Source organism: Nesoenas mayeri (assembly GCF_963082525.1).
Source record: "Nesoenas mayeri genome assembly, chromosome: Z".
Taxonomy (NCBI): Eukaryota; Metazoa; Chordata; class Aves; order Columbiformes; family Columbidae; genus Nesoenas; species Nesoenas mayeri.
This window is the reverse complement of record NC_137542.1, coordinates 45,824,259-45,968,437: the sequence shown is the minus strand read 5'-3', so window position 1 is coordinate 45,968,437 and position 144,179 is coordinate 45,824,259. Positions and strand designations below refer to the sequence as shown.

The 144,179-nt window shown below is 37.3% G+C and overlaps 1 protein-coding gene across 1 annotated transcript; it reads right to left on the bottom strand.

Annotated features, from left to right (window-relative positions):
* Window positions 1-31,346: 31,346 nt before the first annotated feature.
* On the bottom strand, window positions 31,347-132,772 carry PRR16 (proline rich 16; the record flags this gene model as incomplete). Its single annotated transcript, XM_080362785.1, has 2 exons — window positions 31,347-32,105; window positions 132,611-132,772. 2 exons carry the CDS (start codon window positions 132,770-132,772, stop codon window positions 31,347-31,349), a joined length of 921 nt encoding a protein of 306 aa, XP_080218911.1.
* Between the last annotated feature and the right edge of the window lie 11,407 nt (window positions 132,773-144,179).

Genomic DNA, 144,179 nt, shown 5'->3' with positions numbered 1-144,179 from the left:
AAAGATAATATGAAGATAATAGAAGACTTTTCAAAACCAATAGTACAATGATTATATTTGCCTTAAACCCTCTACCTGCATCGAGTTTCAAAAGAGCCACTAGTCACCTTGAAACTTCACAGTATTTCTGTTTAGACACCATGCTTTTTACTTTACTGCTGAGATTTCTGTTAAAGATAAATTTCAACTACTTGAAGTGCAAGCAATGTGTCTGAAGATAAGATTTGATCACACGAGATTTGTACTATCAGAAAGAATACCTGGCATACTAACATGACTATCATCCTCTGTAAATGTTATCATTTGTGACCATCAGTATAGCAACAGCAAAAATTTAATGTTTTCTCATATTTGACCTTCAATCATTCACATTTTCAAAACTGGCATTTTCTTAAGTTGTTTGTTTTTTTGTTTTTAATTATACAATTCTGATCATGGCCACAGGGCTGAACTTGCTTTGTGCATACCCCAAATGCCTACATTTTATACAGCTAGTATCACATTACACATTATACCACACCTCTTTTTAAAAGATGTTCTGGGCTACAAACCACATATTTCTTTGTCTACATTAGAGACACGAGGACAGGTAATATGTCACATATAATCAGCTCTCAGCTGAAAAGAAATACTTCTTAAAATTCTGGATGTTTTTCCTCTCACAGCCTTATCCATAAGAAGAGAGAAATGTGGACTATCTGAAGTGCATGTCTGCTATCGAATTAATACACACCTGTGACCAGACTTGCTCTTAAATTCACCCTCATTAACACCCCAAACCACTACTTACACTGTTTTATATGTGACCTGGCCGGTTCCCAAGACAAGGAAAGTCTTTGTGCTATTCCCATCCCTACTGGTATTCCTGAAATGAAAAAACTGCTGAATCATGTAGATGCTAACAGTTGTCCACTATTTTTCCACCAACCCCCCACAATCTCAAAATGGCAAAAGGCCATCCTATAACTTATTCTGAAGGAAACAGCAACATCAACTTCTTGTTCAGGATGTAAATGCACAACTTGAGAGGTTACTGGACCCTGCAGAGCTGAACGCAGCAGCCATACAAATATTGCACAGTATTTTCATAGCAATTTCTAATCCAAAGTTTTAAAAGCAAAATTTTCTGTTGAACTTGCCAACACAGCTTGTGGAGAGAAATCTTGGGTACCTTTTTGACTTCAGAGTGTTCACCATCAGGGATGAGCTGCAGAACTGGCCCCAGTTGTAAAGAGAATGAAGGCATCATTTGGCTATGACATCAACCAGAGGGTAGTGATGCCCATCTGAGCACCATCTTTTACAAAACCCAGCCTTCGGTTCCAGTGAGCCAGGGAAGGAAGGAGATGTAATGAGGTGACCAGAATAGAGCTATTACCATTAAATCATATGCATGACACCAGAACTGTATGTAATATTACTACCAAGGTCCAGAAAGGAAAGCTGTCCACAGCAAAGTAAAATCTTTACATATTCAAAAGCATAAATCAAGGCTGCATTATGCTGAGGTGGAGGACTTTGCAGTTGTTGGGAAACTAAAGTATATGGGAAGAGAGAAGGAGAAAAAGTCTACTTGGCCCAAATTGTAACTTGATTTTAATCATAAATCTTTAGGACAGAATTTATTCTGATTGTATATATAAAAATACAGGTGTAAGCCAATCAAAACAGTTTTCAGGGAATCTGAAGTTAATATCCAGAACAAGAATGTTTATTGATGAATTCTTTTAAAGAAAGCAAATTCTCTACATATTCTCGAGTAAAATTTCCAAGAATAAGATAGTATATGAAAATAAAATGTCACATGATGACTTCAGTTTTGCTTTTAGAGGCAGGTATAAGGTATCAGCCAACTGGAAGTACAATCTCTGCAATGTATGTTCCTTGCAGAGTAGACTATGACAGATTTTAAAGTAATCACTTCAACTAAAGCTGAGCAGAGAGGATCACTGCTCTGTTAAAGTGAAGAATAGCAAAAAGAAAAAGGAAATATTTGAGTTTTGTTCCTAGACCCATCTGAAGTTTTCCAAAGCTTATTAGGATTTCAGGCAGTGATGCAGTACAAAACCACTCGCTTATCTTAGAAGGGTCTTGTGAAGTTCATCTAGACCTGTCTAACATGCCTCAAGTTAAATCCCATGGTGCAGAGACCCAGAAAACAACATAGGTAAAATCTCTGTGTTGTGACTACTGAATCCTGGAGATGCCTTTACTTAAAAAACCCTGCAGCTTCCAACCCACATATTTTGGGGTTTCTAGTTATATAAAAGCACTTTGCAGGTCTGAGCAAGCTTGCTCAGCTGACAGTCATGCTTGACTGGGATTCAGAAACAAGCCCTGTGAATATACATTTTCCTAGTAAAAACTGACCAGATCATGTCAGATTGTTCTTTTTTTACTTTTGAAATACACCCAGAGAAGGCGCATGGAAGAGAGAGGGAACGGAGAAAAGAGAGGAAGGAAGAGATGAAAACAGATTTTAACTGTTAAAATATCCTTCTAGTGGTGAGAAAAACAATACTCACTGCCCTCCTGGATTTTAACTCGAATCTTCTATTTAGAAGACAACCATGATTCCCAGTTATTAATTACTGTGAGCATGGGATTTTCCCCCATTGCTTTTGCGTAAGCTGTGCAATTTTTCCAGAAAAAAAAATGCATGAGTCATTGTGACTTTCTCTCTCTGCAAGGCAAGTAAGAGTGCAAAGTAAATTAATACTTTCATGAAAAATTATCCTACAAGATCTGCTGTTGCTTTAGAAACTACAATAATTTTGATCTGTAAAAAGAACACGTTGCATTACCACGTTGCTTTATCACATATGATATTCAAGACAAAAATGCCTGCCAATGCTACTGGAATGCAGAGGTAATATTTACAAAGTAATTCTAAGTGTCCAACACTTTCAAAAATGGTCAAATCACTATTGAAATAAATGGACTCAGAGGTGACTAACAGAAATATGATTTTATTTGTTCCTTAAGTTTCCAACACAGGCAAAAGCAAAGCCACTTTTTTTTACTGGGCACATATTTTACTCAAACCTTGCATACTGATATGACAAAATTATACTCTATGTAACTTTCATTAGTAAACCCAAAAAGGAAATATTTCTTATAGGAAAAATTTAGTCCAGAAAAAAGCATATGTTTTTGACCAATTTACTTCCTATATAGTACCCGTCTCTCAGAAACCACATCCTGTCACTAACTCAGCACACCACTAAATGAATTCACTGGGCCAGACCGCCTACAGATAATACACTGGCAACATCAACAAAAACTGAAGAGACAGAGGGCACATTAGTATCCTTGTGTGTCAAGGAATTGAAAGAAAGGCTTGATTATGTTCAAAGACATTATTATATGGTAACTCAAGAAAGCAAGTGAATGTCAAATTATAATACAGCTGATACTGTCATTAGCTAAAACTAATGAAAATTCTGATGGTTATGCTCTCTATTCCAATTATAAACAACAGTGACATATGGTAGAAATTATATAGCAACATAGTCTTTTCATTTCAATTCACAAAGCACCAAAATTGAGAATGTATGTGATGGTGAGAAGACTGAGTCAACTGTGGAAAGCAGTCAGTGAGCAGGCTGAAGGGACAGAGTCTTAGAGCAGATATCCTTAGAGCTGGAAAAATAATGGTGCTAAACATGACTTCAGACAGTACTCAGGGTTAACATAAAAGGACAGAAACGCAATCTGCAAATTTATGAGGGAAATCCAGACTCACAAGAACATACACTTCATCTTCTTGCCACTTTTCAACTAATTCAAGAAAATTAAGATCAAACCATCCAGGACCACTTCCTACATGAGAAAATTCTACAATAACTTTCTCCAGAGTGCTAAATCTGAAATAGCCCATAGCATACCCATGCATCAATACCTACCTTTCATGGTACATTAATCTCTGAGCAAAACCGGGATTAATACACTGTTAGAAAATTTATTTTAACAATCTCAAACTTCTCTTCTGGAGAGGATTTCACAATTAGACCAGATATTTTTAGTGTCTGTCCATTAGTGAAAACCACATGTTGATGGATACTGGATAGGCAGCAACTTTCTAAACCAGTTTCTTTAGATCATTTTAGTTACCTCCAAACAGGTTGTTGAGATAAGAATATCAGAAAAATACTGAAGCTTGAAGGAATAGGTGCAGTTCAAAAGTAGAGCAGACTTCAGTTAGACCAGGTTGTTCTTGGCCCATGGCACTGTGAACACCTGGCTCCAGTGCTTACTGGCTCTCCGCAGAAGAAATATCCATAAATACCTCTGTTTTTTGATGCATTAATGGATAACTGTTCGAAATCGTCAAATTGTGGAAGTGTTCAGGAACAGATTAGATGGGGTTTTGAGTAATCTGATCAAGTGGAAGCTGTCCCTGCCCATGGTTCGAACTAGATGATCTTCAAGGTCTTTTCTAACCCAACCCAACCCATTCTATGGTTCTATGATTCTATAACATTCGGATATCATTAAGACAGTACTTATGAAATAAAATAATTAATAAAGAAAGGAATCTAAAACTAAGACTTTGTATGTCTACTGTCTTCTGAAAAGCGATTTTGAACATAGCATGATGGGATTTCCCCATATAGATTATTTCTTTGAAGGTCTCTACAGTGAATATGCTGACAGTCAACCAAGTGGTCAAGAGTTTTTCCATATACGAATCTGCTGTTTTCTTGTAAAAAACACTTTTTTAGAGTAATACGATTGCAGTATTACTTGCTGTTGAAGGATATGAAATTAGAGGAAACCTTTTCAGAATTGAATGTCATTACTATTCATAACAGAATTATTAATTTATTGCTATGAAAAAAATGCTAAGAGCTCTTATGACATGCTCATTTTCTTCTACTCTTCAAAAAAATTGATTGTCATAGTAAGTAGTCTGCCTATTTGGTTCCTCCACTGTCTATGCCAAACTCTTTGCATGATTCTTGATTGAACTTCTACTGTACCTGTGAAAACACATAGCTGGAAGAGACAAAATTTTAGTCTTTCCTTTTAATCATGCCTGTTTTCCACCCACTCTCCATGTTTCCTTTACCCACAGCTCACTATGCTATTTTTCTGTTCTTTCCCCTTATATTTTCTTCTTCCTCAAAGTATGAGTTTTAACATAATTTGAATTTAGGAGAAAAAACAACAACAACCCCTACCACAAACAAACAATAATTGTTTTCTTTACAATATTATTTTCTAGCAAATTAAATACAGTTTTCAGTAGAAACACAGATCTCTACAGTATTCACATGAGAATACAAGAAGAAACATTGTTTACAGCAACGTTTGGAGATGTTACGAAATTATAACAAGAAAAATACAGTAATTCTGCAAAATACAAGTTTATTCCTAGGCCTTGGAAAACAGGTATGAAAGGATTCTAGATACTGTAGCAAGTCCTTTGAAAAATAAAGGTATAAAAGGGAGTGTTTTGAGAACTGACATTTTAGTGTGCTTTTCAAAATATGTCTGTATTCCTGAAATTTTTCAGAGTATATAGGAAATTCATCCATAAAATGAAAATAGCTAAGAAATATCTAGCAGTCTGCATTACTAAGCAATACCAGTTATATATTATCTCCCTTACTGTTTCTTTTTATATAGTAGGCAAATGTTAAAAATATTTTTATATATATACAGAGAAACTATGAATAGGAAGAATAAATCCCACTGATAGAAGTGAATTGTTTCTATGTAAAATAGTACCAGCCTTGCTAATTTACAAATCTGCATAAGGTTTAGATCAGTAATATATTGCTTATAACCCTGGCAAATTGCATATCCGACAAAAATCAGCATGGTCCAGAATAGTCTGTGAGTCACTGCAAATCTGCTTTTGAAAAAAAAAAAAAGTATTTTGTTAAAGTAGTCTAATAAAGATTACAAGTGTAGCAAAAATGTCTTAATTTCTCCAGGTGGGGTGAAACTGATATTGTGGTTTATTAATTTATCTTCGGGATTAATCTTGGAAATTTCTGAGGCATAATCTATCCACTCGAGCACTACTAATCTGTGTGTACTCATATCTGAAAAGTCTGGCTTAATTCTGGAGAACAATCTCTTACAGACTTGCCAGAACAGAGCAGCATAACTTGCCAGGAAAGAGTATTCGGGTACCTTATGCAATTGCTGCCAAAGGCTAGACCCCAGAAGGGGCTCTCTTCTACTTCCCAATGACTCTGCAATGGAATACAGATGTGCAGCACCTTCCTGTGATTCTACGAGATGTTTACAAACTTCCACATTTCAAACTTAAAGAGATGTGCTGCAGGCTTGAAGAGTTTCCTTTAAATAGGAAAAGCTATTTCAATCTGACATATTAGTTTAGGAAATCTTTCTGTTTAAATGGGCAACATAGTCAAAACTTTACTATGGAGATTTCAAACATGTTGTCCCAAATATTTTGGAATGTGTGGCAATTGAATATAGCTTGTTTCAACAAATAATTTATTACTTACATCATTTAATACCCCACCACTCCACGTCTCAACTACATAATTTGGCCCCCTTTTCCTAATTATTACATAAGCTGTTCCAGACAGACCCTGTAACATGAATGGCTCAGTTTTCAACAGATAATTGAATATAACAGTAGTTCTTAAGAAGCAATGTTTTTATAACTGCACAGAGCTAAGATTATCATCACAAAGAGAGAATAAATAGTTTATTTATGTTGTCCTGTGAATTAACCTTTTTTAAAGACACTAACATCTTGAGGTTTTTAAAATAAGCATTTTTAAAAAAATAATTTGTGAGTGTACATTTAACTAACGTTATTCAGCTTAATTCTAGAAACAAAATTTTGCCTTAAAGAACAGGAAATTTTGTTTACCAGCAGCATTTCAAATAGGATTCATGGTTCCTAGAGATGGTAGTGTAAACAGCCTTACATTAAGCAGGCATAAAAAATATTTAAAAGCAATGTCCTTTTAAGTCAATTCAGGTGAACAACTGAGAGAAGGCACCTGAACTTGAGGAAAACTGCACTAATTAATCTTTAACAGCTTAAAGAAACTTTCCCATTTTGTTACAAGACAACTAAGGAACACTCAAATTGTATGAAAGCCAAGAATACGTCTCATGGTTTTAAAGGACCAAAAATCACTATTTGTACAAATGATTATGCTTACACAGGTGAAATTTGCCTGCTTCTGCTGAATTTGGCTACAGGTTTATAATCAAGGGGTTGCCCTGAGCTACAGTCATGAACAGTTTAACATACAATGGCAACAGGTTGAAACTTACAGCAGACTCTACAGTGGAAAGTATTTTAACAATGAAAAACAGTCATTAACCTCTCTGTTCAAAGTGCAGGGTATGATTAAAAACTAGCAGGGCACAGTTACTTGTGGCTGTAAACCTTGAGCAAAATTTACAGCAGAGCAGAGTAAATATAAAATATTATTCCAGTACAGACTAGCATGTGGATTTGAAGTTGCAATTATTACAAAATAAAACTATATTTTTTGTATGATTCATGGAATTACAATTCCACTATGTTGGGCATTTAACTTAAGCATATGGTATTTAGGAAAAAAACACAGGGAAAAAACTATGGATTAATTATCAGTCTCTAACCTTTTACAACTTGCTATATAACAATTTCCAGCACAAAAGCTCAAAACTAACAACTCCCCTTCAAGCAGTTAAATTTAAAACAACAACAAGAAAACCCAAACCTTCAAATCAAATAATAATTTTCTGTTTGTAGTATTTTCAACTGTTTTATCATTATGTTTCAAGTTGACTTAAAATATACAATCTGCCACTCCCCATGAGTATTTTCCACTTTGCAGCCATATATCCAAAGTAAAAAAAGCAAACAGTAAAAAAAGTAATAAAGGCCAACTGTGACCTTTCCAAGCAATTGCCAGGGGAAATCCCATGGGAAAGGCTACTTGAAGGTAAAGGGGCCCAAGATAGTTGGTTAGCATTCAGGGACTGCTTCTTCCAAGCTCAAGACCAGAGCATCCCGACACATAGGAAGTCAAGAAAGAGAGCCAGAAGACCTGCTTGGTTAAACTGGGAACTACTGGGCAAACTCAAGTGGAAGAGGAGAGTTTACAGATCATGGAGGGAGGGACTGGCCACTTGGGAAGAATACAAGGTTGTTATCAGAGGATGTAGGTAGGCAACTAGGAAAGATAAGGGCTCCTTAGAATTAAACCTGGCGAGAGGGATCAAGGGCAACAGAGCTTCTTCAAATACATGGCAGACAAATGTATGCTCACTGATGAATGAGGTGGGTGCCCTGGTGACAGAAGATACAGAGAAGTCAGAGCTACTGAATGCCTTCTTTGTCTCTGTCTACTCTGCCGGAGGCTGCCGTGAGGAGTCCCATACCCCTGAGGCCCCAGAGGAAGTCAGGACAATGGAGGAGTTTGCCTCAGTTGATGAGGACTGGGTTAGGGAGCAATTAACCAATCTGGACACCCATAAATCCATAGGTCCTGATGGGATGCCCCCACAGGTGCTGAAGGAGCTGGCTGAAATCACTGCTAGGCCACTCTCCATCATCTTTGCTAAGTCATGGGAAACAGGAGAGGTGCCTGAGGACTGGAGGAAAGCAAATGTCACTGCAGTCTTCAAAAAGGGCAAGAAGGAGGACCTGGGTAACTACAGACTGGCCAGCCTCACCCACATCCCTGGAAAGGTGATAGAACAACTTATTCTTGGTGCCATCTCAAGGCATATCAAGGATAAGAGGGTCATTAGGGGCAGTCAACACGTTTTCACCAAAGGGAAGTAATGCTTAACCAACCTCATCACCTTTTATGAGGACTTAACCAGGTGGATAGATGACAGCAAAGCAGTGGATGTGGTCTATCTTGATTTCAGGAAAGCAATTGACACAGTCTCCCACAGCATCCTCACAACTAAACTGAAGAAGTGTGGACTGGATGATCAGATAGTGATGTGGACTGTGAAATGGCTGAAGGAAAGAAGCCAGAGAGTTGTAGTCAATGGGGCAGAGTCTAGTTGGAAGCCTGTATCTAGTGGAGTGCCTCAAGGGTCAGTACTGGGGCCAGTACTATTCAATATATCCATCAATCACTTGGATGAGGGAAGAGAGTGCACTGTCAGCAAGTTTGCTGATGACACCAAGCTGAGAGGAGTGGCTGACACGCCAGAAGGCTGTGCTGCCATCCAGCGAGACCTGGACAGGCTGGAGAGTTGGGTGGGGAAAAATTCAATGAAATGTAACAACGGCAAGTGTAAAGTCTTACATCTGGGCAAGAATAACCCCAGGTTCCAGTATAAGTTGGGGAATGACCTGTTGGAGAGCAGTGTAGGGGAAAGGGACCTGGGGGTCCTGGTGGACAGCAGGTTGTCCATGAGCCAGCACTGTGCCCTTGTGGTCAAGAAGGCCAATGGCATCCTGGGGTGTATTAGAAGAGGTGTGATTAGTAAGTCAAGAGTGGTTCTTCTCCCCCTCCACTCCGTCCTGGTGAGACCATATCTAGAATATTGTGTCCACGTCTGGGCCCCTCAGCTCCAGAAGGACAGGGAACTGCTTGAGAGTGTCAGCTCAGGGCAACAAAGATGATGAAGGGAGTGGCTCAGGCTGAAGTTTCTGTCCCTATAGAAAATATCTGACATTATTTTAAGTGCTTATCCTTTTACTAGATTAATACAATACGGTTTAAATGGTAAAAGATTTGGATACAGCAAACATTGTTTTAAGTCTAACCAGAAACATTATCTAAGGAAAAAAAAAAACATTTCACACGTTCTCACCACAGGCAGTAGGGCACATAGCTTCAAATATATATGTGAAAGTTTCAGTCCCATTTTGGACAATCTGGAACACCTTGAAACAGTGATTTTTTACCTGGAATGGCCCAACTTTGAAAGACAGACAATTAAAAAGAGAGAGAGACACAATATCTGTTGGGTGACCAGTAGTTTGTGATTTGTGTTTGGTGACAAATAATCAAGAGGTATCAGTGACAATGGCATCTCTGTGTATTGTTATGACTACAAAAGGGGAAAACATTACTAGAAGTGGAGGAATATAATGGTTATGGAAGGTATACCTTATATGAAGGCTAGTATGAAAGAAAGCACTCAAAGTAATGTGAAAAAGGAGAAATAACTGGAAAAATAAGTCTCCATATCTTACTATCAGACGCTCAAAATGGCATGGTATTTTAACTGATACGAAGATTACTTAAGCTTTGTTTTAGAAGATCTCTAGAAACACTGATATAAAACTTACATATCTGTTCTTCAGAATCTGCTATGTATCACTGCAGTACCTGAACACACAGCGTGTAGCTTCTAACTCAAACCGCCCTATTTGTCTTTCAAAGTTATGTATATGTATATATACTTTCCATGGTCCTCCTGTGCAACATTGAACACTGCCAAGTCCAAACTTTTTACTCATACTAAGAACTCACAAGTGGGATTCCCATTTGTGCCACTCATCTGATGGCCACCTGATGATGTCAGGAAGTATCAGTATTAGATACATTATTTACAGTAGTCATTGGTAAGTACTCCTTAGAAGTATATCCTCTAATAAGTCTCCTTCCATCAGAGGCTTGCTGTGGCTCACTATGCTGTGTAAGCAGTTAGTTTCCATGAAGTGCTGTGAGCACAATGTTTCTCAAACTGGAGTTATGAAGAGTAGCTATAAAATTACTTCCCTAATCTTAATAACCTGGCACATGTTGAATGTTTTAAGTAATTGCTGTGAAATGGACCCATGTGAACCTCATGAGGCTCAACAAAGCCAGATGCAAGGTCCTGCACCTGTGCCAGGGCAGTCCCTGGTATCAATATAGGCTAGGGGATGAATGGATTGAGAGCAGCCATCCAGAGAAGGATTTGGGGGTACTGGTAGATGAAAAGCTTTACATGACCTGGAAAAGTGCGCTGGCAACACAAAAAGTCAAAGGTATTCTGGGCTTCACCAAATGAAGAGTGACTAGCATGTTGAGGAAGGTGATTCTGCCCCTCTGCTCTGTTCTGATGAGACCCTCCAGCTCTGGAGCCCTTAATACAGGAAAGACACGGACCTGTTAGAGAGGGGCCAGAGGAGATCACAAAAATGATGAAAGGGCTGAAGCACCTCTGCTATGAGGCCACACTGAGAGAGTTGAGGTTGTTCAATCTGGAGAAGAGAAGGCTCCAGGGAGACCCTGTTGCAGGCTTTCACACTTAAAAGGGGCCTATTAGAAAGATGGGGACAGACATTTTAGCAGGGTCTGTTGTGACAGGTTAAGGGGTAATGGTTTTAAACTAAAAGAGGGTAGATTTACATTAGACATAAGAAAGAACTTTTTTATAATGAGTGTGGTGAAACACAGGAACAGGTTTCCTAGAGAGGGATGGCCCATTCCTGGAAACATTCAAAATCAGGTTGGACGGGGCTCTGAGCAACCTGATCTATTTGATTTGCTCATGGCAGAAGGAGTTGGACTAGATGACCTTTAAACTCAAACTATTCTACGATTTTTTGATTCTATGATTAATTTGACAGATACACAAAGCAGGTTTTGAAGAGTAAGTATTAAATGAGTTTCAATATTGCCAGCTTACATCTCAACCATTAGAGACATCAGACTTCACCTGCATAGATCTTTCTCTGAAGTAGCTACTAAGAGATGTCAGTCTCTCTCTCCTTCTCATCTTGTCCCCTTGTGTTTTTCATCAACTGCTTTGCCCAGTAGCTACTTCATAAATGCATGATTCTAAAAATTCTTTCTGACATCTGTTTCCAATTCATCTTTTTTCATGCCCTTTTCAAGCTCTATATCCTATCATCAGTACAGTGGGCCCAATTCACTCATGATGTAACTAATCTAGCCACTGGCTCTAGGCATGGTTTTGGTCTTGTCTGTTCAGAGGGTTAATTTCTATCTAAGCTATTTAAAATGACATTTCAATGCAATTTCCTCCTAACTGTCATGTTCTGTAAGATGCATTGGTACTTCTCCTATAATTTCCACATACTCCCAGGACCACCTCTATGGCTTTTATGACATGTTACCTATTTCATGCTGCACTTCTTTTGTTTGTAATCCCAACAATGCTTTTAGCTTTCCCATGGTTATGTCTGTCAGAAAAAAACCTTCCTGTTCAGCCACAAGGATTTCCAGGTATTATATGAATAGTAAATAAATAAATGAATAAACAAACAAACAAGAAGTGGCAAACACATTAAGATGTGAAACTAAAGCAAATGTTCCCTGCCCACTCCTTAGAAGTTCAATAGAAAAACACCAATTTTACATCCTTTGCCATCTCATGCCATGTTGCCTTCAGGAAAGAAATTTTCTGAAGATACCATATAGGCATTACTTGTAAAATTGATCTATGCTGGGATGTCAGTGCTGATGCAGTCAGAATATTTTCTAGGTGGGCTTCCTGTTCTTGCATCCTTCTTTTACCCCTTCTTCATCTCCACCTCCTCCTCTGCTTTCCACTTCAGAGGGGTCCTCCCTTTCTTTGCCTCTTCACCTTCCTTATTCACCTTCTCCAAAGCTTTCCCCTTTTCAGCCCTGCAACATCATGACATGACTTTGACAACGGTCATTTGGCCAGCACAATGTCTGTTTCTTTTACCCTGTTTCTGTGCTGTAAATCAAGGTTTGGACCTTTGGAGGGGGGACGAGGAGACAACTTCCTGTTGTTTTGTGCAGTTGCAATCAGCAGCCCCTCAAAAAAATGTAACCCTCAGCAATGCCTCAGGTCCAGAAAAGTGATGCTTAACAACCTTTGACAGGTATTAAAGAGACTTTAAAAATAACTGCCCAATAAAATATTATGTCTTAATAATGCAAAGAAATAAAAGCATAAGCTTGTAGTTATGTGCTACAGCACTGTTATGTACAGACTTGCATAAATGTTTGTAGATTTCATTGCATCATAGAATCATGGAATCATAGAATGGTTTGGGTTGGAAGACACCTTAAAGATCATGTAGATCCAACACAATTTTTAATGTTTGAAGCAGTAGCAAGCTCTTTCATTCAAGCTGAAACTTTGGCTTTTATAAATAAAATACTAAAGCAGAATTCTAAAATTATGTGCTAGGAAAGAAGTCTCGTATTTTGAAACCTTGACCAAAGAATCATTTTTTACTAGTTTTTCCAATATTTTGTTAGCTACATTTAAATATTTGCTTGCATATAAACATGGGCATGCCATAAAAGCTGGTGCAAATAAAACAACAAAAATTTCAGCACTATGCCAAAATACTTGCTACTGAACATGTTGAAAAAGCTTCTAATGTAAAATGAATGTGGCACCTGTGCCGTTTGGGCAGCCAGAAAACTCTCTGATGGTAAGCAAAAATGATGAAAAGTTAGTAAGAAAAAGGTCTTATTTTTTGATAACTCAAGTCACTTTAAGCTCTTGGGTTTAGAAAGGCATAAATAAATAATGATAAATGACCAAAAAGTTCTCAAAAGAAAAGAGGCCAATCAAACTTTTCAGTGTTGTACCTCATATGAAACAGATGGTAAGTGATAAACAAGTTACTGCAATAAATTGGATCCAAACCAAGAAAGTAAGGAGTAAAGTGAACCACTAAATCCCATGTGCCTGTGGCACATGACCTGTTCTGTTCACCCAACAGCTGTGCGTCTCTCCTTTTTGGTTTTCCCTTGGGAAACAAGGCAGGGAAGCATTTTCACTCTACCTCATAATCTCTTTGGGTCTCACTGCTCCTTGCTTTTAGGTGGATCCCGTTTGCCCAGGAATTAATTCTCCAGGGCTTATGCTGCCATTTGCTCCAAGTCTCCAGAAAAAAAAAAAAAAAAAAGCTGGGAGGAAAACTATATTCACTATTAATCTCTTTGCCCATATATATTGTCTAGATTTGTAAGCTACAGCAACAATATAATACTGTTTATAGACTTAGTTTGCACTGTAGTTTCTCTGCAGATGTAAAAAACAACCCCCCGCAAAAAACAAACCCAAACCAAACCAAACCAACCAAAAAACCCCACCACAACAACAAGAAACACACACAAACAGACACACACACACAAAAAAAACAACACCAAACCAAAAGCAAAGAACACTTGCTTCTCTCAACTATCACCTGGTGACCATTCATCGGCCCTATTCTGAAAAATTTTAAAGCAAATTTGACCTCACCCCTTATTCAGAAAGGGAAGAGGCAGCTCTAGTTTTGAAAAGCCTTTATTATTGCACCACAAATAAGAGATTATACAGCATATAATTTCATAATCAGCCATACATATACCAAAAGTTTTCTGAAAAACTATTTCCTGAAAAACTATTTTCTGTATTTCTTCTACTGAGTCCTCTTAATACAGAAACAGACTGCTGCTGTGTGGATCCCCCAGGAGGTCACAAGTCCTGCCAGAAAGTCTGCTCCAGCATGGGTTCCCATCTCCATGGCACCACAGGTCCTGCTCCGACACATGGCTGAAAATGACTCTGTCTAATATGAGGACACCTTCTAGTATCTTCTCACAGGAGCCATCCCTGCAGTCCCCCCACCACCAAAATTTGCCAGAAGAAAGGGGTAAGAAAATATGACAAAAGGTTCATGGGTTGAGCTAAGGAAATGGAGATCACTCACCAGTTACTGTCATGGGCAGAACAGACTCATCTCAAGGATATTGGTTTAATTTACTGCCAATCCAAATCAAAGTAGGATAACGGGAAATAAGAACCACATGTCTTTACAACGCCTCTACCATTACCGTTGACAGGCTCAGCTTTGGCCAGCAGCAGGTCCATCTTGGAGGCACCTGGAAACGGCTGTGTCTGACATGGGGATAGCTTCTGGCATTTTCACAGAGAAGCCACCCCTGCAGCCCCTTCAACTACCAAAACCTTGCTGCATAAACCCAATACATGTGGTTACTCAACCAACCTAAATGTGAGATTCTAGGAGCACTCCAAGTTTCCTACTCCAAGTCTATGTACCAACTATGCCAAATCACTACCTGGCAAAAGCCAAGAGTGCAGCAGTGCTCCTCCTCTGCCTCCTATTCCCATGCAGCAGTTTCTACACAATGAAAACACAGAATGCATAGGACACAGTTGACCATGAGTGGTCTCATCAATGCAACTGGAAGGTCCTCTTCTTCCACACCAAGTTGGAAAGCCACAGGCCAAATTAGACAAGGGATGAGACTACTTACAAGAGTAGGCAACTGAATCAGATCTACAGTTCATAGTTTTTCCAGTCAATATTGATGAATCAGAGTGGTGCAAGGTTGGTCTATTAAACAAGTAATTTCCTGTTAAACAGAAAACCAGTACAATACCTTTCTACCCATAGCACTTTATAATATTTGACTTGTGTCCTCGAATCTTACGGCACTATAATAAAGCTCTGCTCTGTATTTCAGACATTTTAAAACTTCCATTCACAGATTAAATTTTCCTTGAAAACACATCACAAAAAACACAGTTGCTAAAAACTCATGAAGTATACGTTTGAACATGTTTTAAAGGAGTCATTGCATGACTGAGAAAGAAATAAAAAGATTCATTACATGTCTGAGGGAGAAATAATCTCCAGCATGTATGGTTAACGAGTGATAGTGAAACAAACTTCTTAAAAGAGACATTAGTATATATAATTGCTTTTCTAATAGTTTTCCTGCCTCAGCCTGTGCTTTCAGACTGTAAGACCATAATTGAAACTTGTTACATTTGCGGTCTTCTTTCTAGAAATCAATGAGTCAGTTGTAATTTATTTACAATTTTATTTCTTGTTCTCCTAGCCTTAAAGGAAGTGACCAAACAGTGTGTCTTTTTAGAGCTGTAGCTGAGTATCAGAAAAAAGAAGAGGCAGAAAATGAACAATGGATGTAAAATGCACTAATACTACAAAATTTACATGTTGAGCCTTAAGTTTACAGGAAGTTTTCCTTACCATATTTACTGCTCTGCTTCAACTTTTCCCTTGATTAAAGCTTCTTCTGTCTCACAAATGCAATTCAGGCTCTAAAAGCTGTTTCCCACATGCAAGAATGGGAAACATTTTAGTAGGCTTACTCTTAATTGTGAATATAATCAGAACTAACCTTAGATTAAACCAAATTATAAATTACTTGGAACAGTCTTTCGTTTTCTATACTTCGGCACTGAAGACTGGTGTAATTGGCCAGTATTCCACAGTGATAAGTTCAAACCTAAATGACAATAAATCAAAATGTAAATACATGCATTTTAAGATGCCCAACAAAATGAAGTCAATGTTCACTGCTGGCTTTCAGATGAAGACACTGCATTCTTATTTTTTTAACACGAGTTTCTCATGTTTTCCTGCCACTGACACAATATTCTTTTCCTGTGACATTTTCATGGACCTACATAATTTGCTCAATATATTGTAATCAAAGATTTTTCTAATTACAAAAATGCTTTGTAATATCATAAGAAAAGGGTTGTTTTAGTATTTATGACTGTTTTCCAAGTTTTGGCAAAACCCAAGTTTAAATAGTTTCAAATGGCATGGCTAGTCTACAAGCAGTGCATAATTATAAGTCCACAGGTTAAACATACTCTTTAAATACTACTCTTATATTTAAAAATCAGGTCACCACAGAAAAAAAAAAAAAAAAAAAAACAGTCTCTTAAAGTATTCAGGATCATATTCAGTTGTTTATATAGATGTCAAATGTATAAATTATAGGTTATGAATCATCACAGCTATATTTTTTTCATTTATCATTCGGGAGGTGTGATTACTGAAAAGTCTTAAAGAAATCTTTTACAGAGTGATATACTTTAATTTCTCAGTAAAATATTATGACTGAAGTTGCAAAAATATAGTACATTGATAATGAAAATTGTTTTATTATGAAAATTTATTATGAATTATGAAAATAAATGCATCATCAAAATTGGGCCTATTGCTCTACACAGCTTTCTAACAGAGACTCGTAGCCAATATTACCAATCAGTTACTATCTCAATGCAGGTAAAAGCACAAAACGTTCCACATAAGTTGTTGGAGGAGTTTTACAATTTCTTTTTGTGAACCATGACCCTCTTTGTAAAAAGCATGGGAGCACTGAATCTTTATCAGATGAACCTCTTGCCCAACCTCTTCAGTAATTATTGATATATGTTTATGAAAATTTCAGAGAATTTATTGCTATTTTGATTGCTACTCTCCTCTTTTTGGATGTCAGTTCTTCACTAGTAGTTTAATTCCCAGTGTTTCTCAGGGGGAGATAATATATTACTGATTTATTTCAAAATGCCTTAACATGCTGTGTTGCATATGATAAAGAAACTCAAAATATCTGTGTGACAAGGTTAATTCTTCTCCTTTATTTAACTGTAACATCAAGTAGAAGCATAGACACTAAGATGTCTATTTGTATTTAAAGGGTTCATTAGGTCTTGGCTTAACTTCACATAGGCATAATCTTAGTGTCAAAAACCAAAGATGTCACCAAAAAAATATAAACTAAAATTTAAAAAAAATAAAAATAAAAAATCAAATCCACTCTCTCCTTTTTTTCATAGACTGTCTTCTTGACTAACTCACCAGTTTTGGGGATAAACATTTTTCAGACAGCTTGGGTCACCCATCTGGTTCACTGCTTCACTGCAAAAATGTCTGCAGTTGACTTATTGTAGGGATGACACAAGAATGAGCAGGAAATGTGAGTGAGGATGTTTTTTCAAAAAAAAAAAAAAAGGTTAACTGTATACTATGCCACACCACTGGGAACCAAAGAGTATTTGTGTATGGCCAATGCATAGACTGGTTCTGAGGCTGATTCCTGCACAGCCAACTATCACTTCGGCTGTCAAAGGCTTTGTCACTATGGTTGATCTAAAGTAGGCCATTCTGCTGTGGTTTTTACACACAGAGACAGAAAGATGGTTTGTTCTGAAATCATAATCCTAAACAGTAGAGAGGCATTTCCATATATTTCCATAAAAGGTATCCAATCTCTTTATTCCAAGTCACCATACAAGCAGAAGCAATTCATTAACACTCTGCACAATTTGCACTGAGTCCTCCCTGTTTATAAAAAACAAAGTTTGACATTATAATTTTGTGTTGCTTCTGGCACGCTTAACTGTTTTTTTTTTCATCTCTCTTCTTTGTCAAGTACAAAATTGCACCTGCTAAAAACATCAGAAAGGTGTATTTGTCTTCTCTGTTTCAATGAAAGTTCTATGATTTCTTTTAATGGCTAACAGGGAGTATTAGGGTAAATTACTTTGCCCTCCTGCTTACCACTGTTGATTTCAAAGTGATTTCCTCAGACCTAGTGTCTCTTTTTTAAGAGATGACCAATACTGATTTAAAAACTCCATAGTGGGGATTACTGACTACTTTTCCAAGTATGTTGCTCCCATAGCTACACACCCCACTGTGAAGAATATTTAGCTTGTTTCTAGTGTGCTTTTCTTAACTTAGGCAACAGTACATTGTAGTTTTACTATATTAATGGGCCCCCTGGTGTCAGAAACCTTATTTCCACTGAATTCATGAATAAGCTTCCTTGTAAATATTGTATTAGTTAAGTGAAAGTAACTCATATCCAGAAAATTTACCTTGTAAGAAAGCTTTAAGAGTATAACTTTTCCCCCCCACACACCTTTTTTTTTTCTAACTATTTTTCCTGAATTTTTAACTTGCATTATCTTTTCTGAAGATTGATTGTAAGGAAAGGACGTTTTCCAGTAATATCCTCACTAGATCCTGGCACTTGTAGACACTACATTTGCTGTTTAGCCTGCTCATCAGTACTGTTTAGTCTCTAGGAATCACTGCTTCAATATACAGCCACTAAAGTGAGCAAGGGCAACTCAGGTGGCCACCCATGTAGCCTGGCCTGTACTTTACCACTCTAAAATCCAGTTCTCTGTAGAGTGAATTCCCTTTCATACTCAAGCAGTAGAGTTCTGTGCTAAATATTTTATTTGAAAAGCAGTAACAGACAATATTGGCATCTGCAAATGTTTAATAACTGCCCGCTGTAGTAGCCACCCAGCATAAAAGAATCATAGAATATCTCAAATTGGAAAGGGTCCATGAGGATCATCGAGTTCAATTCCCTGCTCCTTGCAGGACTGTCTAAAACTAAATCATATGACTAAGAGCATTATCCAGATGCTCTGTGACAAGATTGGTGACGTGACCACTTCCCTGGGGAAGTCTGTTCCAGTAACTGGCCAATCTCTCAGTGAAGAGCCTTCTCTTAGTACTACTTCTCTTAGTACTACTGCCTATCTTTGCCCCAAAGCCTAGGGAGTTTTTTGTATGATAGCTAAACCACTCCTATCCTTATTATAATCTATTAACTTTGGTATTGTGATGGCTGTGATTTATTAATAATTTTCTCCTCTAAAGTTGTGCTCTAAACTAGTAAAGATAACAAAAGATGGGAGATGTTCACTCAGTTGAAGAACTATATTTTATTTAACCCAAGAGTTACACCACTAGCTACCATACTGCCCCTATACAAACACATGACTGTGGGTACACCATGAGTCATGTAAGACAGCACAAACATATCTTAGGGTGATCGTCTAAAAGACCACGAAGAGGAACCATTCACTCCTGTTCAGGGACATAACCCAGGGTGACATTTATACTATGCCCACAGAAGCTCATTTCTGCATGCTTCTGTACCAAACTGATCCTACCTGCACTCTACTATGTCTTAAAGAGTTTTTAATCATAATATAACTGCTTCTCCTCTCATCATACACCAGGTAAAACTGCTGATGTCACTACGTACTTTTAGCAGCATCTAATCAAGTCCCTGCTTTCTGAAGCATGAGAATTACAAAGTCTATCCTTAGAGACATGCGTAGGCACCGGGGACATGAACCAAGTCATAGAATGATTTAGGTTGGAAGGGACCTTCCAAGGTCACCTAGTCCAACCCTCCTGCAATGAGCAGGGACATCTTCAACTAGATCAGGTTGCTCAGAGCCCCATCCAGCCAGGCCTTGAAAAGTTTCCAGGTATGGGGCATCTAATATTTATCCAGGCAATCAGCTCCAGTGTTTCACCCCCTTCATAATAAAAAATTTCTGCCTTGTATCTAGTCTATCACAACAGGCCCTGATAAAAAGTCTGTCCCCATCTTTCTTTTAAGCTCCCTTTAAGTATTGAAATACTGTGGTAAGGTCTTCCCAAAGCCTTCTCTTCTCCAAGCTGAACAACTTCAACTTTCTCAGTCTTTCTTCATAGGAGAGGTCTTCCAGCCCTCTGATAATTTCTGTGGCCCTCCTAGATCTCCTCCAACAGGTCCGTGTCTTTCCTGTATTGAGGAGTTCAGAGCTGGATGCAGTAAGCCAGGTGGGGTCTTACCAGAGCAGAGCAGAGGGGCAGAATCACCTCCCTCAACCTTCTGGCCACGTTCCTTTTGATGCAACCCATGATACAGTTAGCTTTCTGGGCTAACATTGCCAGCTCATGTACAGCTCTTAATCCACTGGTACCCAAAAGTGCTTCTCTTCAAGGCTCCTCTCAATCTTCTCATCCCCCAGCCTGTATTGATACTGGGGGTTGCCCCAACCCAGGACCTTGTACTTGGCCTTTTTGAACCTCATGAGGTTCACATGGGTCTACTTCTCGAGCTTTTCCAGGTCCCTCTTGAAGGGCATCCAATCCCTCAGATGTGTCAAATGCACCACTCAGGCTGGTGTCATCCACAAAGTTGCTAAGGGTTCAGTTGATGCCACTATGTCACTCATGAACACATTAAACAGGACTGGTTCTAGTACAGACCCCTGAGTGGCAGTGTCTTCATCTGGACCTCAAGCCATTTACCACTACCCTCTGGATGCACCCATCCAGACAACTCCTTCCCCACTGAACAGTCCATCCATCAAATCAGTATTTCTCCAATTTAGAGAGAACAAGGTTGGGGGGGACCACGTCAAAAGCCTTGCAGAAATCTAGATAGACGACATTCATAGCTCTTCCCTTGTCCACAGATGTAGTTACTCCATCATAGAAGGCCACTCACTAGGTTGTTCAGGAAAGACTTGCCCTTGGTTAAGCCATGCTGGCTGTCTCAAATCACCTCCCTGTCCTCCATATGCCTTAGCATAGCTTCTAGGAGGGTCTGTTCCATGATCTTCTCAGGTTCTGGTATTTCCCTGCCTTGAGGTCCATGCACTTGAGAGATGTGGGAAGAGAGATTACCAGTGAAGTCTGAGGCACAAAAATTGTTGAATATTTCAGCCTTCTCATCTCATGTTACCACTTTGCAAGTAGTGTTCATCAGAAGTACACTTTCTTTGACCTTCCTTTTCTGGCTGACATACCTACAGAAGCCACCCTTATTATTATTTGTATCCCTTGCCAGGTTTAGCTCCAGCTGTGCCTTGGCCTTCCTGACCTCACACCTCCACAACTGGGCAGTGTTCCCATACTCTTCCCAGGAAACCTGTTCCTGCTTCCGCTGCCTGTGCATTTCCTTCTTGCCCTTTAGTTGGACCAGAAGGTCTTGACTCAGGCATACTGGTCTTTTGCCATCCTTTCAGATATCTTACACCTGCAGATTGAGAGCTCTTGCACTATACAGAAAGAGACCTTAAAGATCTGTCAGCTCTGTTCAGCTCCCTTGTCCCTGAGGGCTGTTTCCCAGGGTGTCCCATTGCCTATCTCCTTCAACAGCTGGAAATCTGCTTTCCTAAAATTCAGGGTCCTGACTTTACTCTTTGCTTGACCCATACCCCTCAAGCTGTGAACTCCATCAGTACATGATCACTGCAGCCCAGGCTGCCTCCAGTCTTGATGTCACTGATTAGCTTACTCGTGTTGGTGACTAACAGGTCCAGTAATGAATCCTCTCTGATAGGGCTGTCTATTACCTGGCAAAGGAATTATCTTCAGTGTACTCCTGGAATCTTCTGGATTGCCTACAGCTTGCTGTGCTACTTTTGCAGCAGCTGTTGGGGTGGCCAAAGTGCCCCAGCAGGACAAGACCCTGCAAGCATGATGCCTCCTGTACCTGGAGTAAGAAGGCTCTGTCAATAGGCTCCCCTTGACTGGGCAGACTGTAGCAAACTCCAAACACAAGACTTCCTTTGTTGCCTCAGACTCTGGTCTTTACCCATAAGCTTTCAACCTGCACATGGCTGTTCTTCAGGGACAGCTCTTCACACTCTGTCCATTTATTGAAATAGAGGGCAGCCTCTTCGTCCCTCCTTCCTCGCTTGTCCTTTCTGAACAGCTTGTAGCCATCAATAGCTGCACTTCAGTCATGGATTTGTCCCACGAAGCATTTCAGCTGGGCTGTCAACCATGTTACCTTTTAGAGGAACAAATTAATTCCTTGGAGGTACTGCACTGTAGTTCCCTGTTGGATTCTACAGCCTCAGGAGGCCCTGGTGCACCTCTGTAAAACTTCAAGTGTGCGGCAGTGTACCAGCAAGTCTCAGAGCAACAGTCTGAGGGCCCTTGCGAGCATCTCTTCTCTCTAACCTTGGTGTGCCATCTCACAGCTTGCCATGGGTGAGCCGGATATAATCCCTCTTGAACCTCTATCAATCAGCCCCACTAACTTGTGAGCTAACACCCTCTTCTCCCTTTGAGAAAGAAGAATCCCATTCAACACCAGCAGGCCTAGTGCTTTGTAGACCATCCCATTATCAAAAACCCCAAAATTCTGGCAGTGACACCAGCCACGTAGCCATGTATTAATAGACTGAATCCATCTGTTTCTTCCAATATTGCTGTCCACAAGTGGAAGAAGAGAGAAAAAGCTCTGAAATAGGCCAACAGTAAGAAGTCTTGTTCTTTCTACGAGAAGCTTGGTTCTGTCAATTCTGAGACATGAGAACAGCAGGTAGATAGGATCTGGAGTGCCTGGGATGCCGTTCCAAGGCCTGCCACTTCAGCTGGGGAAAAATGGGCAGTGGGTAGCACTTTGTGCACCCAGCAATGGCAACCTGATACAGGCACTCAGAAACACATATTAATTCAACTGAAATGTCACCAGGTCTACACAACTGCACCAGACCCAGGTTGTACAGCTGCAAAGCTGCCTTGTAAAAGCATATAAACTATACACAATCACAGAAGGACAGCCAAACGAGCAACACCTATTCCAATGGCAAAACCCAGGGAAGCCAAGACATACCATCCACTTCCAAGTCTTGTCTAGTTCTGTTCCACAGTGTTGACCCCACTATGTATACCTCTACCATCTATTTTGAAGTAAAACACAAACCTTTGTATTTTTAACATATTACTGTTGTGAAGCTAAAATATAATACGTATTTTGGCCAGCTGGTAAAATGATTTTATTTTGCTTTTACTTCTTCCTACTTTTGACACCTATTCAGCAGCATTAATTAATCTGTTTGTTTTCCAAACCAGTTGATTTTGGCTCAATACCGATGAAGAATCAACTTTAAAATCATTGTATACATAGCTAAATATAAGAAGTGTGTAATTTATCTCTTTGGTATACTTTCATTCCTTTAGGTTCCTCTAAACTAAAACCATATTTTACTGGAGGACTGCACTCTATACAGTTCACCCAGCTTTAATACTTTCTTGTTCCTAAGTCAGCTAGTATAAAATTAGCTTGATGGCGTCAGATGGCTCCTGAATCTAGACTAGTAAATCCTCTAGAGGCAGAGACTGTCATTACCCATTTCTATCAGGAGTATTGCATACTTAGAGGTTAAAACTTGGACAAGTGGAGCCCTTGCTGAATGAAAGAAACTCAGTATTTTTATCCTTGCATTTTTAAATAGCAGAGTTATGATATTTTAAAAATCTGATTCATACTTTCCATTCAACCAAAGTTGTAAGCATGTTTAAGCCCTATCAGTGAATATATTTTAGGAGATATATGTTGATCATGTATTAGGACATTTTGAGTAAGATCATAGAATCATTTGGGTTGGAAGGCACCTTCAAAGGTCATATTGTCCAAACCCTGAAATGAGCAGGGGCATCTGCAAAGCTTGCTTTCCTGCATTTTACTGCTTGGCACAAGCCATACATTGAATATTGCAGCTCTGTGGAAAGAGAGGAAAAAAATAAGGATTTGATTTCCAATTAAAAAAAAAAAAAAGATTGCAAATTCGTACACCGCATCCTGTTAATATCATTGGGGAAACAAGGGCTGATATGAGAGAAGCAAACAATCTTATGCTCCACTAAACAAACACACAAGATCATTCTTAGACTTGCAGCAGTCACTTTGTAAGATTTTCATGTCCATGAAATATACTACCTGAAAGACTTGACTGGACATAAATTGGGAGCATTTGTATTGGCAGGGAATTATAGCATTTTGATAGAATTTTTATTACAGTTTGGAACAATAAAGAGTTATTAAAAATCATGGAAACACATACACCATTAAAATTGTTTCCTGAAATAAGTGTTTGCTTTTGGTCTTGTGGCAGATTTACTGTGTTCTATAAAATCAGACATCCTGAGTTACCACTACTTTGGTGGGAAGTTGAGAGCTCCAGGGAACTGGAGCTTTAGTCCTTTTAGTCCTCAGGCTAAAATCAGTCTAGAAGGCCAGGCCAGTTCTGACAAGAAACTACATAGGTTTCTGATGGAAAGCTTTTGATGTTGCTTGATGATAAAAAATGACCACTCTCTTCACTCCACCAATATTCAAGCATGAAGGATGATGTCAGATTCTTTATTCTAGATATTTAGGATGACAAGTACTGACTACAATGCTGTAAAAGTTTTCATCTGTGACAGACATATCAAGGAGCCCTTTAATCTGTGAAATAAAACACCTTTAGTCTGTGACAATGGTAGAGACCTTAGTTTCAATCATCTGCTTAAATGTAAGCTCAGTGATAGCTCTGGGAGTCAAACTGGCTGTCTGGTATCAGTCAATGCATGCTGAGGCAGGGAAGGTAAACTGTCTTCTCTCTTGCTCAACTCCTAGTACCAACTGTTGATGATTGGCATGTTTCCAGTTAAAAGCAAACTTAAGAGTATCTGAATATCCTTTACAAGCATTTTTGTTGTCACATCTAATAAATTTTAGTAATATCGATCCACATTTAATAAAGCTAAACACTTAATACACAAAATTTTATCCCATTATTACGGTACTGTGCATTTGTGGATAAAGACTGGAGTAGGGAAGGAGAAGATAATGAAGGGTACAAAAAGCCAAACTTTCAGACTACCCAAATACTACATAATTCTACTAGAATTAAACTCTAGACTGAGGAAATTGTGTGGTTTTTGTTATCTACAGTGCACTGAGGCACTGCCTTCTTACTACACGGATCTGCAGATGTGTCTGGCTATGCAACGGATATGGAGAAAAAATGTCCCTTACATCTGATTTAGTATCAGGTCTAGAAATTCTGCAGTGCTAGAAATACAGTGCTCCAGGAAGAAGTTTTTCATTGCCTCCCAGCGCTCCTCCTGGGCAGTGCAGCTATGCATCATACCTTCCTTCATGCTGTATCTAAAGAACAAGTCACAGAGATATTAAAGTCTTACTAACTCACAACGATCTCCTTTAAATTTATCATTTTTCTGTTCCACAGTACAGGATTTAAAGCACTAAACAACATTTTTGTTTATTAGATATTATTACATCTCATGTTCTCTATGCATTCATCAACAGGTTCTATATTCACTTGACAGCTAATAACAGAAGTCCCCTGTACTGCTAATTATAAAATTCCTACTGAATTCCACTTGGATTTCTGTATTATTTCTCTGTCTTCAGTTCTAGCACAGGAACTTACTTCTAGTGTGGGTAACACCCTTATTTTTCAGTTATATCATAAACAGCAAAAATAGCTGTTATTCCTTTATTTAGTCAGTAAACTAAAAAGAGAGAATCATTTCAAATACTTTTTTGTCTAGGTAATGTGTACAAGTGAAGTTATCAGAAGATTTGTTTATGAACATTCTTCAAAACCTTTGTACTTCAAAACTTCTGGAGTAAAGGAGGCAGCTTTCAAATGCAGGTGAACTTTGCTGTTTCCAGCATGGGCAGAATGGCCTGGTTTTATTATTTCTGATTCTGCCTACACTATAACCACTGCTCCCACTGTCAGAGACTGATTTCAGAAGTACATGCATGTCACATGTTTTAAATAAATGAAAAAAGAATAAGCCTCTGTTTCTTATAGATACAGCAAGGCCCATACTGCCTTATAACCCAAAACAAAAGAAGTAAAGCAAGCAAAACAAAAATCACTTTATCTGCTCATTTTTGGTACTGATTCAATTGGACTGGCTTAACAACACAGTAGAAGGAAGCTGGTCCACACAGATATGGATAAATTTAGAAGTTATCTCCAGTCCATTTCCTTCATACATTTAATCAGTACAGAGAGATGTATTGCTGACCAATCTAAAAGAAGTGCATTTTCATGTGTAACAATTACTACAGAGTAGCATAATTGCCTTTCTTCATACAAGTGTTGTTATACACTGTAGAGAAATACCTGCTATATTTTTCTCATATGAGTAAATAAATGATATTGTGAAAATCAATGTGGGGGTTTGTTGTTGTTGTTGTTGGTTGGTTGTTGTTGTTGTTTTTTTTTTTTTTTTTGCTTTGAATTATCTTTAATGAACCAGTATTTCCTAAGATCATATATTTGTAAATCTAATATTTACCAAAGTAGATGTCACTGTGGAATGATTTTTATAAACAAGGAAGAAACTGGAACATACAGACATACAAATAGCTGGTATGTAGTATCAGAAAGATTCTGCAACCAGTTCCTTTGCCTTGAGTGTGAGGAAAGTACACTGACTTTGTTTCAAAAGTCAGCTTCCACTGGTGTTGGCTGTAGCTCACTGTAGTTGCTAAGATTAAGAACCGCTAAACACAATATTTTGTTTCACATGGGTCTGAAGTCCAAAATTAACTTTATAAAGTTGAACTATGTAATCATGTTGAAATTGTGAAATTGAGGGAAACAGCAATCCATTAAAATTACAGCATGTTGTTACTCCTTGGTGACAGAAGATAAGGTAATTTGTAGCATACAGTCATCGCTGTATTCACAAAAAATGAAAACCAAAATATTCTGTAGGCATTAGAGATTTATACAAAAGATATTATCATCATGTTCTAATTTATCCAGGAAGGAGACTGACATGCATTAATAACCTTTACTTTGTAAAGTCAACATTGAACTGGAAAGGAAATAAACACTTCTATAAAAAATTTTGCCACTGACTGGCTTTTTTCTTGCTCTCTTGCACTTAAAGTCATTCCAGATTAAGTTTAAAGTAATGATAATAACCCTACTTAGAGAAAAAACAAACTCTGGGATTGATATAGTTATCATCATGGAAGCACGACTGAAGAATATACTTAGAAACATTTGTTCAAAGTTCTTTTTTTTAATAATTTACCTATTACTTTTCCCTTGTAATGTATTTTTTTTCTATTATTGCTTGAAAGATTGCAAAATAAGTCAGTCAAAAGATCAGACAAACAACACAAAGGGAGAGATCTGGGATCAGAAAACTTTTATAAAAATATAATTTCTTACTATTAACACAATTTACAACAACAGTGAAGCCTACTGTGCTCAGTTCCTTAAAGACTCTTAGTATATAAATCAAATATTTCAGGATGAAAGAAAAAGACTCTTCTTTTTAGGAGAAGAGACAGCAGTTTCTGGAGCTCTGCTCTTTATTTTCCCCAAGCAAGGCAATAGAATGGTCTTGGTCTTACTCCCTGTTTCAAGCACTGCTGTAGACTGGCTATCAGATGCAATTTATGTTCTACTTCTTTTTACTGGATTAGACCTGACTTTTTTCCTCACATATCTATAAAAAACATTTTCACACCACGAAAGTACATAGACCTGCAATAACAAAAACAGTCATAGAAAAAAAGGTTCTAGTTCCTCTTGATCATAACTACATGAGAGATTCACACCTTATTTTTATAACCTGACAGGACACTGATTGTTTCAACAATAGAAACCTCTGCCTTATAATTTCCAAAGATTCAGCATCCCAAAAGAGTGGGCAACCTAAATACAGCTGTGGTTGCACCTGTTTACACAACTGAAATAATGCAGCCTAGCTAATGGATACAGCACATGATGCAATTTTGTAACAAAACCCTCCAGCCACCTAGCAACATGGGGACTTTGCCATGTGTAAACAAATGTGAAAAAAACAGAGAACAGTACCAGACTTGCACAGGTTGACAGGAGTGTAGACCACTCTCCTACAGCAGGATACCTGGTAAAGTCCATTTACCCCAGCAGCTCCAGTCTCAGCTAACAAGACAGCTCTTTCACCAACATAAGGCAGCTAGATGTAAAGACATTTAAGATCAGGGACACAATTCTCTCCGTAATTAAAGACTGCACAGTACACTCTGTTTGCTTCAAAACCAATAATGAAATTATCTGAAGGAAGTTAACAAGACTTTTAGTCTCATTCACTTCCTTCATGTAACATTTTAAATAAAATATTGATTTGATAATAAAAAAGGAGGATGAAAATTAGGAATCTCTTCTAATTTCTGTGACCAATAGATGGTGTGATGAACAGTATGACGAAAGGTGAAACAATTTCAGAAAACAAAAGAAGAAAGAATGGTGACTTCTATTAGGTGACAAAAATTTCCACAATCTTTTTTGAAGATACTTTTCTTATGTCCTTAAAAGGAATTGTAATTGAAATTTACTCTCCTAGTGTTCCTTTCTTAAAAAGTATCCATATGCTAGCTATTATTAAGCAAAGCCATTATTACAAACTAAGCAACTTTCACTGCTTATTTCCATTTTACTAAGCTCATCCCTTTCATTAAATTGATAGAAACCACCTTCTCCTTCTATCTGCATTTAAGCAGTCTAGATCTGGTCAATTCAAACTTTAAAATACCTTTGGGGAACTGAAACTGAGCAGCAGCCTGAAATGCTGACAAATGTTGAAGCTTTGAGCACTGTTACTGGCCTTTCAGTTCTTTAGGTATTACATCCATAATTTAAATGTAAAAACCACTGCTGGCTGAATATAGTATTGTATTCTTTCTTATTTGATTTTTATCAGAAGGAGAGGAAAAAAGCCTGAGATGGAAAACAAAGCTGAATTGCTGAAAATCAGATGACACTTAAACTTTTCAGAGCTGAGAATCATAAACTTAATACTGCAACAAAGCTGAAATTTACGCCTATATCAGTGAACATCCATAGAGCATACCATCTAATTTGCAGGTATTAACATGTTCATGAGGCTCTAACAGGCGCAGAGATAGAATCCAGAGGAGCAATACTGTGCTATGCTATCAGAGATGAGTTTATACTGGAAAAATTGAGGCAAGTGAGGTAAGATGTGAAGTAGAGCTCCCTCCCCGCCTCAAATTATTCACTGTTACCGTTTCTAATTTAAGATGAAACAGGAATATTTTATATGCAATACACGATGTTTCATTTGCATTATCCTATAATTTCCTGTACACAGTAGCTCTTCTAAGAAGGAAAAAAATATTAAAATAGTTTATAGCAGTTGGTATATGCTCTCCACTGTAGTGATAAAGTCAACAATACAGCAACAGTTTTCTTTTTAAAATAAAAACCTGTGGATACACAATGTGTGTATGTTCACACATTGTTCCAATGAATTTAAATGTAATTTTCAATGTGTGGCAGGTGTTGTGGAGTTCCAGGGTGTGAGCAGAATCCAGTAAACGGAAACTTCATTTGGTCACCAAAGATCTCACACACATGAAGAACAAGTTACTGCCCTCCTGCTGCAAGTGATAGGACTTTATTTGGCAACAGCTCCGATGAGATTAAGTATTGTCAAACAATACAAAACGTAAAGAGTATAATGAAAAGCATGTGAGGAGCATTTGTGGAAAGCACGATTAAGCATTTAAGACAATTTTCTTGCTTTGTCACTTCTATGCAAGGAACACAACATGAAGCTTTAGACTCTAAATGTGTCTTTGCACAAAATACTATCTTTGTTTACTGCAAAGGTTTTCAAAGAGTAGTTATCTGTTAGAATTTGTCACGGTTATTCATATTATTTTGGTTTAAATACTATAAACATACTATAATGTGTATACAGGGAAGACTGGTGTTCAGTTTAATACTTATTCCTGTATGTAAAAGGAAATCTAAATTAAAAATCTATTTGGTCTAGTTTTGTCTGTTTTGCTACAGACTATGCTTTACATTTCAGCTGAAAAAACATACTGCTTTTATATAGCATCTGCTGTTGGGCCATTTGAAACTAATTTGGCATGACTTTTATAAATAACAGATTTATTATCAGATTTTCTTCACTGATCAAATGTGTTTCAACTCTAGGTCCCAACAATTCTCTTTGTGAGAATAAAATAATGGTTTTTGATGAAAAAATTAAAAGCACTGAGGACTTTATTTCAACTAGTAAGAGTATTAATTGGGTTCATCATCAAAATGTGATAACATGTAAAATATCTTGTTTTGCATGTTAATGCTTCGTAATTGCACAGAGCTTTTCAACTTCAAAGCTCTTTACATGAATTAAGTGGTTGTCCCTGAAGGCCTTAGGCAAAATTTTCTTCGCCTTCAAAAAGAGATTTGCACCAGACAAAGGCTTTGTGAAAACTGTAGGACTGGGCTTTGTTGTTTTAATCTACTGCCATCACATGTAAGATAAAATATTACTACCATATTGCAGATGCAGCAGTGGAAATAGGGGGAAACTGAATGACACTATCCCTGTTCACCTGAAAACTCTCTGCTTCACCTTGGCTGTGGTACATTGAGCAAGTGAGAATCAACGTGAGATCAGTCTTCCAAAGCCATGTCAATGTACCTTTCAATTATTTCTTTAGTTCTCATCCAAACATCATGTTGCCTGAAAGTGCCTCCTATTGCACCACTCCACACACAATGCCTTCACTCGAGCAGTCAGACAGAAAGAAATGCATTTGCTCAAATTCAACCAAAAGCTGTTATCTGGTACTCCACTTTGTTCCATCAAATTGACATTTTAAAAGGTACCTGCTAGAAAGAGGAAGTTTCCTGAAACTCAGAGGCAATGGTTATTCCCTTATGTCAGACAGATCAAAATCTATCATGAATCACCACTCAGCATTTTCAAAATGAATTTTCTTTTCACTGTCTTTTAAACCATTTTACAGGTATGAAACTCCAATAGATGTTTACAAACTATGAACTGAAGCATGAAAAACTTTTCAGCATCCTTTGCCATAATCATATTTTTTTTCCTGAATACAAGTAAGATCAATAAGCACTCTTTTTTGTACTTACCATGTGATTTTTATGCCACTTCACTGGACACAGGGAGTAATATATTGGGTCTTTTTATTGCTCAAGTAGAAAGTGCTCATTACCTATTTATGTTTATATATAGGAAAAAAACAAAGAGTTGTTTCAAGTGGCATACATCACACTGTTGTAGTGGTTGATTTCCTCAAGATGGTCTTCTGGGGTTTTGGTGCAGTTTGTGGAGGCACAGTCGCAGGTCTCGGAGGAGGAAAGCTATTACTGGAACTTAACCCGAACCCTCCATTTTCCAGAGGAAATGGAGGCAGCGGAGGTGGTGGAGGTGGCAGAGGAGGGCACTGATGTGGCAGCTTTCCTGCAACACGGACAGGCTCACTGTGCAAGTGCACCTCCCTGTTTTTAATGTTATACCGAACATCACAGTCAGGGCAATAGCCGTGGTACTGCACTTTTTCACTAAATCGTACCCGTTCTCGTGCTCCTGGCTGAGGACATCGCTCTTTCTCAGGTCTGTGCATCAGAGGCTGCACTGCAACTTTGTCCAAATTACTGTTTGCTATACAGCACATGTCTCCATTTGGGATGCGGTTAGGCCCCATTGGCAAGCCCCCGTTTCGCAGCAGGGTACCATTAGTCTTGACAGGGTTAGCCACAGGAGGCAGCCTTGGAGGCTCGTCACATTTGACAGGTGTCAGCCGTGGTGGAGGTGGTGGTGGATTTGGCTTCCGCAGCACAGTGAGGATGGCAGAGGGGTGAACGGGTGGCTTGATGAGTGGTGCACTGCCCCGCACCTTCACCTTCTCTAAGCTGGAAGCTGTTGTGCTGCTGGAGCTACTGTTGAGCGTGTCCGTTTTGGAACTGTCTGTCATCTCATCCTCGAGCTGCAGGTCAGACGTCAGCGTGTCAATCTGGTCAACCACCTGTGCAAGAGTCAGAGTGAAAATGGTGAGAAAAGCTTGCCCCAGTGAAGGCATAGAAAAACAGAAACACCCTCCACTATCAGTTTTGTCCTACCCAGAACTGAAGCATCCATTTTTTTTTTATCATTGTTTCTTTTTTCTTATCAATAGAATACTCATACTCATACTCATACTCATAGGGATGGCTAGTTTGTTAACTCATCACCTGAATATGAAAAAAATACAACTTGAAACACTCTGGAATGAAATTCCATTTCTTTCCCTCTAGGCTTTACTTGGCAGTATCATTGTAAGTGAACTGTAATCCTTTAATATTATGTTTTGCCCTCCAGTGCAGGAGGAGACTGAATTATTTAACTTTAGCTGCTACATAACAGCTTCTGAATCCAAATCTTCTGCAGAATATCTTTTAACTCTGACCTTTCACACAGTCTAGATTTAAATATGCATTTCTGTATAGATAATATTATATACCTACAATCATAAATTGGGTACACCTTTTCCTTTTTTTTAACATAAATAAGGTACTGAAAAGCAACTGCCCTCTTGTATTAGACTGCAACATTTCCATTTCTGAATATTTTCCATAAGATCTGAGATCCTCTGAAGCAATCCTGAAATAGCATTTGCTGTAAGAAAATAAGAAAAGTAGCTTGGTTTCCAAAGTTACAGGAATTTATCAATTTGTGCACTTTATCCCAAGATTTCCTCTACATCCCGTATTTCTGTGTGTAGTTTCTACAATGTTAGATCTCTTCTAGTCTTCCAGACTCCTTTTTCTGTTCAGTTTTTTAGAGGATATGTAACTGATGGTGCTTTTACTAGGTAGCAAAAATTTGCCTTACAACACTTAAGAGCCCTTCCCAAAAACTGCATTTCACTCAGTACCTGGTTGAACAACTGTAGTTATATTCTATACATAACTAGAACAGACACAACAGGAACTACACACACTCTCTTTATCCAAACTGCTCTTTATCCTTTACATCCTCACATAAAGTTATACATTACATAAAATAATACATAAAGTAATCAACAGCTGAAATGTTACTATCTAATTTTGATACATGAACAGAAGGCGGCTTGTAACACTGCATAGGGTCCTTATGAGAGACCTGTGACACTCTGGAGGGAGAACTGGAGGGGGCACCCAAGTGTATCTGAAATGAAACTACATGCCTCCAGTTGTGCCACTGAATCAATTCTTCTTACCCCTTTGAGACTTTTATTTCTACTTCCTGCTTAAAATAATTTGGTCCTAATACTATTGATTTCAAAGTAAGTCTATTTTAGAGCAGTATAAGCCATATGTTAACTGTAAAAAAAAAAAAATCATTACTGAAGGCAGCAACTCTTTATTCAGTCAAACCAGTAACTCACTTACGTGCCCAGTGGTAAACAGTAAATAATGAAAGCAAAACCACCATAAAATGAAAGAGCACTTTAACCTCCACTGTGCATACAGAAGCTAACAGTTGTGTAATATAAAATTTATAAAAATTCATAAGCAAGAATTGAGCTCAGTGCTTTCCTTCTTCTGAAACCAGCGAATATGCAGATATAACCATGATTCAGAAAGAGAGCTTTCAAACATCTTTGAAAAAAAACCAAAAATACTCATTTATTTGCTAAGAATAAAGACAAATTACACCCTCAAAAGACAGACATTAATTCACTCAAATAATCAGGATTTAAAGTATTAGCCTAGAAGTCAAAAGGTACAGTTGAACTCTGGTAACTGTCAGATCCCAAACATCTCCCACATGACCACTCTTGGAAATTTCAGAAGAAAGGCAGATAAACCACATCTGTAGTAAAATGACCCAAAATTCATTGGAGGAAAGACAGTTTACAAGAAAAAGAATTCACAGAACTAACTTTATCACTTTACTTTACTTAGGTAAACCAAGGCAGAGAGAACTTCTCAAAATGAAACAGTGAATCTAAAGGTACAAGGAAAATACAGTCATGTTCTGGGCACTAAGCCTGAAATTCACACACCCCTCTGCAAGTTTAGCATGGATTTGTGTAAATATTAGGGACTCCCTAAATATGGCTAAATACACTATTGAATCTTCTCCTGGAATCCAATATGTAATCTTTCAATAACCTGTAACAGCTACAGAAGGGATTGATGCAACAGAAACCAAACAAATCCATTGGCAAGTAAAGAAACAAAAAAGACCCTGATAAACAGCCGCAGGCAAGAGAGAAAGGAAAGGTATATCCATAAGAATGCTTAAGACAGGAGTACTGGATAGTGTGTACATGTGACAGTACCTTGCCCTATATTGCACTATTAGACAATACTAAGTTACAATACTTGGTTGATTCACATTGCTTAATAAGAGCTATATTAAAATGCCAAGAATAAGAATTGGTTTGTTTTTCAATTGGATATTCCCAACAAAAACAAATTTTCGTTTTCCTCCATTGTTTACCATGATAGCTCCCTCAAAGTGTACCTGTAATTGTACAGGACCTTGGAAATCAACATCACACATGTGAGGAAAAAACCAGCCATGGACTGCTGATGTGGTTATTGCAAAATTAGCTATGGATAAATCTCATGGAATTTACCCAAATAACATAGTAAATCTTCCTTACCTTAGTAAAATTCACTCATAATTTCACTCATAATACCAAATTCCTAATGAAGAAAATAATAAAAATGCATTTCAATTTTAAGACATACATAAAATTCTAATAATTTTATATATTTTTTCAGTAGAGCCAGTCACAAAGGATGGCTTCTTTGCTTTATGTCTCATCCACAACACAGATTGACCTTGTTCCACACTGTACAAAGTACAGTGTAGTCCATGCAATGTAATCCTAGAGAAATAAAATGTGGTGGTTATTGAGACAGAAACATTAAAGGTGATATTCCACTGGCAGTGTGATGATACATTGTAACTATGCAGCACACGTGTATCACAAAATGGCAGATGTCGGTGATGAGAAAATTTGCATCCATTCAGACTGTTCTGACAGTGCAAAAATTTTCTCAAGAGTAACAGGAAAATCTGTTATTAACTGGTCTTGAAATTAAATGAGTTTATCTTTTGCCCTCTGGGCAAATATATATATAGTACACATCAGATTTATTTTTTTTGTCACCTACCTATTAGTAAAACAAAATCAGCATGAAATAGCTCTGACATAACAACAGAGTTTAATCTGTCCAGATTGATTCCCACCATAAACTGTGATTCTGTTTACTGCTATTTCTTTTTTGTTTGTTTGTTTTCATCCCAGAAGGAAAAAATCAAATAAGATGAAAACACAACAGAGAACTGGTGACTGACACAGAGAAACTTACGTACTTAAAAAACAAAACAAAACAAGCAAAAACTGGTTGAAAAAATAGCCTCCATTTCACAACACGCTTCCTATGAAAGTAAGAAAATAATACTGAGAAACAAAAAAGCTGCTCTATTTGTGCAGCATCTGTCCATTTTTAGTTCTGGAATAAAACAGGACTTGATTCACATGTACAAGCATGGGGGAAACATTCTTTTATAGCCTGAGGAACTCCTTAGCCATTAAGCCGATTTGAGCTCTGCAGAGACACCCACCTCTCCCCTGGCAGTGATATCCTGAGGTTTCAAGCTCTGTAGGATCTGGTGTGACACTCCTGAATGAATCAGGAAATCAGATAATCCCTAACCCCCTTCTGAGTTGTTACTGGACGACAACATTAGGTGCCCAGTGGGGATGGAGTTGGATTTCTCTAGCTGACCCCAAGAAATTAACCAAAGTCTGTTAATACCTGTACAGAGTCAAAATATTTTATGCTGAAATCTAAATTGTTCAAGTCAAATCTCTCCTTATAGTATCATTTTATCCTTAGAAATATGTGTGGAGCTTTTCTGTCATTATTATTATTGCTATAATTGTTTTTGTTAGTAGTAGTATTTTGTTTGTTTTTATTTTGACAAAAATGAGGTATCTATCTTTACCCCACAATGAGCTGAAAAAATAAATTGTTTGGATAAACCAAATTTGATGTAGATATTATGTTTATCCTTCACCACAAGTTTACTGATTGAAAATTATTTTCTATTTTCCTATTAATTTATTTTTTTATGTAGTCACTCAAGCTTTTCTTTCCAGTAATACTTAAACTAGGCAGAAGATCAACAAGAACGGCATTTATAAAACATGTACATAATAATTTATAATCACCATTTAGAATCAGCAATCAATTGATGTGAATTAAATCTCATCTCAAAACAGCAGGGGTATGTTAAAAAATCAACACTATATAACAGCAATTTATAAAAAAAAAAAATCAACAAAAGTACAACTCAAGCTATGATTCACAATTATTTTGCTTTTTCATGTTCTTTTGAGTTTTTACATAGACACTCATTTGGGGAAAAAAAAAAATAATCATTCAAATTAGGAAACAAGTACTCAAATGCACCAGTGCTTCTAAAACACTTAAGTCAGAAGGGCTGACTAACTCACCTTGTAAGCTTCCTCCTTGTTGAGTACCTAACTACAATAACAGCTTCAAGAAAAAAAAAAAATAGTGTTGCACGACAGTAGGAAGACCAGAGATCTTCTGTGAAGCAAATGAATACTATTGCTGTTGAGTTCTTCCTAACTTTTATACTTTAAGATACATTTTTAAACTTTTTTTTCTTTAAATCACTATTTCAAAAGGTTTTCTCAAGATGGCTAAACTAATAAATTGAATATTAAAAGAGTGTAGAAATATATAATTGAAAAGATAGTATAAAGTAATCAGGGATACGTTCCTCATACCAGCAAAATCCAGATCTTTATGAAGATGCTTGAGATGTTTTACAGACGAGCAAAATAATACATTTCTCTCTGCTTCAAGAGTTTTCAGGTTTGTATTGGACTCAAAAAACTAAAGAATGAGAACCAAATGAAGCCAAAAGGAAAATTACAGGTCTGTGATTAAATCTCAATTTGTTCTTAATTTTGTTAGATAATTTTAATGTTATTTTTCTGCTAAATAAATGCTATGAATAATATCCACCAAAGAAGTACAAATAAAAACCACAATAAGAAATCACTAGAAGCTCATCAAATAGGATACGTGGAAGTGAAAAGTCCATATTCCAGAGAGGACACAAATGAAATAAAGAACCTGTGCAGGAGCAGATAAACAGCCACCAGGAAGAAGAAAAGTAAACATGAAGTAACCAAGGATTGCTTCAGGCTGACAAATAGCCAGGTAGTAGTTACTAAGAGCAAGCAATGAGGCAAGATCACTAGATGTTGAAATGGGACTGCAAAATAAATTAGTGATTCCATTCTGTATATATTTAAGTAATACACATGGGAGTTGAAGAAACCAAAGTGATTCAGTGGATGAATGTTGTAAAATATGATACCCAGGAGTAAAAAAACAGTGTAAAAGAAGCTAGGAAAGAAAAGCCATGTAAGAATACATCTAATAAAGAGCTGAAAAATATTTGAGTTAATGGCTAAAGTTCTATGAGCATTTATGAGAAAGACTGCTTGCAGAAGTTTATACATGCAACTTTAAAATTTATGCAATATGTAAGATCAATAGTAACATTACATGGCTTTTTATTCCTGCTTCACTAAGATTAAACCTGAACATAATTTGTGTGACACTTGTAAGACAGAACCATAAGTAAACTGAGACAGAAGATTACGGTTTGGAGACAACTTTCCTCCCTGTTTTCTCGCTCTGGAAGTCCACAGCACATTAAACTGTTAGAGAAAATTTAAATCTCCTTGTTGTAGACAGAAGTAAGATTAGGTTATCTACTACTCAAAAAAAAATCCTTCCCAATGTGCATTCAGACTCAGAAATTCTGTGCTTCAACCATCAGTGTACGGAGAAGGCATCAGTACTGTCCAAATAAGGAGGTCAAAATGACATAAATACTACTCACTCACTAAAACAAATTAAAAAATTCAAAAAACAAAGGGGAAGACACTAAAGTTGCAAACAATTTGCAAAGCAAAGATATCCTACAATTATCCCCATTCCTCAGTGTTAGCAAACCCTTATATTAAATTGCTTAAAAATATAGAGCTATCAGAAAAGTATAGCTTTTCCACTGAGTTTAAACTGTAGTCCCTGTTTAAAGCAACTGAGAATCTTGTCCAATAAAATGTCTTATGATTATCAAAAGCAGTTTATGCTGGCTAATATTTCCGTGTTTGAGTTGTTTTTACAAGTTTCGTCTGTTTTTTACCTCCTCTGCTAAGGCACTTTCGTAGGTGAATATTCTAAGTCTATTAGACTGATACTCAAACCTCCATATTTCTTACTGGATGCCAGGATCTCATTATAAGAATCTAACTTGGCAGTAACACTAAACATGACACAGAAAGTAACAGTTTCTTTTACTTCTTAATTGTATCCTTAAACTTGTCTGAAAATAGCGTCTAGAATTAGTTACAAACACTTTTTGCAGTGTTTCTCAGTGTGTGATTATGCGATACACATCCACAAACGCATATGTAACCTACTGAGAGTTTCATTATCTCCTCACAATAAATCTTTCACCAGGTTTGTCTTTTCTCCAGTTTAAAGGCAGCAGAAAACAAGGCACTAAAGTACTGATATTCAATGAATATATAAACCACTAGCTGCACTCAATCTACCACAGACAATTGTGCTTTTTTGCAACCATTGAATAAAGAACCAAATTGCTTTTCTGAAAGAAAAGTAATATACTCTTAAAGATTCATAAACTTGTAAGTTCACAGAACTCCAGCATTATGATTTTTCCTAAGAAGTCCAGCCATTTTCACTGTTACATAAGTTTTTCAAAGTTTCATATGGATTTATAAGTAAGATTTCTTTTTCAGAATGACTTGCTTCTCTACAGGCTAGCTCCTCCCCCAAAAAAGCTGCATCAGCAAAATGGAAATGGTACATAGCTGTGATATTACTTCTGAGATGGAATATTTATAATCTATACATTACTGTTTAGTTCTACACCACAGCAGTATGCAGCTGCGAGATTTAACAGTTTGTTGGAAGTTTTCTAGAAAACAGACAGTTACCAGCAGTTACTGATCTGGATTGTAAATCAATCAAAATCAAGTTAGGTCATGAGACTAGCACAAGTTTTTGCTTTCTTACTTGGACCTAAAAAAAATTACTGGGGAAGGAACAAAATTAGGTGGTATTCTTTAATTTTAAAGAAGTGCAATAAAAATGTCTTAATTCCATTATTTTTGAAGCAATTCCAAAAACTTGTGAAATTTGACATGGATAAATTTTGCACTGTACATGCAAAAATTAACTATGTAACAAACCAGAAGAAGCAGCATGTAACTAACAATATAATAGCAATCAGTTCTATCACAAAGAGGCCATTCTTGTATTTAAGTAAGGCACTGACAAATGTGCTATGTCAGTAGCTCTAATATCTTATAATTGCATCTCTAATCCTACCAGAAATTGTTAGCTTTCTATAATTACTACAGGAAACTTTAAGACCAGCAGTCAAACTATGTACCTTCCCATCAACTCGATACAACTTAGGACATAAATGAAGCTTTTTCCCCACCAAGTCTTTGCCTGTAAAACCTGAACCACCACAGAGCTGAAAACAAACAGAAGGGAGATCCCTACAAACAGTGAGAGGGCCAGTACAGTTTAATCTGCATAACATTAGAATAAGACCCTTTTCTCAGGGCATTATATTTCAGCATCAGCCATATCTTTTGCATTTGCCACAGCTCACTTCTTTACGCTGTGTGTAGATCACCCTCCGCCCCCCTGCCATCCCCAGTGAATATAGCTTCCCAGTCAAAGAGAAATGGAATCAAATTTAGACTAGAAACAAGTTTATATAGTTGTGTAATCCAAAAAATTGCAAATAGAAACCAAAAGAGCTGTAGCAGGAAAGATAAGTGGTCTACTTAGTACAATATTATGAAAAATTACAACAAAGCAGGTGCTTGTGCAAAAACACAAGAATAGAAAAGACACAGAAATATTTCTGCAGAATCTTATACCAGTCTAAATAATTTTAATCTCAAGGACCTCTTAACAGATTTTGATTTAAGTAGATCTTGACCTATTTCTCTACTATGAACATGCCTGTTTCTGCTTGAACCCACATAAAAGCTTTTAGCATCTGCAATATCCTACAGTTTCCCACCTTTATTACATGGACATGCCACCCACTTCTCTTTTGCTTGAGAAAAAAACACAGAAGCTTTTATAGACAAAGTGTTCCATGGACTTGCATGATACTTAATTCTGTAGCTATTTTGTAAAACCACAGCTATGTAACAAGCCCTCTCAATCTTGTAGAACAAAGAGTAATAGCCCTACACAAGGAAACAAAAGAATCAAACAGCTGGCTACACCAGCAGTCCTTCTGCTACCACTAATAAGTTATAATAAATTTTTACTGTGTATCCAACAGAATCTTTGTATCTGAAGCTGTATTAATAAATAATATTGACACTTTATGGTGAGATATTCTAGAATAGCACTAGGAATTAATCCAATACTTCAGCTAATACACACTTCCAGGCAGGTTCGAAGTTGAGCTTTCAGGGGATGATTCTTACAGTAGCATCTCAGATAGTTCAGTCACGCACCCTGCAGCACCAACAAAAGGCAAGGTTACTGTGAGACCTGTCACAATACTACGCAAACTTACACACCTCACAACTACATACATAAAAAAACCCCACAACCACATGCAGTTGTTCTTTCCACCAGAAAGGCTTATTTTTCTCGAAGGAATTGAAAAAGAAATAGAAAAGGCAGTATGCTGCTCTCTGTGTTCCCTTTTAAGAACTTAACATAGCCATGGTAAATCCTCTGCGTACCCTTTTGGATGAAGTTTGCTAGGGAAACTGCTTGGAAGATCAGAGAGAAACAAAGGCAGGTATGTGGTGTGAAGAACAGTACAGTTACAGTTCCTGTCACACACAAAAGAACTTTGATAAAATTATTATAAACAAAACCACGAGAAATAAAAACCAATGAACCAACAAAAAAAAAATCCCTTTCTAGAAAAGCAAGTGCAAAGAATATTTGTAACAAGAAAATAGCTGCTCTGAAATATTGACTGAACTAAGTCAGCATTCTTCATGAACGGTAACAGAATTTCACACTTCCAGTGAAATACTCATATCATCTTGCATTTGGCAATATAGGAAAGTAATTAATTTCACAACAGTAAAGAGGAATAATTCTGTTTTAATGTCACATCTAGAGACTCAGAGAAACGACACTTGTCTTAACTCTGGTAAGGGAGTGCAATGATTTCATACATAGCTCATTACCCAGGCTGAAAGACAAACTGTAAGAAGTCTCACCTTGAGTTATCAGCCATGACTTTCCTTTGCTCCACTCTTTATCCATATGGAGGCAGTTCCCAAAACTATGTAAGCATAGCAAATCAATCCACATACTTGAAATAATATGTAGGAGACATATCTCTCTGAGCAGCAGTGTTACTGAGAATTGTTCAAGACCAGATCCCAACAAATCTGGAACAGCTCATTCTGAACATCAACAAAAGGCTCACAACTAAATAAAAAGGTTTTTAAATACTGGAGAAATGAATTAGAACTAGATAATAAAATATAAAGAAAATTTAATTTCATATGACTCATAAAGAAAACTGCTATTTAACAGGAAATCAGCAATTTTCCCTTTACTGTTACACTGATGTCAATTATACTTTTTTATTATTATTTTATATGTACTCTTCCGAGTTTAGGTTTGACAGTGTAGATATAGCCTGCGTGAATAATCAAGTTTGTGAAAGTACTGGAAAAATTCTCATTGTCATTTTAGGGACACTGAAATCTACTTTTTATGCTGTCTCTGAATATGGCAATATAAGACTATAGTAAGGAGAATGTCCAACTACATTATTCTTTGGTTTTCATACACTTTCTCCCAAATTTGTGGAATTACAAATTACATTTTTGAAAACACAAAGACCACAGACCTCTATTCTTATGCTATTAGATAAGAAAACACAAAACATTGAAAAGGATTAAGATGGACATGGTACGTACACACTATTTCCACATACATAATTTTTTAATTCATTGGCACAAATCAAGAAACTTAGAAGACAAACTGCTAATCAACATTCAATGCTTAAATGCACATGTAAATACAAGTAAAAATGCTTTCCTGTAGAAAACTCAAGAGAATTGATGTGGAACTCTTGTGTACATGTTTCAGTACTACTCTCTGTCAGTGGACCTCTTTTATTTAATATAATGAGGCCAGAGAATACCACAGCTGTGAGACTTCAGTGTGTCTTCTGAATCAGAAGTACCTTCCTAAATCAGCATTTTAGAAGCTGCAGCTTACTACTGCTTTTCTCTCTCAAAACAGGTAACACAATTGAAAATAGATATATGCTGACAAAAACTAAGGAATGGCTAATCTGTGCATTCTCATTATTTATAGTGTTTTCTAAATAAAAATGTTATGCTAGCTGAAAATGCAGCACCATAAAATGTTGCAGATTTTAGTCCCTACATAACAACTTCGGCTACAAACATTGGCTCATAATGACTACAAATACAGTGATTTGCCTAATCACAGATAATGTTAATTTAAATGAATGCTAAGTATTTGTCTAAGCTCTTAACTATTAATATGAACAGCATGTAGGAGTTCCTTAAAGTATGTGTATCCCCAAACTATTAATGCTCACCATGGAAACTGAAAGTTGCCCTGTAGGATTAAAAAATTTTAAAAGTTCAAGCAATCACATAGTTTCCTAGGTACTCTTCAGATACATTAATAACAGCTATTGTGAACAAACAAACAAATAACTTGTAACATTATAGCTCTGAAAAATAATTTAAAATATGTAGCACATGAAAAAGAATTTTCTGAGAACTTCGTAAACAACTCTATTACTATTCTTTTGTGTTAATTCCAGTCTTAAGCACTAGGTATGCTTCTTCAATTTTACATCAACCACTAGGCAGAATATTAATTGTCACCCTTCCTTTTCCTCTGACAGTGTAACAGAGACTCCAGAAATGAATGTTTAACATCCTTCTGTTCCAAAACCAAAAAGACATTCCCCAAGAACAGCCAATATATCTTTTGGGAGACTATATGTTCAGCTGGTGGATTTTTTGACTGAAAGGATTTTATTAGTGAAATACTACTCTGAGTCTAGATGGCCTCCATATTTTAATATTTCTGCACCATTTCTGTTACAGCTCCAAAGCCACATTTAAGCCCAAGTGAAATTGTGCAAAGAATTTACATTAATCTGAAAGTACTGATTCCAAGCCTGTTGGACACTTATTAAATTACAGTTTCGACAGAGCTGAACTGAACTGGAGGATTTAGCTTAGTTGACACATTTCAGACTAGTTTCTTTTGGCTTCAAAACATGACCTCAAATTTCGCAAGCCATTAAATTTCATTCTAATTAAAAGTTTGAACAAATCCAAAGTTCAAAGCAAATTTTAGATTAAGAAACAGCATCGTCTGCTTTTTACAGTGAAAACATACTAATACAGTAGGATTTTTTTCTTCAGATATACCTGTAATACTCTTTCTATTGATATGGTTTATTTGAAAGGAAGAGCTTCTGTCCATGCAATGGGTTAAAGTGTCTGGCTGGATAAAAAAACCCCTGTTCTTGATAATGATGATTATTATTAAAAAGTTGAATAACTTGTTCATCTGAGACCTCTAAAAATGGGTTAGATGTATTGTCCCTCTTGCGCTCCCAATGAGCTGCCAGCAACATCTGGAACTAAGTGTAATGTAGACACTGTTTCAAGAATAATAGAACAAAAAAGATGTGTAGTATTGACCCTATTGAAGGCTTCTTGGGACTTAATTTGAATTTTTCCATCTAGTTGTAGTGGCAGAATACATGACAGGAGATAGTCCATGGTGAGCTTACACTATTAATAAATAATAGTAATGAATCAGCTAAACCCTTCTACTAAAGAAAGTAATTGCTATGAACCATGCAGGTTTGAAATGAATACTTGGTTGCCTTTTAATTATTGCTCCAAGTTAAATGACTTCTGTTCACAATGCATCACAACATATTTAAAGACTTTAATTAAAAAGTTATAGAATATTCTATCTTAATATTTATGGATAACATTTTTTTCATATTCTTTCAAATAAAATTATACATGTCCATAAGGGAAATAATGAAAGTAAGTTTTATCTCATCTTTGGTTCTGTATACATTATGTATGTCAAAATGCTCTAAAAGTTCATTGAGTCTCAGCTTTCCATGGCTTTGACCTCAACTACATTTTAAATTCAATATGCTGAGTATCTGAATAAAGACAAAAACAAAACAGTCTTCTCAACATTTTGTTCCCTTAGGCAGATATATAACTCTGACCTCTTCAAGTTATAAGTACAATTTATATGTATTTTAAACAGTGAATGAGAGCAAACTGTAGCTGAGGATTTTTTAAGTAAATAATATAATTAAATGATTTTGCAATAATTACAGTATTCCCATCAGCATAATATGAATATTGCCGAGACAGCTATTTAAAAAAATTCAAAGTAAATAATGTAATCTAATGTTACACGTTTACATAGATGTTTGCTTACTGTACAGTTCAAGTTGAATTTAATCAAAATCACTTATTTCAGAGCTTGAAATAAAGCTTTCTTTCTGTCTTCCAGTAAAAACAAAACAAAACAAAACAAGGAAGTCTTCTGTTTCCAAATCTTGTACTATTAATCACCCTAACGGGAAAACAAAAACAAAAACAAAAACAAAACAAAAACAAACAAACAAACAAAAAAAAACAACCAAACAAACAAACAAAAAAAACAAACACCAACAAACAGGAAATTTGTAGCTCCGGTATTTCCAGTACTTTCGAAGGAGGTAATTGTTTCAGAGTGTGCCAAAACACAATACTGTGGATGTTTTTCAAGCAACAAGTGATAAATTTTTGTCCTTTTAAGACCATTAGCTCATGTTTTTGGCACTATTACATGCTGTTCTAGTTTTATTTCTAGTTAAACATCAGGTAGGTTATAACATAAGAAACAGAAAGTTTTTCCTTGCTTTTGCACAAGATGCAAAGAAGCTTGGCCTATTATGCCTGTAACATATCTAAACTCCCAGCAACACACAACTTTCAAAAGATAATCTGGCTATCTGACATGGTATGTGGTGGTGCATTCAGTACCATGACAGTGTATTTTTACTGCTTGTGGTCCAGTCCCTCTCCTGTGTACTTAGTTCAGATGTCTCTGCATCTGCGGCATAGGTTTCCCTTGGGTTAAGTTAATTTTGCTATTTTTAACGTAAGACAGAGACACGACTTATCAGAAGTATTAGTTAAAGGCTGAAGGTGAAATCTGAGAGGTGTGTTTCCCTCAGTAAGTTAATAGTTGCATTTCAACAGGAAACTGCAGTTATAGACTACATTGATGCACAGAATAGAACAACATTTCCAAACAGATTTGCAGAACACACTGGTTTGCAGGATGGGGGAGCAACCCCCTGCCTCAGTCATGCAGGGTAGCAAACTGTAGTTAAGATACAGCAAAGCTACTCCAAATTTTCAACCAAATATAAGGTCAAAATGATTCACTCCTTGAAACAAATTGTTGAGAATTAGTCTTGGAAGCTTTGTTCTGGTTTTTGGTTTCCCTATAGAAGCATTTTCAGTTGAGTTACGTTGTTAACAAAAAAGCTATGCAATAGTTATATTAAAGTTATGTATATTAATAATTACTTCTGTATTTACTATGTCAATATGAGGAAAATCTGATTCAAACTCCATGGAGAGACGAGATAAAAAAATAAGTCTTCTGTGTTTGCTGGACCTTCCTTTTGCATTGTCTTCTGGAATTTACAAGACATGAATACTTTTTTTTTTTTTTTTTTTTTTTTTTTTTTTTTTTTTTAGTAAATATAACAGGCAAGCAGCACAGCTTCTACTCTGGTTAATTATGCAATCCTTCAAGTACAAAATAATTTATTTGATTGCCACCCACATTACTAATCCACTTTGAAGAGTCCTCACATCCTGTCCTTAAAATTCCCAATCCCTTTCTGATAATTGCAGTACTTGTGGCAGCAGGAATGAAATGTTTTGTACCTATTGTGTTGAAGCAGTCCTTAGATGTAAATAGTGGAATTTTTCCAGTGCTGCTGGCAGGATGCACAGAGAAGCACTAGGAAGAAAGACGATGTGCCGGCTTCTGCTGCTATCCTGTGGAGGTCATCTTGGTTTGCTTTATTTCAACTAAAAATGCAGTGCTACTGTTCAACAAAATATGGCCAGAGTGAAAAAAAGAGGTTACATACAACAGTTCTTGTATATGCATTAACATTTTATCACAAATCTCATCTGTTATATACAACATAATCAATTATCACTGAAGAAATAATATTTTTATTTTCTGGGCTACTAGTGAAAGGATAATTATATAATTAAGCTTTACATCTCTAATTCATACTTTGATACTAAGACCTAGAATGTTAGAGTCAAGGTTTGCCCACTTAGCAATGCAAACATACGATGCAAATGTAGATACTTTGGCTTCACACTCATAAAACAGGCCTGTAAACCAAGGTAAAGAGAATATATGCCTTACACAAGAAAGTGCTGCAAACCCAGTCAAAAATATAATCTGTACTTGAAAAATAAAGCAATTCTGAAACATTTAAAGAAAAAGCAAGGTCTGCAAATTATTTTAAAGTTTTAAATGAAAATAATTTAAACCCTTGTGGAATTAAATTTATTAAATTAGTTTAGTACTATGTACTAAATATAGCTATTTAATATCTGTGTCTAACTTCATTGTTTATTTCTGTGTAGTGTGATAATGATACACACCAACGACCTTCTTAACAGAACATACTACAGAAAATGTCAGGAGATAAAAACACACAACCTGAATGTATGAACAAGGATCATAGTTGCTGCTACTATTCCTATCATCAGAACAGTTAAGACAAAAGCAGCTCTGCAAAACATCACAAAGATTTTTAGATGTTCAAGTCTTCCCCAACTCTTCTCTCTTCTTTTATATACATTATTATACAAGTATTGTTAAATGAATATATGCAATATTATATGCATATTTTACACCTGCCATTAAATATTTATAATGTGTCTGGTTAACCCGGTGATCACCGTATTTTGTTCTTTTCACTTGGTTAGTAACATACAAGGGCTGAACTACATTTTTAGCCAAAAAGTTACAGTAGCGGCCTTTTGGCATTCATAAAGCCATTTAAAAAAAAAAAAAAAAAGGTGTTCACTGATGATGACTCTCTAGAGAACTACAGCAGGTAGTTTTGTCATTCATGATTTTACCTCAAGTATTTTTAAGGTCAAATTTTCCCTCTCCTCCAGATCAAGAAGTGTAAAAACACCACGATGATGCAAAAAAAATCACGATTAATTCACTGAACATGCTCCTATCCAATCACAGATAATGCAGCAGAAGGAATAATTCATGACATGTTTTTCATCTTGTTTTCTGTTTGTGACAGAAAAAAAAATCACAATTGTTTTCAATGTAGTTGTTACGTCTTCAAATAATTCATGATCTACAGATGTAACTGTTGTGTTAACTCAAGAAAGGAGCTTCATTTTTACATGATACTGTTTTTATCCATACTCTATCTCTCATTCATTTAGACTGTACACTCTGAAACAAGACTCACATTCCTCTTGTGCTCAACCCTCCCTGCAAAATATGTGCTATCTAATTGCTGTTCATGGGCTTTCTACGGCTATTAGAATAAATGGAGTTAATAGGCAAAATAGAGTCCTGATAGCTAAAAGATTGAATTTTTTGCATTGCAACTGTGCTATGATTTCTGTAAAAAAAAGTATAACCACATTACAAATAATGAAATAAGGACATAGTTCCCTTAATTAAATCAGTATGTTTCTATTCATTGACATCAGATTCTGGTCTACAGATAAAATAAGGATCCTCACAGCAATAAGTATAATCTCAAATTTTAGCACCGTTATCTAAAAAAATCAGAAAGAGAACAAAGAAAATATCATGATGGCATAAAGTAGGCAATAATAAGAGGAATACATGAGCTAAGTTGTTGTGAAGATATGCAACATGTTCATCCATGCTGGCATTTTTTACTGGTGGAGCGGAAGAGTGAACTGCTGAGAAAAAGAATCTGTATTTTTTTCTCCCTGGGCTGTAGGAAACGGTGAATCCTAGTGAAAACAAAACAAAACCAAACACAAAACAAAACACAAAACAAAACCACATACAAAAAACCACAACAACCAAAAAAAACCAAACCAAACCAACAACAACAACAACAACCCCAACCAACCAACAATAACACATCAATAACACAGTTCCTTCCATGGCTAGTAAGAGCAGTAGAGTTACCTTTAATCCTTCTATATAAGGGCATAGTTTAGATAAGAGAATTCAGGAACATAAAAATAAATAAATCCAGACTGTGAGAATTAATCTCCTGAAGAATACAAATTTAAGGCAGGCTGCAATTATTTGTTTTATTCATAATAAACCAGGAGACTTTACTGAAAGCTATACATCAAACTTTAATTTAAAAAACTCTCAGCTTAGCTAGAAAACCAACTGCATCTCACTCTCAGATTAATGTGTTTACTTACAAAAAGAAGCAAGCAGTAATATCTCTATAAAACCAGCCTAACGGCTGGAAAAAAGCACTCTGCCTTTCAAACACACAGGATTTTACTAAGCAAGGAAGGAAAAAAAAAAAAAAATTTAGGTTTTACATCTTTCCAACTTTCTACCCAGTTCAGCTCCTTTATGCATCTGCTTCATTCTCTCAATAAAAAAGAAAACTTTGAAAAAGAAAGACGAAAAAAAAGCAGATGGGCTCAACCAAATTCTCTACTAAAAACAGACACTACGCTCCAACGTTTCATTTTGTGTATTCTACCAAAAAAGGTGAAAATTAATTCTTCTGATCTCAGAAGTTAAGGGAAAAATAATTTCTTTTCATTATGAAAAATGAAGACACAGCAGTCTTAAATCCACAAGCTATGAAATATTTTCATCAGAGAAGCAATGTTCAATGAAAATCAAATTGAATTCTATTTTCTCTTGACTCCTATTGCCTTGTAAAATCTTTTGAAATCTATTATTTGAAGATATTGCAACTGTCCATTACACTGTTCTCTTCTATCACACTATTTATAATCCTCCACCTTGTTTTGATTAAACATGTGAACAAAATTAAACACAGTTTTCATGTTCTCAGTATCTGACATTTCACACACCTATTTGCTCTTCAGATATTTCACTGTTATCTTTTGCCAAACAACTTCCCTGCAGTTATTGGTCCAGTACAAAATATTTAACATTTGAGTTAAAGCAAAAGTAAAACCATGTTGGTTCAAAGCATAACTGACATTTACATGGGTCAACTTTTAAAGCAGCTGTAGCTAAAATGAATAAAAATCACTTCATTAATAAAAGAATATTAATTATTTTTCCATTGAGCTCCTGTTCTGGTCAGTGGTACAAGCCACTGTGTTCATGTTCATAAAACCTGAATGTGGAGATTTACTAATTGCTACAGTTTCAAGACATCACTATTCCAGATTGCACCTCTGCAAGGTACCAAATAACTGCTCTAGTAATATTAAACTAGCCATTAAAATTTTCATATTTAATCATACCACGCATATGCAACACCCACCTAGCAAGTAAAAGTGTAAGAATAATTCAGAGTCCTCAAAGCTTAGTAATCATTAGTAGCACCCAACTCCAAGAAGAAATATGCTGACTGTCCTAATGCTGCTCCATGCTTCAAAGCTACACAGGTCACAACCTTTAAAGTATTGACTGTATCACTGAGTGATAGATAATATTCTTGCTTTCTAAAAGACAGTGAAAAGAATATGTAAGAATGCATCTTTGCATGAAAGAGTGTAGATCCTGTACCAGCACTATGCACATCCGTCAGGAAGCACCACAGGGACCCGTGTAACAGTCAAGCCTGAGCACTCTCCCTGTGCTGCCCACCCTGTGGCCAATGGTGTAACATCAGGCATCACATTTCAGACCAGATGCATGCTATAAAGTTTTGCTGGTCTAACCATGTTACCTAGACCTTGAGGACCAGTCACCCCTTCCCTGGCCTCTTCTGCCATCAAAGCAGTGCTGTGCGAGTGAAACGGAGCTTTTGTTGGCTTGTGGCCTCTGCTGCACTGGGTGTTCAGCTGTGCCTGCAGAAAAGCTTCCTCTGTTCGCCTCTGCTATGACTGCACTAGAAAAGTCTCTGCTGCCAAGACACCAGGCATAAAGAGAGCAGGAGACTTTACTTTAGCTTTGGAGCTACTTAGAACATCGAAAAGCTAACAAGGGGGACACTGTTGTGAGTGTTTACTATAGGCCACCTGAACAGGAAGAGGAAGCTGATGAGGCTTTCTACAGACAGTTGAAAGTAGCCTCACAATCACATGCCGTGGTTTTCATGGGAGACTTCAGTCACCCTGACATCTGCTGGGTAGGCACAGCTGAGCACGCACAGTCCAGGAGGACCATTGATGACAACTTCTTGACACAGATGGTGGAGGAGCCAACCAGAAGAGGTGTGCTGATGGACCTTGTACTAACAAATTAAGAAGAACTGGTTAGAGACAAGAGGGCTGGAGGCAGCCTCAGCTGCAGCAACCACAAGATGGTGGACTTCCGGATCCTGCATGGAGGAAGCTGGGCAGTAAGTAGGGTTACAACCCAGGACTTCAGCAGGGTGAACTTTGGCCTCTTCAGGGTCCTGCCTGGAAGAAGAATACCATGAGTTAGGGCTCTAGAAGGCAGGGTGTCCAAGAGAGCTGGCTAATATTCAAACATCACTGCCTCCAAGCTCAACACCAATGCATCCCTATGAGCAAGAAATCAAGTAAAGTAAGAGGTCAGCATGGATAAGTAAGGAGCTTCTGTAAAAACTCAGGTGGAAGAAGGATGTTTATGTAATGTGGAAAAAGGGACAGACCACCTGGGAGGAATGTAAGGAGGCTGTTAGAATATTCAGGGATGCAGTGAGGGAGGCCAAGCTCCACTTGAAAGCAAATCTGGCCAGGGATATCAAGGACAAGAAGAAAGGCTTTTTGAAGCATAACAGCAACAAAAGGAAGGTTAGGGAAAATTAGGTCCGCTTCTGAATGAGGTGGGTGCCCTCGTGACAGAGGGTACAGATGAGGCAGAGTTACTGAATGCCGCCTTCTCTTCTTTACTGCTAAGACCAGCCCTCAGGAATCCCAGACCCTAGAGACAGCGGAGAAATTCTGGCGAAAGGAAGGCTTTCCCTTGGTTGAGGAGGATCGTTTGAGGTAGAGATCGGTTGAGGTAGAGATCGTTTAGGCAAACTGGATGTTCATAAATCCATGGGCGCTGATGGGATCCATCCATGAATGCTGAGAGAGCTGGCAGATGTTATTTCTAAGCCATTGTTCATCATCTTTGAAAGGTCATGGAAAACAGGAGAGGTGCCTGAGAACTGGAAGAAAGCCAGTGTCACTCCAGTCTTTAAAAATGGCAAGAAGGAGGACCCAGGAAACTGGGGTCAGTCAGCCCCACCTCCATCCCTGGAAAGTGATGGAACAACTCATTCTGGATATCATCTCCAAATATGTGGAGGAAAAGAAGGTTATCAGGAGTAGTCAGCATGGAATCACCAAGGGGTGATCATCTTTGACCAACTCGATAACCTTCTCTTATGGTATGACTGGCTGGGTAGACGAGGGAAGAGCAGTGGATGTTGTCTACCTTGACTTCATCAAGGCTTTTGACACTGTCTCTCACAACATTCTCATAGAGAACCTCAGGAAGTGCAGGCTGGATGAATGCACGGTGAGATGGATCATGAGCTGGCTGGATGGCAGAGCTCAGAGGGTTGTACCAACAGTGCATAGCCTAGTTGGAGGCCTGTGGTTTGTGGGCTTCCCCAGGGACTAGTACTGGGTCCAGTCTTCTTCAACCTGTTTATCAATGACCTGGATGAAGAGACTGAGTGTACCCTAAGCAAGTTTGCTGATGATACCAAACTGGGAGGAAGGGTTGATAAAACAAAAGGCTGTGCTGCCATTCAGTGAGACCTGGACAGGCTGGAGGACCGGGCAGAGAAGAACCTGATGAAATTCAACAAAGGTACGTGTAGGGTCCTGCATGTAGGGAGGAATAACTAGGGGACCAGTACAGGTTAGAGGTGGATCTGCTGGAAAGCAGCACTGCAGAGAAAGATCTGGGATTTATGGTCAACAACGGGTTGACCATGAGCCAGAAATGTGCCCTTGTGGCCAAGAAGGCCAACAGAATCCTAGGGTGCATTAGGAAAAGTGTGACCAGCAGGTTAAGGGAGGTTGCCCTCTCCCTCTACTCTGCCCTGGTGAGGCCACATCTGGAGTACTGTGTCCAGCTCTAAGCTCTCCAGTTTAAGAAGGACAAGGAATTACTGGAGGGAGCCAAGCAAAAGGTTATAAAGATGATCACAGGCCTGGAGCATCTTTCTTATGAGGAAAGACTCAGAGAGCTGTGTCTGTTCAGCCTGGGGAAGAGGTGGTGGAGAAGGGATCTCATAAATATTTATAAATATCTCAAGGGGATGTCAAGAGGATGGAACCAGACTCCTTTCAGTGGTGTGCAAAGATAGGATGAGAGTCAATGAGCACAGACTTAAACATAGGAGACTTCATCTGAATATGAAGAGAAACTTCTTTACTCTGAGGATGACAGAGCACTGGAACAAGCTTCCCAGAGAAGTTCTGGAGTCTCCTTCCCTGAAGATATTCAAAACCCAACTTGACACATTCCTGTATGATCTGGTCTAGGTGAACCTCCAGGGGTCTTTTCCAATCCCAACCATTCTGTGATTCTGTCATCAAGAAGTATGAACTGAAATGTAAGTTGGAAAAAATCTCCAGTCTCCAAGGCTTGCCGTGGATCAGCAAGAGTAACTGAACATTTGCAGATTTTGCCTCCAGTCCTGGGAAACATAATACATTTTCCACTATTTCTCCTGAGATACCTGAGAGGTGGAACTGATACCCCTTTCCACCTGATATCCTATTGAGGAACAACACTGCAGCTTCTCTTGCACCATTGATCTATCAGGTTTGGGGACAGATCAGTGAATAAGAAGTTACTTTGCCCATAGCTCAAGCCCAGGATTTTTTCTGAGGGAAGATTCTATAAACATGTTTTTTACTGCCTTCTGAATCTTAAGCTGTAGAAAATAATTTGGCTGCCTTGAATGACAGATTTGTCTATTTAAGGGTACAAATAATTCTAAGAATAGTGTCTCTACTGAAAAATAATAAGCAGGTCTTCTAATTCTTTCTAATGTATAAAAATTGCATTGTATGAAAATATAGGTATATAGGTTTGATGAACACTCATCAAAGAATTTGTACAATTACAATTTATTGTGTTTAACATACAAAATAAGGGTTTTTTTACTTTCCTGAAGAAAGAATCATAGAATGTCCTGAGTCAGAAGGGACCCACAAGAATCATCAATTCCAACTCTTGTTCCTGCATATCACAACCCCACAGTTCACAGCATGTATCTGAGGACATTGTCCAGTCTCTTCTTTAACACTGTCAGGCTTGGGGCTGTGACTTCTTCCCTGGGGAGCCTGTTCCAGTGCTCCACCACCCTCTGGGTGCAGAACCTTTTCCTAGTGTTCAACCTAAAACTCCCCTGACACATCTTCCTGCCACTCTCTCAAATTCTGTCATTGGTCAGCCAAGAGATCAGTGCCTGCCCTTCCTTCTCCTCTTGTGAGGAAGCTGTGGCCATGATGAGGTCTCCCCTCAGTCTCCTCCAGGCTGAACAAACCAAGAGCCTTAAGCCACGCTTTACACAGCTTCCTCTCCAAACCCTTCACCAACTTTGTAGCCCTCTTCTGGAGAGGAGCAGGTGTACTTCCTTTATTCCATAGTGGTTTACTGTGTCCAAATTCAATACTGTTTATTATCTCTCTTCATCAGATATATTTCCACTAAATAGCATTTCCGATTAAAAAGTTGTTTATTTCTTGTAATTGCTTTTCATTCTCCTAATGCTACATAACTTTGGTTTTTAACTCCATACCAGGTTTAACAACAATATGATGTGTTGGGAGTGATACTGTGTTAAATAAAACAAGCTACTGAATAAATTTAAGGGAGATTTTCTGTAGATATAAAAGATAGGCCAGTCAACTTTTAGAGCTATGTAAAATGTTTTTCGTAACAAATTATTTGGATTACTTTTATTCACCTTCAAGGAGGGAGTATCTGCCCATAAAGAAGTCACAGAATTATGCAAGTTAAACCATCAATGAAAATATTTCTTTTGTCAATGTGTTTGGCTAGGTAATTTTTTTAGAGAACAACAGAAAAATGATGAACCGAATATTGTACTTCTAGTCCAAGAAATGATGGCCTAGTTCTGTATTTGAAAATATTATGATGTGGGTTTATTTCTCTGCAAAGCTTCTTATGCGTCAAAGAAGATTTACATGAACAAGACTAAAGAGTACTCAGACCAGTGATTACTATTTCCTTTGAGAAGGAGATACAGCCAAACACGAGTTAGCTTTTTAATACATTTCATTGGTCAAATAGCATTTGTGAGGTGACTGAAAATGAAAGTGATTATCCTGGTTACTGAAAATATCATTAAAATAGCCATTCACTCTTCATGCTTGTATTATCCCACATGATAAAAACAGCAGGCAGCTTTGGGAAAAAAAACAAAACAAAACAAAACAAAACAAAAAAAACCAAAACACAGTTGTTTTGAAAAAATAAGGCTTGATCCTGAATTCCCAAATCAAGCAACTGACATTTACAAACAAACGACCCAGACCTCTGGTTCAGTATGCTTGGCCCAAAATACAACTTAATCACCCGAGGATGAGTGATCCTCCACTGATTTCACAGCATACTCTATATTCCTGAGTTTAACATCCTCAGAAGACATGGCAAAAGCTTCAGGGATTAACATCACCAGGACTGCCCATACACCACACTCTCCTGATGAAACTTCTGTATCACATGCAATAACTTCAGATCCAGACAACTCTCAGCAGCATCAGGTGGTGCTGGCACAAGGCTCAAAACCTGTTTCACCACAAGGCTCAAAACCTGTTTCACCAAACAGGCCCCATGGCTGACATAGTGTTGACTGGCTGTGCATGTCCAAGGATATGGTCTGTGTTACTCTGTCAAGGCCTGGGAATTTTAAGTGCTTTCAAATTCAACAAAAGTGGGAGTAAGCCATTTAGAGTATTTCATCCTTACTGAAAGCACTGCCTTATTTCAAACACCTGTACCACATTTCTCCTGTGTATGGCAAATGCACTTTGTCTCAAAACAGGTTTATTTTTCAACTTATACACATATTAGATATAGTTTATTATGAACATATATATACATGACATACATATATGTATAATCATATCAAATATTCTGTTAATTTTGTGCAAGTACTTGCAAAATAATAGCTTATAGAGCCATAAAATGCCAATTAACAAAGAACGAAACATAAGGAAAAATTTGGTTGGTGGTAGCAGTAAGGAAAAAAACATAGTCTTCCAGAAATTATTTTACTTCATTAATAAAAAATAAAACACCATCTTTTGGAAGATGCGCACACTTCTCAGAGTACAGGACATGTATAATGTGCTCAATGAGGCAGCAGAATAATTATTTGAGACCACCTAAATTGTTTTAAGAAATTAATAGCTTCTGAAAAGTGTTTAAATTATTAAAGCACCAATAGATCCTTTATATAAGGTGCTCCAGGCCTGATTCCCATAGTGGTTTTCAAATTTAACAGAAAGGTACAGAGAGAGGTGCGAAGAATCAGGTGCTGTGAAGAGATGAGAGGAATGTAGGCAGACCCAGCCCAGGACACAAGAAAACGTGAATGGAAGTCCTCTGCTCTGGAGAAGAGCTGACAAAATCAGAATGTTTTCTCCCTTTATGTGCACTTCATCATACAGAAAACATTAAAACGTGTGCAGTAAGGTCAGCCAAGGGAAATGCTTGTAAAAAGTGCAGCAGAGAGGAGCATTTAAAAAACTAAGCTTGACAAAGAATTAATGAGATCTTATGCAGTAAAATTTCATGCAGGAACATTACGAATGACTTAATAAGCCTGATTTCCATATGCTGAGGTCTGAGTTCAGGTTATAATATGACTACTTTTATGGTAACAGCATAAATTACTGCAATTCCATGTTTAGATGATTACAATGAATTCACAAATAGGCAATTATTAATTCATAAATACTTGTGATTATAAATGATTTATTTACTCATGAAAGTTTATGAAAAGAAAATCCAATAAGTTAATCTCTAGAAATACTAAGAATATCAGTACATAAATTTTGCTATAAACACTCACCTTGCAATCCTAGAATAAAATATCTTTGCTCCTAAGAATCAATGAAAGATTATTGCCCACCAGGAGAAAGATAACTCAGATTAATCTTTTATTTAGTTCTGGTATTCCTTATTGTCAAGTTCCAGCTAAAATGACAGGCTGCAACAGTGATTTGTTAGAAAATATCTAAGTTTTACAATAAGACATATCTCCACACACAACTGTTTAGCATGGTGCGATAGATCTTCCTAGTAGAAACTTGACAAGGGTGGAATCTTCCTTTATAACTTCTCTTATTTGCTTTATTTGTTTCCTTCTTTTTTTAAGAATTATTTTTCTCTCTTTTTGTTTTGTTTTGTTTTGTTTACCCCTAGGAACATTCAATAATGCCTATAATCTTCCCAGAATAGTTAAAGAAAAAGATAACTAAAATTTCAACAGTTATGTGATAAAAGGTTTCATGCTACTTCTATTGTTTTCTTCAGTAAGACTTAAAATTCAGAATCAGAGGAACAGCTCCCATCACTTTTTTGTTTTGAGATTAATAAACTCACTACTGTAGCAGCTATTTTCCAAATAAACTCTAACCATAAATGTAACAGAGAACATTAAACTCCCTGAATGCTTCAACATGACTGCATTTAGCTGAAATGCACACGTTTACCCCTTTTCTCCTTTCCTTTCTTCTCCTTGCTTTCCTCCGTCACTGAAGAGGAGATGTTAGAAATCCAGCAGAGAGACTTCCAGAACAGGTTGAACAATTCCCCAGACCAAGTGAGCTAACAAGGTGAAGAAGCTTAACTGCAACAAGAATTTAGTTACCGGCAGCAGGAAGCCAGTGAATAAATCCAAAATGTAGTGTATTTGGACTGTCATCCTCAGTTCTGCCCGCCCATCCTAAAGACAACATAGTGGAACGAGAGAAGGTAGAGAGAAGATGCATACAACTAGGAATTGCAGATGAGTATCTTTTCCATCTTACATCCCTTTGGCATTTTTCACAGAAAGAAAAAATAAACTGCATCGTCAAGAGATAAGACAATGTTAGGACACTTATTAACTGATGTGTCCAGCAGCCTCTATTAGCAACAACCCTTGCGCACATGCAGCCTAGAGACAGATGTCCATCAGGACAAATAGAGGAACATGTTCAGCTATACTTTTCAGATGTTAAAATTGAAGAATCAAATACACTTGCATGAAATTAAAAACTACCGACTGATATTCTACTTTTATTCAAGCATAATGAGATACAAGCAGCTCATCCTGATGAAGTTGTGTGCCATTTCTTCTGCAATATCAATACATTCAGAAAAGCATTATATAAATACTGAAAAAACCCTACTGTTCAGATGCAAGAAGAGTGCTACTTATAGTACATGTGCTTTATTTATTATAATGTTCACTCATGTAAATTAAGTCACATCTTAAGGGAATATAATTATTCTGGGTTAACACAGAGAGGGGAACATATGCTTTATTTGTCACACTTTGATGGGCTACCTTCAGAATAAGTGACTTCCTAGCATAAAATACACTATTTTTCTTGGTTTTTTGGTTGTTTTGTGTTTTGTTTTTTGTTTTTTGTTTTTTTTGTCTGTAATGGAAGGAAGGAAATGGAAAAAAAATAAGAAAAAAAAAATGTGAAATAAGTGTTTTACTTGAAAACCCAACAAGTTGTTAAATATTGAATACCGAAAGTTAAGATATACATACCTCTGTACATGTCACTTTCAGAGGGTACTTGCTAATTTACTTAAAGCCCTATGCACTTTACTTTCAGGTTTCTAACTTCTCATGCCTCTCAGGGAAGATTTTAAATACAAAAATGGGCTTCAGAACAAATGAGCACTGGAAATCTAAATACAAGGCACTGTGCCCATCATGCTCAGAGAGCTGTTATTTAATGAATGGAAATATTTTAAAATAAAATGTCCTGGTTGAATGAAGACAAATGAATCCAATTTGAGACTCTTTAACTCTACATAGTATACCCTTTGCCTGAAATTTGAACAGACTTCAAACAACAACAATCTGGAGATTATTTTATGCAATATTGTCCTCCACTCCAAGGCATTGCAAACACAGAACTCTCTACCAATGGAAACTCTCATCTCTGTGGATGTCTCATAATTAGGCAAACCATTCCCCATTAATCTTAAAACATCAGCTATTTACCAGTTTCTTTCAAAGCAATACAAAATTACTTTTTCTTCTTCCATGAAGAAACTAAAACAACACCTGCAAGTGCATTAACAGCCTCTGCTTTTGTGAGGGTCGGCAAAAGCATGTGCCAGTTCCATTGTAGATTCAGTTCCAATAAAAAATTGACTGACACTATTCCCTTAGTAATAATAGTATTTTTGATGGAGCCCATGCATATAAAAGAATAAGGAAGAGGACTTAAAAATTCTAGCTTTGCTTGAAATAAATATCAGGGTGTAACAGTTGAAAAGAGAAAAGAAAAAAGTTTACTTAGAAATATTGAAAGACAATATTGTACTACGGATTACTTTTACAAAGAAAACACTGGAAGGCATCCTGTACAAAACCACTTTTTTTAAACGTTTACTCTCTGTGATTATGTATTTCTTATATTCAGAAATATTAACTGAAATACAGTATGTATAACCCTGAATGAATATAATGAGATTTTAATTCACATTCGAAAGCCATAAAAATCAAGCTCTGAAAGTATTACTAGAAGTATGTTCTTGCATATGTATTGCATAAGTTAATTGTGGAAATCCATGTGGTTTCCCATTTAACCACTACTAGCTACAAATCAGGGCCTGTTTCAGCTGTGAAAGGGAAGGTTGAGAAGTCAGCAGCATCCCCTGCCATCTCAAACTTATGAACCATACTGAATTTACCAGATTGAATACTACATCTGCCACACTTGAACTTACAGAACAGTTTCAGAGAACAGCAAAATTTATTGTAACTCTTTCCTTCTTAGTTTTTGTGACAGAAACTATGTCAGCGCTCTAATTGACTATTTTCTAATGCACCTAAATGAAAAAGTAAAGGTAGCAAAACTGAATAGCAATGATGAGGTCCCTAGAAAAGATCAAGGGAGCACCCACCCAAGTTTGCTCCACTATATTTTTCATTGTGGGCATTTTTAAATGCTTGGGCTCTAGAAGTTGAGAATACAAGATGTAAGGAACATTTTACAGAGTTAATAATGTGGCCTGGGATCATGTGGTGAGATTTTTGCAACACTACCAGAAAACTACTATTTTATAAAACCTGATGAAACACAACTTGATGTCACGAAGAGATAAAGACCTTGTAAACATCAAGTACATTTAGTTTTCTCTCCCAGGTGTCTTCTACACTTTTGCTAAAAGGGCAATAAAATCCTAGACTTCATTTTACAGCTGGTAAGTTTCAAGCTACCTTTCCCACAGAACAACAGCAGTTAATAAACATAATTTCTGTACTTCTTCCACTTCCCCTTTATACAGCAGATGGAAAGAAAAGTGTTACTCCTGAAACTTTGTCTATGTACCTTTGGCAAGAGGAAAAGAAGAAAATTAGTGATCTTGATTGTCACTTCCTTTGGCCCTAAAATCACATCTCTTAAGTCTACAGGTTATTTTCATAATTGTATATTATGCCTTTTCTTGCCTAATTTGTTCTGAATTAGTAAACACTTTGCAAAATGAAGAAAAAAAAATCTCCATTTTAAATGCCATAACTGAATAATAAATACTATCTTCTTGTAAAATTCCCCATGAAAGGCAGAACAGGGTGCCTTGGCCACAATGTACAGGAACTATCCCTAAAGACAGTTCAGATTACAAAGCGACCAAATAAGAAAAAATCAGATTTTAGGTATGAAGTCCCTCTACCTCTCATATGGGAGAAGAAATTTTACAATACCACATTTCAATGTTCCTTTAACATGGACTTTCACATTTGGGAAACAGTGAGTATCACTGGTACCCAAACTATGCCTAAAAGCAAAAACAGCAATAGCTTGATAAAAAGAAACATAGCATTTAATATACTCAGAGGCTGATATTTTGGCCATTGTGGTCTGTAGAAGGAAAAACGTGACATGTTCAATAATATGAAATATTCAAACAAAGAGAAGAAATAATAACTTCATAATCATTAGTCACATCATTTCAATTGTTAGAGAACAAATGTGATGTCTGCATGGCTGAAACTTCCCAAGAAAGTGTTGGTCTTCCCCCGTTGTCCTAGTTTGCCTGTAGCATCGCTTTCCTTATGTTGTGCACAAAAGGCAAGAGGTTTTTTGTTGTTGCTAGTTTGTTTTGGTTTGGCTTTTGTTTTGGGTGTTTTTTTGGTTTGATTTTGTTTGGATTGGTTTTTTGTGGGTTTTTCTTCTTTTTCTTTTCTTTTCTTTTTTTTTTTTTTTTTGTGTGTGTGTGTGTGTGTGTGTGTGTTGTTTTGTTTTCTTTTCTTTTCTTTAATATTTTAAAATAATGTACTTGATCTCAGGTCTCCAAAATAATACTTATTGGAAAGCAGGCTAAAGAGCCTCTCAGGATTGCAGCCTGTTCTCAAAAGCTGGCTGTGCATTCAGAAATGGGGATATGCAAGTAAAGTGCTATCAAACTAAAAAAAGAGTACACAAATGGACAGTTGGAATTTTGAATATAGTAAGGACTACAACGGAACTACAACAGCCAAGTATTCTTAGCTTATATTAGATTCAACAATCTTTACATGCCATTATAAAATTACCTAATTAATTTCTCATGCATGGAAATAAAATGCCTCATGAATTCTCTCTACTGAAAAGGCTTTTCTAATTCAAAATTTTCTAGTAATGCTAGCAAGCACATACATTTATAAATGGAAGCTGATAGCAATTATCATCCTTTATATGATTTATTATTTGGCATTACGTATTATTTGACCTCTACAGAGAGGTAGCTGTTCCAGTTTCTGGAGCTAAAGGCATGAACTTTCCATCACATAACATTAAAGAACTTTTTTTTTGCCTCATAGTTGCAGGCTACGCTAACAAATGGATTTAGCAGAGTAGAACATAATTTCAGTCAGATGCCACAGGAAAACGAGCTCTAATATTAATTCAGATTATTTACTATTTTTTGTTATTTAACTTTACATGAATGGGCAAGCTTATTTTCAAGTCATGGTATAATAGATCTCCCCTCAGCCCATAGCCACTGAACTTCTGCACTGAGGTGCAATAACTGCCATTTCCTCCCATCTAGCAACTTGTTACTTAGTTACTCTTCTGAGAAAGTAGACTTAAATTTGGAAACATTCTTGGCCTCAACAGTAGACCAGGAGGTCTTCTAGTTGCACAGAAAATGAGAACAATTTACCTCCTTTTTGTGAAACCCGTGAAACTTCAAAGACAGAAAAAAAAAAAAAAAAAAAAAAAAAGACAAATGCATCTCACCATGTTCACAGACTGACAAATGTAGAAGGTCCTCAAATCACAAAGAAGTCAAATTTTGCAATGATGCATTCATTATTTTAGTCATGGCAAAACACAAGGTTAACCATGCAGTCAAAAAAGATGGTGTAAGAGGATGGGAGAACACTTGAAATTAAACACATTCTTCACCTTTTTTTCAAACTGATATGAAATACCAGTATTGGTTGCATCCTCCTAGTAGCTGAAGACAACAAGGAAGTTTTATGTCCAGAGAGCCTGCAGGAGGTGTATACTGGTGGACCATCTGTGGCACAGAGGAGGTCAGCAGCCTGGACAGTATCAAAGGTGAGAAGATGGACTGTATCTCCTCCAAGCCCTTGTGGCTGTGTAGGCCTGAACCTCTGAAGGTACCAGAGGAGCAGCTGGCAAAGTCCAAGATTATCCATGTGAGAGTCATATCAGGAAGGGAGTTGGAAACTCAGGACTTTGGGCACCAGGTGGCTAAGCAGCCAGAAAGCAGCTTTGAAGAAAAGGACTTCAGGGTCTTGGCGGACATCACACTGACCATGACCATGACTATTACCGGTGTGCCCTTATAGCAAAGAAAGCCAGCAGCCTCCTGAGAGGTGATCCTTCCCCTCTACTCAGCTTTGGTGAGATACAGCTGGAGTTTAGGGCTCAGTGCTGGACTCCCTGTACAGGACAGTGGGTCTTGTTGTGGGTTTTTTTTTTCATTTAGCTTAACTGTTACTGCAAAGGATTCATATTAACATGGCAGGAGATGCTGCCTGGCTGAACGGCAGCCTAACAAAAGATTAAATTCTATGTGTTTCAGCTGGAAGAACAGAAAAATGTTAAAAAGAATTATGTTAAATGCTTTATTCTTTTAAGTCAAGTATTATTATTATCATCATCATCATTAGTAAATGCTTGATAGCAATGCTAGTAAATATAAGGGTTCCCATGTAAGTTTCAGTTGAAGGTACTCTGCTGCAATACTGCTAGAAGCAACTTGTCCGATGGCATTATATATACATCCTTCCTTTACATACATTGCAGTAGGGTGGAAGTGACCTAGATCCAGTGTGCCATTTCACACATGATCTTAACCAGCTCTGATACTCACAAGAGGAGAGATCAGTAAGGATAGCAGGGGATAAGCCTAGGTTTCATTTATACGATAGCGAGAAGAGATGGAGTTACCAGCAGAAAGGCTGGCCGGGTTAAGGCATGGCTGGCTGAGCCTTGCTGCAGAAAGAAACCAGAAAACTATGATATTATGGCAGCAGCTTCCTTTCTGATCAGCTGAGAGGAAAACACTGACAGCATGTTGTTGAAATACACAATATCTGAAAGATCTTTAATCTCATAACAAAAATGGTTGAATATCACCTGATTTTAGGCAAATGTCACTTTTCTAGACATTCATTGTTCGCTGCTATTGAAGGCAGGTTCTTGAGCTGGATATAGCCTTACCCAGCACAGCTGTTATATATCCATTTAGAGTACATCAATTTTGGATAAAATTTGAGGTATAGTTTTGGATAAAAATGCATTTATTGTCGGATTACCATAACAAGAACCCACCTCCTTCCACTACATATCACACCCTCTTGATTTAAAAGGTTTTGAAGCTAATCTGAAAGGCATTTTTGGAGTGCTGAAGTACTCAGCAACTGAAGCCAATCATAAACTTAACCATCCTTTAACCAACAGAATCTGACAAAACTCATTCTGATGGACTAGAAGAAGGTGGGGTTTTTTGGCTCACATTGTCTAGAAAGTTTTTTCAATTGAACTATAAATTTCTTGGACCTTACCCAATTCCTAAATTTGTTTCCTTTTCTTTTAAACAATTGCCAGACTCATATTCATTACAAAATAAAAAAATAAAAAAAAAAAAAAAGAGAGAGAGAAGGAAAAAAAAAAAACCCACACCCTATTTTCATTTAAGACCACTATGCAGAACCCAAGAGACAAGCAATTCATAGTCAGGCCCCAGAAATGTTAGAAAGTGTCTAAATGATTTTTTTTTTTTTTTTTTTTAAAAATCCTCTAACATCAATTCTGTTTCATTTAGCTTAATGACAAGGCATTGTACACAGCAACCGGATGTGATGTCTCTTTTTTTAATTTTACTCATTTGCCTTCTGTGGTCTGGCACAGAAAAGTAATGTAGCCTCAAAGTATAATTAAGCATTAATGTGACCGCCATAAATTATCTCTCAGCTTTGTGGATTGAAAGTCCATGTATGTGTTCAGAATTGAAAAGAAAATATCTCTAGAAGCCTGTGAGTATAACTGTAGACTCACATTTTAAGATGACTAAAGCATCTTCTTCAACTGTGTGCCTGTATTGCTGTTCCTCAATATGTTCACATTCTCTCAATACTTATTTACCAGTTTAATTCCACAGCACAGGAAGCCCCACATGCCTGGAATATACTGACAAGTTCTTAACACATCACCAGTATCCTTATTAGCAGATAGTATTAAAACATCTTTCAGACATACTCTCTTCCTTTGTGTATGGACTAATTTTGTCCTTATCAGAAAGCATTCAACTGTACTCCTATGATACCTTTTTTTGGTAGATTACCTTAATAACCCTAAGTGAAAGTCAACAGCCATATGAAAAAAATCCATTCTATTTCAGAGTTACTGGACCAGCTTAATTTAAAAAAAAAAAAAAAAATTAGATTTAACTTTTTTTTTTTAAGAGAAAACAGAAGGATTCTACAGCCTGAATTAAAAAAAGCCTCACCAAAGCTATTTCCTCATGAAAGAATTAAAAGGGCTTGTGAGTCACAGAATCTATAAGCAGTTTTAGTCCCTAAGTATACTAGTATAGGTACCGCAAAGTTTTACTAGAACTTGTCCAAATACCTTTGTTAAATAACCTCACCAAGGATCAATTAGAAACAAATTCTAACAAAACCAATTTTTAATTGAAAGTCACTATTTGTTTGAGGTTGATTCCAACATTATTTAGACCTTTTTCATTCTAATAAATGAGTTTTTTAAAATCTGTAAGTATCCGATGCTCCAGTGTATCACCACCTTCGTTGTAATATTTCTTTTCCTAACACTCAGTTCGAATTTCTCTTCTTGCAATTTGCCTGTTGTCATTGATCCTCTTGTTATGTGTGTCTGAGAAGAGTCTGGCTCTAGTTTTTTCAAAACCTCCCATAAGGTAGCAGAAGACTCTCACCAGGTGCTGCCTGCCCAGCCTCAGCTTCCCCTTTGCAGGAAAAAGGACCATGGTTCCCCCCAATCCCTCCTCATGCCCCATGTTATCACCCAGAAAGCCTTCTGGGTTCTGTCCAATTTATCAATGTCTTTCTCAAGTTGAGGCAGCAAAACCGGAAAAAGAAAGCCCAGATGTGCTCTGATACACTGCAGCACTACTAGTCACTTCTAGCTTCAACAGTACCATTTGATACTGTTCATAAAACAGCTTCCTTTCAGATAGCTGGCTATGATTGCAACTCAGCATTAAGTTTTAAAAAACAATTACAACTGATGTATATTATCAGGAGTAATTTGATAAGAGCGAGAGAGGAGACTGGGAATGATACCTGCAGCTGATTTTGAGAAAAATAAATCATGTATATAAAGGAGTGATAAATACAAAGACTCTTCCTCAAGCATGCCTGCTGAACTGAATTTATCAAAGTATCGTTTGCCAAGAAAAAAAAAAGAAGAACAACAGTAAACACCAAATGCAGGAGAACCAATGTGATTTACAGAGGCAGCCAGCTTTAGCCTCCCTCAGGTACAAGAGATGCAATTGCGAGAGTAGAATTCCTACAGCTTCAAATTGCTTTCGGGAGCAGAGACCTCAGAGGGTGCTGCTGACTGAACAGAAGACCTTTAGACATATTATGAAGCCAAAAAGCATTTCAAATGCTCAGCAGCTTTCACAGTTTTACTAAATATTGTTCGTAACATGTTTTGTCCATATTTGGAATATATGATTCAAATACTGCATAAATAAGCAATATTTCTTTAATTGTCACATGCTCAGTACTTTTGAGCACACCTAAATACCATAACAACAGATGGAACTGAAGTGACGTTTTCAGAAATACTGCAGTTTGCAGAGACATATAGTGAGGTTCACTTATACAACAAATAACCAGAAGAGCAAAGAATGAAATTTCTCTGCATAGATACAGCAACCCAAGGTAGTAATGCAAGTCACTAACAGTTCTTACTTTTGTGAGCTTTGTGATTTTTGAGAAAAAAAAAAAAAAATACAAATAATACATAGTCTTGAATTGAAAGCTTCAACATGCTCCATGAGCGATAGCCTGAATTTCTTTTTCCTGATTTTCAGACACATTTGATAAGGTCTCTAGCCATTTATATTTCTAAGCATATGGTTTTCAGTCAGATTCTATTAATATAGCTTCACAGGACGTTGGTATGCAGCACAAAATTGGGTAATTTCAGGAAGATGCAGAATACATCAGGTCAGGAACAAAATTTCTGTGTTCAAAATAAGAATTTTTACATATAAAACTCAAGCAAATATTGTAATATAAAATGACTGTGAATGCGGTAGGATAGAAAATTTTGAGTTCTCAACTGAGATATACTAGCTTTCAGCTAGACATATACCCTGTCCTTTCTTTCATTAGTCAGAACCTCTCATAAAAACTCAGTTTTCACCATGCCAATGTGATTCTCCATTTCAGTGTATTCTGTCCTGAAAAGCACATGCTTCATTTTCAGCTGACATAAACCAAAATGTGAAATGTAGAGTTTTCAAGCTAGTTTGCCTTCCAAAACTCTTTCACTATTCATGACAACTATTATGTTATCCCATTTTAGCCTTTCATAGCCTCCATTGGTAGATGCTGATTTGGGGCCAGAAAGTTTTTGATTTCCCTGTCATCTTCACATTTTGGCACTTCTGAATTATCATTTTCTGTCATTCCACATTTACTGATATTATGACTCTCAAGAAAAAAAGACTTGTCATGAACATGAAAAACCCAAAGGATAGACTCCTAACATTTATTTCAGTAATACTGAGGAATCTGGTATTTCCACTGAATTCTTTTAAACCTCTAACCCAGCAATCCTTAATTTGGAGAACTTTCACAGTTAACCCTACCACTCAGAACAGTCTGTACACAACAGTACTTAAGTTTAAACTACATTTCAAGATCCTTAGGAAAACTGTTACACATATTCTGAGAGCTTATGACATTTGAATACCTGGTTTTTATTTAATATCTGGTTTCCAAAGCTTTATAATCATGTTCCATCACATATTTCTTAATCTTTGGATAATTAACAATGACAGAAAAATGATAAGAGAATACACAGGAATTCTTGAGGAAGGTTAAGAGCTACCAGCAGTGTTTGGTCTTCCAACAAGACTAGTAAGGCTTTTATTTACCTGAACTTCAACAAGGAACCATTAAATCATATTACTGTCTGCTTTACTTGAAATAAATAGCATGTTTATAGACAGTATCTCAGAAATCTAAACATTTATCTAATCATGCAGAAAATGTTAGCTATAGTATTACTGTTTTTTTTCAAACTTTTCCAACATTGACCCCATATTTAGATGAAGTTTATAAATAAAATAAACACTTTTAAAACAAATCTTTTCCTGTTTTTATTGAAGAAAATCGTGAGTCAAAACAGCAAACGCCTTAACATTGGTGTCTCAAAAGCACTGAGAACTCAGAACAAAGGAATTCAGTATGTAGAAACTCTTGATGAATCACCAGCGAGACTTTTGCAATTTATCCCATTGATACAGGAAGGAGTCAAGAAACTTTAGGGTTCCCGTCACCAGGAGAACACCCACGGGGAACAATATTACTGCATTTCACTAATGTAATTTGTTTTCTGTGTTACATTCTTTAAACTCATACCCAGGGTCCTGTGTTCCCATAAAAGAATCCATATATTTGGACAAAATATGACAATTTCCTAACAGCCTTATTGTTTAATAGTCTAACTTGTCTGGGAAGACAAACTAGGAGTCAATTCACAGGACATCAGTCAACTTAAAGAATACACACATCAAAACTAGGGGTTCTGGGTTAGACTTTTTCAGATATGAGAGCTGTGAATTCTATTTTTAAGTGGTCCCAACTGTCTTGTATAAGTACATCTGTCCCATTTACAGTTGGGCTAAAATGTGACTCCTTTAGAGCAGTCTGGTTAGCTGATTCTCATTTTAAGTAAAGAAGCATGCGGCTCGCTCTCCTTTAATCCCCTCGCCCATGGTAATGAGATCCTTCCCATAATATCTCTTACTTAATCCACTATTATAGTGTGAACATAGGTTTAATGTACCATTGAAGGCAAAGTTGTCCTATAATACCAGAACTTCTCCCAACCCAGACATGTCCTATTTTACTTAAAGTATGGTTTCACTAGAAGGCTCTCAGGAAATGATAACGTTCACAACATGCCTTGTCTGCTCTAGGACACTATACTTAAATGGCTGTATTCATTTGAAAAAGAAAATTCCTGTCTTCACAATGAATAAAATGAAAAAGAGGGAGCCAAACATAGGGCTAGAGAAACACTATGAGGAAAACAATTAACAACTTCAGTATGTTGCTGATGAGGAAATAAGATTCAAGTTTCACCACATATATAGAAACTCTGGTTCTGAAGGATAGGTGGGCAAAACCAAACCAAACCAAACCAAACCAAACCAAACCAAACCAAACCAAACCAAACCAAACCAAACCAAACCACAACATCCTGACAGTTTGCAATGAGAATCATGAAATCAAATGAAATCTATTGCTACAGTTTCAAGAGCACACATGCATATAAAAAATGTGAAACAGTATTCTACAAAGCACTGCTTTTGTTCCTGTGATACTGTTATCTACTCTGAAGTTCAGGGAACCTTAAAACAAAAGTGGTTTTGCTATTCTACACCAAATTAATTTAGCATAAGGACCATACAAAATTTCCCAGCTATTCAACGGGAATTGCCTGCTCATTCCTATGCTACCTCTAATCTCTCCTTTCCAAAGCCTCTGATTCTCCATCCCTACAGAGTCATATCAGCATCTATATATTTCAGTATGTAAAGAGAAATTGAGCCTACAGTTACAAAAGACACACTTAAGATTACTTCCACCAGAGACTAATGTGGGTTTAACATACTTGTGAAAAGACTGCAGCTGAAAATATGTTAAAAAAAAAAAAAAAAAAAAAAGGAAGAGTAAGATGCTGAAGCCATCAGGAATGAAGGCATACACATAAACCCATCATTGACATTCCTAATTCCTCTAGGGCAGTAAAAAGATAGAGCTACTTAGGATTAGAAAATGTAGGCCTAATATGACTGTGACACTTGAGGGTTTGATTATGACAGTAAGGGTCTCTGCCATCTGCCTACATTCCAAAATACTCTTCTTGCAGGACATAACCCTTCACAAAATCTGATCACATATCAAACTTAACAATACAGCAGTAAACACTTGTGGCCTGGATCCATTTTCTCTAAAGAAAGGCACCCATAATGATCACATTCAGACTCATTTGCAGTTTCAGACAAACTGAAGAGTAAAAGAAATTCCATGAAGTTCTAATGTTAAGCCTCAATTATAAGAATGGAAACAGAGTGACAAAATAATATGCAAATTCAATCTTTACCTACATTTTTCTAGCATTAAGACTCCTAGCTTTCTCGTATCTAAGGTCCAGCAGACATGGACTGGTCACCAGATCTATGATTTTGTCTGCATAACTATCAGCTTTTTCTGAATCTCGTCCCAAAGCTAGCTCAAAAGCTAGTGACTTACTCCCCGTGCTCTGCAGTCCTGCCTTCAAGCATTTCTAGTCTGTGTTCAGTTTTCTGTTCTTTACTCTGCTTTTGTCTTGCTGCTCTGCTTTTGAGCCAATATTAACACAGCTTTTCAGATCTACTTCTTTTTATATGAAAGAGGGAGGGGGCGTTGCTTCCTATTTAATAAAAACATAATTTTGATGATGCATATCTCCCTTGTCTATTGCCTTTGAAGTTGGGTTGCAAGGTAGAAAATGGCAGAGTTTTTGAGCTCTTCTCTTATTACTCTGCCTCCATCATGTTTTTCAATTGCTTCACAGTTGGCTTTCATACTAATTTAAGAGATCTCCTGACTGCTCAGAATTCTTCAAGACTGTTACACAACAAATTACTCATCATATGAAATATGTATTGCATATCCTTTGTATTGTCGCTCTGTAACCTTGTGACTACAATATCACCACTGCTAGTAATAGAATTCATACTGACTCTGAAAGGCCTCGGGACTTGTCAGGCTTTGTCTGAGTATGTCTTGGCTTGCGTAGAAATTTGTTTTAGCTGGTTTAGCTTTAAAAGTCTAGATGTCTACTGACTACTTCTTTTTTTTTTTTCAGTTTTAATTATCTTTGCATAATCACATGGTATAAACCTAGTTTTTATACAGCTAATAGTAACAAGCTGTTAAGATTGCACAGAATTAAATACTTATGATCCTGCCATAATTTATGTCACGTACAAAAAAAAAAAAGCACAGTGTGACAACAGAGCTTCCAAAGTGGGGACACAAGATGAAGACGAAGTGCAAAGCAGCATGGTCATTATATGATAAATGAAGGTAGAGGATGACAATGGAGATCTTACAGCTATAAGCAACTGTCTCACTATCAGTTAAAGGCATTGAAAACCAGGAAACTGGGAAAAGTATACATAAAACCCACCACATACATCAAATTCCAATGTAAAGTGAAGTTACAAACAAAGAAAAATGAGCCTGGCTTGAAGTGTGGTGGAAGCCTCCCTCAGACTCCAGAGGAAGGGAGGAGATACCAACAATATCATGCTTCCCACAGCAAAAAGGAGGAAGAAACCTGCACTATGAACACCATACCCCTCTGGGCACATGACAAACATGCTGACAGCTTGTTAATACCATCACCACCCACTCAAAACTTAAGCCAGCCACCTTGGGGATCACCCACACTGTGGTAATAGAAGTTGAGCATAACACCAAGGAAAGGGGCAGACAGGAGGGAGGGTATCTATAAAAATTTTAATGTTATTGTTAAGAAGAATATATGTCAATCATGCTGGCCTGCTACAGACTTCAAAGTTTATTTCCCCTACTGTGCTGCAGACTCAGTTTTGTTGATTTTGAATGGGATAACTGCAAAGACAACTGTTTTTGAAGAGTTTATGTGAAGTCATTCTCTTGACATCTGATTACAAAATATTTATACTGGGGAAGAACTTTGTACTGTTTCTGAAAGATGTATATTTGTTATGCTTTAAATAAAATTGGCAGCTGGACTGGTAAATTTTACCACATAAAATTTAACCAGAATTCAGGTTCTCAGTTACAAAGGCTATAGCAGGCAGGATTGCTCTTAGCCAATCTTGCTAAACTCTCCCCAAATTGTTACATTGTGTGGAGAAGAAAAGAGGGCCCGGCAGAAAATTAATTTTGAGGCTGTCAATCACAATACTGAATGCTATCTTGTCAACACCAAGTTTAAGGCTATATTTTGGAAGAGGTTTTCACTAATCATCTGACAGCTGCACAACTAAGTAAAAGGCCCTCTGCCAGCTAAGAACAACTCTGCAGTTACAATCTAAACAAAAGTGTGATCCTTCAGAAGGGAAATGGTTATGAAAAAAAGCATAGTCTGGCATACTGGGACTGGGATGTTTTCCTACTCAAAATACAAATGCTTGCCAGAAAAGGTCGCAAGACTTATGATTTTATTACTGCATAAGACATAGTAAGAATCACTAATGAACAAGTGACTCACTCAGAAAGGCTACTACCTGGCCGAAGTCTACACAACCACACAAAATGAGTACAACCATGAACAACCAGCAATTCACTCCCATCGATAGACACGATAATGGAAATAATAATACCAAGAGACTATCTGAGGACACATACCACTAACTGATGGCTCCAAAGCTGTTTGGAAATACAGAAAACCAGTCACACTTGAGGTAGAGTCTTCCTGCCTCATGATACAAATCCAGCAGCAATTGCACCTTTTGAACACTTGTTTCCATCTGTGCATTTCACATGTCTCTAAAAGGTGGTCAAGAGTTTGAAGATTATAACTTCCTACACACAAAGCAAGCAAATTTACCTTCGATATAATATTTCAGGCAGTCTAAACCAACTTTCTCTCTAAAAAGCAAAAAACAGTTCTGGTGAAAAGGCTGGGAGTTACCTTTGGAGGGCAAAAATAGGTCACTTTCTTCCCTATGTACATCTCAGCCTATGATTCAGGGAAGTTCTTGGGCAGACTCCTGTAGCTAGGAACAATGTCTGTAAATAGGAGACAGTATGACAACTGCTCATCTTGAAATCAGGCATATGAAACCAGGCAAGTGCTAAAATAGGGCATTAGTCTTCATCAGCACAGCTGCAGGAGACCAGATATGCACAGGAAAGCACATTACAATACAGAGACACAGAGGTGAGGCAGCAGCAGCAGCAGCAGTTTGTCACCATGAGAAGAACAACCTGCTCATGCAAAATTCCAGAATTTATGGGGGCACAACACTATTATGAAATACAGTCCCCTCCCAGCAACGGGAAGAACTGAAGCTAAACATTTTTACCATTGCTCATTAAGGAGCTGGAGAAAACTGCACTGAAGATTAAGAAAAAAGAAAAAATCCCATCATCCTCCCTTCAGGGTATTCTTCCCTTCAGTTACTGCTGCAACTGAAGCTCACATGGATGTACCCAATACAGCTTAAAGTTAAATTGCTAACAAGATCTCCACAGTAACACACAGCTCAGCCTTTGCAAACCATCTCCACAGCTAATAAATTGGTTACATAAAACTTGGATAGGTTTTGCACCTGCATTGCTCTCTGTGTGAATATGGTGATGCTGCTTGCAGGGCCCAAACTAAAGCTAGTGCAAGCCAAGCAACTTTTTAGACACTTATCAGAATAAAACCAGGTGAATTTAGATCATGATAAACCATAAGAAACAACTTGTCAATGTATTTTTGCATAACTTTTTTGTTTGTTTTTGGTGCTGCCATGCAGCTCTGTTGTCCTGTGAAACTGTTGGGACCACAGATACAAGCCGTGGGAGATAATGAAGTCTTGCCCCACTGTGTGTTTTCCCTCTGCTTGTAGATTGTATTGGAAATCAACCCAAGACTGGTGTATGTCTTCAAGTTATTCAAACTGCCATATCCAGTTAAAACGTCTTTTCCCTGCATCATAAATGCAGCAACCAGATGCTCCAAATGTGATAGCCTCATATGCTACAGGACCATCCAGTTCCCTGCTGCACCACCCGCATCCTGCTGTATCTTGGGCATTTGCAAGCTCTCATAACCTTTTCCTTATGCTTTGAGACCTCACTCAACAGAAGCCATTGCCTGGCCCCAACAATGAGTTTTCGCTTCATCTGGAGAACAAGGTCACAGAAGAAGCAAGAAACCATAATGCGTCACTATCCTGGAAGCTTTGCCATACTCAGAGGATAAAAGATTTATTTTTCCAGATACAGACACATTATAACCGCAGTTCCTCTCTCATTGTGTCATTTGCTTAACACACGTGCTTCTTACCTGAGCCAATACACCAGTCTCCTGTGTCAGCTGGAAAAAGTGTGAGTGCTGCACTTTTGTTAAGCATCTAAATGTTTTATTAATAAACACTAATGTTTTATGATATTATACACGGATACAGATCCTCTTGTAAAAAGGAACTATTTAATTTGTATGCAACAAGCAGCTTAATCATAATTCTAAAGTCACTTTAGAACACAGTATTTTCCAGATAAGAATTCTAACATTTATACTGCAAATATCACTTGAAAAACACTGGGTTGTGTCCCCTCAGAAGAGTGTGAGTGCTACAGATGCACAGAAACATCCTCTACTTTAAAGACAGCACATACCTAAATGACTAGAGGGTCACAGAAAGCATATATAACTTCCTAAGGAGAAGCTACTCATGGGATCTGATTTTTTACACATTTCTTGCCTTCTTGTCTAGCAAAAGCAGGACAATTCGCTTCAAACGCCCATGAGATTAATTCAGCCTTCCATAGTTTCTTAAGGAAATTTACCTTATGTACTATTACCCCTTGTGTCTTCTTTCAATTAAGGTTATTTTTTAAGGTAATACAACAGAACCCACAGTGAAAGAACTGAGATTTGAAAGCAATCGGTACAGCCACAGCTTGTCAGTTAACAAGTCTTCAGAAAATCATTAATCTGAAATTATTTTAACTTTTGCATTTCACCTTTGCATGGAAAACTGTGATTTTGGAGGAAAAAAAATATTAGCTATTTAACACATGACAAGTTGACTGCATTGTAAATAAGTACAATTTTAGAATCAAATTAATTTCTCTAAGGGAGTTCAGAGCATAAAAAAAGAGAATGAAAACAATGTTCAAAATTTACCTGTTCTCCTAGCTAAATCTACTCTTTTTTTTGGTAGGAAGGTGGGCATGCTTATTGTTTTAGACAATAAACACTACTCATTAATCTGCAAGATTTGTTGTCAATAATAGTGCCTGGCTTCAGAGTCACATGAAATTTGTAATTTTCCCTTTTTTCTGAAATTATGAAAATTGTGAACAAGTTTTCAATCCATCTCAGAAAAACCACAGTTTCTTCTAGTTTCTTGGAAACTAATTCATGTATTTTTGTAAAACTATCAAGCCATTTTAGTTCAATGGTTCAAACACAAGACAGTTAAGGAACGAAGCTGAAAAACTGGAGCAAACCTCTTAACTACCTCGCTGAGAGCCTAAAAACTCTCCAACTTTATTGTTGGCATTTTGGTCAGATCCTAACAGTCCACAGGCTAAGAATGCAATTTGATACAGCAGAAGTTATCAGACAGCTCTTGTTCAGGTACCACCATCAACACCAAGTTGCTAAACATGCTGGTGACAGCTTCTACTTTATGTTAAAATTAGTTCTGAAGCATTACATTTCAAATTGGATACAGGGTTACTGGTTGTACAGAAAGCTATTTTCCATCTGGAAAAACTAGGGTCTACGTCTATGGTTCTGTGTCCAACTTGATGGTGAAAGTCACATATAAAGTAAGTATTTTAACAACCAACTGGATCCCTACTTTAAGAGCTTAGTTATCCGTGAAACATCAGACTTGTGCAGCTGAATATATGTGTAATTATGCACCATTCATGACTTCTCTATGGGCATAAGAAAGCTAAGGTGTTTGATGCCTGGCCTGTAATTTCTTATTCTGTTTTGGATTTGGTTTGGTTTTTTTCATCCTTGACAGAAAACATCAGCACTTTTGCCTTAAAAAAAATTCTCAGCATAAAGTGAAGTGACAAAATAACGAATATGATAGATAGCTTGATCCATAGTAGTTACTGCCAAAAATGGCAGATAACCATATACAAGGTGTTTCAAAAAGATGGACCAAATTTGAAACAACTGTACCTCTGCAATCACAAACCACCCTTGAATGCAACTCTTACCACATGAAAGGGCAGGCCACAGAGTTTCAAATTATCACTGCTAGAAAACTCATTAAATCATTTGTAAATGTTTATATAACTGTATCATGTTGCCATTGTGTGAAATACACTGCTTTGAAACTGGGTCCATCTTTTTGAACTGCCCTCTATAATGCAGAACTTCTTCCTGCTGACAAAAGTTGACCCCAGCGTCTTGCCTATCATGAAATATAACCTAATCTTTATTGACTGGAAATAAATATTATAGCAACATGCAGTTTTCGACTGCCTTTTGCTGCATTTTCTGTTGTTCCCCTTCCGTAAGGCTGCCACTGCAAACCTGCTGCCAGTAGCAAACAAGTGGCAGCAAATAGGAAGCTGAGGAACATGGAAGAATGAAGAACTGTATGTCCTAGCATGAGTATGTGAATCCCAGGTCACTGTAGGTGAGCATGTTCAATCTGCTGAGTTGGTTGACACTTAAAAGTACAGTCAGGGCAGTCTTTTATGGCACACTAGAAACATGTTAACTGGATAATTTAGCTAGCACAGCAGTAACAGATGAGATAATTAGCATGTCTGGAAATTGCTGCACAAGAATAGAGCATGTTCAAGAAAGAAAAGTGGGAAACAAGAAGGAAAAGCAACAAGGCATCATCTTACACTACCGAAATCTCTGGACAGAAGAGAAGAAAAAGAGTGTCGTACAGCAGTGACTTGAAGTCAGCACACCAAGCAGGGAGCCATCACAGGAAAGGCTTTTCTTGAACCAAGGGTAGAATCGTCTGGACAGTGGGACTTGATTTTTATCATTTAATAACACCTTTCCAAACACAATATGGCAGTGCAAAATGCATAACCAGAATCTTCCTGGAAATTTTTGATAGAAAAGACTGAAAATAAAAGCTACAACTGCTTTGCTAGATTTAACCCTGAATAGAAGGGAAGAGCTGGTCAAAACAAAAATGGCAGCTCACACAACAGGGAACATATTATTCTAAGGAAAAAAAATAACCTCACCTGAGAAACCTGATGAAACTTTGAAACTAGACCTGTTTAGAGCAGGAGGTTAGGCCAAGTGGCATCTACAGATCTTTCAGAGCTTTTGTTTGTTTTCAGAGTTGTTTGTTTGTTTGGAGGTGTGAGGTTTTTTCCAGGGGGGGGCGGAATTAAGCATAAAGAGAATAATCTTGGGCAAATAAACTTCTGTAAACTCTAAGAATTAATAAGCAAGATCCTATGGGAAGAACAGATTAAAGAAAAAAAAAAACCTCTTAATTTGTTAAACAATACGAAAGCTAGAAGTACAATGTATCCCAATGCAAGGAAACAATTTATAAAGGAAAGAATGAGAACACTAACATACAGAAGACCAAGGAAACTGCATCAGTTAATAACAAAAAAAATAGAAGCATGTGACCCTGAGAAGGCTAACATACTTCATTCTTAGTAAGTGTAATTAAATAAACAAAATAACAAGGAATAGGCATCCAATTTAGACCAGCTGGAGAGTCTGGACTCTATTTAGCTAAACTGCAGGTTTTTGAGTTACCTGGGGGTGAAGAAAAACCACCCTAGAACATCTAAGGAATTGCCAGCAGTAATGACATAGCCCTTTAATAACTGTTTTGAAAACTTGTGATCCATGATGACTAGAAAGGGACAAAAATAATACTTACCTTTAGAAATGCACAGAACTGCAATCCAAGGAAGTACCAAAAACACCTCAATTCCTAAAAAACTACTAGAATAAAAAGTCAGACCAACTACTTGTAAACAGAGACAAAACAACAGGGAGATGATGAGTAATAGCCAGTGCTGGCTTGTCAAGAACAAACCATGTCAAAACAAATCTAATTTGTTTCTGTGACAGGGTACCAGGTATAATGGATGGGAAAGATGCATGGATGCAATAACTCTTGGCTTCTTCCTCATGTGTCATCCTCCTAAGCTAGTTAGGAGAACACAGTCTGCAACAGATACAGCTAAGTTTTATTATGTCTTTTTTTTTTTTCCCCTCACATGCTTATGTGGGTGGAGACTAATAAAGGAACACAAAAATAAAATTTACACTAATCAAAGAGAAGGAAGACTACGATATCTCAGAAAAATACAGATAATGTCTATTGCATGACACTGACACAGGTGTTGCAAAAACACCCAGTGGTACAGAATTTGTGCATGATTTTTTCCTGCACAATGCATCAAGGTCATGAATACCCGCTTGATACTGATCCTGTAAGCCCATGAGTTATGCCTATGCTCCTCTGACCATTTTTCTAGGAAGTATTCAATGAAGGGCTCCCATTTCAGAAGCTGGAGCCCAAAGTAAAAGACATAAGACAAGAAGAAATTACATGTCAGAAATAATGCCACAGTCCTAGTGCCTTACAAAATCCTTCCCACTCACCCCTGCTGTCCCATAGTATGAAGTGTAGGATAAGTCTGAACACCAGACAGTCCTGGGGGAATGATCCTTGCACCCTGGGAAGCTTGCCAGAAGGTATTTGCAGAGTCCAAAACCATCTCGTAGCGGGATCCCACCAAACTGACAGCAAAACTCTCTGGATCACAGCAATAAAGTAGCATGTGCCACTGGGTCATTGTCCAACTGGAAAAATTGACCAAATGGGATTGTTCATGTGTGTAGTTTAGGTCTGCTGCTATTCAGTATTTTCACTAACAACTTAGAGAAAGGGAGAGCATCCTTTTTAAATCTGCAGAGACTAGCAACTTGGGGTTTTTTTGTAGGAGAGGTTTAGAATTCAGAACACAAGCTTGAGATGTGATCTGAAATAGATAGGATGCAAGCCAACTACTTGCTGCCTCTAGATAAGAATATAATCAGCTGGACAAATACAAGATTGGGAAGAACCAGCTAAATCTGAAGAAAGGATCTTTAATCTGCAGTAAATCATATATTAGGCATTGAAGCATTTGTTTACAAAAACAAACAAACAAGCCACAATTGAAAAAACACAAACCTCTCCAAAATCCCTAACATATCAGAAATAGGTTACAACAAAAAGTATCTCCAGTAACAATGCAAAAGACTTCATCAAAGCTACAGCAACTTAATGAATTCATTTTTTTTTTTAATTCTTTCCCAGTTTCTAACACTAACCAGGTTACAAATGCCCATAAAAAGCTCCACCTTCACAAGTACCAGTTCCCAACCCCACCCTCTCCCCAGCAATAAAAAGCCTTCAGCAATTATAAATCATTGAAGTGAACAAGAGATTTAGCAAAATAATAAATATTTGTGTTTCACAGAAGGCATCATTGGACCAAAACAGGACTCAGCGTAGTGTAGAGCTACTATAAAATGTATGCAGTAATATGTTCCCTCTTTATCTATGAAAAGTATGTATAATTTTTTTAAATGTATTTTTCTATAATAAGATAAAGAAGATGTATATGACAATCTCCAGATATTCACAGGAACAATAACCTCAGTTACCTCACCGCCTAGCCAACTTTCAGGTGCAACAAGCTTTCATCAATATTTAAAGATACTACAGCATTAAATAATACAAGAAGTTTTGACACATAGCCATGCTGTATCAGAGAAAAAATTTTCTTCACTCTATATTCACTACTACTGATTTATAATAAGTCTTACTAACTAAAACAGCTCCCTACGATACTGTGATATGCTGTCTTTCGCTGAGATTACCCAACCCCGGCAGACAGATTAAAGATTTAAGATAACTTCTGAATTAATCCTCAGAAATTCCTGTTTCCAGAAAACACCTCACAGACCCTTGAATCCTGTTACAAATTCTAAGCCAAGAGAAATATTAACATTTTATCTTATCTGACCTTGTTAAGCACAGATTTACACTGTATATATGCAGAGGGCTTTAGAAGATTAGGTGAAAAAAATAATTTCAAAACAATCCAGGAGACTCTTGGCTAAATTCAGAGACTGTACAAGATGGAGCACCAGATGTGAAGCTGTCCAGGAGGCTAGAAAAAGCTTACTTAGAAGGTCACAGGATATACAGGATCACAGCAGGTCATCTGAAAGAGTTCACAATGAAAAGGTGGAAGTGTGCTGCACAGACTGAAACAATAAAATAAGACCTAGTCTTCATTTGGCTGACTTTGTTTTAACTTGAAACAAAAGGGGATACAAGCCTCCATTGCAACACGGGAGTGCCATGAGCTGCTGTACAGCTGGAATTCCCCACCAGTGTTAAAAACCACTGCCTGACTCAAATTGTGCTTAGTTCAGACAATGGCTTAGCAGACATAGAGAAGAATTTTTGTCACCAAGTAGCCGCACAGAGAACACAATCACTGTCCCTTGTCCAGCATTCCTGTGAACAAAAGAAGCAAGGGGTCTGATGTCAGGATTGACTAATATACACCAGTATAAGGTCTATGTTATGGGTTCTTCCTTCCAGAACCCAAAGTGAAATTCAGAGACCACACCTGAAACTCAACTTTCTGTTCTTGTTACTGACATTGTGCTTATTAATTCCACAGGAAGTAGGGCATAACACTTTAGATGCTGCTACTTCTCTCCATTCCTGTCCCAAATCCAGAACAGGAAAAGAAAGAAGCTGAGATTTTGTAGATAAGAAACTAAGTTTACTTAGGCATTCACATCAGCTATAATTTTGTTTGAATAAAAGAAGTGAATGGATGGAAAGGCACATTCTCATGTTAGCATCTCACAAACAGAACTCTGCTTCCTTGCATATATGTATACACAACCTCCACAATGACATTAGGAGAATATTACATTTTTCAAAGCCAGGAAAAACTGACATCCTTAAAAAAAAAATAAAAATAAAAAACAAACCAACAAAACAACAACAACAAAAAGTCCATTTAACTTCTGAGGTTTGCAGAGAGAACAAGAATTATTCCCAGAGCAGAAGCACAATTATCAAACTTAAAAACTAAAATCATGCTTATTTAAACAATTTTTTAAAATCCTATATGATTGTTCTTTCTAATGCCCATATACTATTCTTCATTTGTTCTTTTCTTGTTTTGCTACTGTTTTTGATTAGCAAGATGGGAAATAATACATGGAAATCAATGATAAAAAGAGACTTGACCTTTTAGTAGGCTGCAGTCAGCTCCCGACATTTTGCTATATAAATCTGCTAAAGAAAACACTTTTTTTTAATCAATGAACAATAAAAGAGGCACAGGGAGGGATCAAAATGAAGCATTTAGTGGAGATATATCCTTCTGGTGTGACTGTCTACATACTACATATCATGTTAAAAGATTTAAGAAAATCTACAGTTAACAGCAGTCTAATATAGCAAAAAGGAAGGAAAATTTGCTATATTCCATCTTAGAAGAGAAATATGGCACTTCTGCCACAGAAGTAAAATTTCAAAAGTGGGATGAGTGTCAGAATAGGATCTAATTCAGAACAATGTTTGACACAGACAGAAAGATATGCCCTAGAAATTTCATTGCCAATGTACTGCAAGTCCTTACCTATGGAGAGACTAATAAAGTCTTTAATCTGCAATTCTTTGTTATCATCATTAAAATTGCCAGAAGAGGAACAAATTTGTACCAAAAAAAAGCACCAAATTCTCAGATAAGGACACCTGTTGACAACAAATCAAGCAAAACCCATGAGGCTGTTTCACTTAAGCACCAGATAACGGTTTCCAACCAGCATTAATCTAGATGTCACCCAAACTACCAATCCTTTATGCTGAATGATCAGACACTAAACCCAGTAATACTGTAATCCCTGTCTCTACCATCTTCTTTCTGATTTTCTGCTGCATGTTTTTCTTTTTTTCTTTTCTACAGGTCTCTTTCCTACAAGTCTTGCATATTCCCAGTGCAGTACACCAGACAAACAGAAAAAGAAATCAGAATATTCAAGAATAGTCTTCCAAAGATGTTGCAAGATGTCCCTGCAAAGAACACTGCAGGGAAGGAGTGCTCTGTACATCAGAGATGTAGAGAAAAAGTAACCCACTTAAAATGCCACAAAGAAGGCTCCATTAAGTAAACCTTTGTAATGGTAAAGACAATGGAACATGGGACCAGATCAGCTGGGAATTTTGTGTAATCTACATCATCTGAGATATTGATAGAAGACATGATTTTAATCCAGCCTTAGAGCTCTTGATTTTTCTTTTGATTTCAGGATAGGAAAGCAAAATTACATAATTACTTGGGGAGAATGGATCCAAGAAAATCAGTTTAGAGTAGAAATTTTTTTTTTAAAAAAAAGCCTACAATTTTGCATCTTACTATTTGTGCTACACATTTTAACATTTTGTGAGTACATGTTGTAATGTTGTTACAAGAGCAGGTCACAAACCTGAGCACATCTAGTGTTGGTAAATACAATTTGATATTGACAAATACACAGACTTGCAACAACTTAAAGGTACTAGGAAAAAGAATAAAAAAAAGAAGCACACTGACAGATGTTTAACAATACAAAAATGCTTTGCCATTTCAATGATACTTAATCATCAACAGACATGCAATGCACTGGAGTGTTATATTACTATCACATATCACCACTTAAGCCAAAATTCTTAAGCTTTCTCCAGTGTTACTCTTTCAGGTACTAGCACATAAAAGATGCAATAGGCTAGGCAGACAGACAGGTATATAGCTGTAATATTGTCTATTCCTAGCACTGGAGTACTGCAGATTAGTCTCAAACATTTGTCCTGTAATCCTGCAGAATAAAACATGAGACATGCTTCCTCATCTACTAGTTTTTCACCTACTTTCCTCACAACATCTCCAGTAAACCTACCATGAATCCTTAGTACCATTTGGGGTTGGGGTTTTTGCACTGAACATTGTTCAGCACCTGACAGCAAGCTGCTTTCCTGCCAACCAGCACTATCTGGTCTCTAGCTCAAAGGCCAGGGGAGAGTGATGATTTAAACAAAGAATGGCACAAATGTCTCATCAGAGGCTAGTCAGATATTTGTGCTAAGAAATTTTACATCAAGTATGAACATGAGCAGCCAGCACTGAGAATATCTGCAATAACTGAGAGGTAACAACAAATAGAAGCCAAAGCTTGCTGCGGTTTCCCTTGTCTGAAGCCTTTCCATTCTTTCTTTCTTCCTTCCACGGTGTTCCAAAATAAAACCTCCCACTAGCAGAAAGCAATTATCACTGTTATTTTTAGATGCCACCTCCCATACACTTCCTGACATTTTCTGTAACAAAGTGATGTCTCTGCTGTTTATGAAAGTAAGCACCCGCACTGGGAAGGAGTTGGACATCCAATCTGTGATCAGATGCAAGATTAAAACACACACAGCATTAAAAGCATTTTGTCCTGACCATTGCAGATGCACATGTCCTGTCTGCTGACTATTGCAAACCCTAGTTAAATGTACCTAAATCTCCTGAATTGTTACACAAGAAGCTTAAGTACTCAGATCTGTGGTTTCTTCTGTGTTGCAGCAGCTTCTTATTTACCCTGCGTAGCAATGCAGAGCCTAAAGATCCTAAGGCTCCTTGTACACATCCAAGCCCTGCTTCTTCACACAAAATTACAAAAGCTGACATCAAGGCTTATACTGCAGCAACAGGCAGATAAACACAAATTGTTTCCAGACCTCATACAGCATCCATAGTTCACATGGGTCTCTACATCTGTGCTATCTTTAGTGGTTACAAGCATACTCATTGAAGTTGTGTTTATACCACATCTGTGAAGATCAGTGCTCATGTGTATAGGGAGAACATCTCAACAGACAATAAAATGTTAAAAAATAACTTAAATTTTAATTTAAAAATCACAAACTGTTGAACATGCTTACATGAGCATACCATCAAACAGAAAATGAAAAAGTGAGAACTTTACAGCCTGTATCATATTTACTGTCAAGCAAGCTGCCTTTTCAAAACATAGTCTGTGACACCATTTTTTCCCTTCCATAATCAGTCAAATGACAGATAACACCAATGTGCTTTGAACAGAACAAGGTTAATCAAAACGTTACTCAAAAGCACCAAAGAACAATAAAAGTGAATCATGGCATCATGCATACAGAAAGATATATAGATTAGTGCACATAAATCTCTCCCCAACTTCTCATACATCAAACTGAGAATCTTAAATTGTCTTCCAAACATTAAGTATTTTCTACCTATGAAAACAGAAGCCTAAATGCTAGATAATGTTCTTCCTGTAAGTTTTACTGTAATAGAATTTGACTCATTATGACTCTCAGTGTTAAACTGAGCAAGATAAGAAACATTTTTAATTCTTCATCTTTAAGTCTTATTCAATACAGATTCCAAGGATGCCCATAGGTGTTTAAGGGTTTACTGATCAGGGACAATTTGCTCAGTCAGGCTGAAATATGGTAGTGACAAACAGCAGTTTTCCCTCCTGTGCTAAAAATAAAGAGCCAAACCCGTCCTCTCCCAGCTTAGGAAAGCAGATTTCCTCCTCAGTTTTCTTTTCTTCTCAGGCAAGCTTTCTTCAGCTGTTTCAATCTTTAACCAGTCTAGCAGGAAGAGTAAATATGTCCACTGGTGTAGATAACTAATATGGGCATTTATATTGTTCCAGCTAAAGCTACACCTCAGACGCATGCTCTATATGCATTTTACCTAGATGTTCCACTTTTAGAACTGGGAAGGACTTTAATGAAGCACCAGCAAATGCCCTGACACTGACATTCTCATTGCCCTTTAATATTTATTCTTCACAATTTATATTCTTATGTACTCTGCAGCTGAACACACAGACTGAAAGCTGGTAAGAAGGGCTAAAAATGACCCACAATTTCTGAAAATGGCTGTGAAACGTGGGTAACATCATGTATTCCACAAGTTGCACCCACTATCACACTCCAGCAGCTAAAAAAGATGAGAAATTCCCTCCCTTTATTAACTTCGTGAAAGTTGTTAGCTTGATTTCCAGGACTGAGGGGATAAGGAAAGGATTAAAAATGCTTCTTTTGAATTAAATTCAGATTTCTCAGCAACTGCAAAAAGAAATATGTTTCAATGACCTCACACTATCAAGAAAATGAAGGTTTCCAAGAGAATGGGAGTGTCTCAGAGAAAACAGCTGTGAAAACACAAGAGTCCTTTTTGAATAGTGTTAAACAAATGATGGGAACACTTTTGTTTCACTTTTTGTGAAGTTTAACTCCACATATGAAGCAGAGAGCCTGAACTTCCAGCACAGACTTGATTTCCCTCTAGATATTGGCCATTCACTGTCAAAAGTGATATCTCTAAGGACAAAACAAAAACTAATTAAGATACCCTAGCAAAAATGTAAAAAGACAGCTCAAGAAAACTTCTTTCTAACTTGTTTATCCAATTTATGATTTACACTAGTATCATCTTGTCCATTTCATGATTGTTTTTTGACTGCCCTTTGTTGGCATTCTGTTTTGGTGTCTGTTCATACAAGAGTGGTATTTTGCCCCAGTTCTTCTCAAATCCGTACCTGCTTCCTGTGATCACCTGACGGAGCTGCAGTTCAGCTGATTCTCTGCTAGGGACGCAGGATCGGCTTGGGTCTGGTCAGCAACTCCCATACATAGCGTTTTTATCCATATTTCGCTCCCGCATGGGGGAGAGACCCTGAATGAGTGAGGTCTCCAATGAGTTTGTAAGATCTTTTCAACACTGTTCTAAAAGAAAGGGAAGTTCCAAATTTTATGAGAAAACCACATTTTCTACCTGCATGAAGAATAAGACTTACATTGTCAGATTTCTCTTGTGTACACTCTTCCAATGTCATATTAAAGTTTTCACATGATACCAAATCCTTATTCCATTTCTAGCTAGTTTGCTTAGAAAAATCTGATCATAATCCTACAAATGTCTTGCAATTGACTATAATTTCAACAGGAATTCTTCAGAGGAATGACCTGAAACAGATCCAAAATGATCTGAAATACAACAAATTACCATATCTTTTCAGTGAAGATTAGAAGATGTACCTATCTTTGAGAAGAATCAGACAACACATTGTGATTGCTAACCTCAGATCAATATTCATAATTCATTAGTAAAATACAATGCACTAATTGCTTTATGAAAAACACTTAATCTTCTACATAGATATATCTACACCTGTAGAAGAAAAACGTGAAAAAATTACCTCAGTTATTAACAATGAATGCCTTGTTACTGCAGCTGAATTCCTTTGAGTTGTCTCCCAAGTGAACTACAGTTCTTAAAATATAGAAAGCACATGGCCTGGTTCTGATATCAGTGTATCAGTTTTTAAATTCCAAATTATTTTCAACCAGAAAATATGTAGTTACTCTTTTATTCCACAATATTTCTTAAAAAGATAATCTTTAGTTTGTAGGCTACCAAAGCCTAATATCAAATTACAGGAGTAGTAGACTGTTGGAATTAAATAAATTGACTGTTGGAATTAAATAAATTGTTCCACTTTATTTTAATGCCCTCCATACTTGTACTAAAACCCAGAGGCTGCTTGAGGAAGCAGCAATTAAAAAAATCTACAGTAAATGCATAGAAGTCAGTTTAAGTTGAAAGGATAAAACTCAGCAACATTTCCCTAAATATTCGTTGCATTTGTTCACTAACAAGCACAAAACACTCATTCACTTATTCTAACAAAAAAGGTTCTCCACTCTCACTTAGTTATTAAAAACAAACAAACAAACAAACAAACAAAAGCAGCTCATGTTTTTACCATTTTAAAACAATAATTTTGCACATTTTATGAGGATTTGAAGTTTGCAAAAACAAAACAAGGGGATTTGTTTACTTTAGAACACCTACATCACTAGTGCTAAGTTCTGTCAATCATGTTAGTCAGCTCTCAAAAGTGCCCTTTCTTCAATAAATCACAGTGATAGTTTCACTCCACTGTGAAGACAAAAAACTGTCACCACCTCTGTTACCTTTAGGTGCCTCTCAACAGGAGTTTTTCTCTTTAAGCATTATGGTCATATATAACATTTATAATTACTTTAAATCATCCCCCCTGAAGCTGGAAAGATCTGTTTGTCTTTTGTCCATATCTGCTAAAGCAGATGAGCTGATTGGCATGATTAACAAGTTCACAGAGTGAAACAACAGCCTAAGACCCTACTCCATCACGGCAAACTCCTCGCAAAGTCTCTGTTAACGAAGTCCATTACAGTGCTAGGTCTCATGTGCTGACAGTCAATTTTTCAGCTTCTTGTCCACCAGCTGAGAGAATGGAAAATAACAGCCTTCCCCACTGGTTAAAATAGAGCAGGACTGCCTGGTGACACCCATGGTCTGTGCTGTGCAGGATCCTCAAGTGAGTCACCAGGACACATACTGTTATCAGATAATGTGGGGGGTTTAAGTCTTGCAATCTATTTAATGAAGCACAAGCATCTACTTTCTCATTTTAGAAAAAAATCAGTTATGCTTGAGATAGATTTCACTGCAGTCATAGGAAGTCAGACCCTAACTTCAGTGGCAACCCTACTTTGCAAGTTTTGCCACCTTCTGAAGTTTTGTTAGTATGGAGAGTTGCTTATTGGCCTTCAATCCAGTTCTGGAGGCTCAAGTATAGGAAAAGCAGTTATTTAAAACCTGTCTCCAACAAACTACATTTCCTCCTTGCCAGCAGCACTTTGTGTCCATAAGGCCATGTCCTGTTGTTACATGAGAAAAAACAGGCCATCTTTCCTGTTGCCTCTGCATCACAAATAACACTAAGAGGAGCCTAAAAGAGAAGGGCATTCACCAGTACTGAGATTCACATCTGCAGGCTAAGGTTAGGATCTACGACTACCTTAGTTGCACACTGAGAATTTCAAGCTTTTGGAAGAAGTGCAGTACTTCTACGTCTGGCTGCAGCTATGAATTTCAAAGCCATATCCTGTGCCTAATTTTTATTTTGTTTTGAAGATGTTTTATATCCTACATACAACAAGACCCTTGAAAACAGGAAATGAATGAGTCTGTGTTTAGTGTTAATGCATTTAATCTCTGCTAACCTCCTTTTAATTATGCCCATCACCTATTTGCTGGCAATGACCAATCTGAAAGTGCAATCTAGATGGGTATAAACAGCAATCAGCTAACACAGTATTGCATTACACGCTCTACATCTTCTGCCAGTGATATTTGCCAGTCAAGAAAACCTTAAATCATCAACTTTCTTGTTTCTGAGAAACACAACATCTGTTAGAGCATCTGTTCATACTAGGGCTGTATCAGCTAAGTATGTGGAAGCTGAAAACGTTCTCAAAGCAATTTATGTTGCTTTACATCTTCTCCTGGGCAGTGGGTCAGTTCTCCTACCCAAAAACAAATTCTCTATGGTGAAAAGATGAAGTTTCTGAACAGGGAAAGAAGGGGTTGAGTTAAATTACTGTAGGCTTTCAGATCTGCTTTCCCAGCCCTTTGTATATTATGTAGGCATAGTAACTTTGTTAGGACTACACTATACTCTGAGTTCAACAGTATATTTGAATTCCTGGCTTCTGGGAACATATTTCTCAGCTCTTGCACTCAAATATCTGCTGCTGTTATTAATTTCTGGGAGCGCCATAGAGGGGAAAAAAATCAATGAGCCTGTCTGCCACTCAGTAGAATTTGGACCATTTCAGGAGTTTGTCTATTTCACGGGGACAGCTAAGAGCAGAACTGAGATGTGAAATCTAGCTAAATCCCCACTTTGCAAGAGTCATCTTTTCTAGGTCATCAAAAACCCAAGAACAGCCTAGTGACTTCACTGAGCTTCAGATCACATACCTTTATTTCTCCAACACCAAAATACGAGTACATATTTCATAGTACAGAAATTCCTGTGGAAATAAGTAAACTGGTAAGTAATTCCTTACCAATAGAGAGGGGAGGTAAATAGCAATTTACATTATAAGTTTATTACTGTGTTCAGCAACACAAATCATCTTAGCACCACTCAGGGAATTTCATGAGAAATATTTGGAAGTGTAACAACAGTCTGTCAGTTCAGATATTCATAAAGGAATTGGAAGATGCCAATTCTTTTTCCTTCCCCACCACATACGCTCAATGTCCAGAGCAGCCTGTCCCATGCATGCAGGGTTTCTTCGCAGGGGTAACAGCTCTGGAAGCAGTGTGCACCCTGTTCCCACTCCACTGGGGCATTAAAACATGGTCAGCACACTCATGGCGATCTCAAAAAACAGAAGTATTCCTGAATCACACTGATTAGTCATATATGTACATCTTGATCCAGTTGCTGATTTAGATGCTGACCCACAGCAACACTCACACTCAACCAGCTACAGACAATGTCTACACCACATCTGAAAATTCACAGATGCTTTTTTCAGACATAGAAGCTATGGAGAAGCCCAGGTACTACTAAGTCATGTAAAACCCCAGAATCAGCAGATGCCCATAAAACATGTAAACCACAGTTTTGCCTTTTATGGCTTCAGATGGTGGCATATAAAACACCAAAATGCCTGCCTCCAACTTACATTTATATCAAGGACTTTCCTACTTTCCCATAACTAGTGAATAGTCAAAACCTCCCACTACATCTTCTATAAATCTCTGTGTCTACTATACTAAAACATTTCTCAGTCTTTGCTGTCTGTGACAGATGCTCTCCAGATTTCAGTCACGAAGTCTCTTTTATATAGGGATCACAAAACTTTGCTCAAAGCACATGATAAAGATAAGCCCATAAACAAAGACTTAATCAATCCATCTGATTTTCTTTTTCAAGTGTTTATTTTTTTAAACTGTCCAAGGAATTCAACTCTTAAGACTGAAATTGTCACAACATTACCTTAAAAAAGGCATGTATGCTAACGCAAGCCTGACATTTTCAAATAACTCAGCACGTATCTCCTACTGTGTCACTAAGTGCAACCATTATTTTAAATATCTTTTGAGTTTTATATCTGCAACAGATGATCACAAATGTCAGCACTTAAGATTTTTTTTTTTTTTTTCTCAAACAGCATCTATAATCAGATGTCAATATATTATCTAACTTAAAAGTGCAATCTGTTAGCTGCAGGAGTAAATGGTTAAACCATGCGCCTTCAACATCTAGCTTCTCTAACCTTACAAGGATTACAAATACTTTCATGCAGCCCTCCTGGCATTTTATTGTGCTTAGGTAATGCAACAGTTTCAGATAATCATAATAGGTGTTTGCCAATTATTTTTGTTAGTCTACTAATCAATGTGAAAGCCTTATTTCTTGCAAAATAAAACAAATTCCTTAATAGATCATATTAACTTATTTAATGGTAGCAAAATATGTAACAGATTATTTACCTGTTTGTTTGTGGGGTTTTTTTTCAGTTACTTATAGAGGCTTTGCTTATAGACAGTATCATCCTGTTAAAACTTTTTCCCCTATGGACACAAAACATATCCTTAGCAGAAACTGACAACATCTATCTGCAGTCCACTAACATGATGGATCAACTACTTTTCCCTCATAACAATGTGAGTAAGATCTTAAGGACACTTAAACCATGGATTACTGTCATAACAGACTATGCCAGCTTGTGTCAATTGCTACTTATGTTGCTTTAATCAGGATTACCAACACAGGAAAAGCATCAGAGCCTCAAATACCCATTATGTTCTATTTTGTAAATGAAATATTTTCATAAATGGTATTACTGCAACATGCTCATCTAGGTGTTCCTGCTCTGGCAGGGGGATTGGACTAGATGATCTTTTGAGGTCCCTTCTAATTCCTAACATCCTGTGATTCCATTTGATTCTGTGATATAAAGACACTTTATGCATCACTGCCCCCCTCCAAACTGTGTATTAACAACTATTGCTATAAGTATATATTTTAAGTAATTTTAAGATAAAATATACTTGTTTGCTTTTGATTACAGGATTCACAAACATGAAAACTATCTGAAAATTACTCAAGAGTAGCCTTCTTCAGTTTACAGGAAATAATTTAAGTATCTTTTAATATATAAAAAACAATGAATCAAACAAACAAACAAAAAACACATCCTGGTTTAAACTTCATAAAAGTTAAAAAATATGGAAATACTGAAATGGTATTGAATATGAAAATGCAACATGGAAATACTAAACCTCATTTATAAACGTGTAAGTCAGTTGTGTACTGCCTTTGAAAAAATGACAAACGGATGAGACACACCAATCTGCATTTCAATAATGCCGCATTTTCTGCAGTATCTGGGAATGCTAACACAAGATGAAAGAACTGACTGTGTTGCATATAAAATTCTATTAAAATACACATTTGTGTGTCCTTAATGTGAATTACAGTAAAATTTAGAGCACTACAGCACTTTGGTCTTAATAACAATAAGAGAAATTAAAAAAGGTAGTTTGGGATGGTGGTTCTGGCAACATCAATTTAGAAATATCCTCTGAATGATAAATTGTTCAAAATGCCAATTTTACTTGTGGAAACTAAATCAAAACCTGTAAACCTGTCATGGCTGTAAAGCTTCTATTCAACAGGAAGAAAAATGAAACCATTAGCATTTGCCAATACTCTAATACTACATTCTATTTTTTTATTTTTAACTCTTGCATTTAATTTATCCTTATCCAGCTACAGAAAGCAGAGGAGACTGAATTACCACAAGAAGGAAAAACTGAAGAGTAGTAGTACAAATTACTCCTTTCCATACTTTTTACCTGACATTTTCTAGAATGAGAACTAAAGCTGAGACTTTTGACAACCACCCAAAAAGGCACCCCATCCATAACAACCACAGATTTCTCAGGTTTGGGGTTGGTTTTGGTTCTTTTGTTTGTTTATTTTTTAAGGTTAGCTGTTTGACTAGGTAACAAATTCTGTAAGAAGCCAAATTCAATAACTACTCTGATTCTTTCACATTTTCATCGCATCAGGGGAAAGGTATTTTATTTAATATAAACACACATAAGCTCTAAATACTCTTGATATGATATGATATGATATGATATGATATGATATATATGATTATATGACATGATGTATGATATGCAGTTCTCAACATCTGAGAACTCAACAGAAGGCATCCCTTTGATTACCAGTCAACTGCTGTCCTTTCACAACTAGTGAATGGTAGTTTAAATTAGAGGTTAGCTTCTGGTAGAGAAGAACTGGTTTGTCAGAAATCAGAATAGGTACAGAAAAAGGTCACCTCAGATGCTGTGGATGCTGCCCAGGTAATTGGCTAGAACATTGCAAGACTGCCAAATCTGACTTCTTTATCTTCTGTTGATACTTTCACTAACTTAAATTCTTCTGGAGAAGCTTTCTAGTGACATCCTCCCAAAACTCCATTAGACTTCAGAGACTCTTATGGAAACAATGATCTTGAATAAGGCAGTTGTATTTAGGATACATGATAATTGATACTTGATAATTTTTCTTAGCATCTAGGGATAATACTGTGCCGGTAACCAATGTACACCATCTATTGCTTAAATCCAGTGCTTTGAGCAGTTGAAATGTAAATCTTCAGTGCACCTCTAGGAAAGACTATTCTTCAGCATGGCTTGGATATAGCTTGAACCAGTGGACAGTGAAGGTCAGCTGCATCCTGGGATGTATGAACAGAAGGATGGCCACTAAATCAAAAGATGGGATTTCCCCACCTCTACTCAGATACTGTGTCAAGTTTGGGGTCTGCCACCATAAAGAAAACATAAATAAATCACAGTAGACAGCCATCAACACAGTCACAGCTGAAGCACTCATCCTGTGAGATGTGGCTGGAGGACCAGGGCTGGTTCAGCCTGGAGACGAGACAGCTTCAGTGGCACATAACAGCAGCTCCCATTGCCTACAAGGGGCTGTCAGGGAGCTGGGCTCTCCTCAGCGTGGCATGGCAGAAAAGTGACGGACGTGAGGCTGGGACAAGCTGTAAGGAAACTCTTCCCTGGGAGGAGAGGCAAGCAGGGCCACAGGCTGCTCAGGGGCTGTGCAGGCTCCCTCCCTCACTGAGCAGCCTGGTCTGACCCCATGGCTGACCCTTGCTTCAAGGACAGCACCTTGCACTTGGCATCTCCTGAGCTCCTGCCCATAAAAGGCACCCAGACGGGTCTGCAGGCAAGAGGCAGAGGCACTCAGGCACAGCCACAGGCTGCAGCAGGGAAAGGCAGTACCAAGAGTTGCTTCACAGACTTCACAAGTTTTAAAAACATGCAATATCCCAGAAGTGGATTCTGAGGCAACTCTAGCAAGTACCCAACGTGAGACACTTAGCTCAACACTGGCATAATGGTTAGAATCTACATTTGTGCTTTCATTGTTGTTAAAAGATACAAAAAAGACTTAATATTTATAACACTACCCTTCTACAGTGCATTGCACTTAACACACTTGATCATACTATTTTACCTCTGCTCTCAGGCACATGTTTTGAAGAACTTCAGAAAAACAGAAGTGGAAAATCCTCTCTTCAGAGAACCTCAACTTTTCAGAGCACCCCACAATCTTCAGTTCATGACATGAACCACAGAAACTTCTAAACATAGTTGTTTTAACCTTCAGTACCTAGTCCCATGGGTTAATACTATCTCTAAACCACTTCTCAGTGACGCACTGTAGCAGAGGCTGTTACAGACCAGGAGTGTGGATAAATTGTTCAGTTCTACAATAATATCACTTCTTTACACAACAGAAGAAAAACGACGCATTTGTTTTCATAAGCATTTACAGTTCGAATGTTTTACCCTAATCCTGATCTTTTTTTTCATTTATTTGTAATCTCCACTTTCATATGCAGTAAATCTCACCATGCATTAGCCATTCTAATCTATTTTACCTGATCCTATTAGGTCTGTTATTTTTCCCCTTTGAAAAGCAGCCTAAAATTGGACACAGTGTTTCAAATTAATAATTTCTAACATATCATTTTCATACTTTTTAGTTTCAAACCTCCTCTTAGCATATCTTAGAATCCTACTTGCATTGTCAACTCCTGTTGCTAGATGTAGTTAATGCTCAGATCAAGCTGTGATGTTTTCACTGCAGGAAACAATAAACCTGTAAGTATTGCAATTATATCATCAGTATCATCACAGAGAGTGATGCATGCATAGAAGTGAATGTCAATGCAGAAAGAACTGCTTTTGTTACATACATTTAATGCATTAGATCCAGTTAATAATACCCTTGTTTTGATGATATAAATACTGGAATTTCATTATTGTTGCCAGACTCTTTTCATTTACAATACAGGGCATGTAGACAACCAGCAGGAACTGGGACACAACCAGCCTGGACTAGCTGTTAAAAAAGCCTCTTCCCCAGAGGACAGGTATGTGGCAGCACAGCCTGCCTAAGGGCTGTGCATCCTTGGAGGTGTCTCAGGCTCCGAGAAGACCAAACCCCAGGCAACCTGGTCTGACCCTATGCCTGATCCTACTGTGATCAGCAAATTACAGCAGACACCTTCTAGGCTTCTTCTCCAATTGAGTTTTCCTGTATTTGTGTTTCCTGTTTCAGTGCTGTCAAGAGAAGATTCCTCGATATGTTCTCATGCCTTGAGCAGTAGGAGGAATGACCACACTAATGACTTCCCTTCCAAAGAATGAATTTCCACAGAATGCCATTTAACAAAAACTTAACACTGTGACACTTGACACCGAAGTGTACAAAATAGTATGCCACCTCTGAAAGCATGACTTCATAGTTTGAAATTAAAAAAAAAAAAATTAAAAATGCATTTTATGATTACATGAAGAGATTTTTATAGGCTGAAGATTTCTCCTGTGTTACTCAACTAAGGTTAATAACTATTTAATTTACATTGCATCAGAAATCTCTGCACTGCACTCCATTTTGCAACACAACAATGTGCTGATGTCAAGATAGACCTGATTGTAGGCCATCGTTCTCCTCTCATCAGTTCTACCTACATACACTTCAGATTACATCTAGTATTTCAAAACATGCTTCAAAAATAGAAGAAAAAAAGTCTTACAAAACTGTTGACTTGGTTGAGATAATTTATAGAAAGCTTTTGTAGAGATGAGGAAAAGGAAGAAAACATACAAAAGAGATTGATCTACTCTCATTAAGTATGGCACCAAAAATATCTTGAGAAAGGCTGTTGGTTAAATGAAAGTCATCAAGTATTAAAAAGAACAGAATACAGCAGACAGAAAGGAAACATACAAGTCATTTGAATTATTGTTACCCTTGGCATGATGTTAATTAATTATCATATAAACATCAGCGTAACATTTTGCTTTTTTAATGTAAACATCAGTTTTCAAAGTGTATGCCTTTCTTCCTGTATTTGCAGAAAACCTTCCACTTTTAATACCAGCTTTCATCCTTCTTGAACTTTGGCTTTCTAAAGGTCACAAATCTCTATTATCAAATATGAATAGAACCTATATTACACTTTGCAGAGTAGAAAAATAAGGGAACTAGCATTGGTGTGTTGTTAAGTCTCAAAACATTTGTGTTTCAAATAACTTATTTTATAGCCAGTTGAAGCACAGGCAGGTGGACAGAGACCACCTGCCTTTCACCTAAACTGAAATCAATATTTTTAAAATTCCGTCATTCTTGTTAAACGGTTTTGTTTGTTAGCTTGTTTGTTTTTTAAAGAAGTGCAAAGCAATTGACATAGCAAGCACTTTGTTCGCTCTTCTGAGGCATTTACATGAACCTGCATGACAGAAATTCCCTGACTGATGCAACTCTGAGAAGCCAAAGGTTCACAGTCTCACAACGCATTCTAATACAGTTCTGCATTGGTATCTTTTTGCTACTGTAATTATTTCATGTTAGTATTTTGAATCTCATACCCTGTGTATACATTTTGTAACAGGCATAAATATGCTCTCCTTTTTCTGGTGAATTATATGCACACGTTCATTTCTGAGAAAAACAAGAAAACTAACAAGCTATGGAAATGCAATTACTTCAGGCATAACTTAAGTCTCTTACGCATATGTGTTCACTTGTAACTATGTGACACAATATAAATATTTTACGTGAATAAATTTTATGTGGATGATTTTACACAAATGTAAAATTTATCAATGACTAACACTGGCCAAGCATTTATCTAATTGTTTTCTTTGTATAACATTTCTGTGGCAAAGTCTTGTCGATCTGTACTAATTGATTTATAAGTCATTACCATGTTTACATATATGGAGCAACTATACAACCTATATATTCCATACACATTACATGAGCAATACTGTTCACTGAGGCTTGGTTTATGATTACTTTTGGGTAATAAGCGTAATCCATACTTTGTTGTATATACAGTAAATATGGAAAAGTAATTAATGATAGAATTTAGGAACTCTGCTACTGGTAAATGAGGAATGCCTGCTTTGGAAGCTGTAAATCTATCTGCTGTGCTAGCTTGTATAACTGCTGTGCTACTGTGTGTGCCACTATCGCTGTCCCAGATACAATCAGATATATTTGCAAGTGGACAAGAACTTTTTTTCCACTGACAGTCCACCTTTTAATAGACACATTAAACAAAAGACAGTAAAGTAAGAGAATCACTCTAGAGGTGAAAAGATATCTGATTCACTTCCTTAACAAATCAGGGAAATATATATTCATATTAATCTAAATTGATACTTGTCTTGGCAAAGGTATCATTTAGAGAAGTGGTGAAATTGAGTAGTATCTATTTTAAGAATTATTTTAGTACATCGCAATTGAAACAAAACACTGGGTAAAACAGGTCATCTAAATCCTTACTATATTTTTCAGGCTAGCCTGACATGACCCACTTTCTGTCCCTAAATCAATCTCATACTCAGGCTGTGGCGTGGGTAACCCATTCAGATATCTGCCTCAGCATACAAAAAAGGTATAAAGGGAACTATGTGGAGAAAGACAAGTTGTCAAATACAGATTTAAACTATGTGAAGTAAGGGTTAAAGGAAATCAGATTATAAGCAAGAACTTCATTAGCAAAACCAGTATCTGGTAAAGACAACAAGTGAGAAAGTTTCAAAATATTATACCTGTTAATTTTTAATTTGTCTTCTATCACTGAGAAGTGGAATAATGCTTACAATGTGGATCTTTATGAAACAGCAAACTAACTCTCAGGAAGATGAATCAACAAGAAGGAAATCCATTGTGGAAGGAATGTCTAAATAGATGGTACAGGTAGGTGTGAAATCACCCAAACAGCATGTTTGTATTCCATTTTCTTTTGCCATAAAGAGTGAGGCTGGAGAAAGCATCATACAGCCATGTTTGAATTAGGGTGCACTCCCACCAGATGCATCATTTTCTCAACTCCTACCTGAGTCAGTGGGTTGACAGCTTTCAGTCTCAGTAAACCATGCTTCAATGCAGTACAGAGAATGCAAGATACTGTTATCTTGTACAAAAGACTGCAACATTTTGCTTAAATCAGCAGTGTCATCCCACTGAGCTGTTAGATCTTGTTTGGAAAATTCCCCTTAGGAAGTCAGTAAGACCTGCTAAGTGGTGCAGTATCACGTAACTATACCTGCTTTGACCTGGGCTTGGTTTGACCTTGTTCCTGTGGCACCCGCATCACAGTTAACATGTCCTAAGAGACTCAGCTTTTCCAAGTCTCTAGTGACACATGAGCCAACCTGAAATAAAGGAGAGGTAAAAATAAAATACTAGTATCAGTAAAAATTTTCTATGTGGTTTAACACAGAGTAGACTTATTGCAGAAAAGCCTGGTTCAGGCAGGAAGCTCTGCTCTCTCTACATAATTTCTTCTATCCATTGCTGGGTTCAAATATCCTAATGGGTTAAGGCTGTGGAAGCTGAGTCAAGAATCCGGCAATTTGCACATATTGGAATGTGCATCAAGTTTTCCAGTTACTTCCTCACTTCCCCTCCCTTTTATTTTATTTTAAGATAAAAAGATATATAAACCCATCAGAGAACAGGACTCTGAGGTCCAAAGTATCCAATCCCAGCTTAAAACTAAACAAAAAGGCCCACATAAAAAGGGTCTTAAAATAAGTTTCATATCAACAAAACAACACTCATGATGGAGCAATTTCATTTTGTCAGCTTTGAATATATTATATGTAATCTAATTTTAGACTTGTAACAGAGTGGGTCTTTTCACTTCAAGAGGCATTCACGTCTTGGAAAGCAAATTAAGTTGTGCTTGTTTGCCAAGCTTCCCACTGTCTTGACTTATAAAAAACAAATGAGACTGAATATTTCACTAAAAAGGCTGGATACTTGCTCTTTTCACACAAATACTCCCACAAAATGGTTTTGTTTACAGATTTTTCTAAAGAATGTAACATGTTTAATAAGATATACAAAGTAAGAAATAGTAATGAAATTAAGTCAGATATATCTGCTGAGTAAGAGGAGTGGTAAGTACTTGAATCTATCTGCAAAGCTGGATCTGCATTATGGGTATCTAACAAACCCTGAACAGAAAGAATTTAAAATATTTTTCAAACGGCATTTTGGCTTGCCAATTTATATTAATGTAATACTACCAAATGACTAAACTGAAACCACACTATATTTCCAGAAGAAAGAAATACTACTTTACTTGTTTACAAATTTCAATTCCTATTAAAAAAAAAAAAAAATACAAAGTCTATATCTGTTTTAGAGCTAGGAAAGAAAAGCAGAGCATCAGGTGAGCAAGCTTCAACACGGAATGCTACTTACGGTTACCTTCTGATAAGGATATGCAGGTTACAAAAAAAAATAAAAAAAGAAAATCATGTCACTTACTAAAAATATCTTTTAATAACCTACAGTTTGAATGCTACCCTACTCTTTCATGACTTCCAATTTCAAAACAATAACAACAACCAAAAAAAAAATCAGAAAAGGAAAGATTGCATTTCTTACAATAGGTGATGCAGCATGAATGACACTATCACCACATGAAAGTCCCAGGGCTTCCCACAAGAAAACTTTCCATGAAAAACTTTGTGGGATCCTCTAGAATGTGCTATAAAACAGTAAAATAGCTTCTTCTTTTCTCCCAGGACATTTTACACTCCACCTCTCTTAAAAATTCACTGTAAACTTTCTCACCTATATCTGCAGTAACTTTTCATTGTTTAAACATGGCTGTAGGTGTGTTTATATCTAGCTAGCTTGTTGCTAGATTCAAAGGAAATCTGAAAATGTCTGGAAACCATCCATGAGAGCATTTTTGTATAACAAGAGAAAAAGGGGTCGGTCACCAAAAGATCTCATTAGTTCTGCTAAACAACAAGATAACTGCTTTACTTATGAAAGTGCACAGACTATTCTTGTACATACCCAGACAATGATGTACTAGCATACAGCAAACCACTCCATGAACAAGTAGTGGAAGGAAGATGTAACAGCCTCTGACACAGCCTCTTCTGTATTAGAATTCACATGGATTATTATCACTTTAAACTTGCATTAACATATATACTGAGCATTTTCTAGTCTGCAAAAGAGTTTTTTCTTCACCAAACTGTTAATTACCCAGTGTTAAAATTGTTACAAAAAATGATTTAATAAGCTTCCAGGTTTGACAGCCCTATTCTCCTCCTTGCCAAATGATTAAAATCTACCAGATTTCACCTTATTTATTTCACTTGAAAGACAGAAAATTTTATTCGGTTTTGGGTTTTGTTCTTGCTTTTTTTTTTTAACACAACAGTCTTTTACAGTAAACTTTTTAAAAAAGACACAAAGAATGACAAGGGAAAACTTGAGTATCTGCAAGGCACATATACTAGTATTTCCCAAAGAATTTTCAGCTCATACAATGAACCAACATGTCTATTTCCCTACTCAGTAACAGTGTAAAGGAGGCTCTAAACAACTGATTTGATACCAAAAAGGAAGCTTTGTTACTTTTGTAATGTATTTTGCCAGTGTATCGGGTTTACCTGGCAAGCTGTTGGTAACAGAGTGGCTCCAGGAATGGCTTCTGTGAGATGACACCAGAATTTGCCCCCACATTGGAGACAGCCCGCTCCAGCTGGCTCCAAGACCTGCCACTGGCTAAAGCTGAGCCCATCAAAGATGCTAGTAGGACCTCTGTGATAATATATTTAAGGAAGGGTAAAAAACATAGTACAACAGCACATGTGAGGGAAGAGTAAGAAAATGTGAGAGAAAAAGCCCTGCAGACACCAAGGAGTTAATCCAGCTGCCAGAGCAGAGATTCTCTTGCAGTTCAAGGAGAAGACCATGGTGAAGCCAGTTGCCCCTCTGCAGCCCATGGAGGACCACACCAGAGCAGATATCCACCCTGCAATTCACGTAGAACACCATACCAGAGCAAGCGGATGTGCCCTGAATGAAGTTGTGACCCCATGGAGAGCCTGTGCCAGAGCAGGTTTTCTGGAGAGATCTGTTACACCACAGAGGACTTGCGCTGGAGCAGTCCATTCCCAAATGACTGTACCCCATGGAAAGGACCCATGCTGGAGCAGTTCTTGAAGAACTGCACCCCATGGGAAGGGCCCAACACTGGGAAAGTTTTAAAAGACTGTATCCTGTGAGAGAGACACCACATTGGAACAGGGGAGGAGCAAAAGAAGAAGCAGCAGAGTGTTATGAACTGATCACAACCCCCATTCTCCATCCACCTGCATGGCTCACAGACAGGACTGAAGAAGAATCAGGAGCAAAGCTGAGCCAAGGAAGAAGGGTCAGATGGAAGGTGGTTTTAGTTTTGTTTTTATTACTATCATTCTGTTATTAACTGGCAACAAACTACATTCATTTCCTTCAAGTCAAGCCGGTTTTGCCCATAATTGGTAATAAACGCTGAGTGATCTCCCTGCTTCTATCTCAATCCACAACATTTTCATTGTATTTTTTCTCCGTCTGTCCCGTTAAGAAGGGGGTGTGACAGAGCTGCCTGTTGGACACCTAATGGAAGGCTAAGGTCAACCCACCACAATCAGGGATTAAAAATGCCTCTTCCATTCAGGAATACCCTCTGTTGACATGCTTCTTGTTTCACCTTCAACATGCAGCCAACAAGCAAGTGGGAAATCAGTCTCTGCATTAAGCCCTTCCCAGCACCCAGGCCCACAGACAGCCTTTGGGAAAAATGAAGCCTCTCAGTTCTTCCCTCTAGCATGAACTCTACAAAAAGAAGGATTTGCTCACAAACTATACAGGTATTCAGCATCCCTGACACGAGGTCAAGTGAAGGAAATTAAGAAATAAAAAGGATGTTCAGAAAATAAATCTTTTTAATTACTGCTTCTATTGTTTTCTCTTTAACCTTCAAAATCAAGCACTGAACATCTGCAGTACTCTGCAAAGAGATTAAATAGTAAGGCACATATGGATAGCATAGACAGAAGTCCTTCAGTTTGTATCTGCTAACCTGCCTCTAGTCATATTTCTGAAAGAGAAATACATATGTTAGCACATTTTCCTTCACCACCATGCTGCTCACACATACTCTGTAACACATGAATTAAAGAATCATTCTACTTAATTTGTTATTAGAACAAAAAAAAAAAAAAAAAAAAAAAAAAGTCCAAAAGAGTACTCCATGTCTCCACGAGTCCTGTGTGATAACACACAAATCCTTGGTTTATAACTCTCAATTAAAGCTGAGCAGGAAGTGGTTGCCAGGACTTCCACAAAAACCAGAAGCCATATGAGGAGCCGCAGTTTTGGGTAAACTCTCTCAAGTAAAGCACTCTGGCTGGCCAGGGAGCAAACTGAAGGCTACACAGAACCTAGTCAGGTGTATGTTTTGTAATGTTTGGAGTATTTCTGCCAAAACCACTTACTCTGTGAAGATACAAAATTACAATGCTTACAGTTGTGCTGAAAAAAGTGCAGGCAACCCCAGAGACCTGGGAACCCACCAGGACATATGTTGTACAAGGTCTGCCTGGTCTTTTCTTTGATTTGCAAGGCAGAAATTCCACACCGGAAGCCTCGTCTGGAACTCCCTACAGATTGGGTACGTCATAGCACCCTTGCACTGCCAAGCCTCAGAAACACCAGCCTGACCCCACATCATCTTCTCCAACATTGGACAGGTAGTTCCCTATGGATGGCACAACTTAATTCCCGGAAAAAGTTAACACTGTTTTTATGAGCATGAGGTCATACTGTTCATGAGTTAAACTTAGACAACACACATGGGATGCAAAAGAAATACTTCGTACAGTTGCCTACCTCAGCGAGTCCCACAAGGACAGCAGGAAAACACAGCCAGGACTCATATTCAATGCTCTTTGGAAGACAGCAGCTTTATCTTTGGGGATTACACAAAGTATTCCAAAATGATTTTTTTTTTTTCTCCTCTCAAATAACACTCTGTTTCTTTAGGCCCTGATTAGTCACCTTGCATATGGCAAGTTTGGAAATCTTGCTCCTGGAGTGCAAGGTACATCTGCATAAGGATCTCTGCCACATGACAAATGCTTTTAACTATCACAATAATATACCTTTTTTGAGTAATGGAGAAGTAGAGTGGTTTTCGTACTTCAGTTTTTTAATGTATTTAAATGAAATTTAGCACATTTAATCTTGAAACCTGCTTTCCTGTGTCCCAAACAGTTATTTCTAAAAACCTATGAAATCAGATTACTTATAATTACAAAACAATGACAACAAAATGCACCAAAATAAACCAACCAACCAACCAACCCAAACTAAAACTGAACCCTTACTTGTTCTGTTTTCTTTCTTCCAACAATCAAAAAGAGTAATTCCTGTTCTTATCATATTACTTAAGTTGCATTAGCATACATGCTGTAAACCTACACTTTAGCCAATGTGAAAGAATTATCTTTGAATGTCTTCAGATGAAACATTGTTCAACTGGTACATGCATCCAGAAAAATATTTTACTGGATAAACCAGTACTGGATTCTGGGTAACAAACCCAACATACGGAATGGCACTAATTATTAAAAATTGCCTCTGCTTCTTTTAGCACACCGTTTAGTACTCCTAACTTCTGAATGATTAGCTTGTATTTTACAGTCAAAATGCATCCCACAAAAAAGCTCTAAACAAATGTGATTATACTTTCAGTGTATTATGCTATTGTCCAAAATAAAACATACTCCTTCTCCACCCTAGCCTAAGGAAAAAGGGAACTTGGTGATCACCAATAGGTTTAGGTTCCTATAACCTTGTTGCAGACACTTGCAACTGATAGGACTCGGCATTCTCAACATACCAGAGATGGATTCACCAATCATATAAAGAAAAAAAAAAGTACATTATTCATCACTATCAGTCATGTTAAAAAAAAAAAAAAAAAAAAAATTGCATTCAAGAAATATTTGCATTCAAGAAATTGCTTAAGCACTGCTAATAGATCCTGCATTTCCTAAATTGCCCAATTGATATGCAGATATCAAAGCGAACATGGATGGAAATAAGTAAATGATAAATCTAAGATGATAGTTCAAATTAATAAGACAGGTAGCTTCTATGAGTATTCATCTACTTCGTCTAAAAATAAATTATATACTTGAAGATGGTGCCTAAAATGAGCTTTCAAACACTACTTATTGCAATATTAACATGGTCAAACCACTCCAGCAAGCTACCAAGTATGTCTTGAATAGATGTTTCTTCTCCACTTGCAAGGAAAATGGGAGGAAGAACAACTGAGGAAACAAGAGATGTCAGCCATGAGATAACATGTATTAACTCTAGACAAGGGAGGTTTACCTCTACAAAAACACTTAGACCATTAAAATCACTAAAGTAGTGTTCAAAGCTGTGGCTGCATTTTAGTGATGTTCTTCCATTTCCCCTTTCTTTTTCTATCCCTGCCTCAAGCTAGATGAAACCTTTGGGGAAAAAAAAAAAGGCCATTTTCCACACAGATATTCTGCACAGAGCCAAAATACAATCTGAAAAAGAACAATCACACTTCAAAATACTCAAAAAATAAATATTTCTAGTTGACACATTTTTATAGGTTTATGTTTTTTAATAGGATCCTTAAAGGTATTTTTCTTCACGAGTTACTGGCTTGACATCTTGCTGATGCCTATTTCACAGAACGAAATTAAGCTGACTGCAATGATTCCGAGAAGTCATAGAGCTCAGAAAAGGACAAATTCATAAGGGCGAAGAGTAACTGTCTGAACTTTCTGAGCTGACGACTTCTCCAAGCTTAAAATAAGTAATGAAAAAATTCAACCATATGATATTGTTATGCAATTTGTTTCATCTCCCCAATCAAAAAGTTACTTATAACTTCATAACACCTTATACCTACGCTAGAGTTAGGTACATTTTCCATGTCATTTACAGAACAACTAAACAGCTAAACATTAGCCCAAATGCATCCTGGTTTATTTATACAGTTCAACAGGATTTCTAGAGCTGACATTCAGCACTTGTAGTGTGTAAGTCAAAGGATAAGTCTGTAGTAACAGTTTGAGATTTAGCCTTAATAACTCTGAGTCTATTTAAAGCCTCAAGGAAATTATTAGCCAATGATATACTAGAAGTGCTCAAAAAATAGTAGGCAGTTGGCAGCTCTCACTAACTAAAGATATGCTTATGTAACAAGAATTGCATCAATTGAAATAGGTGACAATTTTTACCAATGAGTCACATGCCTTTTAAGATATTAACTCACTTTGAATTATTTGAGAAAGGATTATAAAATATTAAGCCAAGTTTTCTTTAATTCCCCTAGCTAGGAAATAACACATTCAAATTACAGCACAGATAGGATATTAAACTGAAAAATATTTCTTATATAGACTCTTTTGGAAGCTATGGCTTAAGTTTCCTGCTGTTCTTCCTCTGTAACTGAATGGCATCTACAATATATTATAAAATTCTATACATTGCAGTTAAGTATATAATTAGAAAATTCTGGTGAGTGATAGGTAATAAAAATAACTTTTCAAATTCATGCTAGGAAAGTTCAAACACATGAATTCTAAAAAAATATAATACATAATATTTTTAAAATGCATTTTAAGTATTCACTTCTCACAGGATCTTCTCTCAGGATTCATTGACAACAAACGTTAATACAATCACAGAACCGCAGAATGGTTGAGGCTTGAAGGGACCTTTAGACGTCATCTGGATCAAAACCCCTTCTTATTTGTGCCCTGTGCCTATTGCCTCTTGGAAAGAAGAAAAATTTTATATATTCACACTGATATGATCCACAAAATAAAATCATGTCAGACATATAATAGTGTTGGTTACTGAATTCATGCTGTATCTCTTCAGGTCTTCTTTCCAGCAGTTTGCTTTTTTCATGTTGGTAGACTTGGAGACTCGTGTTTCTCCTCATACCCTCTCTTTCATCCTGAACTGAAAGTAGCTGGCTAAAATAATACAGCACTCACTTTGATGTCATGCTGTTACATATCCGTCTACTGTTAGCAGTCCCTTACATTAGAATCCTACCTTAGTTCCCACTTTCAATTGTGACGTTAAAAGCAGAAAGCCAGCAAAAATTATATTGAATACCAAGGGCTAGGATACAGACTATATTTTTTAAACATTAAAACAGCTGTTACAGGTTGGGACTGCATTAAGGTTTCTCTCCTTAGCACTTTTGAGGCCTTGAAAAACCTTCAAACGGTCCAAATTTCTTTCCAGTATAATTACTATTCAGATAAACTCACTCTTACCAAGTTAAATACAGAATTCAACTCATTATAGATACCAGTTAGCAATCTTTTTATCACTGTTTTTTCATCTTGCAAGAGCTTAGCAGTGCAACTTCAGTAAACTAATCATGCTCCTCAGTGTATTTACATCCCTAAATATGTATAAAATGATCAAATACTTCTATTTGACTACAGAGAACATATTCTGATTTGTGCTTCGTTTTTTATTTCCACAAAGCTCATTAGTTTCAGGAGAACAGCCATAAGAACAGAAACTTAGAAAATTAATTAAAAAAAATAAAAAATAAATGCTAATAACACAATCTTGAAAAGCGAGGCTACTGCAAATGAATGCCTCCAACTTTCAAATTAATGTGAGTAACCACTAAGACTACAACAGCATTTAAAATCTACAGCCTTCACAGTTATTTTGCTAGTTGTTAGCCTCCCTCCCCTATTAAGAGACAATTGTCCCCCCACAAAAAGAGAACCAAAGCGATATACTCTCTTCTTGTTCCATTGCCTGAACACTAGAAAACAATCTCTAAATCCAGGATCTTATTTAAAACTTTGCTACTTGCCAAGTTTCTATTGCCCAGATTTTTTTCCTTTAAGTGGAAAGGGAAAAGAGAAGAGAGAAGTCACTCTTAAAACCATGCATTTTTCTTGCTCTGCCTTTAACACTGCTTTTCTCAGCATTAGCTTCCAGGAACTGAGGTTTGTTTTCTCAGCTTTTTTCTGATGACAAGTCATGTTGTGATAAGTCATATCAGGCTGCATCAGTCATGCAGCAAATACACTGAAACGCTGAAAAACACTTCTCCCATCAAAGCCATACTTACAGCAGTGAAGAATTTAAAAGAAGTTTCACATGAAAAGATCATGCCTGCATAGTCTAGGAAAAAAAATAAAAGGTACAGCATTAGTGGCCAATTTAATCCCTACAATAATTCTGGTTATTCAATGGAGCTGAGCATAATTCATTTCTGATGCTTGTCCAAGAAGGAAATTTCAGTCTGTTTTGTGTTGGTTTATTTTTAGAGTCTTTGAATAAAGAGGGGATGTCTCAAAACCAATATGCAAAAGCCAAAAACAATAGATTTGAGCAACAGATCTTTGCATACATAGAAGTGAACCCAGAATATACACAATTCTGTACACAGAATTCTCTAAAATCTGTCCCAATAGCTGACTAAAAGTAATACCTCACTGCAGCCATAAAGTAGAGCTTTCAGAGTTTCACATTTAAAGGTCTCCTTAAAAAGAATCAAGAGTGTAATTAAGATTTAAAATGCTTTTAAACTTGGAGAACTTTGAAAAATAAGAGCCTTCATACAGGCAAGACAACAACGACATGCTTGAAGAGTCTCATAAAATTAGGAACACTAAAACACAGTATTTCTGAAATAGATATTGCAAACAACCTGTTACACATCCAGAAAGGAAGAAAGCAGGGGAATAAATGGGGCTTGCAGAAACCCCAGATGATGCAGTTCTCATTCCTAAAACACAGAACATGATCACAGCTGCATGTTCTTTTCTTGCTCAATCTGATCAGCTCCACTGTGACAAGTTAATCCAAATGGCACTGCTTTGAAACCCTTAAAACGATCTTGACAGAAGCTGCTGAGTTCCTCTTCCTCTAGAAAAATTCTTGACAGCCTTTTGAAATTGTTTATTGGCAAGGAAGGGCGGCCTCTGAGTTCAGTAGCCATAAAACCTGAACAGTGTCAACACACTAGAAGAGGAACTGATAAGATCAGTGCAAAAATGTTCTAGTTGCCCTAACATGTGGGATGTCTTTACTTCTAAACATGGAACAGAAAAAAACCCCAAACAACAAACCAAGAAATCAGGCTCCTAAAATTCACAATAGTTTAAAAAAGATATTTTTTCAAGTGCATTTGAATATATTTACTCCCAGCTCTTTACATCCTTTAGGTCTTTGCAGCAAATGCACTACTGCAATGACAACAGCTAGAAATCTTGGAATCCTCAGCATTCACAGACCATGAAAGATGGGCCAGGAGTGACAGCCTTTGACACTGCATTTGGAGATTTTAAGAAAACCAGACAAACAGGAGTCACAAAACATGACATTGCAGTGGGAGCTTGTAAAATGGGGGAATGTGAGAGTGCAGCAGTGCTGAAAGTGAGCTGGCGTGTTTGGGGATGGCATTGCTTTGCAAAAACAGAGCAGAGCTGGTTTTGAGAGAGGAGAAGCTACTAAGAACAAGTTTATGTAGTTTATATAGTGGGAGAAAAAAGAAAGAGGCAGTGATGTCATCTGTCCACTAGGATTTCTGGCTTCAGCAGAGAAGGCTGTAATTAACTGGGAGCAATTGAGCCATCAATACCACTTCAAGCATCCAGTCCTTGCTGTGTTGCAATCACTTGTTCTCGGAGACAGGTTCTGCTGCCACTGACAAATATAGGCTTCCATTCCCCAAGACAGAGTGATTACTGATGGGGAAAGAGCAGCTGTACAAGAAGGTAGTTATTCCATGATCTATAACATCCACGTATTGTGCCTGGCACTCTTACTCATACACCCTGCTGAACAGTTTTCATAATCATTACAGGCCAAAAAGATACTGTTATGCTCTGATGGTAGAAATCTTAGGAAGAACATCAGCGACTGCTGAGGGAGAAGGCAGTCACCAGCAACTGTAAAGATTATTGCAACACTGTTTTTCCCAGGCCTTGTGAAAGACAAGTTTGTTTCATCCAGAACTACCCAGAACTATCCAGAATGTTGTTGCAAAGATGACTAACCTAACAAGTCTTCTTGAAAGAGGTTCGTCTCTACTAGAACACCTTTCCAAGCATTATATGTTTTGTTTTCCCTTCCCCCTCTTCCACTGTATGCTCTCACACAGCCATGCAGTAGGAATGGCAACGACAGAGTATCTATGATTATCCCCCACGTTAAATTTTCAGGTGAGAATTTATGAGCTTTCTCTAATGATATCTCACAGAGGGGTTGATATTTCCACAGAAAACCATTATCTTCTTTCTATCTCCTCCTACAAAATACGTGAAAAGCCATAGCTGAACTAATCATATTGATTAATACTGCTTTCCTGTGCTTCCAGTTAATACTCACTCATTGATTTTTGTCTTATCCTTACACCGCAAACCACTGGGATATTCTATGGTATCTGGTACAATATGGTCCCAATCCGTAACTGAATAATATAAATCATTTTGAATCACAAAGTATATGTGGAAGCAACATGTGGATTTTTTTTCTCTTCACCACACAATTACTGAGTCTATACCACTTTCCAGCCTGAGGTACTTTGTTCTAAGCAGCAATGTAAATACTTGCATAAAACCTAGGAAGCCTGGTGGCAGGCTATGGTTGCCCCTAAAGCGAAATTAGACAGCTGTGTACAGACTCTCTCAGCTGCTGTTTTCGGCTTTGCTTTTTCCTCCTGAACTATAATATTTCACATACAGAACTTAAAAAGGCCAAGTCCATTTCACATTATTCGCCTCATCCCACCCAGCCCCTACAATACTTTAATACTTCAGATTTGCACCTCCCCCAGGGACATGCTGTAGCACTCATCTGCTCACAAGACAAACACATTCAATGAAGAGAAAAACAGCATATTTGTTTAACATAAAATACTTTGTGTATATTTCTTAAATGAAGGGACTCAAGGAGTCACACTTATAGGTTTATAATTACCATTTCTTGTCTATTTCTGAAATTTCTGCCTCGCACTTTCTTGACTTTGCCTTAGCTGTAGGTTTTCCCCTCCTCTGATGCCCCAGATACTTGCCCCTTTAAAATCAGTCAATTATCAATCAAATTCACTTTGGGTCACAAAATCGATTTTAAAATCACCTTCTTGAAAACAAGTGTGACACGACTGATTAAATACTGCTTCTCCTTCTTTTCCTGTAAGCTGTCATCTCTTTTATAAAGACTTTTAATACAGTATTGTTCAGGATGTTCACTTTAACAGCTTGTTAAACCTGTTAAAATAGCCTTTTTTTACTAATAACCACCATCTTCCATCTCTGGAGAATGGATTACATTTCACAAAAGTTAAAATAAACTTCATGCCCTAACAAAGCCTCTTAGCTCCCACAGTAAATGCCATCATAACGCAGTGACAATTCAGTGCATTCACTGAGTGTCAGAATTGCAAATTGCTCCTGCAAGGAAATTTGAAATGTCCCTCTGAAGCTGCAAAGCATTTACTCAAACTCAGCCCTTACCTATGGCAAACAAAAACTAAAACTCTTGATGTGAAACTGGCATAACACTTAAGATGTCTAATGCAATGTGAATCCTTACACGCACACAAAAAAAATACAGCTTTACCTATTCTGAAGTCATCAGTGGAACTTTATGTCTGGAACAGAGTTACATGCTTCCTGAGCTATGACAAGGACTTTACACCACATCTTGCCTTCAGCATCTGGGTTCCCTATAAAAAAAAGTCACGTATCAATCAATCCCTTTCTGTTGCACACTCCATTTACTTTCTGGAACAAGACCTCTATGTTGGATGCAGGTGCCCAGGCGCTGGCAGGGGGCTCCAAGGCAGCCTCTGTGAGGAGAGGCTGGGGCTGCCCCGTGACAGACACAGTCACTCCACTCAGCTCTGACTGACCCACTGCAAGTCACAGCTTAGCCCAGCAGTGAACATGGTGGCATCTCTACGAGAACATATTCAAGAAAGGGTAAAAGCGCTGCCCAACAACAGCTGGGAGGGAGCAGTGTGAAAGAAACACCCCTGCAGACACCCAGGTCAGTGAAGAAGGAGGGGAGGAGATGCTCCAGGTGCCAGAGCAGAGATTATACTGCAGTTCAAGGAGAAGACCATGGTGATGAACATTGTTCCCCTGCAGCCCATGGAGGACCAGCTTGAGCAGATATCTACCCTGCATCCTGTGGAGGACTCCAAGCCAGAGCAGGTGGATGTGACCTGAAGGAAGGTGCAGCCCTGATGCAGGCTCTTGGCAGGAGGTGCAGCCTATGGAGAGAAGCCCAGGCAAGAGCACATCTGCTGGCAGGACCTACAACTCATGATGAGGACCCAAGATGAAGCAAGGGAAGAACATCAGGAGAAAGGAGCAGCAGAGACAGAGCATTAGGATTGACTATATCTCCCATTCCCCACCCCTCCTGCACCACTTCAGGGGAGAAGGTAGAACCGTCAGAAGTAATGTTGAGCTTGGGAAGAAGGGAAAGGTGAGGGGAAGACATTTTAGGTTTTGCCTTTGTTTCTCCCCATCCACCTAATTTCCCCAAACCAAGTCTGTTTTACTCACGATGGTAATTGCTGAATGATCTCCCTGCCCTCATCTTGAGCCACAAGCTTTTTTATTTTGTTTTCTCTCCTGTCCTGGTGAGGAGAGGGAGTGACAGAGCAGCTGAGTGGGGGTCTGGCAGCCACGCAAGGTCAACCCATCAAAGCTTGTTTACTTTTGCTGCAAAGTAGGTTTGCTGTCATCATAACAATTATCTTAAAGAAAACCCACAGGGAAATGTTTTAATAGCATTCTTAGCATTTTAAGATTTATAGAATAAACTATTGTCTTTTCAAAGAGAAAATATTTTATAAAGCATAGACTCAAGCAATTTTAGTATTTCCTTAAAACTGAACTGCCCTTAAAAAAATCAGAAACCTCGAAGGCCATTCCAATTCTCTTATCCCATGCAACAGCCAAAAAAAAGACTAAGAATACAACCTAAATCATCCAGGTAGTTAAATGGTCACTAGAGACAAATTTATTCTGAATATAATGAGATATAATTAGGAAGATTAAATCTAATTAAGGGTCTTTTAAAGAACGGACCATAAGTAAATACTTCTTTACAAAACTTCTGGTTATCATCAAAACCAAAGATAGAAACACAGATTTTGAACTATAAAAGATGACTTCTCACTGTAAAACAATTTTACACTATTATTTATTTCCTTCCAAATTTACTTGAAATTACAATTACAAAAATACAAAGTAGATTTACACCTAATAGATTTACACTGATAAATAAAAGGAAAATGTAATCTCCCTATTAGAAGAAACACCAGCCAACTTGAGCACCACCATTAGACTTCCCTTTTAGACTCAGCATCACCTGCTTAGCCTTTCCTATGCTGGTGTGGTCTAATCAGCTTTTACAGACTTAGATTTAGGAAACTGTCAACTACTGAAACATATCCACTGCCCTTACTTTGGTAAGCATTTTACCAAAATTTTACCACTGTAAGAAAACATTCCTGCCAAGAACCATAAGCACTTTCAGTATCTTCATTTGAATTAAGAATGAACTGCCTTTGAACCCAGCTTCAAATAAATGACAAACTCATTGCTGAAACAGTGAGGGCCATGGTACAGAATTAAGACCATTCCGCACATTCAGCATTTCTTACTGTAGAAGAGAATCCTACTTTCCAAATACCCATCACAAAATCCTTTGTGTACTAATGCTAAATCAACATATAAAGTCTTAAATAAGAAAGTGTATAGCAAATTCCCTGGTGTACTCCTGTTCCCAAAACACATCGCAGGAGAAGTGGCAGAACAGTGTCATCAGCAGATCTCATAATGTTCAGCAGATTGGCTCTAACATTTAAGAAGGTCCATAAATTGAGAGCCTGCAACTGAAGGGAGTGCCTTGGATCACATCTGACTTCAGACAATGATCACATAGTCAGGATTTTGTTCTGACAAATGAACTTCTACAAGTATCAGCATTCTGTAATACTCCATTAATGAATTATGAGTTCTGAAAACCGACAGTTACTGAGGAAAATCCCATTAGTGCTACCGGTGCTAGCCATATAGCCCAACAGTCAGATGTTAATGGAAGTTCTGGACTGGATTGTTATAAGATGTAGAGTGACTTAGACGGCCTCTCATTCCTTGTCCTCAATGCTACTTGGATTTCTTGGATCTAAGTGTTTTGATAGGTGTTGGTTCTTTCCTGTGCCTTGTTCATGTTTACCTAGCCTTGGAAAATGGCAGATTTTAGACATAACCATCTACCAAACAGTCTTGCACAGGTTACTCACACCATGTGTTTGAACCATCTGTAGTAGTTTCTTCCGCTAGGAGATAACGGAACCAGTAAACTCAGTTACAGCCAATGCTGAGGGTAACTTCACACAGATAATGTTTCTGCCATCCTCCATCTATTCCAACTGTTAAGAGCATTCTCCTTTCCCTGGAAACCTCTTCGAACAGTGCTGCTTCTGCCCCTTCTCATCTATTCATTTGCATGTGTCTGTACAAATTACTAACTTACAAAACAAGTAACATGCTTCAAGCTGATTAAAATATCATTATTCCATAAAATAATTCAAAAAGTGCAACAAACCTTTTAAGTTACAGTTTTATTTATTTAAGTTTCAGGAGAACAACAAGATTTTTCATCACGATTAAACCAATACGGAGCTCCAATTTTAAAACCATTAGAATGTGTGAATGAATGCCACATGAGATATTGTAAACTAGATTTGTGACTATTCCATCACTAAGTTGCAAGGAAGGCTGAAAGTGCAAAGAGATGGCTTGGAAGGGAAAGTTTACTTTGGGAGGGGGAGGAGTAAATTTTTTTTTTTATTATTATTATTATTTTTTTTTAATGATGGTAGGCATAAAGAAAGAGAAAAAAAGAAAAAAAGAAGCATGGGGGAGCAATTAATGTAAATCAACTGAATGGCTCTAGAGGAGAGAGAAAGCATATACTACATTATAAACACATTATCCTTATACACACATAAACACTAAAAATATCTTTTTAATGGGTTTCTAAGCAAACATTCCTTCAACCAGGTTTAACAATTGCCAATGTTTAAATTATTTTTTAAACTACAAAAGAGGCTTCTTACTCTATAATAATCATTTCACATCACGATGTAATTTATAACTTTAGGTGTACAGGTTGAACTTATTACATGTATTACAACACAACACTAAGAATAAAATCCTTACGAATAATACTTCAGATATAAATGTTTGCTCACATATTTTTCCTTTTTCTAATAGTGATTAGATAATTATTCCAGTAACCATTTCAAGAAAAAAAAAAAAAGTACAAAAAAAAGTTTTGTCCAAATTCTGGTAATCTTTCAAACAGGACCACGATTGCCGGAGGGGTATTTTAGAGCCAAATGCAAGATGAGTGAACATAGGACCCATGCACACCTGAATGAACTCTGCATCGACAGCATAGAGGGGGTGGTTTGTGGCACACTGGCTCCACCTGCCCACAGCCCATCAAAACAGTCTTGTTTTCACATATATGTGTTACCTTAAGGATCTTCTGATAAACTACCAGAATTCGACCAACACAAAGCCTCATTCCCTTTTAAATCTGTTGGTCTTGTCCTTCAAGGAATCTCCTATAGCTGAAGACTTGATATTTTGCCCTGTAGCCAGTGCAGAATGCTGAAGCCACAGTATTCAGTATTCAGCCTAACTCATTACCACAGAGAAGTCACAGCATATTGGTTTATGAAGTATTATGAAAGATGAGTGTTACATTAAAATCCCAATGAACTGTAACAAACCCTTGACAGAAAGATAGTGTTAAGATGATGGCAATACTCTTTCAGTCCAACTGCAATGACACATTCATCTTTAAACATGATTTAAAGTTTATCATCTTACATGGATGTTGTCTTTCGGAGACCATTCACAGAGCAGTTTCTTTTAATTTTGAGCACAACATGAACGCATAATGAGAGACTGAGCCATAGGAAGAGTAAATCCTGGAAACCTTTAGAAACAGAGAATGTTAAATTTAGTGCATTAAATCCTACTACTCCAGTATATTTATTCAGTATGGTTGTAAGGCTTCATTTCAAAAGCTCTGAGTAGAGTGGACAGTCCCTACAGATGTGGCTATTATGTAACGCACCATGTAGGAACACAATGCATTTGAACAAGACAAAGCAATGTGTTAATGTGTTACTTGTATAAGCTCTTTGTTCAGTGAGGGAGTAGGTTCTTAATGGTATCATTTAAAAAGCAGACCAAGATGGTATAAAGCTACAGAATACAATCATGCACGTGCTGTATTGCTAGCGTTTATCTGAAAGACAGATCTGATAGATGTTGTAACAGTAAACTTTCAAGCTCCTGGAAGGAAAAAATGCAATAATTATCCATAAAAGCTTAGTGAAAAATTTTCTTCCATTGGTTCTATTAAAAAGTAATTAGTGCCTGTGCAACTGCCAAAAATTGGCAATTAACATTGCTACATAGCAGAACACTGGCACTTAATCTGGTTAGTGTTCTCAAGAAACCCTCTAGTGCACTAATGCTATCTGTCTATCCATCTATGTTAAGTACTTACATGGACCCTATTACCATAATATATAGGCATTTTACAACCTTCAGTGCAGTTATTTTTACAACAGCCAGGTGAGGTCAGGGAAATACAGTCAAAGTGCACAGATGTGGAGCTGAGTTTAGGCTGTAATGTTATACAGCATTTCATTTTCAAAGTCCTTTGTCAGGAAGTATTTTGGGGTGCACTATACTTGCAATAAAACCTACAACTAGGTCAACCAAGGAAAAAATCACTAACTCCATGGTTTCATTTCAAATATAAAATCCATTTCAGATGTTAAAATGGTTTTCAAAAAGAATTTACTGTAGCACAAGTTTGAAGTCTGAACCAGGGCTTGTTCTAGATGTTTGCTATAATAACAATGCCCAGCTCCCACTGAATTTAAAACTAATTCTCATTCATCTATTGAAACCGTAAAGATCGTCTTTCTAGCATCTGAACAGATGCACATTCAGTGGAAGGACAGCAACAGTTGAGCAAGAAAGTTGACAAATGAGCCATGAACATGCCAGACCTTGAACACTGCCACAGTGATCATCTAGAGAGGTGACCAGAAGATCTGAAAGACACAGACTGCACTTGTGCATGGGTTCGCATAAAGCACAGACAGGAGTACAGGAGTACACTCAAATCAAAATTGTGCTAAACTCGGTAACCTACCGATTTGTCACCTCCAAATATAACAAAAACATTCAAAAAAAAAAAAATCCTCTTTCCTGTCTCCCCAAGTTGTGATGAGCCTTTCAACATATTTGAAATGAAATGCATCACCAACTTCAGGTTTATGCTGCAACATAATTCAAGAATGAAAAACATTTTGGAGCAGTAGCTAAACAGCATCTTCCCTAATGGAGTATTATGCCAGAAGCTGTATTGCCTTTATAGTAAGAAATAAAATGCTGATAATATCCAGTAAAAGAAATAAAAGAACACCAGAGATAGAGTGAGTATTGCAAAACATTCATATCTTCATTTTCAATGTCCTTTTACTACACAAAAAGTACAGTACAATAAAGTTATATGTGCTGTGGAAACAAAGTAGAGTGTATCACATAGTTCACTTATGGAATAAATTTCATTTTCACAATATGCTTAGTTTTTTACAGATTTCAATTTACAGTTTTAGAAAGCATCTACCCTAGTTATTTTATAGCTTTGCTTAATTAAAATTACAGTGAAAAGGTGTAACCAGTCTGTTTCCACAACACACATTACAAAGAAGAGAAAGTAAATTTCACTTCCTTGGTTTTTCCCCCTTAAAATATAAAATAAAATTTAAAATAATGTAAAAAATACTTTCTTCTGAAAGTGACCAAGATCATCTATCCATAATTAGGGAATAAAAGATTCTCTTTGAGTGTCATAGTATCTTTAAAGGTGATTAAAGAGTGCACATTTCTTCAAGAGCATGACTGATTTTTTAATGAAAATAATTCAGATTATCTTTGAGCAGTGAGATAAAACAGGACTGAAACTTTAAACACGAGATTTTTTTTTTAAATTTTGTGTAGGAGAAAAAATAATACCTCATTCAGTAGTAAAAAAATGTTGATTTAATACTATGCAATTCATCATTTAAAACAAATATTTACAGTCACTTAATCACAAGTAAAAATATTTCCATAGACTGATTAGACTCAACAGATCCTGAAATATCTTCTAAATATCTAGCTACTTACACTTGATTCTTTTGTGATCAATGAGCATTACATAAGCACTAGAAGATCCTTCTGCAAAAGGTTCTGGGAAAGAGATCCTAAGAACACAGAACAATAAAAATACAAAGCTGAAAATCTCTCCCCAAAATAGAGCTAGCTTTTTGGTAGTGTTTTTGTCTCTAATGCATACAGATTTCAACTTCAGCTAAATACATTTAAAAGATAGACACACTACTACACTTCTTCATAATTCAGTTAGTTCATTTCAGCTACCTGTTGACTTATTTTGCATAAACCAACTCAGAACTTGCCATTTTTAGTGGCCTCATTTCAGTCAGGAATTTGGTTTTAGATATTAGTTTCAGTATATATTATTTGGTTTTCCTAGACTACTTAAAATAAATGCAAAATTTGCATTCCTTTACTGTCCTTTCTACCAAAGTCTAAAGCTTAAAACTTAGGGTAAAAACTAGAGGCACTGAGTTAGAATTGCCTCTACAATTTTAGTTGGAGCCCCTAGCACATATACTTCATGGTCCAAACTTTGATCAATACTTTCAACATAAGCCACCCCTGACTGAATGGAAAATGCCAAGCTGGCCTGAGACTAGACCAACTTCATTTCGTAATAGAGCCCTGGACCACTGTGTCAGAAGGTACAAAAGAAACTGAGACTTAAAAAAAAAAAAAAAAGAAGGGCACGGGGAGATGGAATGGATGGAAATGATCCAGTAGCTAAATCAATAAACGGGTGTCAAAAATACCATGATTCTACCCCTGCCTCTACCACACACCTTGGTGATGCCATAGGAAATCGCTACCATCAAAAGTGTACCTACCTTGCAGATGTGTGCTCATTATTTTCTGACCTAAAATGTTCATCTCTGATTTGCTAAAGATAAATCTATTACAGCTGAAGTCAGTGGAACTATGAAGTCCTTAATACACTGAAAAATGAGGTTTCTATTGTTTCCCATTTGGCACCCTCCGGTCTTGTATCTGTGTGCTGGAGATAATACCCCCTCACCTCCTAAATGTATTATGAAAATAAATTCATTAAACACTTATGAGACTTTAGAGAACCATAATGATGCTTATCACAGAGAAGCCCAATAGGAAATTAATTCTCCATTTAGAAAAATCATGCTATGTGTAAGGCATGGGCTACCACACCAAATAATTATAACAACATAGTATCACACAGCTATTTACAGTGCAAGCATGAACCATTATGAAATACTCTAAGTAAGGCAGAGTCTCATATAAAACAGTTATGGGAATACAATTGAAAACTGCATCAAAACCAATAAAGAAAGCATTTTAAGAATACACACCCAAAGCTTAAGTTGCATCTCCTCTTTTAAAAGCAAACCAAAACAAGGGGAAAAGATCAACTCCATCATTTGGCACCATGTAGATCATTGTAAGATCACTGGTACACATATAACCAACATAATTGTCAGTTGGGATATGAAGCATCTGAGAGAGTAATGGACCTTTCATTAGAGGGCTTCACAAATTTAGAAACGAACATGAGAGAGACTCCAAGATCCGGTGACGTCAGTACATGGATGCTGCTCAAAACTCTCAAACTTGACATCTTGTTCCCAAGCCCTCAAACATGCACATCTCTCATCACAGCCTTATTATCATAGTGGGTTTGCATTTACAGTCATTTTCCCATCCACATCTTCCAACTTTTCCTTATGCAAAAGTAAATTGTACTTCTTTCCACCAAGTTCGCTCAGCAGAGTGGCATGGCTTACTCAGGGAAGGAGGGGAAAAAAAAAACAAACAACTAAATAACTCCTCCTCACTTACAAGCTGGAATCCAGGATTGAGACTTTTTATAGGAGCTCAAATGGGGCATTTACATCCCCTTGTCGTGTCGTGCAGGCTTCCATGATTTAAAAAAAAAAAAAAAAACATAACAAACAAACAAACAAAAACCCACACCAAACTATACTCCAACAAAAGCTAGACTCCTTTACTAGAGTAGAAAAAGGAAAGGGGAACAAAGCAAAACACAAACCTTTCAAGCATGAAGATGGGCAAGCATGATCAAAACAAAGTTTCAAAATTTTTACTGCTCTGAAGTAGATCAGCCACTTAATCGAAAATATTTCATGAAAATAAAGATTGTACAGCAAAGAAGAATATATTGTTAAAGAAATAACTAAAAACTAAATTAGACTTCGCAACTGATATTAAGTAGCGAAAGCTTCTTCAGATTTGCCAAAGAAAAGTAAGGATTATGATTGCCAGCACCTTTAAAGAAAGGTAGCCCTCAAATTCTAACTTGCATTAGCTTTTAAGAGTGCTGATTGAATTATTTGGCTTTTATTCCCACATTGAATACCAGTTATGCCTATCCATCAGGAAGATGAACAACAGAAATTAAACCCCAAGCCTCAGAGACTGATCCCAGAAACTCAATGCACTGAGGTAAGCAGTGTGGGATGAACTCAGCTGTGCTACTCTAGAAATGCTGATACAGTTATCTCTAGGGCCAGTAGCAAGACTTTCTAATCTTGACAGTCAAACGAGATACGAGGTGATGGAGAAAAAGTACTATATTACACTTATATTTAAGTGGAAGGGTGGCAGCTACAGGCTAATAAGCCCAAAATGAAACCCTTAACTTTGGAAATTCCCATGAGAAAGAAATAAAGACAGTAAATAAAATTGGTTAAACTATCATAATCAAACTAAGTAAAAATGGCTATCCTGGATGAGATTAAACCTCTATACAGCCTATTATCTTGTCTCCAACAGTGACTGAAAACAGATGCTGAAGAGCACTATGAAGATTATTCAATCAAAATAGAGATAGGAAAGTTCTCTGTTTCATCAAATGGAGAGAGATTCTGTCAAATTAACAAGTGGAACAAGACTTTCTTTACTAATGTATCAATATAGAAGTACAGGCAGAGGAAGAAATATCCAAGAGCCACCTGAGCTGAGTTGCAACACTAGCAAAAAAACCCTGGTTGCTAACAAATAAATAAATAAATAAATTCCAAATTTTTACACCAATTGCTACAAAATAATATTCTACTGGGAACAGTACAAAGAAAAGAACAAAAGAACTGGTTATATTTTAAATTGAGTTAGATGAACTCACAAAAAACAGGTCATCTGTCTGCAACATGGAGGTCCTGAATTCAGAGACAGTTTGCTCTTTCCAGTTGTGTATTCTTAAATAAAACATAGGCTGCCATACAGAAAAGTCACAACATTTCCGATAACATCATAAACTAACTTTATGGCTGGAATGTCTTTTACTTCAATTTCATCTTCCATTCATCTTCTAACTGTAAAAACTATCAGGCAAAATTATTTTTTCCTACCATCTGCCTTGCTTAACCATCAGCATCCCTCCTCTTTCTTCCTTTCTTTCCTCCTGCATTTTCTCCAATTTCTTCATTCTATGTCAACAGTTCCAGAACCTGTGACATCTGAGGTTTTACCAAGAGTTAAAAAAAAAAAAAAAAATCATAAATCATTTTTATTCCTACTTTTGATAGTTATGATTTTCTTTACACCTGCAGTGAAAATTACCAGTCTTGTTAGACAAGGCAAGGATGAGCAGCAGAGGCCCAAGAGCAGACTGCAAATCAAGATGACAACACTGTGTCAACATTCATCCACAATGTATTCTTTGGAAAACAACAACACAGAACCATTCTAAAAAGGAAATTGTTAAATTCTGGCTGAAGTTAACACCTTTGCCTTCTCATTTAAGAAAGCAGACTATTAACTTTCACGATTTCTTTCCTGGTAACGTACACACTGCAATGATAGAGGACCACACTATTATATTATCCTGCAAATGCTTCTACTTAGCCTATGAGTCTCTACAGAGCTTTTATAGTTTCATTATTCCACAGACATGGTTCAGAAAACACTAAGGTGATTTGTTCCCCTTTTATGGACTTAAAGAAAATCATTCCTTCAGAGAAATCTCTTTCTACAGAGCTAGAAACAGGCTGTGGTTCCTTAAAAAAGGAAGATGTCTTGTGTATTATCTGCAGCTACTTCCACTAGGGGACATTCATGCATGAATAGAGAATATTATGTAAGACATGTATATACGTCACAGGAGGCAAGTCCTGCAAGTACTCCAGCCACAACAACACAGTGCTCTGTGTATGTTAATCTATCACACATATATTTTGCATCTCAAATAAATGCCATACAAAAATCAGAAGCAGAAGGAAAACAAAGATAAGGGTACTGCTAGAGGAAAAAGACTTCGTGATAAACCTCCCCCTAACCCATACTACTACTAAAATGTTAACAAAATTTTATTGTCACTGTTTGCCTCTCAGGGTTAAATGGTTTCCATTCACAAAAACATTGTACTGTGTTTCCTATATCTGTATTATATGGCACCATGCAGTAGGAAGCATGTGAAGACCCCAAAAACATCTCCTCCCTTGGAAGAAAACCTTAAAGCCACATATACTTGCTACACCTCTATGTTAGAAGAAAGCACAATGCTGATGTCTTGTCCTCTAGTCATACAGGCTCACAAAGTTTAACACAAAGTTCTTCAATGAAAAATTGTACTTAAGTGTTGCAAAACTATAGTTATTGTACAAAAATCAAGGAAACAGTTCAATCTGATTACCATAAAATCCACTTGATGAAGATTCATTTGCTGTATATTAGCATTTATGTAACAGACAACTTTGTTTCATTATGTATAATCCAAGAAACGATGCACAGAAGGAAGACATATCATATCTGTAACTCACAGTGATAACAATGATGCCTCATTCTTGATTAATAAATTAAGCTGAGAAATAATAGATGAACATGGGAAAAGTACTCTGCCTGTAGAAAACATCCAGTTATTAAAACAATAACTTGATTTCTAGAAAACTAAGGCTCAATAATGTTTCAAATTCTCCCTGAGCCTTAACACTCTTTCAAAAGATAGCTATAAAAGAAACCAAAATCTCTTGAAAAGTTGTCATGTAATACTGGGATATATAAAGTGATGTCACTGTCAGAACTGGTTAAAACTAAACAGAAGCATGCTTCATATTTAGCAAATTATCCACAATAGCCACAGAAATACAGATAATTCCTTTCATAATAGGTTATTATTACCTATAACTGACTCCATAACACAAAGCACTGAGTCAAGGTTGTTTACATTTTTCCCAAAGAAAGAATTCATATAGTTATTTTTTCAATTTTAGTATTTTATTTTTTTGTCCTTCATTGACTAATATCTGTGAAACATTCAATTTCAGAAATAATTTATATTCTAAACCAGATGTAAATTTCCAGCAGACTATCAAAATACAGAGAAAATAACTGACTAGGTACATTTAATTTCTGTTGAAAGTATTACAAAAGTGGCCCCCACTTCTAAGGTGGTGTACACTACATAAACTTTGGCTTTGACAGAGCTGATGTTTTTTTTAATTTCCAAGAAACTTGAAGTAGAAATTCATTATGCTAGTCAAGTGTTTATATCCTAGAAACAATATACAGTAGACATTCATTAAGATACAGTAATGTTTTCTGCCTATAATACTTAATATCTTGCAACAAACACTCAGAAAAAGATTCACTAGTGAACAGAAGATCTTAAAAGACTTTTTAATGACTCTTAAGATTTTAGAAGACATTTTTAGATATTTTTAAAGGACATTTCCATCAATTACTTAACATTAAATACAAAATTACCACCTATGTCTAGCTTTAATAAATCTTAGACTATAATTCATGGACATCCAACGAACTCAAGCCTTAGATAAAAGAATTGGAAACTCATCATTTCAATTCATATGCATTGCTGTCTATAAAAGTACTGGGTTTCTAATCTATGTGAAATGAAGAATATGAATCACTTGAATCAGACACCAACTTCACACACACACACACACACAAACACACACACGTATATATCAAATTCCCAAAATGACAGGCCAGTTAATACAAGATGGCACAGCTCTATCATAGTCAAATTAAGTTAATTCAGTGTATGCTACCTTAGAAATATGGGGAAAAAATTCATTCAAGCCACTGTTCTAATTGCATTGTAGTGTCCTCATTTTCACTATATCCTTCAAACCTATCTCAAAGACATCTGAATATTTTCAATGTTTGTTTGTTGTGGGTTGTTTGGGTTTGTTTTTTTTTTTTCTGTATAGTCTTGCTGTTATAATTTGAAGAAATAAATAGATTATGTAAACTCTGTACTAAATAAAAGTTCTCAATCCTCTGCAGTAGATCATTTTTCTCGTTCAGCATCCTCAGCACCTGAAGTACTCTGACGTTTTGTTGTGGAAGTCATCCATCCTTCCCTACTTCAAAGATTACTATTTGTAGCAATACATTGCCTTGGGGCTTGGGGTTCTTTTTGCGCAGCTATATTGTCTCATACATGTTTGTAATACACTACGTTTTCCATTATAGTCACCAAGTTAATTTAAAGCCTCAGCTTAGTTAAATACCCTAATGGTTACACTGTATCACATCAGCAAAGGCTCTACTTGCAAAGGTTTAAGACAACTGATGAAAATAATTAAGAGTTTCCAGGTGATTTAAAGTGCTCACAATCCAACAATTCAAATTCTATGAAATTTTTTTAATAGGCAGAATCAAAAAGCCACCATCTGAAAAACAAGCACACGCAAATCAGTTATCACCAGGTAAGAACAAAAACTAAGAATCACAACCTCCTCATTCTCTTTCCTCAACATAAACCTCACAGTCTGGTCAAACACCAGTTTTCTATAAAGCTTACAGGTTTACCATGCCATCTGTACTTTGATTTCAAGAAACAAAATCATTACTTCAGCAGAGGTACATATGCTCGTATAGTTTCCTAGTCTTAATAAATTAGACAAACTAGCAGACACTTTGTCCATACACAAGATATTTCTTTAACCGAATGCCACAGCTTTACTGAACCCTAAAACTGTCCTATAAAATTACCTATAAGCATATAAGTCAAATATGTCTAGACTGTACTACTTCAGTTACCACAGATAAAACTCAGCAGCACCAGCAGAGACCATCAGCTGTCATAAACTTAGCCCACTCAAATGGTCTCTGCAATCATCAGTAAAAACACCTAGAGAATAAAGTACCATCTAGTTGGTAACTGAAAATAATTTCTTTAAAAGATAGCACAGTAGCATTTTGAGAAAAGATGGAGTGAATTTTAAATACTTTGGATGCTGAAAAGATAGTAAAAGATACTACCAATGCTTCTAGATCCTCCACAGGAGAATCTCCTATTAGCAAGCAGAAGATGCATGAGGAGAACAATTGTGTTACTAAGATGAATGCCAGAGTCACCTGAAATTCTCAAGACCAATCTTAAAACTTTGATGTTGACTTTCCTGAGTCAACACTCAAGAATGGAGAGACAAGCACTCTCATGTTTAACAAGTGAGATGTCACTTTGATAGCTACTAACAGTGAGGTAGATAAAGTGCCAGAAGCACCAGAAACCGTTAAGAGGGAAAAGAGGAAAGGGGCTACGAAAACAAAACAAAAAGCCTCATAGAATGGAGGGATTAGTATGATGCAACAGAAGATGAGAAATCAAAGTGAAAATTGACATCTGCAGAGGTTGGAGCAGAGAGACAAAATTAATCTGAATTATTTACAAAATTAATTTGAGTAATTACACTGGGTTTGCCTGGACAATTTCATTTGGAGGTGGGGAAAAGAATACATCATAATTTCACAGAGGGATGTTACAGGGGAATGGCATTCCTGTAAAAGCAAAAGTTGCAGCCCTCCATTCCCTGTGGCTGCACACACTTATGAACACCAACTTCAAACCCTTCATGTATGCATCTGCTATATTCATACAGGGAATTATACTGCAAATCTGTTATTTATTCTTCTGTTTGAAGGTAAGTAAAATCCAGATTCAGTATCACAGGCAGTGAGAAGTCCATAACCATTTATTACTGCAACTTGAGTGAAAAAGTAGAAAATATGTTTTTCAGCCATTTTAAAATTTTCAGATAAATATTTGTTGTATCATGCTTGTATCATTATGGAATATATACCTGATTTTTTTATTCCATGTCTGCAGTATTGTATGCAGTTCTGGGTTTCCCAATATAAAACAGATATCAGCATACTAGAGCTAGTCCAGCAAAAGGTTGGGAAGATGACTAAAGGGTTAGAGCATCTGTTATATGAGGAGCAGCTGAGAGAACTGGGGCTGTTGAGCCTGGAGAAGAGATGGCTCAGGGGAATCTTAGCCCAATGTGTATAAATATGTGATGGGAAGGAGTAAGTAGACACAGTCAGACTCTTCTCAGTGGTATTAAATGAGAAGTCAACAGACAACAAATTGAAATACAGGCAATTCTACTTAAACACAAGGCAAAACATTTTTACTGTAAGGGTGATTCGACACTGAAACAGGTAGTCCAGAAAGGTTGTAGTGTCAACATGTTTGACAGTATTCCAAGGATAAGATCCTAAGCAACATACTCTAGTTGACTCTTGAATAGGTTGGACAATTTCCAGGGATCCTTTTCAACCTCAGTCTGTGATTCTATATTTAAAAACAAATATATTTGTTCCAAGTGCTTGTCCAATAACTATGGAACTTTCAGTAGTTCATTCAGCTGGACAATTGCTCTCTCACTAGCATGTGCCCCTACAAGAATTAAGAGAACTAACACTACAAAAGTGTTATTTTTGCCCAGTTCTAACAAAATGACAAGAAAAGGCAGAAGGCATATTTAAAAAAAAAAAAAAAAAAAAATCAACTATAAAGCAGGCAAAGAAAGAATTCTACAAGTTTTTCATTATGCTACAGTAAAGAAAAAACAGACTGACCTTGATTTTTCATATTTTCTTACTGATTTTATACAGAAAGGATATGGTTACATGGGTATAAACCAATAAATTATAATGGAAAGCAAGCCCAAACAGCTCATTTGTTATTGTTTTCACTTCGTTTGTTTTTAAAATCTGCAACTTTCAGGCCACATTAGCTGCCTGCTTTAACAGAGTGCCATTTCCAGTAAAGTATAAAATATTATTAGATAGCAAAATTTTGAATATTTTAATAACTTATCTCAATTTCCACTGTTGAATGAAAAGCCCAAATATAGTTTTTGGTTCCACATCAATATCCTGGAGCCCCATGCAGATGGTCTCACATTAAACAAATAATAAACTTGTCACATTATTTTCAGAAATTTTTAATTATCTTCTTCTCTTACAACACAAATTATTACAGTGCAAGTAAGGATGTCTTACCCTGCTTCTACCTTGAAGCTTTTCACTGAAAGAACTGTAAACAGACTGCAATAAGGAGAAGAACATAATATATTATGGGTGAAAGACTGAAATAATTACTGCAGATTTATCACAAAGAAAAAATATCAAATACAAAAAACTGAGAGGTGTTTTACAATGGTAGGATTTTTGACATTACTGACAAATAATCTACAATGAAATCTGGAAATTATTCAACATCAGTGCTCCCAGTCTTCATAATGCAATGTGGCACATGCTGCATGAAACAACGGATGAGTTTGTTAACCTTTAAAGACATATGAACATACTATAATCTTTGCAAAAGCAACAACTAACGGCACTGCTCCTGTTTGGAGGCAAATGCTCTTCACTGCTCCCATCAGCTGTAATACAATAATTTTAAACCCAAGCAAAATGCCAGCGGCTCAGCCACCAAGCCCTCCCACCGCAGTCATTCAACACACGCACAGCCTGACACAGGGAAGAGGCACCGAGAGACCTGCTGGAGGATTTTCTCAGCCCTTCCAGAGTGAAAGCAGACTCTGCTTTTCTTCTTCCCCTGAGCACAATAAGAAAGGGCATTTTGAAGCATTGCAGCTAGCTGCAGCAAGAATGACCACAGTCAATGATGTACACAGCTGGGCATGAGCTGTGAGAGAAGGCATGTGTAGGCTGCAGCCCTCATCACACATATATGGCTAATACAGTAAAGATTTAGTAAAACAAAACGAAATTGAAATTTCAGTGAAATGCTACCTCAAAACCTCTGTCTTGAGAAAACAATGTACATTAGCTGCTATTTACTGCATCTATTAAAAAAAAAAAAAAAAAGAGCCAAAATGCCAAGCCAAAACAAAAAGCTTGTCTACTGGCAGAATAAGACAAAGCCCCATCCACATATAGGTAACTAAGCTAGTGTAAACCAGTCAGGCACAGGTTATGCACCAAGGACAGCAGTCTGTATGCAAAACATTCCTTTGCTTTGCCTGCCTCACAGCAATAACCTCTACTGAAGAAAAAAAAAAAAATGGGGACACCTGAACAGGCTATAGATGAACTGCTTGTAAGGTCACTGACCACTCATTTCACCCACCCTCCACAGACCAGGCATAATACACAGAGAAGACTATGAGCCACCAACATTTTGCATGAATGAAAACTAGAAGAGGACAGTGATGCTCTTCATTAAAATATTGTGAAACAGGCACTATGGACAAGTACATTGGAAACCCAGGGACAATATTTGTACCCTTCCCACAAGAGGAGTACTAATTAGTTGTGTACAAATGCACTGTGAGTAGCAATTTGGCTGGAAGTTTCTTATGGGAAGTGGGAAGGCTACTACAGACCTTTGTCCAGTGTCAGTTATGGGAATAGAAGCATTGGTTTGCTTCCAGAGGATACTGGTAAATCTCTCAAAACTTCAATGATGGTGCTTAACTAAGTGGTTTTTTATGGCACATTCATACACACACATGGCAGCAACTGCTTTCTCTGAATTCTGAAGTTTTAATAAAAATGAGGCAGGAAAAAAACCTAACTTTTGTCACTCTTAAACTTACTTTTGTTCCTACTGAAGTCAATGGAAAATTCTAACGGCAACAGACAGAAGTTCATGCCTCACTACTTTTGTTTTCTGTATCATGGTCAGTAGTGCACAGACTGTCTGAAGTTCAAATTTCAGCACAAAGATATATATTTTCTCTGTGGTACTGTTTTTATTTGAAAACTGAATTTATATATGCTCTATTTAGCTCATGGTTGCACAATGCACATTACTATCACAAGCTTAGTATTGCATAAAAGGAATGAAGTAGCTGACGTGAGTGTTTATAAAAACAAACTAGTTAGCATAAATGGACAGCATGCTTCCCTCTGTCAGGCCTCTTGGTATTAATAAGCAATGTTCTATACATACACCAGTTAACTCTTTTCATTGCGTTACACTATACAAAAAATAACTCTTGGTAGCTTTGGCTACAAATCAGAAGAAGAGCAACCTTACCTTTTATCAGCATTTAAAATGTTGCTGACAACCTTAACACATGGGGGTTTTTTTAAGGTTCACAGTCACCTTTTAGCTCTATTGTCTTTATTGACTCTACTAGCATAAGAATTTTTTCTTAATATATTTGCACTTTTTTGTTGTGTATAACTGTATAAATGCTTCATAGACCACAAGAAATAAAAGGACAGTAAAATTATTATTCAGTTACCTGCAATGACTATTTATGGCCCTGTTTGGACCCCTGGGCAGATCACAATGAAGTTGCTGTGCAGTGCTTCTATTACATAATGAATCATACTCTGCACTTAAAATATACACCCAGGTACAGTTCATGATTTGTCACTAAGGACTGCAACAAGAAATCAGAAAAAAGACTGCTGCTGGAGACATTACTAAGTTTTGGAATAGGCAACGCCATTAGTCATAAAACACCCTGCTCCCAGTGCCTGAACTGGACCACAACCCCAGCTACAGCAATAAAAATCACAAGAAAGCTTCAGTCCCTCTCACATCTCACTGACCAGATCTGCATATGCAGAAAGCATATCCACTGAAGACTCTGAGAGCAAAACTGTTAAGCAGACCAGCATTCAGAATCCACATGTAAGAAACTGATTTCCAACAGTAGGAACTGGTATGTTCTAAAAACTCTCCCTTCAACTGGCACTGCCTAGCAAAAGGAGTGGCAGGCCCTTGACATCTGGAGAGAACCCAGAGGAGGGGAATCAGGAGGAGGCAAAAGAAAATATTAAAATGTTTTGCTATTGTTCTACCTACCCTTAGGTAGTATACAGTATATTCTACACCTGTGCTGTAATAACCCCCACTCCTCACCTTCATGCAGCAATAGAAACCCAAAGCATTTTTTGTATTGGTGTTTGTTTTGCTGTCTGTACATGAGAGATACTGACACATGATTGATTGTCCCTGTGTTAATCCTCTTGGTGGATACAAGCTGCAGCTTCCTAATTCCTGGATAAACCAGCAAGAACCTGAAGTGCCTTGCTGCCATCTGGATTGTTAGCTGAACATAAAACCAAAAATTGAATGGAAAACATTTGTTTTGAAATCATAATATGCTACTGCAGGCCTGATCTAGAAATTAAGACCCTAGAATACATGGCCATCCTCCACTTAAAAGAAAGTTGACTGGCCTGGTTATGGAATCAGGTTGTCTACCCCATGACAAACTTTGCCATGGTGTTTGAGGGGAGTGGGCTTGGCATCTGCTAGTTCCATCATCACTTAGAAAACATTATTTGTTATGCCATGCCCAAATTCTATAGATTACATCCTTATGGAAAATAAACACATCGATTGGATTAGAAAGGATTATACACTCCTGTCAGTAAAACATTTTTGGAGTATTTAAAGCAGATGAGGTAATAGACTACAAAAGACTGGACATTTACTGATGCATGTGCAACGCCTATAAGGGCTTCTGTTTCTCCTGCACCTCCATTTCGGATAATTCTAAACATTGGCAATAGTTACACAGCTGCTTCCTTTTGATAAAAGGCTGAAGCGTATTTAGCCAATTAAAAGCTATGCAAATGTTTCACACATAACTTCCAGGAATTTGTTCTACATGATGACCTTTTATTACTATGAAAAGTATTTATTAAATGATTTAGTTAACATAAACAAGTGCAAGTCTACAGAAATGTGCAACATTATCATAAAAGCAGGGAAGTCTTAAAAATTAATATCAGTATTAAGATTACACTGATCTCCATGCCCTGCTGTCCACAGGTGTGCATGCAAATCCCCTACAATCCCCTCTGAAGTCATCAGAGAATTAGGGCTATATCACGCATTTTACATTCAAAATAGTTTAATTAGCACACATCTTCTGGTTTCCAGTAGTGCTCATCACCTCACTATTTAGGTATCAGACAGAAAAATATAATCTGCAAAGCAAGACTTTATAATAACCCTCTTTCTAGACAGAATCCTGAGCAAAAGGTCTTTTAACCAATCCTCTGGAGGAGCTACAAAGTTAAAGCTGCCTTACCAATTTGATTTCGAAATAGACTGGACTAAAGGAATAGCCAGTGTTACTCAGTCCTCTGGTACCCCTTTGATTTTTCTTTGGAATATTCATCAAATAACAGAAACTCACTTCATATTAAATCCACTCATTTCTTCCAGTACAAAAACACATGCCCACATGCCCAGTACAAAAACACACCCACTTGGTGTTTCTTTTCAGCAAGAAAACAAGAGGCCAAGTCTCTCCTAAATTAAGCGCACCCTACGGAGGCCTAGCCATACATGAGCTTGTTCTCTGGACTTAGCACCACTCCATCCTAACTTGTCTCCTAGTCACCATCCTTCTACATCCTTAGTCATTCGTGATTATCTTACTCTTGCACCCCAGACCAACAAATAAGGGACAAAATATAGACAGATGTTCCACTTCTGAGCCACAATAATTCTTAACATGTACTTGCTCTAATCCACATGATTTAGTGATGTGTTTTTACAGAAAATGTATAAGCTTCATGGTTTGTGCATCTAGACTTAACACCCAATCTTCTCCTCACTCCTCCCTTCCTCTCTTTTAAATACAAAAAATGTTAAAGCATCTGCTACAAGAAAGCTTTGGAATAGAGGACAGATGCAAATACATTAGTGTAAGTAAACTATAACAAGCTAAATGCATCAAGATATACAAATCTTGTACAGCCATGATCCTTACTGTTATAGAACACTTCACTTTGAAGCAATGAAACTATTTTTCAATTTGACAGTACTTTGAACACAAAATCTTGCAAAAGATGCTAGGAGAAGACATCTAGTCTATCTCAACATTTAGCGCTACATTACGTATAATCTAATAAATAAGTAAGTAATTTCTATTTAAGGGTAACAAACAGCTACACATAAGGAGGAAAAAAAAAGTGTTCTAAAATGTCATAGTTTCAATAATACAACTAAATATTATTGTCACTGCACAAAAAAGCCCTCATGCCCTACAAATGTAGCAGAATTGAAGTCTTTTTTGACATAACAGTAATAAAGATGATGAAAGGCTGTCTTCAGAACACTATATTCCTGATTTAAAATAAATAAATAAATAAATAAATTAACAACAGAAAAGGTTGTAGCAAAACAGCTGAACTGCAGCAAACACCCAGTGAATAAAAAGGGTTTTTTCTTCTGGTGTCTCCAGAAGAACACAATTTGTAGTGAAAATGGAAAGTGCAAACTTACATCCTCTAGTCCATCCTCTAGTTCAGGGGTGTCAAACTCATTTTCATCGGGGGCCACATCTGCCTCATGGTTGCATTCAGAGGGCCAAATGTAATTTTAGGACTTTTTAAACGTAACTGCTGCAACTGTGGCTTCTCTAGTTTATCACTTTGCCTGGTCCCACAGTAAGGAGCCACAAATAAAGCACAGGTATACTTCTGTGTGTAATACACCAAACCTGGCTATAGGCTAACTTCCTATATGCTTTCACAAGAGATCTGCCGATGCTTTCTAACACCTACAACCAACCTATGAAAGAGACTGATTCTTAGCTTATAATACCATCAATTTACATTGCAAAAGCATCAAGAGATCTTGTACAGATTTAGTCCAGACTACAAAAGGCAGACAATTAGAGCTACTCAGATGGTAAACTTCTGCAGACTTTTCAAACTAAATGTCATACAAAGTGTACTTAACGTATAATTATAATATTGCAAATAAGTAGATAATTGCATATGCAACCTTTGGTTTTTTGTCAAGAGTATTACAGTTATCATCTTTGAAGACAGAGAAGAGCATTACTCAAAAGTCCATGTTTGGTTATTAAGATTTTAAAGTATTTTGATAAAAAGGTAGTTATTTTCTCAAAACAGATACTCTTGGCAATCCTTTCACCATTCTACAAGTATAGTACTTAACAGTTACAGCACCATTTCTCTGCAACTTGCCTTGTAAATTTCACTCTGTTTGGGGAAAGAGTTCCACACAAGTTCCCCATCAAGCAGAGGTAAATCTAGTCCTCTTTCACAGATGCAGTCAACCAGAACAGACAAGTTTGCTTAGATAAAACATGCCACAGTCAATGATGACATAGGATCTCAACCTACACTGATCTTGTTTGCTCACTAGAGGAAAGCTAGGACTAATTATGTGCAGAGAATGATTTACATTCATGGGACAGATCACAGTACATCCTCTCCAGGTCCTGAAAATGTGCTTTGGCAGCAACAGAAGCCAGTTTACTCTATCAGTCTTTAAAACACTGAAAAAACTGCCATAAAAACAGTATTTATTTCCACTTCAAAATACCTCAAAAAACTACAAAGCATGAAGAGCAGCACATTAAGGCAAAGAAAACTATAGATACATTTTCCAAAAAGGAAAAATCTGGAATTGTGGGTGTCAAAGAAGTCTGACAGCTGTGATTAGTGAGTTGTTTGTTTATATATCTTTCAACATCAGAGGAAGGACTGAGTGAATTTCAGATTGCTTCAATTAGCAAAAGTCTGTTGAATGAAACTTGTTGACAATGTTGTTAAAATAGAAAACTAATATTTGATAGCAAAAACACCCCACAGACTGTTATAAATGTCAAATACAGGATTATAAAGCAATGCACAGAGATTCTGGACTTGAATTTAGGAGCATAATCCAACCATCTGTCGACCAGTTGTGTAGCAAAATAAAGATAACGTGGAAATCTCCAAAAGGACAGCCAAATTATTGTCCTTCAGATACAGCATTTCCCTGTTCATGAACATGCCCGCGGTAATCGTACTCTGCCTGTATATTAACCCAGGGGAGATGACACTGGCCACCGGCAAAAGGAAGATTGCAAAGGCAATCTTGCCAGATAAGGCAAGATAAACACGGCGCTCAGCTCCCGGTGAACCAGCCTGCAGAGGCAGAAGAGACTTTGCCGTGCCGGTGCTGCCAAGCCGGGCAGGAACCCTTCAACCGGGGTGGTGGGTGCGGGGGGTCCGGGACACCCCAGCCCTCACCGGCTGGGAGATGCGAGCCGGGTTGCTGCCTGTGAATATGCGGCTGGACCGTGCAGCCTTAAAGTTAAACACGCTGGAGCGGGAGTGGAGCCGCTCCTGACGCCTCTCCCACCGTCGGGATGCCGGCCCGGTGCAACCCAGAATCAGCCAAGGCTGCGGGTCCCGCCGCTCCGTCAAATGCCCTCCTTATGCGGCGGAGACCCCGCAGGAGAGGCACCCCCGCCTCCCGGGGAAAAAAAAAAGAAAAAAAAAAAAAAAGCACACAACACCTCCGAGGGGTGAGCCGAGGTAGGAAGTCCCCGGGAACAGCCACCTCGCAGCCGTGGCAGCACGACCGGACCCGGAGAAGCACTGCACTCGGGACACGGGGCTCCATCCATGCTGCCCCGTCCCGTTCTCGATCGCCGGGCACCGCAGTGAGGCATAGCCGTCAGCCCCGGGGCACAGCCAGGGACCGCCCGGTGCCTAGCCTGGACACCAGTTGCTCGACCCGCCGAGAAGTGGCTACAGGAGCCTGAGGGCGGCAGTGGAGCCCCGTGGGGGGGAGCAGGGCCCACGGGCGAGTGCTTCTCGACCACCACGGGGCAGACGGAGGATCCGCCCACGCAGCCCTCCGTTTCTCACCTCCTTAAGTTCCTTAGCCACGTCTTTCAGATCTCCCAGGACTAATTCCAAGTCCTCCACGATGATCTTGATCTGCTCCTTCACCTTGGCTTTGGAGGCTGCCGGCGGCCCCTCGGACGGCGACGAGGAGGAGGATGCGGTCCCCTTGGACTGGGCGGACATCCTTCGGGGCAGCCCGGCGCGGCCAGGGGGCACGCAGGTCAGGCGAGCGCGGCGGCTGCCGGCCGCCCGGCCCCCTCCCTCCTGCTCCTGGTGCTGCTGCAGCCGCTGCCGCCGCCGCCGCCTGCCCGCCCGCGCATCCCGCGCCGGGCGCGCTGAGCCGCGCCGCGCTCCGCCGGGCGGCCGCGCTGTGCAGCTGCCATCGGCTCCCAGGAGCGGCGCGGGGACCCGGCTGCAGCCCGCCGTGCGCCGCGCCTGCGCCTCGCCCCGCCCGCGCCACCGCCCGCTCCCGCTCCCGCTTCGGCTCCGGCCGGGGAGACGGGCCGGGGGAGGAGCGCCCGCCGCCCCCGGCATCGCCCCCGCTTGCTCTCCTGGGGGGGCGGGGAAGGCAGGGCGGCTCCTCCGGAAAAGGCGCTTCCCCCCCTCGTCCCTACTCGGCAGCCCGCGGGGCCGGGAGCACGGCGGTGTGTCGCTCTAGAGCCTCCCCGTGATCCCGGGGCATAGTGGCTGGTTGCACCAGCTCTGCCGAAGGAAAACGTTTACCGGCCAAAACAGCCTCCGAAAAGGGAAATCATTTTAGTGGCTGGCTCATTTCAAAATTCCAGTCGAAGCAGATAACAATGGTGCTTGTTTCTGGTCAAAAAAAGTCATAATTGGGAGGTTACACTAGTACGGCTCTGCACTCAAGCATCCTGGCACGCTCAATTTGGACTTCGCTGCTGTGAGGAGGCTATAGGAAGGGCGATATTTTGTAAATGCCACCGAATAGGTAAAAGCACTTGCATGTTTATGCCCACCCCTATGTGGTGCGGTGCAAAAACACAGTGATCAGTAGACCCCCTTCTACCCCTTCTAGTCAAGAAGTAAATGTCGTGCATCTCATCAGATAGAAATAAAAAAGTGCGTGAGTCAGTACAGCATTTATGAATATGCTAGCTAGCTCCTTCTCTGAAGTGGAGGCCAGTGCTGCTCCTGAATACATGCTTTCCCTAGCGTTATGAAGAAATTTATATGTAGGGCAAAAGCAAGAGATTGCTAGATATCACTCACCTCTGGTGGTTTTCCACCTTACTGCAAAAAGGTGGCATTGTTTTAGGTGTTTCTACCTCCTACTAGCTATGAACAGCAAGAAGAGGGCGTGCAGCCAAGCCTGTTTCGAGGATCACACTGCATGGTTGCAACTGGCTTTGATGCTTTAAATGCTTCTGAGAGTTTTGGCAGGCAGAGATGTTTTAACCTAGCTAAAGCAGGAGGGGAAAAGCAGAAACCTGGCCCAGAGCAGTGTGCCTGCACATAGTAAAAATCTCAACTAGTGATGAACAGTTCATCTCTGGGGAGGGTGTGGGACTGAGATACGACTAGACAGAGGCTGACAGCACTTCTTACTCTCTTGGGTTAGGTATAATTATCTTCCCACTTTTTACCACCATAAAACATGCAGTGTTTGGCTGAAATAATTTGTTGGTGGGCATATATTGTAATTTTCTTTTTTTTGCCAAGTGTTTTACAGACCTTTTAAGCAATGTCAATGAGGCCACGATCAAGAAGAGTTCATGTCTTTCCTCTTGACTTTCCTCAAGCGTCAGGGTAGATATTTTTCGTCTCACAAAAGCAAAAGAGCTTTCAACACTGACTTATAAAAACATTCCTGGTGGTTATTTTTGCTTAACTGTTTCTGTATGAGCAATAACATCATGTGATTTTTGAAGCTAGCAAAGTAATACAGTGAGAATTTCCAAACTGCAGTCACCACTAATTAGGAAGAAAGCAGCCCACAAGTTGTTTAGTAAGTTTTAATTAATATGTTTGAATACTATTCCTCAAAGGCGTTGTACAAACAGAAAAAAAACATTTATGAAAAGCTATCAGTGAAATTATCCATGCAGAAGCCTGTACATATCCACTATATAATTAGAGAAAAAAGTCTAGGTTCTGACAGAAATTAAGGATACTGTATAACATACTTAAACACAACATGGTTTAAATAGGTAAGGGGGTGGTTTCTACCACACTTCTGTAGAAATCATCAATGTTATCACAAAATTAATGACATATTTTCTACAGACCTCTACAGATCCTCTAAATTTTGTCTACCCTAATTGACGATTCATGGTTAGACATATTTTTCCTATACAATTGCTGACCTTTTTATTGTCTCTGTATACAGCCTTAGTCACCTCTCACTGTTAAATATTTTTACTTTAAGAAGCGAAAATTGATTCCTGTTCTATCTCATCAGTAAGTTTTGAGTCATGGCAAAACCTTAATCTTGTGGTTATAAAATTCGCAGACTTTTGAAGATATAAATCATGTCCACTTCACCAGTTCCTCCATTTTCACAGCGACATTCTTCGAAGAGCTGTACAAGATTATATAGTTGCTGATATTTTGTATTCATCCAAGTATCTCCTGCTTATCCCTGGAAAAAAAAAAAAAACCTGACAATTTTTCTGAGTGAAGTTCACTGTCCTACTGGTCTTGAAAGGAATTTTATGACTTTAAAAGGTATGTTTTACCTTGCTAAACTATGTCTCAATTGACTAAAAGGTAGTGTCCCACAGCAAAGCTGTCTACTAGTTGTGCTTTTGCTTCTGTCTTTGCAAGTAAATGTTATTTGTCAGTGTGTTATCTGTTTGTTCTTTTTGAAGTCTTTCTATCTGTACCTTCACCAAACCTGAAATGGCTAATGAGGGAAAAGAGGAGTAACTCTTATACTTGAAGTGTGCCTTCTGTAGGCCATTAAGGAGATGCAGGGGATGCACAAGAAGTCTCCTCAGAAATCTTGGAAGATCAAGTTTTTTTGGAAATAAAAGTTTAAGACCTTCAAAGTGCAGTTTACTGATCTTCCACTAACACTTTTTAATCCAGGATAAAGTACCCAAACAAAAACAAATAACAAAATAAATTAATACTTAGTAAAGTAATGTGGCACTCAGCCACACCATTGCCAGCTGTGATTTCATGAAAACTCAAAAGTTGTGTAAGGCTTGCCCTGATCACTGATTGGAAAGGACATCTCTCAAGAAAATCTCTCAAGATGCTGCAAAATTTTGTTTTGATGATTCAGTAGATGGCACTTTTCCTTTTGGAAAAAACTATCCTGTATCTCAGCCCAGTGTTAACATAGAATGAACTGAACACACACCCACACAAAGCAGCGATTTGATCATGCTGTTTTATTTATGCTATTTATTTTATGTGTAAAGTCACAAAGAGAGTTGGAAGGTACACAAGAAATCAGGAGTAATAGTAAAATGTACATGAATCACAGAAATAATCTTTCATGAGGGTCAGCCAGACCAGTCACATGAGAAATACAGAAGTCTAACTATTTTTATATTTAGTCACTTCTCTCATTACCAAAAAAAAAAAAAACCAAACAAAAAAAAAAAAAACAAACAAGAAACTTTCATACTTATTATTGTATGGGAATAGAAACCAAATGAGCACTTTAGCAATTATATATGTAGAACTACATCCCACTTTCCCCAGTTATTAGTATTTCAGATAGAAGAATTAACAATTATTTTGCTGTTGCCCATTGAAAGTATTTTGTTTGGGGTTTGTTTTATCTATCAAGGGTAAAAGTTGATAAATTCTTCTAGGTTAAACAAAACATCTTTAACCTGAATATTCTGATTTATTTTTAAAATTTTCAAACTTTCCAAATGAAGTTAAGGAATTTACTAAACTAAACTAACTGATTTGGGGAATGATAAAATCATTATGTATCCCTTTTTTGAATTTATGAGTTGTCCCTGGCTGGACTTCAGGTGCTACCAAGCCACCCTATCATTCTCCTCCTGAGCTGGACAGGAGAGAGAAAATATAATGAAAGGTTTATGGGTTGAGATAAGGACAGGGCAAGATCACTCACCAATTATCACCAATAGTAAAAGAGGTTCAACTTCAGGAAATCAGTTTAATTTCTTATTGAACAAATCAGAGTAGGATAATGAGAAATAAAACCAAATCTTAAAAACACGGCCATCCCCTCCCCCCTACTTCTTGCAGATCTCAACTTGACTCCTCATTTTCCCTACCTCCTCCCTCTGAGCAGCACATTGGGATGGGGAATTAGGGTTGTGGTCAGTTCATCACGTTGTCTCTGCAGCTCCTTTCTCTTCAGAGGGAGGACTCCTCACACTCTTCCCCTGCTCTAGTGTGGGGTCCCTTCCAGGGGCTGCAGTCCTTCAGGGACAGACTGCTCCAGTGTGAGTCTCCAGCAAACCTGCTCCAGGCTGAGCTCCTCTCTACACGGGGCCACAGTTCCCACCAGGAGCCTACTCCTGTACAGGCTTCCCACAACGTCACAGCCTCCTTCAAGCATCGACCTCCTCCACTGCGGACCTACATAGGCTGCAGGGGACAGCCATCCTCATCGTGGTCTGCACCACAGACTGCAGGGGAATCTCTGCTCCAGCACCTGAAGCACCTTTTCCCCCTCCTTTTCACTGATCTTGGTGTCTCCAGGGCTGTTGCTCTCATTCTCACTCCTCACTATGGTTGCATTTGCACAGGATTTTTTTTCTTGTTAAATATTTTGTCCCAGAGGTGCTATCACCATTGCTGATGGGCTTGGCCTTGGCCAGCGGTGGATGTGTCTTGGAGCATTGCCTCTATTGGGCAGAGGGGAAACTTCTAGCAGCTTCTCACAGTAGCCACCCCTTTAGTCCTTCCTCTACAAAAATCTTGCCGTGCAAACCCAATACATCCCTAAAGTAAATATTGCACATACGAGATAGGGAAGCAGTGAAAAAGTAAATCTGTGTTTTTCTTCCCAAATTACATTGTGGGAGAAATCTTAATTCCACTGCAACAGGCTTGCATATTTGACATGTGCTCATTAAAATATTCATTGAAATCTTCAAAATTAATCATAAGTTAAATAATAGCTATGAATTAAGCTATAGCACAATGCCACTAACTAACATTCTAGGTGTTTGTTTTCGTCTATTATCTTTTCTATGCTGAAAGAATAGTGGGCTAATCTCTTTCCAAAATGCTTCTATAATTTAGGCAAGTATGATGTGTTTTTCTTAATTCCTAAAGAATTCTTTAACAGTTATTCTGAGGACATCACAATAGCTATTTACACTCCAAACTGTAGTTCATTTGGGTAGAGACTGACTCTGCAGTTTAAGGAAAAAATTAAAAGCACTTTCTGAAGTGTTCTATAATTAAATGCCATTTTGTTATTTCACTTCTTTCAAAACCAAGTTATTCCCTTAAAAAGAAACTCAGGATCTCATGAAATAAACTACATAATTCTGAGTTAAGTTGTCTCTTTTCCAAACATTAACTAGCAAATATAATGGAAGTAAGAATTAAGGCAAAGGCACCCTTTCCAAGTTCTTGTCTTAGTTCTCCAACCTTTTTCTTCTTGGTAGTTTTCAAAAAATCAGGCATACCATATGTATGGTATGAAACTAGTCATATTGTGCTTTCAGTCAAGTGAACAATCAACACGTATTTCTTATAAGAATTTACATACCAGTAAAGGTGGTACAGCACTGATTATTCATAGAGAAGAGCTACAAGCATGGAGCTAAGTTTTTAAGAGACTGGACAGACAGCTTAGACTATGTTATTCTCCAGAGCAGAATTTTATGGAATCCAAATCTATTTTTGTTGCATGTCGTTTGTAATATGTATAATCAATGTGACGATAAAAGTTACTTTCCTTGTCTGGCAAATCCTCTCTTGAGTGATACTGTGGAAAAAACAAACAAACAAACACAAACTTTGTTATTTTAGCCTAACTTAAAAAACATATGCAAAAATTTCTCTATTAAATGAGAATAAAATGTCTCTCATGTATAACTCATGTTCAGTTCCATCAATCTGCCCAGGATGGAGCGTCACATTAGTTAACACAGTTCTAAGAATAATCTGTATAATGTCTCTATATTGGAATGCCAACTCCCAAGATTTATTACCACTTCACAGGGAAATAAGGAATACTACCAACATGGAAGTCCTCTTTGAACCACTTGTGTGTTCTATCAGACTTCACTGGTGAGCCGTAAAACAACCATAGCAAATGAACCATCCTTCTTTTTGTGTATTCCCCAGGCACTGATTTGCTTTTTCCTGTCAAATTACTTTTTCCCATCAAAATTGAAGTAGTGATATGTCTCCAAAAATGCCAACAGCTCTGAAAGTAAACAAAAGAAATAATTTCAATAATTTATTTTCTGCAAACTAGTCCTTGAGTACGTAGATAAACAAATGAAGCATATGACTAAAAAATATGAGTATCTGTTATATCTGTGACTTGTTTTAATTCAACAAAAGATTCAGTTTTCAGTGTAAAATTCAACAGAGTGCAACCTTTGGATCTAGCAAGACAGGCAAATAAAACCAAATTCAGCCAGAATACAAGCAGCTAGAGGTGATATGACATTATGAGCTTTGTCTCAGTTACGTGAATTTGGTCCATTCATATTATAAAATGGCTTCTAACATTGTGGAAATCATTCTCTTTGCAGTGCTTTGACTTGACAGCAATTCACTGGATAGGCAAGGAAAAAAAATCTATTACTTTAATACGGGAGAAGAAGAAAACTGACCTATATGCCTATGCATCCTTGAAAGATGCAAAAATGTATTTACTCTCACAGTAAACAGTTCAACAAAACAAATGTTTATTACATCTCTCTTGCAAACGTCCATCAAAATGTTTTTAAAATATAGGAATAATGGGAGATAAACTATATTTTTTCTGTGACAAATACATAATGCATAAGTGCTTGGAAAGAGTAGAAGTTTCTTTTTCAGTCTTCGAAACTGAAAAGCAAACAGGTTGTAGGACAGAAAGGAGAATGATGGCTGAATATGTTTCTGTAGTAATCCTAGAGCAATAATTTATATTTGTAATTTCTTATGCTTGTTTTTCAAAATCAGTTACTGGAAGTTATCTTTAATCTGATTTTACCAAGATTACTTTTTTGTTTACTGGCTAACTGTCTGCTAACAAATAGGTGCCTTTTTTTTTTTCCCTAAGGAGCTATTGATTGTTGTCAGATGCAAAGTATTTCCTGTGAAAGAATAACCTTTACCACTGCATTCACTTCGGTATTATGTTATTGCAAACATCTGGAGCACACAAGAAAAACACTGTCTGGATTTTTTCCTCAAGCACCTCAATTGGAATAGTCTGTGCAAGATAAATGCCAGATTATATGAGTAACCCAAATATAGAAAAGGACTGCAGTACAGTAGCAAGAATACAAAGGTGAAAAAGTGCAATTCTCTGACTTGCAGGCCTGCAGTGGGTTTATACAGCCTCTATCTCAAATCCCATGCTATCTACTGCAATTAAAAAACTATTTTTTTGTGTCATACACTGTAGAGCAAAGGTGAACATCCCTGCATGCAAGGCTTTCATTTTAGATTGATGAATTATCTATTGACAGGCAATGAATCTCTGCCACTTCCTCCCCTGCTCTCCAGATTCAAATTACATTAAAAGCCATGGTATAAACTAAGAGAAAGAAGCCAGGAGCATAAATAGAGAGGATCCATTACTGAAAGATGAACATACGACTGGATTGTGTGAGTGCCAAGTAGTCCCTTGAGATACTAACTGTTCTCCAAGTGATGGCATGAGAAAAGGCTGGGTCTATCCATGCCTCGCTGAACTGGGCTCATAAAGTTACAGACCCAAGCACCCAGGAGAATCAGTCAGAATCTTCTGTTCACAGAGAAGCATTCCCATATTCCACTCCTAAATGCAGGTAATCATAATTGATTATTCAGTAGTCACTAATTATTATATAGTGGTTTTGTTCTCTCTTACTAATTTGGATATTAATGTTGTTCCACTATCCTTTTTTGGGGTTTTTTTTTGTTTATTTGTTTGTTTGGGGGTTTTTTGTTTTAATTTTAAACAATATTTTCTATTAAACATTTTTTTCTTGAAAATTCCCACAACCTATATATATGTATACCTAGAATCAGTCACATCATTTTCAGCAGTTTCTCAGGACCTATGACTTTTCTTTGAAATGTCAGTTGCACAGTGACGCATACTGGTATGTACATTTTGTCTAATGCTTCTTTGAGAAGTGATGCCAGGTATTTTCAAGGAAGTAATATTTTCAGTGGATATCTGAATGTCTCATCCACCAGTCATTCAAACAAAGTAGCTGTTTTTTCTTACCTCAGCTTTGAATTTGTTCTGGAGATTTCCTGAGGTCTCAACCCATAGAGTGAGTCTAAATTATATTGCTGAATAAAGATACCTAGCCAATAACTACGCATAAATTACTTTTTTTTTTTTTTTTACAGATGTCAAGTACCATATTTAGTAAATTACCATATTTAATTAGCATTCAATATTCTTGCTTTAGGAGATTTTACACAGAATGATTGTAGTCTGAAAAGAACCTTAATAAACATAAGCACAGTGAATGAAAAGAAATTCCCTCTTATCATTTACAGTTTGAAAGGTAGGCATAATTCTATTTTTTGTTCCTAATTTAAAATATGCATTATTTTGTATTGGGATAGCAAATTTAGGTCACTCTAGAATCCAGAGATTAGTGAAGGAAGAACAATCTGAATTTTCTTTGGCTTTTGCCTTTGCTCAGAAGCTTAACATTTTGAGATAACTTGTTTGTGTCATTAGCATCATTTTGAAGTTTCTTTCACCAACTAGATTTCATCTACAGATAAAATGGCAAAGATCATAAGGCTTAATATAAACATGTTCATTTGTGTCTCTCTGATAATTTCTATTCTTTTCTCTGCACTTGAAAAATAATGCATCAGTAGTGTGCCTGACAGACCCGATAAGCCCCATTTAGTATAATTTACCTCTGTAAATTTGTGACTTCAATAACTTTGTCAGTATTTTATTTAAAAAAAAACAAGCAAGCAAATAATAAAGAAAGAGCTACAAAGGATTCTTGAAACTTCTTAAAACTCTTATCAATTTTGCAAATTGTTTGGAGTGAAATGTTGATTAAATTTTCCATAGATACTGTACAGCACTGACCTTCTGCTTTAGAAATTGTTTAAACTGGTGACACTGAAAGCAAATACAATCCTAAATCTGTGTAATCTGATAAAATGGACAATCAAGCCAACTCGTTCAATCAGCCAGCTCGTTCAGCCAACTAGTTTGGCCTGCCTTAGCCTGCTATGGAAAGCATCTCCTCTTTCTGTGTGAGGTCAAGGGAGTTCCATTCACAAATTTCCATGAGATTATGCCTTCCCTTAGATTCACATGTAAATCCAAGTTTTACAAACCTGATGAAATTATTACTTGCATTTGTGATTTGGGGATCCAAACATTTAATGGTTTCTTAATAATTTGCTACCGCATACAGCAACTATTCTAGGTACAGAGATTCCTTTAAAGATTGGGTTTTTATGCTAAATCCTGTCTGTGTAGGAGCCAAAGTGTTACTTGAGGTCTCAAGGTCCATCAGATGGAGCATCCTTTCTCTAGATTTGTAGAAGGCACATACTTAGATAATGCTCTGTTTTCACAGAGCACCTCCAAGTCAAGACAGAAGTAATTTTACTGTTGTGCAGGCTGCGTAAGGGAGTAAATGATCTATGTAATTTCAATCAGTAGAGTGAGAAACAGAAACTTGTAACTTCTGCCTTGTTCAAGATTTATAACATTCACTTCTGTTTTCTGCAACAGGAAGGATGTAATTACTGTGGATGTTTATTCAAGAAATGCAGAAAAATGTACCCCTTTTCCAGGATTGTCTCCAATGATCATTTATTCTGGAATGTTGAATATTTTATCAAACCTTGGCTTTTATGTGATGCCTTTTGAAGTTTGTAGACTTTCTGAATACTTCAGGTCCGTTGCTGCTGAGCAGCAGTTTATTACAGCTGAAATGTTTTTTGCATGTCATAGATTCTGAGTCTTTGCACCCACTAAGCTAAGAAGTATGAGTATAAGCTGTGCAATAATCAGAGGTAAATATAAAAAATAATCTCTTTGATTTGGCATTGCCTTTGACAAGACTTAATACACATACAGATACAAAGGCAAGGATCTCAAATCATGTTACAAAAAGGGTCTGTGCGGAATTAACTACTGTGGCTCTCTTATGTGTCATTTGCAATAAGGTGACTCAGCTTTATTTTTCTGCACCGATGACAAGTCAGGCATTAGAAGGCTTGGTAACTCTATTTCTGTTTACTTTTTCTTCTTACAAAAGTTACACATGATAAGCCATGAGAATCAGTTTTGAGTTCTTAGATTTACTGTTACTTTTACTTAGGAATTGTTAAAATATTTTTAATCATAATTATGCTTTAACCGTTGGACTACATTCCCTATTAGTGGGTGAACAATCCAGCACTTGGTGAATTTGTTTTTAAAGACATGTCTTTTGAAATATTCATGCAAGGAGGAAACATGTTTTAAAAATATTTTATTCTTAAAACTTAATAATAAGAAATGTAATAGCATGACACTAAACAGTCTTTATTTTTGTCATTTGTCAAATATTTTCAATACTATTGCCATACTCTGATAGGTTCAAAAATTGAGAGTAATAGTCTCTAAAGTGAGAAGAAATTCTTTAAATCCAATCAATATCCTTAAATATTTGGTGGACACTCTTTATATTAAGTGACAGGAACCATATGAGGACCTAAACAATTCAACATCACTCATTCACTTTTGGATGAGACCAGACGCGCTTCCATTCTTACACTTCCATTTCTTTTAGATACAAAATGGTGATTTGAGATGAAAAAATGTTGGCTTAGTTGTGTGGCAAGATGGGATACTTTCAAACTTTCAGTATCCTGGCATGTAATTCTTTGGAAAATGTCCCACGTACTCATGGTTTATTCCAGCTGGTGTGTAGCTTACTCCTGACGCAGTCAAGACCTGAAAACGTTTACTCAGTAAGTGTATAAAATTTTCTTGCATCAAACACAGAATCATTTTTTTTTAGCTCTTACAACAGTACTATTGTTTCCCAAAATTATTTTATTGATCTGTTTTTGTTCCTTTTGCTTTGATTGTCATTCATATGGAATTTTCAATCCTTAAAAAGGATAAAAAAACCTTGATGTTTTGTGTATCCATATGGTAATTATTTTCTTGACTTTTTGTACATTATCTTCATTCGAGATAAGGTAACATGTTGTGACAGGTGCACATATTAAAAAAAAGTAGGATTGACCACAGGTATCAATTTGATTCTACACTAAAAATTGTGTTCATACAACCACAACAACTAAGCTACAATCTTTAACAGCTTTGTTGAATAAAAGTATATACTTTAAATCAAAATTATTGGCAATCTGTGAATTTATTATATCAAGTATTGAATAACCTACAGAGCAGTTTTTTAACAGTGAGAAGCAGATCATTGCCCTACTCTTCAGGCTGTAAAATCATACTACTCTCTCCTCCTTATGACTTAAT